The 144,179-nt window shown below is 41.7% G+C and overlaps 1 protein-coding gene across 1 annotated transcript; it reads left to right on the forward strand.

The window, feature by feature from the left end:
• The first annotated feature begins 31,889 nt into the window (after positions 1-31,889).
• Positions 31,890-108,016, forward strand: chrna6 (cholinergic receptor, nicotinic, alpha 6). Its single transcript, XM_028804599.2, has 6 exons — positions 31,890-32,050; positions 81,709-81,848; positions 81,934-81,978; positions 98,917-99,026; positions 99,119-100,118; positions 107,636-108,016. The coding sequence occupies exons 1-6, from the start codon at positions 31,993-31,995 to the stop codon at positions 107,759-107,761; spliced, it is 1,479 nt and encodes a 492-aa protein (XP_028660432.1). The 5' UTR covers positions 31,890-31,992; the 3' UTR covers positions 107,762-108,016.
• The last annotated feature ends 36,163 nt before the right edge of the window (positions 108,017-144,179 follow it).

Here is a 144,179-nt window from a genome sequence, read left to right on the forward strand (position 1 = left end):
ATGCTGACGTCCGAGGTTCGATTCCCAAGAGGGAGTGCAGTGGAGTGTGTACACCTGATGAGCCCAGAATGAGGGCGAAACACGTGTCGTGTACTCTTTGCATTTATTTGACAGTAAACTATTTCAACCATATATATATATTTATATATATATATATATATATATATATATATATATATATATATATATATATATATATATATATATATATATATATATATACTAGCAAAATACCCGTGCTTCGCAGCGGAGAAGTAGTGTGTTAAAGAGGTTATGTAAACATATATATACATAAACATATATACTTATATATACATATCTACATATACACATATCTACATATATACATATATATATATACTTATACACATCCACATCCACATATATATATACATATATCAACATATATATATACACATACATATACACACATACATACATACACACACACATATATATATATATATATATATATATATATATACACATATACATATTTACATATCTACATATATATATACACATATATACATATCTACATACATACACATATATACATATCTACATACATACACATCTATCTATCTATCTATCTATCTATCTATCTATCTATCTATCTATCTATCTATCTATCTATCTATCTATCTATCTATCTATCTATCTATCTATCTATCTATCTATCTATCTATCTATTTATATATATATATATATATATATATATATATATATATATATATATATATATATATATATATATTGTCAGTTCAGCACTCCGGTTGGAATATGACCAAGCCGTGGAAGCTTACTGTTAAGAATGCAACGTATAGTTGTGCAGGAGAAAAGCAATCTTGCCTCAAATCAATGGCAACCTTTTGTAGGTCTATGAACTTAATTTAAACTTTAGGTTTACACGGTGCTCTGTTTCCATAGTACCTGCACTCATGAATATATCTGTATGTGTCAGTCGCTGAAATCCCCGCGCTTGGCACCGGCGAAGTACTGCTTTTAAATTTTTATTAAGAAGAAAAGAAAACCTTTTTAAATTGAGGTAAAATATACCACCAACAATTTGTTAAGGATCTGTTTTTTTGTGTAGCTGACTTCACACAGCCTCTCCGCTGTTTTATAAACGAACGTCATATAAGGTCTTCCTTTTTCGTTGCTTCGCCAACGGAAGCAGCCTTTTTATTTAATCCTGTTTTTACGATTGTTCTGTTTGTATACCAGTTTGTCAGTTCAGCACTCCGGTTGTAATATGACCAAGCTGTGCAAGCACACTCTTGAGAATGCAACGTATAGTTGTACAGGAGAAAAGCAATCTTGCCTGAAATCAATGGCAACCTTTTGTAGGTCTATGAATTTAATTTAAACTTTAGGTTTACACGGTGCTTTGTTTCCGAAGTACCTGCACTCATGAATATGTCTGTATGCGTCAGTCGCTCAAATCCCCGCGGTTCGCACCGGCGAAGTTCTGCTTTTAAATTTTTATTAAGAAGAAAAGAAAACCGGAACTACGGAAATTGAACTTAGGTGTGATACACCACAGTTAGGTTATTTTTTAACAAGGGGGCAATTACTTTTTCACACAGGGCCATGTAGGTTTGGATTTTTTTTCTCCCTAAATAATAAACACCATCATTTAAAAACTGCATTTTGTGTTTACTTGTGTTATATTTGACTAATGGTTAAATGTGTTTGATGATCAGAAACATTTTGTGTGACAAACATGCAAAAGAATAAGAAATCAGGAAGGGGGCAAATAGTTTTTCACACCACTGTATATATGTACATATGTCTATATGTAGATATGTATATATGTATATATATGTTTATGTGTGTGTGTGTGTGTGTGTATAGCAACACTCATAACAATGACACCACAATTACATTGACAATCATGTTACATTATTTTTAAAATGTTTCCTTTTTTTTTTCATAACCTCTTTAACACACTACTTCTCCGCTGCGAAGCGCGGCTATTTTGCTATATATATATATATATATATATATATATATATATATACATATATATGTCAATGTATGTATGTATATATGTATGTCTAGATATAGACATTGAGGTAAAATATACCAATAACAGTTTGTTAAGGATCAGTTTTTCTGTGAAGCTGCCTTCACTTGAGTGATCACTTCGAGCTGTAAGCCTGAGAAATCACCCCGTAAATGTACACGTTTAATTGCACATCTGTTAATATGTATGCTTACACAGTATTAAAAGACACTCAACAATTACACAGTATTAAAAGACACTCAACAATTAACGTCATTTACCTTCGTTCCCGCGTTTGACTCGTGCTGTAAATCTCATCCTTGTCTTCACTTCACGTGATTACGTAGGAGGTGTAATACGTGATAACGCGATACGTGACTCCGCCTCCTCCATTAGAGTATATGGACAAAAAACAGGTTCCAGTTATGACCATTACGCGTAGAATTTCGAAATGAAACCTGCCTAACTTTTGTAAGTAAGCTGTAAGGAATGAGCCTGCCAAATTTCACACTTCCACCTACACGGGAAGTTGGAGAATTAGTGATGAGTGAGTGAGTGAGTCAGTCAGTCAGTCAGTCAGTCAGTCAGTGAGTCAGTGAGGGCTTTGCCTTTTATTAATTAGTATAGATATATATGTGAATGTATGTATGTATGTATGTATATATGTATGTCTATATTTATATATATATATGTGCATATGTATATATATGTGTATATATATGTAGATATGTATATATTTATGTGTATATATATGTACATATGTATATATATATGTAGATATGTAAATTTGTATATGTATATATATGTATATGTGGATGTGTATATGTATGTATATATATGTATATGTAGATATGTGTATATGTAGATATGTATATATATATATATGTATATATGTATATGTATATATATGTTTACATAACCTCTTTAACACACTACTTCTCCGCTGCGAAGCGCGGGTATTTTGCTTGTTATTTATAAGCATCAACTAGACAATAATAAAGTATCAACGCACTGGTAAGCCGTGTTCTAATTATTAGTTTAATATAATTAAGCTGCGAAAACCAGAACCAGTGTAGTGTACAAGTGATAGGTGGGGATGTTTTCTGTACAGAGCAAGAACATATTTGGATTGATAATAACACAAAATTATAAATTGTAAATTAGTTGTTTATCATCCTAGAAATTATTATCGATGTAACGTTTATGTTTATTTTTGTTATTGCCTCATAAATTTCAACTGTTGTGTCTGATGCCGTCACAGAAGGACAGTCGGTAAATTATTTTTGAAGCATTTGTGGATCAAAATCAGAGAATTTGACTTTTTTCATTCATAAGTGATAAATTTCCAAACCCTGCCGCTTACACACGAATTGTACTGAGCCTTTTGGCCAATAATGCTGCCCCCAAAAATATGCCACAGACCGCCCCTAGCTACACCACTGATTCCATACAAGCAAGTCAAACTTAACAAAACAAAATTCAATTTGTAGCGGACTATAACTCAGCTAAGATTCTCACCGGATTTGACAGTGAAGTATTTATTTTTTCCGGGGGGATCCCAGGAAAGCACCCAGCCTCACTCAGAGAGACAAAAAAGCAATCTGTAATAAAACAGAAATTAAAGAATACATTAAACAATAATAAATGAAATATAACGACTATGAAAGACAGAAAACACAAAGACTCACATAAAGGTTTCCTGTATACTGTAGGTCACTTGATTCATCCTTCTGCAACGTAAAACAAGCACATAACAGACTTCAGTAGACATTGATTGAGTAAACCAGGGGGACTTTTACTGTATATCTGACGGACGGATGGATTTGTAATGGAGGAAAAGGACAGGAGATGATGACATACAGGGAAGGCGGAAGTGAGGTCATCGGGAGTGGATGGGAAGTGAAGTCATCCAGTGGCGTCGTATCTTCGGAAGCCGGAAGTGGATTGCTTATTATGGATACGTGTAACTGCGGTCAAGTTCCAAAAGGAACGTTTAGTCGTCTTCTTTTCTCCTGGAGAATAATAGATAGAGAGGCATAAGCATTCTGTGTCCGTTCCCCTCGATTGTTATTTTCCCGCTGCATCAGGCCCGTTGGCTGCCCCCTATTCACGCATGTGTGACACTACGCAATCTACAACAATCCTGCCCCAGTTCCCTTCCAGCGATTATACAATAAACATGAACTCAGCAATAACAAACAACTAAGAAAAACCACACACAATGAAGTCCATGAAAAATGGCAACTGATGTAATGAAATTGTTAAACAGTGTGATGCGTCAAACTGGTGTGTATGTGGCATCAAATCCTAATCCCCGATAAGAAGGATGAGGAAGACCAGAATTAATGTAGAAAAATCTCAGTTATCTTCTGAGCGTTGCAAAGAAAGGAATCGTTGCAATGGCTTTGTAGAGCTAAAGCACTGCAGAACAATTTTTTTGAAAAGTCTTGCTTCCTAAAAAGATTTTGCTGATTGTGGCAGGTACCTACTGGGTATGCACAAATATAGTTTTGGTTTTACTGCATCATGTAGGAACTCTGAGAAATGGAAATTTATATGTTTACTGACAATAACGTATTTAGTCACGTTTATGTTTCGCATAAGCTATTAAATTCAACAGAATTAAAAGTGCTTTGCTCCTGATTTTCTTTTGTATTCAATGCCTGGTGCATCAAGTTGCAGTGTCCAGCAGTAGTCAGCAAGCATTGATGGATTCCAGTTGCCCTAGTATCGTTTCTCCATCGTAGCAATGTCCTGGTGAAACCTTTCACCGTGTTCGTCACTGACAGCACCAAGATTTGCGGGGAAGAAGACAAGTGTGAGTGGAGGAAATGAATCTTGAGTGACATGTTGCACTTCATTGTCTTGTATGCTTTGAGAAGTTTGTCTACTAGCTGAATGGAGTTTGTGGCTCTGTAATTGCCCAGAATATTGTCAACAACGTCTTTGAAGACTTTCCAGGCAATTATTTCCAGCCCAACTAACAGATCTTCAAACCGCTTGTCACTCATAACATGTCTGATCTAGGGGCCAACAAAAATGCCCACTTTGATCTTGGCATCAGTTATTCTTGGGAACATCTGTCTTAAATAACAAAAACCTTCACCTTCCTTGTTCAGTGCTTTCACGAAATTCTTCATGAGTCCCAGTTTTATGTGACGAGGAGGCAAAAATATCTCTGCCGGAATGACAAGCGATTCATGTGCCACATTTTTCTGTCCTGGAACTAACTTTTTACAGGGTGGCCAGTTCTGTCGAGAATAGTGCGACTCTTTGGCACGGCTGTCCCATTCAAACATGAAACAACAGGACTTTGTATAGCCAAGCTGCATTCCTAGTAACAGAGCAATGACTTTAAGATCTCCACAGATATTCCAGTTGTACCTGCTACACTGGACGTGCTTCAGCAACAGTTCCATATTCTCATATGTTTCTTTCTTGTGTTCTGCATAGACAACAGGTACTGAAGGATAAACGTTGCCATTGTGTAGCAGAACAGCTTTCAGGCTTAACACTGACAAATCAATGAAGAGACTCCACTCTTCCAGGTTGTGATTACAACCCAAGGCCAAGAACAATCCTTCAATGTCACAACAGAAATAGAGACTGTCAACTTGTCCAAAGATTTTGGTTATATCATGATGTCGGCCTCGAAACACAGACATTTTTGTACCTGGTGACAGCAAACACCATTCCTGCAGTCTCGAACCCAGCAGCTCAGCTTTTGCTTTTGACAGACCCAAATCTCTGACCAAATCGTTCAATTTGGACTGTGTTATCAGATGTGGATCGCCTGATGAGCAGCGTTCAAAATCTGGGTCAATGTCACTGTCAGTACCCTGCATTGCAGTTTCTTCATCTTGTTTGCCTAAGGTCCAATCCTCTGGTGGTTTTGGAATTGGAAGACTGCTGTCATGTGGCACGGGTCTCATTGCTGAAGGCAGATTAGGATATTCAATTGACTTCTTGTTTTTGGCAGAGAAACCAGACACATTAGTCAAACAGAAGTAACAGTCCGTCACACGGTCTTTCTGTTCTCCATATGATCGGAACAGCAAACTGCATTATCTTTCGAGTGCCTCTGAGACAAGCTTTCAGACTGACAGCACATGGCGCACAGCAAATGTGAGGCGCCCATTCATGCAGCCTTGTTGGGTTCCGTGGGCGCTGCCAGGGGGTGCAGCATCTGCTGCTGAGCCCCTGGTTGCAGTGCCCGGAAGTGCTGCCGGAAGAAGGTCAGCCAGCACCTGGAGCACTTCAGGGTGCCTTATAAAAGGAGCTAACAGCCACTACTTGGGGAGCCAGAGTCGGGTGGGAGAAGACAAAGCTTGTCCAGAGGAGTGGAGGTGAACAGAGAGAAGGAAGAAAGACTGTGGGACTGTGCTTGTGACTGTGATGTACAGGTGGGAAATGGGTGAAGGCGTTTCCCACAGATAAAAGGAAAAAAAATAAAAGCGTATGTATTGCACTTGTGTCCTGTGTCTGTCTGTGTCGGGTTTAGACAGCGGGAGCACCCTCCGCAGGCCACACATGTCATAGGGAGACGGGGTGGTGCTGGAGCCTATCCCAGCTAGCACTTGGGCACAGAGCGGGAACAAACCCTGGACAGGACAGCAGTCCATCACACACCCACCAAGTGCACACTCGTGCCAATTTAGTGTCATTAATTCACCTGACATGTTTTTGGATTGTGGGAGGAAACTCAGCATAGATATGGGGAGAACATGCAAACCCCATGGAGGGAGGACCTGGGACGTGAACCTGGGTCTCCTTATTGCGCTACCACTGTACCAATGTGCCCCCCTGCAAACTGCTTTTGTACTGCCCAAAAATCCCACATGTAGATAAGGCAGAGTAGGAGAGCAACCCGGGCCGCGGTGAAGGACGTATTCACATTCCTCAGCCTCCTCATTTCTTTTCTTCCATTATCAAGTTCGAGATTCATTTTTCACCACCCTTCACAATCTTAATTACTTCTACTGTAGTTTAGTTATTAGCTTCTTATGTGGCAAGCTTGTTTTCTCCTTTCAACGGTGACCTCCTCAAAGAAATTAATGGGGACAGTGTGACAGGGTGACCTTTTCTAAAATCATAATGACTCTTTTCATCAATGCTGCTGTCCGGTGGATACAGTTTGGGCTTCAGTTCAGGTTTTGTCATTGTGTTTTCCTCAGATTCATATTAAAATTGTCCTGTATTTCTCCCATTTTTTTCTGTGACATTCCAAAGCAATAATTTTTTACTATGAAATGGCCGTGTGTGTGAGCCTTAGGCTGACATCCGGTGCAGAGTCACTTGTGTTCAGAGCTTTAGGGATATGCTTCAGCTTGCATGATATTAAATTAGATTAAGTGGCTTACACACTGGATTGTGGATTGTTTATTTGAAATAAACTTTCCTTTCAACACGTCAAAGGCTCAAATAGATTTCTGTTTTTATATTTAGACTTAACTTTCACCTCTTTTCTCACATTTCTTATTTTACCATCGTATGAGAGATTTATCACCTCTTTCTTCCATTGATTTATTTGGTGTCACTTCTTGCCAAAGAAGCCTATAAAAAGTCTTTAGTAGCCTTCAGGACGTGATGTAATAATCCCACTGGGCCCTGCTGGTTTATCCCAATTAGGGTCTCCAGCTGTTTCTGTCAAGTCAGCTTTAGCAACAGTTGACCTCTGTCAACGATTATCCCGGTTGTGTGTCAATGGTTGCGTTTCATCACTGTGAGCCTCCAGCAGAAAATATTATTAACACCTTGTCTGTCCCGTGGTGGTCCATCTCCGTGTACTGTACAAAGGTTTGTGTGGTGCAGAAGGAATCAGTGACATTGAGGGAGGCTTTTTATTATCTCAGAGGACAAATTGTTTGCAGCAGGAGTATTGTGTGCAGTTCTGGTCACCATTGTCACATACGCACGCATGGGCTTAACTGAGGCTAAGTCGCAGAGACAGGGGTTGATGAACTGGAACTAATGCCTTTTCTCCTTCTTCCCCAGACCAGCAAAAGGGAAGCCCAGCTAGAGTCCCACCCACTGCCCCTGCTGGACCACACCCACCTGCTGACCTCACTTCCTCCATGAGCCCGCCTCTTCCTGCCCACCAGCTATAACACCCAACCACTTCACCTTCCAGTTTCAGTCTTTTATGATTACTCTCTTTTGCGAACGTTTAAATTTCTTTTGTCAGAATATACGGCGCGGATCCCCAAACTTTCTTTCTTTGTTTTTATCTCCTTTACACCACGGTACAAGAAAGACATAGCAGCACGTGAAGTCGTGCACAGGAGAGCAGCAAAGTACATTTCAGGACTACTTGTCCTCTTGGTCATCTTAACAGCATTATACATGTAGGCCCGCGGGCAAAGCAGTGCACTGGGGCCCCCCTACCTACACAACCACTCAACAAGTCACAACATACATAGATTAGCATGGGGCCCCTATGCTCGTGGGGCTGTTTTCCTCTGGGGGGCGCTCACTCCCTGGTTGGAATAAGTTCTTTTTTAATTGTGGCATTTTAAGTAACCTGAACCTGAACAGTTTCAGAAAATTCGACTCAGAGTCATGAAAAGGTTTGGGGCAGCCACCCGTATAATTGGTTTCCTGGCTGCAAAGTTTAGTAAATGAATACAGCACTGCTGTGCACAAAACCGAGTCCAAAACAGAACTAAGGGAATAGAGAAAAGGTGCAGGCTTTTAAAGGGGAAGGCAGGAAATGAGATCATAGGAATCGGGCTAATGAAGGTCTTCAGCCATTGGTTCGAGCCCGGACGTGACATCACAGGGGCCGGAGCCAGCAAGGTCTCCATCCATAGGCTCGGTCCCGGAAGTGACGTCAAGAGAGCCAGGTGGAATCTCCCGTGAATGGTCTTCAGGCAAGGGAGAAAAAGAGTCAGTGCACTCTGTCACATGCCTCGGAACTGGCCTTACTCAAGCCCTTTAGCTGCCTCCCATGTGCACATGTGTGACAACAGATATATTATAACGAGGCGAAACCCCTCCCATAGTGATACGGCGGTAAGAAATCACATAAGACAAAATAACTTAGCTTTCTTGAATCGTTCCTTTACTTGCTGGACTGGTGCGGCAGTCTCTGTTTTGTGATGTGCTTCTCGCACGCCGCTTCGCATACTTAAAAGCATGAACAACACCTGTCCTTTTTGGCTGATTGCTTGTCTCTCTCTCTCACTCCTCCTCCAGACATCCACTGCCCCTGTTGGGGGTTCAGCTCCTGACGCGCACCCCTTTAGAAAGAGAGAAATGTTCATTTGAAGAGTTTGAATAAAGTTCCTGTCTCTACAATCTCCTGTGCTTCTGTGTAAATTTGTGACCCAAGCATGGCATATGTCATAGATAACGTGCCAGTTCAATGGTGTGTGTTGGGGGGGGCTACATAATAATTCTTCAATATATTATTAATTTGATTTGATTTGTTGTTGATGGTTCTTTAATATACATAATATAAAAATATAATCATTGTCTTGCGGTTTACTCCATCCCCATATCTACAGTGGTGTGAAAAACTATTTGCCCCCTTCCTGATTTCTTATTCTTTTGCATATTTGTCACACAAAATGTTTTTGATCATCAAACACATTTAACCATTAGTTAAATATAACACAAGTAAACACAAAATGCAGTTTGTAAATGGTGGTTTTTATTATTTAGGGAGAAAAAAAAATCCAAACCTACATGGCCCTGTGTGAAAAAGTAATTGCCCCCTGAACCTAATAACTGGTTGGGCCACCCTTAGCAGCAATAACTGCAATCAAGCGTTTGCGATAACTTGCAATGAGTCTTTTACAGCGCTCTGGAGGAATTTTGGCCCACTCATCTTTGCAAAATTGTTGTAATTCAGCTTTATTTGAGGGTTTTCTAGCATGAACCGCCTTTTTAAGGTCATGCCATAGCATCTCAATTGGATTCAGGTCAGGACTTTGACTAGGCCACTCCAAAGTCTTCATTTTGTTTTTCTTCAGCCATTCAGAGGTGGATTTGCTGGTGTGTTTTGGGTCATTGTCCTGTTGCAGCACCCAAGATCGCTTCAGCTTGAGTTGACGAACAGATGGCCGGACATTCTCCTTCAGGATTTTTTGGTAGACAGTAGAATTCATGGTTCCATCTATCACACCAAGCCTTCCAGGTCCTGAAGCAGCAAAACAACCCCAGACCATCACACTACCACCACCATATTTTACTGTTGGTATGATGTTCTTTTTCTGAAATGCTGTGTTCCTTTTACGCCAGATGTAACGGGACATTTGCCTTCCAAAAAGTTCAACTTTGACTCATCAGTCCACAAGGTATTTTCCCAAAAGTCTTGGCAATCATTGAGATGTTTCTTAGCAAAATTGAGACGAGCCCTAATGTTCTTTTTGCTTAACAGTGGTTTGCGTCTTGGAAATCTGCCATGCAGGCCGTTTTTGCCCAGTCTCTTTCTTATGGTGGAGTCGTGAACACTGACCTTAATTGAGGCAAGTGAGGCCTGCAGTTCTTTAGACGTTGTCCTGGGGTCTTTTGTGACCTCTCGGATGAGTCGTCTCTGCGCTCTTGGGGTAATTTTGGTCGGCCGGCCACTCCTGGGAAGGTTCACCACTGTTCCATGTTTTTGCCATTTGTGGATAATGGCTCTCACTGTGGTTTGCTGGAGTCCCAAAGCTTTAGAAATGGCTTTATAACCTTTACCAGACTGATAGATCTCAATTACTTCTGTTCTCATTTGTTCCTGAATTTCTTTGGATCTTGGCATGATGTCTAGCTTTTGAGGTGCTTTTGGTCTACTTCTCTGTGTCAGGCAGCTCCTATTTAAGTGATTTCTTGATTGAAACAGGTGTGGCAGTAATCAGGCCTGGGGGTGGCTACGGAAATTGAACTCAGGTGTGATACACCACAGTTAGGTTATTTTTTAACAAGGGGGTAATTACTTTTTCACACAGGGCCATGTAGGTTTGGATTTTTTTTCTCCCTAAATAATAAAAACCATCATTTAAAAACTGCATTTTGTGTTTACTTGTGTTATATTTGACTAATGGTTAAATGTGTTTGATGATCAGAAACATTTTGTGTGACAAACATGCAAAAGAATAAGAAATCAGGAAGGGGGCAAATAGTTTTTCACACCACTGTATATATATATACAGTAATCCCTCCTCCATCGTGGGGGTTGCGTTCCAGAGCCACCCGCGAAATAAGAAAATCCGCGAAGTAGAAACCATATGTTTATATGGTTATTTTTATATTGTCATGCTTGGGTCACAGATTTGCGCAGAAACACAGGAGGTTGTAGAGAGACAGGAACGTTATTCAAACACTGCAAACAAACATTTGTCTCTTTTTCAAAAGTTTAAACTGTGCTCCATGACAAGACAGAGATGACAGTTCTGTCTCACAATTAAAAGAATGCAAACATATCTTCCTCTTCAAAGGAGTGCGCATCATGAACAGATGTCAGAGAGATAGAGAAAACCAAACAAATCAATAGGGCTGTTTGACTTTTAAGTATGCGAAGCACCGCGGCACAAAGCTGTTAAAGGCGGCAGCTCACACCCCCTCCGTCAGGAGCAGAGAGAGAGAGAGAGAGAGAGAGACAGAGTTTGTTTTTCAATCAAAAATCAGTACGTGCCCTTCGAGCTTTTAAGTATGCGAAGCACCGTGCAGCATGTTGCTTCAGGAAGCAGCTGCACAGAAGGTAGCAACCGTGAAGATAATCTTTCAGCATTTTTAGACGAGCGTCCGTATCGTCTAGGTGTGCGAACAGCCCCCCTGCTCAATCCCCCTATGTCAGGATCAGAGAAAGTCAGCGCAAGAGAGAGAGAGAGAAAAGTACGTTGGGTAGCTTCTCAGCCATCTGCCAATAGTGTCCCTTGTATGAAATCAACTGGGCAAACCAACTGAGGAAGCATGTACCAGAAATTAAAAGATCCATTGTCCGCAGAAATCCGCGAACCAGCAAAAAATCCGCGATATATATTTAAATATGCTTACATATAAAATCCGCGATGGAGTGAAGCCGCGAAAGGCGAAGCGCGATATAGCGAGGGATTACTGTAAAGGAGAGTTGGGATCCGAGAGACTGTGTTTGTGTGTTTGTGGAGGGATGGAGAGTTAAGGCTGGTGTTGGAGTCACGTGATCATCTCCCCTCCCATTCACCTCATTTCATTCACTTCATTTCGCTCTGAGCTGAGCTCCGCAGCTGACGCGGTCTTGCCATTCTTTTCCCTTAGTGTTTAGTCCTTTCTCCTTTAGTGATTTACTGTTTAGTAGACGCACTACTTACTGAGTAGTATTTTTTTCCTTTAGTGTTTCTACTTAGTGTTTCTTAGTGTTTAGTAGACGCCGTGTACGAAAGGAGAGTTGGGATCGGAGAGACTGTCTTTGTATGTTTGTGAGAGGGATGGAGAGTTAAGGCTGGTGTTGGAGTCACGTGATCATCTCCCCTCCCATTCACCTCATTTCATTCACTTCATTTCGCTCCGAGCTGAGCTCCGCAGCTGACGCGGTCTTGCCGTTCTTTTCCCTTATTGTTTAGTCCTATTTCCTTTACTGATTTACTGTTTAGTCGATGCTCTACTTACTGAGTAGTATTTTTTTCCTTTAGTGTTTCTACTTAGTGTTTCTTAGTGTTTAGTAGACGCGGTGTGCGAAAGGAGAGTTGGGATCCAAGAGACTGTCTTTGTGTGTTTGTGGAGGGATGGAGAGTTAAGGCGGGTGTTGGAGTCACGTGATCATCTCCCCTCCCATTCACCTCATTTCATTCACTTCATTTCGCTCCGAGCTGAGCTCCACTGAGCTCCGCAGCTGACGCGGTCTTGCCGTTCTTGATTTGCTTTTCACATGGCCAACTATACGTTGCATGCTCAAGAGTAAGCTCAGCGCACAGCTTGGTCATATTACAACCGGAGGGGCGAACTGGCGACATGGTACACAAAGAGATCCTTAACAAATAATTATTGGTATATTTTCCCTCAGTTTATTATTTAAAATTTTAAAGCAGTACTTCGCCGCTGCGAAGTGCAGGTATTTTGCTAGTCTGAGTATGTGAGAAAGTCGAGGGGGGACCACTCCTTATTTTTTTTATCTTTAATCCATGCTTATTATTATTATACTGGCTCTAGATATGCGATTCTGCATTCACTCGACACCCACAAAAACATTCATAGGAGGATCTTGCAACTGTTAGAATATTTTAACAACAAAGGAAACAACATTTTGCATCCTTTCACACTTCTGTGTTATTTCTAACATACATTTTCCTCCTTCCTTGCTAAAACACCTTCACTTTATTTTTTTTTTTTGACTCAGCACTTGATCAACACATTTTTGGACGTCTGCCTCGATATCAGCTAGTGCCATCTGCACTTCTGACTGACCGGCTCATAATTTTCACCCATAAGCTTAGTCATTTGTACAGGTGTTCAGTAAAAGCCATGCATTATCATCTGGATGAATATTCTAATCGACTGTCAGTAATCACGTGAGCCCCCCCTGTACTGGGAAGACGCAGATCCTGTGCTTTGAATCTACTGATTGATTTCACGCCTCATCAAGTAAATTGAACAGATGCTGAAAAACAAATGGAAAATCAAACAGATGCACTATTTTTAATTAATTTCTTCTTTTTCTCCTTGTCTGCTTTCCTTATCGTAGCCAATCATGAACAGACCCTCAAAAAAACACAGAAAATGAATTGCAGTACTTCATGAGGACCATCTGCTGCACCCGCAATTTGTGACCAACGTATGACTGTGAATAATAAAAAAGTAGAGAATGTGTGAACAAGTTATTTACAGAGTGCCTAGATAATGTGCTTCTAAACATTATAAAGGTGGTTTCTTGAGGCTTTGAAGGAAGTAGGAGAAAAGACTATTAGCGGCAGCGCCCTGTCTCATCCCGGGGTGTACTATTTACTTTAGGCAAACCTGGAAGGTGACACTGGCACATATATATGTATATAGTCAGGATCGGCCAGCAGCCTTACCCTGCTAGGATGCCCATGAAAAGGAAGGACTGGGGAAGAGAGAGTGTGCACAGGGCATCATCTCTCCTGAAACACTAGATGGTAGCTCCCCTGGGTTACAGCGGTGCCTCGGATTCTCACGGGGCAGCATGGGACAAGGAGTTCTTCAACTCAGCCCTATTGGGTTCTGTGGGTGCCGCCAGGGGGTGCTGCAGGTACTGGGGAGCCCTATTTCATGGGGTTTCCGTCTTACCTGGAAGTGCTTTTGGACCACGTGTATGGAAGACCAGAAGTACTCCTGGGTAGGAGATAAAAGGAGCTGCCTGCCTCTCACAGACAAACCAGAGTTGGGATGAAGGTGGACAAAACTTCTGAGGAGGAGTGGAGGAAGAAGTAACAGAGAGGAAGGAGACAAAGAGTTACTTTATTGCATTATACAGTGCTTATTGCATAAATATCTGGGAGTGCAGCTGGATGATAAATTAGACTGGACTGCCAATACTGATGCGCTGTGCAAGAAAGGACAGAGCCGGCTATACTTCCTTAGAAGGCTGGCGTCCTTCAACATCTGCAATAAGATGCTGCAGATGTTCTATCAGACAGTTGTGGCGAGCGCCCTCTTCTACGCGGTGGTGTGCTGGGGAGGCAGCATTAAGAGGAAAGACGCCTCACGCCTGGACAAACTGGTGAGGAAGGCAGGCTCTATTGTTGGCATGGAGCTGGACAGTTTAACATCTGTGGCAGAGCGAAGGGCGCTCAGCAGGCTCCTGTCAATTATGGAGAATCTAATGCATCCACTAAACAGTGTCATCTCCAGACAGAAGAGCAGCTTCAGCGACAGACTGCTGTTACTGTCCTGCTCCACTGACAGATTGAGGAGATCGTTCCTCCCCCAAACTATGCGACTCTTCAATTCCACCCGGGGGGGTAAACGTTAACATTTAACATTATACAAAGTTATTGTCTGTTTTTCACCTGCATTATTATCATTCTTTAATTTAATATTATTTATTGTATCAGTATGCTGCTGCTGGAGAATGTGAATTTCCCATTGGGATTAATAAAGTATCTATCTATCTATCTATCTATCTATCTATCTATCTATCTATCTATCTATCTATCTATCTATCTATCTATCTATCTATCTATCTATCTATCTATCTATCTATCTATCTATCTATCTATCTATACTTGTGGCTGTCGTGGAAAACACTTAATTCAAAGAGTTTCCCACAATGAAAGACTCTTTGTACCTTTTAAGTTGTGTCAGTGCCTATTTGTGTTGGAGCGTCCCCTGGTGTAAACAACATATATTTTATCATAAGGTTATAATCACATAATTAGAATGTAGTTGATAAGTATTTATCTTTGATAAGTATAGCAGGCAAAATACCACAAAAGAAATGAACCAATAGAAAAACCTTTTACTCCATGGAGCCCTCCAGGGAAAACAACAGCATACAGTGCAGTCATAAATTCATCAGGACCTTCTCGTTTTATATGTTTTGTTATGTGCTAAAGTCATTTAAATAAATTTTTTTCCCCACATCAAACAAAGCTCAAAACTTCAGAAAGACAAAGTGAAAAAGGATATAAGTATTCGCAAATTCATTACCAATAAAAAACACCTAAATATTCAGACCCTTTACTCAGTAATCAGTCAAAGACCCTTTGGCAGCGATTCTTGGGTTTGACACAACAAGCTCTGCACTCCTGGATTTGTCGATTTAATTCCATTCTCCTCTGAAGACCCTCTTAAGCTCTGTCCGGCTCGATGGGGACCTTTAGTGGACAGCTATTTTCAGGTCTCTCCAGAAATGTTCAAGAACATTCCGAGAGTTATCCCTAAGCCAGTCCTGTGTTGACTTTGCTTTATGCTGAGGGTCATTGTCCTGCTGGAAGGTAAACCTTTGGCCCAGAGTGCTCTGTAGTAAGTTTTCTTTAAGGATATCTCTGTGCTTTGCTCCATTCAGCTTTTCCTCAACCCTGTCTAGTCTCCCAGTTCCTGCCCCTGAAAAACGACCCCACAGCATGATGCTGCCACCACCCTGCTTCGCCATTGGAATGGTATTGCACAGGTGATGAGCGGTGCATGGTTTCCTCCAGACTTGACATTAATCTGGGTTTTATAAGATTAGAGAATTTTGTTTCTCACAGTCTGAGTGCCCTTTAGGTGCCTTCTTGCAAACTCCCTGCATACGTCTATGCGTCTGTTACTGAGGAGGATGTTCTAAATGGCCACTCTGTCATAAAGTCCAGATCAGAAGATTGTTGCACTAAAGGTTGTCCTTTTCGAAGTCTCTACCATCTCCACATTGGTCTTCTGGAGCTTAGCCAGAGTGATCATTGGGTTGTTGTTCATCTATCTTCTGCCATGAAGGCTCAGTGTTGCCAGGTGGCCAGCTTTGGGAAGAGCATGGTTGCTTCAAAATTTTTGCACTTAAGAATTATGAAGACCACTGTGCTGTCAATGCTGCAGGATTGTTTGTAGCCTTCCCCTAATCTTTGCTCCAACACAATCTCATCTTTAAGCTCTGCAGGCAATTCATTTGACCTCATGGACTGGATTTTGCTCACATGCTGCCTCGCAGTTAGGAGACCTGGGTTCACTTCCCGGGTCCTCCCTGCATGGAGTTTGCATGTTCTCCCCGTGTCTGCGTGGGTTTCCTCCGGGTGCTCCGGTTTCCTCCCACAGTCTAAAGACATGCAGGTTAGGTGGATTGGCGATTCTAAATTGGCCCTAATGTGTGCTTGGTGTGTGGGTGTGTTTGTGTGTGTGTCCTGCGGTGGGTTGGCACCCTGCCCGGGATTGGTTCCTGCCTTGTGCCCTGTGTTGCCTGGGATTGGCTCCAGCAGACCCCCGTGACCCTGGTTCGGATTCAGCAGGTTGGAAAATGGATGGATGTTATACCTTCTATAGACAGTGTCACACACGTGCGCTTAGGGAGCAGTCAAGAAGCCACGAGGTGAGTGAAATATCACGAGACAAAGGGTTGATTTATGGTATCATCAGACCCAAAGAAGAAAAATAACTCACCTGCAATACTTCCGGATTCACAAAATGGCAGCCCAACGTCACTTCCGCTTCCCATGGATGACATCACTTCCGGTTCCTTCCTAATGACATTACTTCCGTCCAACAGCTTTGGCGTCATTTCCTGCCACATCATTTCCGAGCACCAGTTTTTCGGTATAAATATCGCCATTTTCCAACTGTCTGATGTTAAATGCTTTGGTTTTTTGATCACTCTCATTATTATTATATAACATCTGTTGGACATTATATGGGGTGTAAAAAGGTGGACAGTAGGTGGCACTAACGTCCTCTTTTTCCCCCAACAGACAGTATGCCGGACACAGGGTAAAATCACCAAAGGTATTTTTAATTCCTTCAATCCTCTTTAGTTTGACATCCGTGACAGAGCGACGGGCGCTGAGCAGACTCCTGTCAATCATGGAGAATCTACTGCATCCACTGAACAGGATCATCTCCAGACAGAGGAGCAGCTTCAGCGACAGACTGCTGTCACCGTCCTGCTCCACTAACAGACTGAGGAGATCGTTCCTCCCCGACACTATGCAATTCTTCAATTCAACCCGGGGGGGTGAACGTTAACATTATTCAAAGTTATTGTCTGTCTGTATATCTGCATTGTTATCACTCTTTAATTTAATATTTTCTTTATCAGTATGCTGCTGCTGGAGTATGTGAATTTCCCCTTGGGATTAATAAAGTATCTATCTATCTATCTATCTATCTATCTATCTATCTATCTATCTATCTATCTATCTATCTATCTATCTATCTATCTATCTATCTATCTATCTATCTATCTATCTATCTATCTATCTATCTGTCTGTCTGTCTGTCTGTCTGTCTGTCTGTCTGTCTGTCTGTCTGTCTGTCTGTCTGTCTGTCTGTCTGTCTGTCTGTCTGTCTGTCTATCTATCTATCTATCTATCTATCTATCTATCTATCTATCTAGTGTGCCTTTTAAAGCACCACAGCCACAACAAACAGGCAATACAACACACAGTAATAAATCACTACAACTCCCAGCAAGCTCTGTTACCCTCCTCCCAACTACGGCTTTCTTGCTGGGTCTATATTCCTTGACCCGGAAGTGCCCCTGCTCTTCTTCCGGGTCAAATGGCAAATCATCAGTCCTTAAGTAGCCTGGAAATACTGTGGGTTTCCGTCCTCCTGACTCCAAAGCACTTCCGGGTTGTAGGGGAAGTACGAGTCACCAGGTCCTTTATGAGCTCCCCCTGGTGGCACCCATGGCACCCAACAGGGCTGAGAAAGCGGACTCCATGTCCCAGGATTCCCTGAGGGAATCCGGGGCACAGTTACTGTTCAGGGGAGCTGCCATCTAGCATTCTGAGGGAGGCAGTGTCCTGGAAAAGCTGCCTTCCTTCATTCTTCCAGTTCAGGGATAGCAAGTGGGTGGCAGTGGCGGTCACAGTGTGACACAATATGGTTTGTACCTCTTGTCATCAAGAGTGGTGGTCCTCCCAGGGGAACGCTGTTGTAGGCGCATCAGCTGCACGAAAGTGTTCAACACCACGATCAGCTGCGGACCGATCTGATGATGCCGGTACCTCACTTTCGTTTTTGATATCCATCTCCAGATCACTGGCATCAAACTTGGAGTCCGACAAGTCAGAGTCCTATTCAACGAAATTACGTAAAACGTCCATTGGGGTATTTTGCTTTGCACATTCGCTTTGGTCTCTCGCCAGATGTCGATGCCATTTTAGATGCTGTTTGCTCTTCGCTACTCATGCACTCGTAGGCAATCGAGGTCAAATCAACAAAGCTACGTAACTTTCCTTCTAGCAAAGAGAGTCAAACGTAAACGTAACGGTGAGTTTTGTTGCTTACAGCTGATTATCGTCCTCTACCCCTCAATTCTGACAAAAGTCAACATCAGCCCTGAAAGAGTTAAGCTGCCGGCCGTCTATCACAGGGGCTATTCCCCAACTCTTTTTGATTTTGTGGACTTGATTCTTTCGTATTACAACAGATATGTGCCTTTCCTAACCATGTGCAGTCAGTTGATTTGACCACAAGTGGATTACGATAAACTTGCAGAAACATCTCTACAATGAACAGTCGATTGGGATGCACCTGTGCCAAATTTCAAGTGTCATAGCAAAGGGTCTGCATATTTATGTCAATGTAATATTTCAGGTTTATTTTTTAATTTTTAATAATTTTGCAAAAAATCCTAGAATCCAGTTTTTGCTTTGTCGTTCTGAGGTTTTGAGTGTTGCTTGATGTGAGGAAAATGAATATGAATGTCTTTTTGCACAAGTCAGCAACATAACAAAATGAGAAAACAATGAAGGAGACCAAATACTTTCTGAATCCATGGTAAAAAGAAGCAGAGGACCGGCAGATACTATCAACCGTCACAACGTCTTCAAGTCTTGACTCCATACTCTTCCGTATGGGTCTGTTTTGTCCCGATTCTCACACTCCCTTTAATGTGCCCTGAATATCAAATTTTTCACCTGGAACCCTTTTTATATTTATTGACCATCTTACCCTGTGGCAAACTTTTAGAACGGATGACATTTAAGATGTCATTAGTTGAGGTCAATGGTGAGTCAACATGTATCCAAATGGCGTGGCAAGTGTTCAGATTGTGCACCAGCAGTACAAAAATATGACATCTGGAAAATGTTTAGTTTTCTTGTTAGGTCATTTCACTAAACTTCTTCACATGTCTGAACTGACAAGATGCGATTTAAGAAGTTTTTAAGGGTGGTGAACAACCAAACTACATTACATGCTGCAGAAAATTAGTTAAAGACCAAGGTGGGATAAGACTGTCCCAAACAGTAAACATTTTTAAAAGCTGTACAAATTATGGGATGTTTAACTTTTTTAACTTGATTTGGGAAAATGTAAGCAACATCTGGAAGTTTCACCCGCAACTGATGAAATTGGGTGGGCTTTAACTTATCTTCATCAGGGGTGTGGTCTGCTCCTACTCTGTTCAATGATTACACGGACTGGGTGTTGGTGCAGGGTCGTGGGGTCCAGCAGCTCTGGGGCATCTGTTGGTAAAGAAAGATTTGGTGATCTTGACTTTGTCAATGATGCTGTGATCTTCGTGGAGTCAATGTAGGCTCCAATGGGGGCTCTCGAAAGCCTAAGTGAGGAGTCTGTGTCTGGGCTTGTGAGGGTCCTGAATTAAAACCAACAGCCAGGCCTTTAATGACCTCTTGGTCACAAACATCAGCAGTGTATCTGTCTGTGGAGAGAGTGTCGACCTCATCGAGAGGTTTACTTACCTCGGCAGTGACATTCATGTCTCTGGTAACTCTTCCTATGAAGTCAGTAGATGGATTGGGAGAGCACGGGGGGGCCATGAGGTCGCTGGAAAAGGGTGTGTGGTGCTCCCAGTATCTCTTGAAAAGGACAAAGATCCAAGTCTTTAGAGTCCTGGGGCTTCCTGTCATGCTATATGGTTGCGAGACATGGACACTGTCCAGTGACCTGAGATGAAGACTGGACTCCTTTGGTACTGTGTCTCTTCAGAGTATGCTTGGGTACAGTTGGTTTCACTTTGCATTGCTCATGGAGTCCCGAATGAGGTACATTACCTGCATTGTGAGGGAGCGTCAGTTACAGCACTACGGCCATGTGGTGTGATTCCCTTAGAGTGATCTGGCTCACAGGATCTTCATTGCTGAGAACCCGAGTGGCTGGACCAGGCCAAGGGGACGCCCATGGAACATCTGGGTATGGCAGATACATGGTCTTTTCCAGACGGTGGCACTGGACCGCGTGTGTGCCTGGGGGCCTTGCCAGGTTGTTGTGTGGTGGGTGAGGCAATACGCTGTACCAGTGCATGCTCTCCAACCTGACCTGACCTTACTTATCGGAAATACAAAAAAGGGTCAAATTCGACCCAAAAACGTTGTGATGGTTAACATATAAAACATGTGCTAATCTTGCATGATGTAAAAGTGAAGAGCCTTTATTTCTAAAGTAAGGGGTAATTAAAAATAATAGGACATTATTACATTGATGAGAATGTGGTCTTTATTTATTATTAATGCATTTTTCTTTGTCGATTTATGTAGTTAGGCATTCATTTTGGGAGTTTCTGGAGCCCTAGATTATGAATCACACATACCTCAGTGCAAGACACATGACAGCCTGCATGGAGTTTGCTGAAAGACACCTGAAGGACTCTGAGATGGTGAGAAATAAGATTCTCTGGTCTGATGAGACCAAGATAGAACTTTTTGGCCTTAATTCTAAGCGGTATGTGTGGAGACAACCAGGCACTGCTCATCACTTGTCCAATACAGTCCCTACAGTGAAGCATGGCGGTGGCAGCATCATGCTGTGGGGGTGTTTTTCAGCTGCAGGGACAGGACGACTGGTTGCAATCGAGGGAAAGATGAATGCGGCCAAGTACAGGGATATCCTGGACAAAAACCTTCTCCAGAGTGCTAAGGACCTCAGACTGGGCCGAAGGTTTACCTTCGAACAAGACAATGACCCTAAGCACACAGCTAAAATAACGAAGGAGTGGCTTCACAACAACTCTGTGACTGTTCTTGAATGGCCCAGCCAGAGCCCTGACTTAACCCCAATTGTGCATCTCTGGAGAGACCTAAAAATGGCTGTCCACCAATGTTTACCATCCAACCTGACAGAACTGGAGAGGATCTGCAAGGAGGAATGGCAGAGGATCCCCAAATCCAGGTGTGAAAAACTTGTTGCATCTTTCCCAAGAAGATGCATGGCTGTATTAGCTCAAAAGGGTGCTTCTACAAAATACTGAGCAAAGGGTCTGAATACTTAGGACCATGTGATATTTCAGTTTTTCTTTTTTAATAAATCTGCAACAATTTCAAAAATTCTTTTTTTTTGTCTGTCAATATGGGGTGCTGTGTGTACATTAATGAGGGAAAAAATTAATTTAAATGATTTTAGCAAATGGCTGCAATATGACAAAGAGTGAAAAATTGAAGGGGGTCTGAATACTTTCCATACCCACTGTATATATATATATATATATATATATATATATATATATATATATATATATATATATATATATATATATATATATATATACACTATAATAATATAATAAGTATATAATACAGCATATGCCCTGCGGCTGCCTGGGGTTTATTTCCTGCCTTGCGCTCTGTGTTGGCTGGGATTGGCTCCAGCAGACCCCCATGACCCTGTGGTTAGGATACAGCAGGTTGGATAATGGATGGATGGATATAATATATTATTATTATAAGTGTTAAAACCCATTCTCAACATAGTCCAGCAGAGAAACAACAACAACATTTATTTATTTGTATAGCATGTTTTTCATACACAAAAGTGCTTTACAAAATGAAAAAAGAAAAAAAAAAAAAAAAAAAAAAAATATATATATATATATATATATATATATATATATATATACATACATACTGCGGTGGGTTGGCACCCTGCCCGGGGTTGGTTTCTGCCTTGTGCCCTGTGTTGGCTGGGATTGGCTCCAGCAGACCCCCGTGACCCTGTGTTCGGATTCAGCGAGTTGGAAAATGGATGGATGTATATATATATATATATATATATATATATATATATATATATATATATATATATATATATATATATATATATATATATATATATATATATATATATATATATATATATATATACTAGGGTGTTCCCCCCTGGGTGGCACGGTGGCACAGTGGGTAGTGCTGCTGCCTCGCAGTTGGAAGACCTGGGGACCTGGGTTCGCTTCCCGGGTCCTCCCCGTGTCTGCGTGGGTTTTCTCCGGCCGCTCTGGTTTCCTCCCAGAGTCCAAAGACATGCAGGTTAGGAGGACTGGCGATTCTAAATCGGCCCTTGTGTGCGGGTGTGTTTGTGTATGTCCTGTAGTGGGTTGGCACCCTGCCCGATATTGGTTCTTGCCTTGTGCCCTGTGTTGGCTGGGATTGGCTCCAGCAGACCCCCGTGACCCTGTGTTCGGATTCAGCGGGTTGGAAAATGGATAGATGGATGGTTCCCCCCTGCTCGCTTTGCTCGCCAGCCACTTTGCATCTCTGCCGCTCGCATTGTGAAGAGGGGGGCTGAATACACCCCAAGGAGATACGGTCGCTTCTCTGAAACCCCCTCTTAAATGGTGATACAATGGGAAACAAATATTTTTTTTTTTACTTCCTCTTTTCTCGATCAGCTGCTGGCTTGCTGCTGCTGCTGCCGTGACGTGTAATCTGCATCTTACACAGCACTTCCAACATTTAAAAGCCTGTACAGCAGCTGTCCTACTCTTTGTCCTTTATTTGCAGTCCCGGGCGTGGTTAAATCTGTTGACACAAACTCTCGTCTCGCAGGAGGTAAGTTCTTGATATTTTTTAATTTAGAATTTAAAAAATGGAATAAGAATTTGAAAATCTAACAACATCACATTAAAATTGTGAAAAGAAAGATACCAAACATATATATGTAGGTTTTAAAATAAGCCCAATTTAAAGTGTGACAAAAAACGTGACATAAAAACGTCACCGGTGCACTTTTAGGCTTAGGATTTTATATATATAGAATATATATAATAAAATTAGGCAATACTAATTAACAAAGAATAAAGTAAGTTCCAATTGCCAGGGAGGACAGAAAAAACAAAAAAAAAAACTCCAGATGGCTGGAGAAAAAAAAAAAAAATCTGCAGGCGTTCCAAGGCCACGAGACCACCCAGCCCCCTTGAGGCATTATACCTAATATAAATGATCTCAATCAGTCCTCATGGTTTTCAGGCTTCATGTGGAAGAATTAGATGATGACGGTCATGTGGACCTCTGGCCTTCAATCCACCGATGTAGGGACTGTATGGTGCTTTGATTGGGTGGTGGTGCAGATCCCCACAGAAAACCGGAAAACGAACAGCAGAGCAAGAAGGGGTTAGTATGGATTGCAGAGCCATGATAAAAAAAAATTTAAAAAAATGGAGGTAGTTAGCGAGTGCTCACCTGTGGGCACCTGTTTATTCTTAAATTCGTGTGTGACAAAAAAATGGCTTGGATATTTCTTACAACTCCTTCCATTTAAAGTTTATAACCGGTCAATTTTTAAAAAATTACTCTCGAAAATATACTGCATAGCCTCACCTACTCATGCGAATTAAGTACAAATTCACCAATCAGAGGAGTGACGCTGAGGATGTTGGAGGGTATTTGGATAGCAGTCTGGCTTGAAATGGACTAACTGGCATATTTGCTAGATTCCCAGATGAGCTTAAAGTAGAGAAGGACAAACAAACTATAATGGCTGTCACGCACGCGTGCTTAGGAAGCCGCAGAAAGACTCAAAGTGTTAAGTAAAACCGCAGGCCAGAAGGGAATGGTGGAGCACCAACCTCTCTCTCTTTGTTTTCGGCAGAAAAAAGGAAACAACATCTCCATGAAGACACCACCAGTACCCAACCATGCAATACCACTTCCGCATTCCCTCTGTCGATCCATGATGACGTCAGCATCCCATCATCCATCTCGGTCCCTTCCCAGCAGCCCTCACTTTCATTTCCGGTCCCTCTGCATAAAGATTCCCCCAGTGCTCCATCTTGTTGTCTACTGTTATTGTTATGTGCAATATTTTGGACCTGCAATTAATATTTACAGTATACGGGGCCGGAAAACCCCAACCCTTTATGAGTGTCTTGTGTTCTTTTTACATGGCCTTTACCTGACTACTACCACTTAGATCTTATCTTGCTCAACTGGAAGAATCGTAACCCACCTCTTTTAAGTCAGTGGGTAACATGTTCTATCTTCTTCTTCTTCTTTCAGCTTCTCCCGTTAGGTGTTGCCACAGCAGATCATCTTCTTCCATATTTTCCTGTCCTTGTTCTGTCACACCCATCACCTGCATGTCCTCTCTCACCACATCCATAAACCTTCTCTTAGGCCTTCCTCTTTTCCTCTTTCCTGGCAGCTCTATCCTTAGCGCCCTTCTCCTAATATACCCCTCATCTCTCCTCTGCACATGTCCAAACCAATGCAATCTCGCCTCTCTGACTTTGTCTCCCAACCACCCAACTTGAGCTGACCCTCTAATGTCCTCATTTCTAATCCTATCCATCCTCGTCACACCCAACACTAATCTTAGCATCTTTAACTCTGCCACCTCCGGCTCTGTCTCCACTTTCTGGTCAGTGCCACCTTCTCCAGCCCATATAACATAGCTGGTCTCACTACCGTCCTGTAGACCTTCCCTTTCAACTCTTGCTGATACCCGTCTGTCACAAATCACTCCTGACACTCTTCTCCACCCATTCCACCCTGCCTGCACTCTCTTCTTCACCTCTCTTCCACAATCCCCATTACTCTGTACTGTTGATCCCAAGTATTTAAACTCCCTAATGACCTTCATTCCTCTTCTCTCTATCTCTATACTATACTATATTCTATACTATATATATTTACAAAATCCCATGTCAACCCAGCAAGGGAAAGGGGGGTTAAAGTAGAATGTTTTAAGGGACAACATACCAAGGAAAACCTTTGTGGACTGGATGTATGACTCTATCTGATTGTTCATTCAATGATGCGGTGAGTTCACAAAATCATCCCATTCTAACTCAAAGTTAATGAAGCTTCAGGGATATCAATCTGTCCCTTTAGGAATCATAAATAACTGTGGATCAGCCTCACCTGCTTTGGTGCAAATGAAAGTGACAACAGGTGACCTGGAGTGGCAACAACAAGACAACCCCCAAAAAGGGAATGGTAGCTACAGGCAATTGCTCTCTGCTTATCCTTCCTGACTGAGTCTTCTCTAGTTTTACATTTTGCTAGTGTCCTTGTCACTGCTGGTAGTATGAGGTAGTACTTGCAGCCCATTCATGAGCACAGGTAGTCGAGCTCCTCCAGGATGGCACATCCATACGTGCTATCACAAGAAAGTTTTTTTCAAGAGTATGCAGGAGATACCAGGAGGTGGGCTGTCACACATGGAGAGTAGGACAGGGCCGTAGAAGTGCATCAACCCAGCAGCAGGACCAGCATCTGCTCCTTTTTGTGTGAGGAGGAAGAGTAGGAGCACTGCCAGAGCCCTATAAAATGACCTCCAGCTGGCTACTGGTGTGCATGTTTCTGACCAAACTGTCACAAACAGACTCCATGAGTGGGGCACGAGGGCCGGATGTCCTCTAGTGGGACCTGTGCTCACAGCCTATCACTGTGCAGCTCGACTGGGATTCTTATGGTGCTTATGGACACCAAGGGTTGGTGGCGAGGACACAAGATGGGTAAAATGGGCTGACTGCATCCATCAGGGAACGTCTCCTGTTGTTGAGGAGACTGAAAAGGGTCAGCAAAGGAGATGCCAGTTTGTAGCTTGATTCACGAACCTACTATATCCTAACTACGGGGTCACGGGGGTCTGCTGCAGCCAATCCCAGCCAACACAGGGCGCAAGGCAGGAACAAATCCCACACACACACACAATTTAGGATCGCCAATGCACCTAACCTGCATGTCTTTGGACTGTGAGAGGAAACCCACGCAGACACGGGGAGAACATGCAAACTCCACGCAGGGAGGACCCGGGAAGGGAACCCAGGTCTCCTTACTGCGAGGCAGCAGCGCTACCACTGCGCCACCGTGCCGCCCCCAAAGTGAATTCATTGTTGGATTATTTTATTAACTGATTTTAGTGTCAGGAGAGCTCTTTCTTTATCCTGGAATATTTATTAATTTATTTATTATTGAGAAGATAGCACTGCACTTTATTGTGTTTGAACTCTTTGTTTCAAATAAAAGCACTATGCACTTTGCAACAACCCATGCCTGTGACGTGTCCTCATTGCCCAGTCCATCCTCCATTTCATGATTATTGATGGACGAGTGTGACAGCTGCGGGCATCACACTTAGGTCAGCTCACGTATCTGATGGACATTGTGGCTGTTGTGTCGATTCGCACCCTGGGTGAGCGAAGTGAGGCTCATCTGGGTGGCGTTATGAAGGAACAAAGCAGTTGGGAGCACGTGTTACCGCTGAAGACCTGAGTGGCATGAAGAAGCCAAATGGTCCTTTTTAGCATGACTTTCTAACAATCGGCGCAAAGAGGCTAATTCCATTACTCCATCTCTCGCACCCCTCAGGTCATTACAATACATTATGAATTCCATCAGAGAGTCCTATTTTAATTATCTTCTGGAAAAAAAAGAATAATGCTATTAATATCCACAAAAGACAATTCCCTCATAAGCTCACTATAAGGGTAAAATAAATTCTGATCTGGTGTTTCTGCCTTAAATACTCACAGAAAAAAACAAATCAATAAATATTTAAACATGTCAGTCTGGAAACCATATTTGGGAAACCTGTTACTCGATTAACAGATTAATATGGAATTAATCTATTACAGAATATCGGACCCTGGGCAGCACAGTGGCACAGTGGTAGCTCTGCTTCCACAAACAGAGTTTGCATTACCGGGTCCTCCATGCATGGAGTTTGCATGTTCTCCCCGTATCTTTGTGGGTTTCCTCTCCCTATCCAAAGATCTGCAGTTTAGGTGAATTGACGACGCTAAACTGACCCAACTGTGTATATGGTGACTGGCGCTCTAGATAGATAGATAGATAGATAGATAGATAGATAGATAGATAGATAGATAGATAGATAGATAGATAGATAGATAGATAGATAGATAGATAGATAGATAGATAGATAGATAGATAGATAGATAATGAAAGGCACTATATAATAGATAGATAGATAGATACTTTATTAATCCCAATGGGAAATTCACATTCTTCAGCAGCAGCATACTGATACAATAAATAATATTAAATTAAAGAATGATAATAATGCAGGTGAAAAACAGACAATATCTATGTATAATGTTAAATGTTAACGTTTACCCCCCCAGATGGAATTAAAGAGTCGCATAGTTTGGGGGAGGAACGATCTCCTCAATCTGTCAGTGGAGCACTCTTCTGTCTGGAGATGATACTATTAAGTGGATGCAGTGGATTCTCCATAATTGATAGGAGCCTGCTGAGCGCCCTTCGCTCTGCCACAGATGTTAAACTGTCCAGCTCCATGCCAACAATAGAGCTTGCCTTCCTTACCAGTTTGTCCAGGCGTGAGGTGTCTTTCCTCTTAATGCTGCCTCCCCAGCACACCACTGCGTAGAAGAGGGCGCTCGCCACAACTGTCTGATAGAACATCTGCAGCATCTTATTGCAGATGTTGAAGGACGCCAGCCTTCTAAGGTAGTATAGTCGGCTCTGTCCTTTCTTGCACAGCGCATCAGTATTGGCAGTCCAGTCTAATTTATCATCCAGCTGCACTCCCAGATATTTATAGGTCTGCACCATCTGCACACAGTCACCTCTGATGATCACAGGTCCATGAGGGGTCTGGGCCTCCTAAAGTCCACCACCAGCTCTTTGGTTTTGCTGGTGTTCAGGTGTAGGTGGTTTGAGTCGCACCATTTAACAAAGTCATTGATTAGGTCCCTATACTCCTCTATGTCGGGTTTGTTCCTGCCTTGTGCCCTGTGCTACCTGGGATAGGCTCCACCACCCCTTGTGACTCTGGTCTGGATTAAGCTAGTTAGAAAATTACATGATGACACGACGAAGCAAGATTCAAACCCCCAGCCAACAAAAAAAGAACCGAATTCTTATTTATCGTCTTAAGAAAATGAACTTCTAGTTAAGGTCTTTCAGTTTTGGTTAGCTGTTTAATATTGATGACAGTATCAATGACTTGTCTAATGAATATTTTTGTGGAAATTTGCTAGGGGACAGCTTTGGCAAAAAAAAAAAAAAAAATTTTCTCAGCTCCCCATGATGCTTTGCAAGGCCAACGTGACATCCCAGAACTGTGTCAGCTATGCGCAGAACTTTCACTCAGGCTTATGTTAAGATTTTTACTATCATAACCTGATTAGTACTCTAGACGGATTTCCATCCAGTGCAGGATTTACGTATAAGCTACACAAGCTATAGCTTAGGGCCCCCGCCTTCTTGGGGGCCCCCAAAACAAATTGTCTGAGTGAGCAATTGTCATATATACTTAAATATACTACAGCATTATTTGTCCCAATCAGGCCCGGCCTTAGGCATAGGCGAAGTAGGCGACCGCCTAGGGCCCCGGATCGACTCCTTGGTCTAATTTTCACGCATTTCACAGAGCTTCCAGGGGGGCTCCGCCCCCCTCAGGGGGCCCCTGGACCCCCCTTTCGCCTAGGGACCCATAATACCTAAGACCGGGCCTGTTTCCATCCCATACGTACGAGGGGGGACCCAAAAATAACCGGAAATATTTTTAAATCATGTTTAATTTCATTTTCTGTTCAAACTACAATTAGTCTCCTTCAAAGTACTCTCCATTGGCGGAAATACACTTATCTAACTATTTGTTCCATTGTTCGAAACATTTTTTAAATTCGTCTGAAGTAATGCCCATTAATGCTCTGGTCGTTTCTTGTTTTACCTCTTCGACGTCAGCAAAACGCCTTCCTTTCAAGTCTTTTTTTCATCCGAGGGAACAAAAAGAAATCACTCGGAGCTAAATCCGGTGAGTAGGGTGGGTGGTTCAGGGTTGTCATTCCGTTTCTTGCCAAAAATTGGCGAATGCTGAGAGCAGTGTGAGATGGAGCGTTGTCATGATGAAAGAACCAATCACCCGACTCCCACAAATCAGGGCGTTTCCTTCTCACACTGTTGCGCAACCTACTTTCACAAAAAAATTCACTGAACACAAGCACAACCTTCCAGACTGATGGCACTTGGCAGACTGACTTGTGAGGAGTGTAACTAGATCGCCCTAGCGGCCCAACCACGTACTACAGGTACCAACCTAACAACAACAAAATTCCGGTTATTTTTGGGTCCCCCCCTCGTATCTCTATTATAAAAAAAAAATCCTGGAAAGGAAAAGCAGGGCGACGATACGTGATCTTCTCGGAAGTTCTCGGAAGACACAAAAGACTTACGAGATGCAAACAATATCAAATAACACTCAGTCGTGTAAAGGCACGTAGCACACACAGATCCTGTGCTCTCACCACATATAAAGCATATAAGGACAATGCGTTCTAGATGAAACGTCAACAAGTAAGCAAAGAGGTAAGAGCAGCATGGAGAAAAGAGACCCAAAAGCGTTGGAGAGAAAAAAAGGCAGATAAGAGATTATGAAAGCAGTGGAATTCGAAAGTATTGTAGCGTCCCAGCCAGGTTGAAGCCTTTTTTGTTTTAAGTGACTGTTAGGTCCGATTGAGGGAGGGAGGAGTACAGCACAGAAGACTGATAACAGCGCGACAGCAGCAGAAAGGCAGCAACGACATCTCCTTAGCATGCGTCCAACCCGACAACACAAGCAGCATTATACGTCCTAAGAAAGAGATTTTACCACGCCCGGGGCCCGAAATAAAGGACAAGTATTGTGTTTACAACGTTACGTGAGACAAGGCAGTGAGCCATCATTTATAACAAGTCCACGGACATCTAACCTAGCAGTTGTTGGATTGCTATTGACGGACACACTTCATGTGCTCCCAGCTCTTAAAGCAACGACAAGCGACAAGCTTGCTAATATCTCTCTCTCTCTACCAACAGAGCAAAAGAAGACAAACTGTAACTCACTGGTTTCATCAATCCAACCTCCATGTTTTCCTGAAACAGCGCCACTTCTGGCTTACTTTGATGACGTCACCTCGAAAGAGCCAGAAGACTTCTGGCTCACCTCGATGACATCACTTCCTTTGGCTCACCGCGATGACATCACGTCTGGCTCACTTTGATGACATCACTTCAGGCTCTGTCGAGGCAACGTCACTTCCGGGATCACCGCGATGACATCACTTCCCGTTCACTTTGATGAAGTCACTTTCTGGCTCTGTCGAGGTGACGTCACTTCCAGACTCACCACGATGACATCACTTCTGGCTCAGTTTGATGATGTCACTTCAGGCTCTGTCGAGGCGACGTCACTTCCGGGATCACCGTGATGACATCACTTCCCGTTCACCTTAATGATGTCACTTCCGGGCTTACCACAATGACATCACTTCCAGTTCACTTTGATGAAGTCACTTTCTGGCTCTGTCGAGGTGACGTCACTTTTGGGCTCACCACGAGGACATCACTTCTGGCTCACTTTGATGACATCACTTCAGGCTTTGTCGAGGTGACGTCACTTCCAGGATCACCGCAATGACATCACTTCCTGTTTACCTTAATTACATCACTCCTGGCTCACATCAATGACGTCACTTCTGGATCCCCCGAGATGATGTCACTCTTGGCCATTTGTTTTCTTTTCCGTTCCTGTCTCCATTCTGTATCCATCTGTCTCTTGAATTATTACCTATCACTATATAAATATTTACTGTATATATATATATATATATATATATATATATATATATATATATATATATATATAGTGTGGCTGTGTGTGTTCACCATGTGATGGACTGGTGCCCTGCTCAGAGTTTCTTCCTGCCATGTGCCCTATGCTGGCTGGGATAAGCTCCATCACCCCCTACAATCCTGGTCTGGATGAAGCTGGTTAGAAAATAGCATGACACATAGGACCCTGTTCCTGCATGTAAGTTGAGTTTTGAATTCATGTTCAGAGAGGTTCATTATTAACTTTTTTTTTGAATGGAATCTGTCTTCTTCATCATCCAGAACCCTTCGCCGTCCCTCTTTTCTTTCTCTGCTCCAATAGTCCTTGATCCAGGTAGGATTGCAGTTATCCGTGGGCTGTTTTATAATAATCAGATATTTATTGCAACGTGAATTATGCGTTCTGTTCTGCCTCCGTATATGAGTGAGTGAGTGAGTGAGTGAGTGAGTGAGTGAGTGAGAGAAAGAGAGAGAGAGAGAGCGAGGGGAGGAGGAGAAGGTGGGGGGGCTGGAGCGGGACAGCACGAACTTGCTCTGTATCAGGAAGCGCATTGTCTGCCTCGCGTATAGCCAGGCTGCATTTGTTTCTCCTGCCTGCAAATTACCGGCAACTGGATACGCCAGATGAAGCCTACCGGACAGCACACTTTACTTCTGCTACTCATCTGTGTCTCCGTGAAAGGTAAGATTGTTTCGTCGGAGAAAAGACTGATAGACTTGCGCTTTTATTATCATTTTTTTTAACCGATTGCACTTGCAACTGGTCACCGTGACGGACAGATTGGCAGACAGATGCGGTTTAGTTTATGCGTGCTGGGCGCCTTAATCCCTATAGGGAGACGGAGTGTTAAAAAGAGTGGGTGGGAGGGTGAGGACGGTGGGAGTGTAAGCTGTCAGTCCTGTGTTTTCTTTGCATTTATTGTGGATCCTTATTTGTATGTAGTGGCAAGAATACATAAAATACAACCCCAAGCATTAATGGTGCATTTCCAGCGCTCACTTCAAGACTGCTTTTACATCAAAGTTTATTTAGCTAGCAATCGTGTTTTCAAATATTATTTTTCTTTAATGAGAATTTATCTGAGGCTTATGCTTTGGATTGTGGTCTCTCTTAGTCTTACTGGCGATGTCGTTTTACCACTGGGGCAAATGACAGAACACTGCTCCGCGAGTCTTACGAATATAAAGACCTAGCGGAGCACTGCATCATTTCAGATAAATTATGGATCACGTGCGGTGTGTCAGCGCCGCTTTGCCGTTAGCTGTTCGACTTTCTTCGGTGTTGCTTTAAAACCAGAAAGGACAACATTAAAGTTTTATTAATAAATATAAGGGCGAATTTATTAACAGATCCGACAAAAGTAAAGCATCATTAATACTATTTGAATTTAAGAGTTGTGTGTGAACGCAGATGACTAGGGAAGACTAAACAGATTTCTAACATGGTGCTTACACATATGAAGCCACTTTTTATAAGATATTAATACCTCACCAGGTAATGCTTTTTAACAATATGTGAAACACACTAAACCTGCAGACACCGCAAAAAACGCTAAATACAAGTTAATTGTATTGAAAAAAGAATTGATTTTCACAAGCGTACGTGGCTTCCAATGAAGTATACAAATTCATCGTTGAAATTTCGTTTCGACGTGGCATTAAAGGCTTTATTGTAATGTGAAATTATACGCAGAGCTATTGAATCCGATCAATATTCGAGACTGACGGGTGTGCTAACAGAAAGAATTGCATTCTTAAAAGCCGCAAGTGCCTAACAGTTAGATACACATCCAGCAAATGAGATCTGGGAGTAAATCTTTAATTTAATTCTCACTTTGACGAAAAAAAACCGAAAAAGCACAAAATGTACATTTAAGCATAACTAGCAAATGAATGTACTTTAAATGGATTTTCTCAGTTGTGTAAGTTTGTACTTTCTAATTTAGCTGCACTTCGGTTTTGTAAGCCACTGAAATAGGCTAATAAGATAGATAGATAGATAGATAGATAGATAGATAGATAGATAGATAGATAGATAGATAGATAGATAGATAGATAGATAGATAGATAGATAGATAGATAGATAGATAGATAGATAGATATATGAAAGGCACTATATAATAGAGAGAATGACAGAGGGTAAAAGCACGATAGATAGATAGATAGATAGATAGATAGATAGATAGATAGATAGATAGATAGATAGATAGATAGATAGATAGATATGAAAGGCACTATATAATAGATAGAATGACAGAGGGTAAAAGCACGATAGATAGATAGATAGATAGATAGATAGATAGATAGATAGATAGATAGATAGATAGATAGATAGATATGAAAGGCACTATATAATAGATAGAATGACAGAGGGTAAAAGCACGATAGATAGATAGATAGATAGATAGATAGATAGATAGATAGATAGATAGATAGATAGATAGATAGATAGATAGATATGAAAGGCACTATATAACAGATAGATAGATAGATAGATAGATAGATAGATAGATAGATAGATAGATAGATAGATAGATAGATATGAAAGGCACTATATAATAGATAGAATGACAGAGGGTAAAAGCACGATAGATAGATAGATAGATAGATAGATAGATAGATAGATAGATAGATAGATAGATAGATAGATAGATAGATAGATAGATATGAAAGGCACTATATAACAGATAGATAGATAGATAGATAGATAGATAGATAGATAGATAGATAGATAGATAGATAGATAGATAGATATGTAAGGCAGTATAACATAGATAGATAGATAGATAGATAGATAGATAGATAGATAGATAGATAGATAGATAGATAGATAGATAGATAGATAGATATTTTTTTATTTTTTAAAAACAACGTTTATTGATATAATTGTTAAAAACAGTATATAACATCACCCAAACAACAAAACATATATACAGAAAAATAAAAACAAGTGCTATATAACAAATAAAGAAACATTTCCAGTTAAAGATTTCCTAACACACTAATTAAGCAATTATGGGAAAAAATTATAACATGAAGTGTAACTCCTCATCCTCACATTCACAGAGCACATTATTTACACACCAAACTTCCCTAAACCTTTCCAAATTCTTTGTACATTTATAAAAATTAAACTCCACTAAGATTCTACTCTTACATAACTTTTTGAAGAACCCAATGGTATCCTGAAGCCCAGTCCCACTGATGTTATTTCTGCGGGTTTTCCATATCGTCAATTTTGCTTGACCTATGATGAAGTTCACCAGGTTGACGTTATTCCCTGTTCGTTTTGTTACCTTCCACCCAAACAAGAAGCCCACCTCGTTATATACAATACCCAATCTAACAATTAGATGTCTGATCAAATTGAAAAAAGGCTGAAGTCTCATACAAAACAGAAAACAATGAAACACGGTTTCCCTCGCACCACAAAAGGGACAGTTATCAGTAACCCCAGGACTAATAATTGCTAAAAAGGAGTTGACCGCTAAAATGCCATGCAACAGCCTCCACTGCAGATCCCCCACCCGATGAGCCAATGGTGGCCTGTACAGCGACCTCCAGGCCGGCTTTGCTCCCCCTGATAGATAGATAGATAGATAGATAGATAGATAGATAGATAGATAGATAGATAGATAGATAGATAGATAGATAGATAGATAGATAGATAGATAGATAGATAGATAGATAGATAGATAGATAGATAGATAGATAGATAGATAGATATGAAAGGCACTATATAATAGATAGAATGACAGAGGGTAAAAGCACGATAGATAGATAGATAGATAGATAGATAGATAGATAGATAGATAGATAGATAGATAGATAGATAGATAGATAGATAGATAGATAGATAGATAGATAGATAGATATGAAAGGCACTATATGATAGATAGATAGATAGATAGATAGATAGATAGATAGATAGATAGATAGATAGATAGATAGATAGATAGATAGATAGATAGATAGATAGATAGATAGATAGATAGATAGATAGATAGACACACTATAGTCTGTACACACACCAGAATGACTAAAATGGAAGAAAATTTAAAAAGAAAGAACATTTCTGATTTGACAGTCCCAGCCCCAGGGAGTCATTTTGCAGACATGTTGCTGTTGGTATAAAGGAGCTCCCGTCTGTTTCTGCTGAATGATTTGTCGGCTGAAAGTCCTCAGTGCTGGTGTGTCACAGAGAGGATGTGCAGCATTATTCATAATGGCACTTAGTTTTGTTTTAATTCTCTCCTCCTCCTCCTCTACGACCTCCAGGGGGTCCTGAGTGCCTCCTATAACTGAGTCTGCCCTTCTAATTAACTTGTTGCTTCAGTGACGTTACCAGCCCGGCACAGTACAGTGTATATGATCTCAGTGGTCATTAAAGAGTTGTAGAAGATGTGAAAGATGTCACTTCCCATATTCATGGAGCACAGTCTCCTAAGGAAGACCAGTCCAATCTGTCGTTGATGTGGACCCCCAAGTACCTGTAGAAGTGCACCATCTCTACATCCACTCTCTGAGCAGTGACCAGACATGGTGGCTTTTGGTGTGGTGAAAGTTAATAATCAGTTCCTTGGCTTTGCTGATGTTAAGTTGTAGACTGTTCTCTTTGCACCAAGATACAAAGTTCTCCACGTTGACTCCTCTACTCTGGCTCATCCTCTTTATCAATACACTCAATAAGTGCAGAATCATCTGGGAATTTCTGCAAGTGACATGACCTGCTGTTATATTTGCAGTCAGGGGTGTAGAGAATGAAGAGTGAAGGAAACAGGCCTGTCTCAGTGTTGCTCACTCAGTACTTGAATCTCACAAACTGCAGTCTGCCGTAAAGGCCAAGGCCGCCATAATGAGGTCACACTGCCCGCCAGGCATATGAATCTAGTAACGTTTTAGTTGTGGATTATACATCATTTATACCATTAATAAGAAATATGCTTTTAACTTTTAATAAGGTAACTTATTTTAAAGGAGGTGGCACACTGGTTGCCGCTGCTACCTCACAACTCCTGTGTCTGATCCCCACTCGGTTGTTGTCTCTTTGCAGCCTGCTTGTTCTTCTCTTCTGTTTTCGGTGTTTTTATCTGTTTACCTGGCACGTTCAAAAAGGCATGCAGGGCAGGATAATTAGTGTGATAAGGTTATCGCACAAAGTAGCCTAGAAGCTACTGATGGTGTTCTTACCTTTTAAAACAATATTCCACTCACAAGTGAGATATTTTTACAGTGCTAGGATTGGAAGTAAATTTCCGGCAGTGCTGTTTTTATTGCGATATGGTGACAGTGGGATACGTCAACATTCGATTGGTTTCACCCTTGATGATGCTGAAAGAGTTTCCAGTGTAAAAACAGGTGCCAGAAACGTGGATCGATTATCATGAGCCAGTGGAAGTTGATTGGGGGGATTGGGTCCGCCCTTGAAGATTTTCAAAGAGGTGCCTGTCCTCACATCCAGTATGGCAAGGAAATCTGCTGGTACTCCATGTTGAAACTGGAAGAGGTGCCGGCACTGCTGCCACAAGCACTGATTTTGTTTTTGTTTTATACGTTACTCACCCTATGAAGTTTGTAGTGATGGCCGAGAAAAATTTTTAATCATACAGAATGAATGATATAAGTCAATGGTGTCCAGTGCTGTACAATGGCAAACAATGTGGAATACGTCTATGGAAAAAAAGAACAAATAACCTCACATTATTCGTATTGCAAAATCCACACGTCATCGATCCGATTGTATGTTCAAATTGGGCAAAACACATGATTTTTGCTAGAATAATATTAAATAGACTAGTCATTTAGCCCGTTACAATAACAGGCGCTAGAACAGTAGTGCATAAACATTAGTAGGAACAGTCTGTATTAAATGGCAAGGGACTTTGACCTCATTCTTTTTGTTGGTCGTATTTTTCTTTCTTTCAGCCTTTCTTTTGTTGATGTTTACTTGCTGAGCTGACCGTTCTTCATGGGCTGCCGCCGTGTATTTCATGTCTTTAATTTTCTGTGACAGTAATACTGTCTTGTACGTCCGCTGGCTTGTATGTTCGTAATATACCTTTAATTTTCTCTGCCGGTAATAAAGGCGTGTGCGTCGGTAATATGCCTTTAATCTCCTCTGACAGTAATACTGGCTTGTATTTCCGTAAAACGCCTCTAACTTTCTCTGACAGTAATATCGCGCATCGCACCGTGCCCCGCGCATGCACACTTCACCAGAAGACACACACACACAGACACCTGGACGCACAAAGGGATTTTATTAAAGAGGATACTAATGGAAAAATCAGTGCACTTCCAAAGCAAGAAACTAACACTACATTTGACCCTTTGAGTCGAAGTTCTGCCTTTCCGCATTATTCGTTGGTCAAGTGTAGGTTTTGTGTTGTGTAGCGGTATTGGAAAAGTACTGCAAAAAAAAAAAAAATTTTGAAAAATAAACAGTTCTGGCGTTTCGGGATTTTTGAAGTTAGAAGTAAAGGTCAGCATTCACCATTAATAATAATAATACTTTGCATTTATATAGCACTTTTCTCACTACTCAAAGCGCTCAGCAATTGCAGGTTAAGGGTTTTGCTCAAGGGCCCAACAGAGCAGAGTCCCTATTGGCATTTACAGGATTCGAACCGGCAACCTTCCGATTGCCAGTGCAGATCCCTAGCCTCAGAGCCACCTTGCAGTGTTGGAAAAATATCTGTCCTTTCATAGATTTCACAAAATGAAAGTACATGCTTTGACACGATTAGAACATTATGGGAGACTCCCCTCCTCTATTGATTTGATACAATCAGAACTTCACGTGGGACTCCCATACCCCCATTACTTCAGGCTGTTAAGGACTTCATGATGTCCGTCATTTTGTAGACTTCACAAAATGAAAGTAAGAGGCGTTGATAGAACATGATGGTAGTGGGGTGCAACTGGGAATTCACCAGGCCCGGTCTTAGGTATTATGGGGCCCTAGGCGAAAGGGGGGTCCAGGGGCCCCCTGGAAGCTCTACGAAATGCGTGAAAATTAGACCAAGGAGACGTTTTCTTGTAACGTTACGAGGTCATCACCCTGCGTCCCTTTTTCGCCCGGAGCCGCCCACACGGACAAGCCCCCGCTGGCCCACGTGATTTAAACATGCGAGGGGAGGGGCGGGCCGGGGGCCTGGCCGCCGTCGATCCGGGGCCCCCCAGACGGTCGCCTATTTCGCCTATGCCTAAGGCCGGGCCTGAATTCACGTAGGACCCCTTATTGCTTCATTTCTATCGGGGCTTCAGGGCTTCATGAGGGAAGCAGTATGTATTGTGGTATGATGGTGTGGCACACCAGTCAGGCTGGAATAAGACAGGGGGTTTTGGAGTTACCTGTTATTTGCTTCTGAACCATTTTGGTACCGATACTGAGGTCTGAAAGCTAGCATCAATATTGAAGTCATGTCATATTATAGTATACTAGCTGTCCCCCCTGCGGTGGGTTGGCACCCTGCCCGGGATTGGTTCCTGCCTTGTGCCCTGTGTTGGCTGGGATTGGCTCCAGCAGACCCCCGTGACCCTGTGTTCAGATTCAGTGGGTTGGAAAATGGATGGATGGATAGCTGTCCCCCACAGCTCCACCCGCGTAGTAGTGGAACGGGACAAACTTTAAAAATCAACAAACAAACAGGTATTGCTAGCTAAGCGGAGTCCAAAACACAGAAGAAGAGGGGCTCGAACGCAGGCTGGCGCGTGAGTGCCCAGCTCCCCACCCCTGACATCACGCTTCCCCCTCCCCACCTCGTTCCACAGCCTCTCTCTGGAATTAGCATGAATATATCACTCATGCAAGTGAACTATGACTCTTAGCGCAATGAGAAAAGTCGCAAAATCAACCGGAATGTTTAAGCAAATTATAGAAAAAAAAACAATCTAAATCCGTTAAGTAGTTCTTTCGTTTGCTAGCTAAGCAGAGGTAAGGTACGCCCCGAGGCTGGAGCATGACCCTCAGTCCGATGTGTGTTTCTCGAATTTATGCAAATAAATTGAAAGCACAAACAAACTATCATATTTAGCGCGATGAGAGAGGTCACAAAATCAACCGGAATGCTCAAAAGAAAAAATTATAGAAAATTAGCCGATCTAAATCTGTTAAGTAGTTCTCTCGTGAAAAGCGGACAGACAGACAAACAGACAGACATTGGATTTTATATTATCCATCCATCCATTATTCAACCCACTATTTATCTGAAACAAGAGGGGTCTGCTGGAGCCAATCCCAGCCAACACAGGGCGGAAGGCAGGAAACAAACCCCAGGCAGGGCGCCAGCCCACCGCAGGGCGCACTCACACACACCAAGGACAATTTAGGACCACCAATGCACCTAACCTGCACGTCTTTGGACTGTGGCAGGAAACCCACGCAGACACGGGGAGAACATGCAAACTCCACACAGGGAGGACCCGGGAAGCAAACTAACTGCACCACCGTACCGCACCTTTTATATTATATTATATTATATTATATTATATTATATTATATTATATTATATTATATTATATTATATTATATTATATTCTTCTTCTTTTGGCTGCTCCCGCTGGGGGTCACCACAGCAGATCATCTTTTCTATATCCTCCTGTCCTCTGCATCTTGCTCTGTTACACCCAGCATATATTATATTATATTATATTATATTATATTATATTATATTATATTATATTATATTATATTATATTATATTATATTATATTATATTGATCTAACAATTGTCAAGAGCCCTTAAGAAATGTGTCTCTGTGTTCCATCCATCCATTATCCAACCCGCTATATCCTAACTACAGAGTCACGGGGGTCTGCTGGAGCCAATCCCAGCCAGCACAGGGCGCAAGGCATGAAACAAACCCGAGTAGGGCGACAGCCCACCTCAGGGCACACACACACACACACACACACACATCAAGCACACACTAAGGACAATTTAGGATCGCCAATGCACCTAACCTGCATGTCTTTGGACTGTGGGAGGAATCCCATGCAGACACGGGGAGAACATGCAGACTCCACGCAGGGAGGACCCGGGAAGCGAACCCAGGTCTCCTTAGTGTGAGGCAGCAGTGCTACCCACTGCGCCACCATGCCGCCCTGTCTCTGTGTTCTTGTTGCAGAATGTATCTTAAAGTAACAGCCTGGGTCCACTGCACCGATTCCTTTCATTACTTAAACACTCCAGTCATGTCACCTTTTAATGTCCATTTTGCTCAAAGTGAAAAGGTTCAACTCCTTCTCAGTATAAGCAAACAGAGATTAAGAGGTGATATCTGAGAGATGTTCCCTGAAATTTTGGTGTTCCATTCAGTTGCTGTACACAGGTGTGCTCAGCCTGTAGGGTGAAAGGTGGGGTCAATTTCTAGTTATGAAATGGTTTCCAGAATAGAACTGTCACATAACTTGAGAAGCGTCTGTTGGCACTTTTGTCTAAACACAGAATTTATTTTGAATTAAGATACACTGGTGTTTTTTTCCAGTTTGCACACAGTGCAAAAACAGTGTGGTATCCCCGACCCTCCACTTTCATTTTAAAGGCCATTTTTCTTGGTTCATTCAGGGTTGGTAAGATGGCGCACAGTATGATAAGGTATGGAATATTTGCTACAAGGAAAAAAGTACTATAAAATTCAGTATAGAATTTAATAATAGATTTACTGGGCTCGGGCGGCACGGTGGCGCAGTGGGTAGCGCTGCTGCCTCGCAGTTGGGAGATCTGGGGACCTGGGTTCGCTTCCCGGGTCCTCCCTGCGTGGAGTTTGCATGTTCTCCCCGTGTCTGCATGAGTTTCCTCCGGGCGCTCCGGTTTCCTCCCACAGTCCAAAGACATGCTGGTTAGGTGGATTGGCGATTCTAAATTGCCCCTAGTGTGTGTGGGTGTGTTTGTGTGTGTCCTGTGGTGGGTTGGTTCCTGCCCTGTGTTGGCTGGGATTGGCTCCAGCAGACCCCCGTGACCCTTTGTTCGGATTCAGCGGGTTGGAAAATGGATGGATGGATGGATGGATTTACTGGGCTCAAACCAGGGCCACAGTGAGCTGGAGTCCAAAAAGCTTTGGGTTAAATGTAATAACCATGGACAGGATGAGAGTCCATTATAGGTAACACTCACTCATCAAATTTAGACTTTCCAAATTAACCTTTAGATAGACACTGTAGAACCCTGAAAACAGTCTTTGGGACTTGTGGAAAATGTGCCAAGTCCACATAGAGGGAGACTGGACCAGAAAGTGACCGCAGATTCCTCGAGATGGGAAAGAGTAGAACAAACCATGGTGCCTTTAAATTGAAAAAGTGAATCAGTGTTCCTAACAACATAGCAAAGACACTATATAAATAAAATTATTATTATTATTATTACTAGTAGTAGTAGTAGTCTGCAGCTCACTCTTATTTAAATTTGCTTTGTAAAATGTCCTGTGCTTGTGTACTCAATGAGAAAAAATAAACACTTGAGATCTTCTATTGAGAGAAGCAAAGATTTGACAGCAGGGCCATCACTGGAAAAGTGTGGGACATTTCATCCAGTGTGGGAATGGCCATAATAGGGAGGGTGATGGCCAATGTGGACTATAGGGGGCGCTCATGCTTTGTCTCTAAACCCAAGTGATGACTAAAGAAAGAAGAGAAGTGGCAAAAGAAAAAAGGATTTTTTACCCAAAGCAGGTGAACGTTTCAAAATAATGGTCCATAAACACATAGGGGCTTAAAATTAAACAACAACAAAAAAAAAAAATCTTCCGGACGCTCTGCTTACCCTCCAGCGTTCTTTACAGTATTTAACTTGCCACTTAGCAATGACTTTCTCCCAGCTCCATGGCCAACATATAATGACTGCCCAGGCCAGGTAAGGCCCCCTCGCTACTGTCTCCAAGATATCCAGCCAGCACTGAAAGGTCTGCTGGTACACCTGAGGAGCCATCCCAAGTGGCTGTTGGTCTGTCCTCCCCAATACTCCTGTGATTTTAGCCCCCAGTGCACTCTAGTGGCCTGGGGGACATTAACAAGGGTAATAAATTGATTGTTCCTCGTCCCACTTTCACACCATATGCAGTGCTATGCAAAGTTGGAGGTTTTCACATTACATTGTTATACATCTTTAAATCCCTATAGATTTAATTGGGCTTTTTTGCCACTGATCAACAGAAAAAGACGATTAATGTCAACATGAAAAGAATGATCTAAATTAATTAGAAATGTGAAACATACAATAATTGATCACATAAGTATTTGCGCCCTTCAGGTCAGTATTTACTAGACGCACTTGTGGCAACCAACGCAGCCTTCAGTCTGTGTGACTGTGTGATTAGATTTGCACATCTGCACACTGCCATTTTTCTCCATTGGTCTTTACAAAACTATTCAAGCTCTGTCCGGTGTCATGGTGATCCTGAGTGAACTGCTTTTGTCAAATCCAGTCATAAATTGTCACTTGGATTGAGATCTGGACACCGACTTGGCCACTCCAGAACATTCACAGTGTTGTTTTAAAGCCATTCTTGTGTCACTTTAGATTTATGCTTGAGCTTGTTGTCTTGCTTCAAAACAAATCCTCTCTGTAGGTGCAGGTTTCTCATAAATAGTATCAAGTTATTTCTCTGGCATTTCCCTGTGAGTTGCTGCATTCGGGATTTCGGCCATGATTTCCCTGGATTTTGTTGAATTCATTTTACCCATAGAAACCTTACCGAGCCTGCTGCAGAGGAGCATCCCCACAGCCTGACGCCGCCACCACCACCAGGCTTCATAAGGTGATTTTGATAATGTATTTAAGATTACGAGTTTAGTTTGATGGCCTAAAAAATTTTGTTCACAACAGAGCTTAGAACCTTCTTGCAGCTGACTTCAGGGTCTTTTATGTACCTTCTGGCAAACTCTAGCTGAAATGTCATGTCTGGTGAAGCACCGGGTAGCAGTTCATGCCTGCACAGTCTTTCTAATCTGAACTACTGTAGCTTGTAACTCCTTCAGAGTTCCCATAGATCTCTTAGTGGCCTCCCTCACACGCCATCTTCTTGCTGGATCATTCAGTTTTGGTGGATGGCCTTCTCTAGCTGATTTACAGTTGTGCCACACTCCATTTCTCAATGAGTGTTTTAACTGGACTCCCAAGGAATATTCAATGACTTTGATATTTTCTTGACTCCAACTTCTATCTATCTATCTATTGTGGCATGCGGCTGGGGATGGCACCCAGCCGGTACGCCCAGAAAGACAGGAGGAAGGCTCATTCCTCCTCCAGACCACGAGGGGGGCGTCCACCCTGGTTATATTGGGGGCCACGGGTACAGGGCTTGGAATCTATCTATGCGACAAATATGTTTTTACATAAAATTCAAAGTAGTATGAGTGACAAATGTGCCTTCTGTGGGGAGAAAGAAACTGTTCATCATTTATGAGAATGAAAAATCTGTTTTTGTACTTTTGGAAATTATGTGAAACATTTAATGTTACATTTAATGATCAGAGGTTTATTTGGGGCATGAAATATAACAAAAAAAATCTAAATCAAAACTTTAAAATTATTTACTTGGGCAAGCAAATTTAGCCATTTTAAAAAGCCGTAATAACAAACAGTTTGTTACCAGATGATGTGCTCTTTATTTTCAAATTTTACATTACTTTGAGAAGAAACCTGGAATTTACATATTATAAGACAACATGCAATACTGAACATTTTGAAAAAGTGTGGGGAATGAAGGGGGTGCTGTGCTCCATTGAGGAGGGGCAACTAAAAATCAATTTGGAATAATGATGAACAGCTGGTATATGATTGTCATGATAAATGTTAGGAGGATTATTTTGAGTATTGAATATTTACTGAAATCGTGTATTTGACTTAACATGCGGTGTAGGAGGTGTGTGCAAGGGAGCAGTGGAGGAGTTAAAAATACAGATTTTTTGTTAACATATGTATCTATTTATTTATCAAGGAAAATTATTTAAATTTGTGTGTGGGGTAGGAGGCGTGTACTGGGGAGTAGTGAAGGAGAAATATAATCAATTTTCTTGTGAAGTTATTTATTTATTAACTGTATACTATTGATGTGTTCATGTTTTCTTATTGTGCCAGATAAAGTTTATTTTAAAAATTAAAAATAATATCTGTCATATAGCACCTTTCATATCTATCTATCTATCTATCTATCTATCTATCTATCTATCTATCTATCTATCTATCTATCTATCTATCTATCTATCTATCTATCTATCTATCTATCTATCTATCTATCTATTATATAGTGCCTTTCATATCTATCTATCTATCTATCTATCTATCTATCTATCTATCTATCTATCTATCTATCTATCTATCTATCTATCTATCTATCTATCTATCTATCTATCTATTATATAGTGCCTTTCATATCTATCTATCTATCTATCTATCTATCTATCTATCTATCTATCTATCTATCTATCTATCTATCTATCTATCTATAATATAGTGCCTTTCATATCTATCTATCTATCTATACAATACAATACAATTTATTTTTGTATAGCCCAAAATCACACAAGAAGTGCCACAGTGGACTTTAACAGGCCCTGCCTCTTGACAGCCCCCCAGCCTTGACTCTCTAAGAAGACAAAGACTGTACTGTGCCGGGCTGGTAACATCACTGAAGCAACAAGTTAATGAAAAGGGCAGACTCGGTTATAGGAGGCACTCAGGACCCCCTGGAGGTCGTAGAGGAGGAGGAGGACAGAATTAAAACAAAACTAAGTGCCATTATGAATAATGCTGCACATCCTCTCTGTGACACACCAGCACTGAGGACTTTCAGCCAACAAATCATTCAGCAGAAACAGACGGGGGCTCCTTTATACCAACACCAACATGTCTGCAAAATGACTCCCTGGGGCTGGGACTGTCAAATCAGAAATGTTCTTTCTTTTTAAATTTTCTTCCATTTTAGTCATTCTGGTGTGTGTACAGACTATAGTGTGTGTGTATATCTATCTATCTATCTATCTATCTATCTATCTATCTATCTATCTATCTATCTATCTATCTATCTATCTATCTATCTATCTATCTATCTATCTATCTATCTATCTATCTATCTATCTATCTATCTATCTATCTATCTATAATATAGTGCCTTTCATATCTATCTATCTATCTATCTATCTATCTATCTATCTATCTATCTATCTATCTATCTATCTATCTATCTATCTATCTATCTATCTATCTATCTATCTATCTATCTATAATATATTTCCTTTCATATCTATCTATCTATCTATCTATCTATCTATCTATCTATCTATCTATCTATCTATCTATCTATCTATCTATCTATCTATCGTGCTTTCACTCTCTGTCTATCTATCTATCATATAGTGCCTTTCATATCTATCTATCTATCTATCTATCTATCTATCTATCTATCTATCTATCTATCTATCTATCTATCTATCTATCTATCTATCTATCTATCATATAGTGCCTTTCATATCTATCTATCTATCTATCTATCTATCTATCTATCTATCTATCTATCTATCTATCTATCTATCTATCTATCTATCTATCTATCTATCTATCTATCTATCATATAGTGCCTTTCATATCTATCTATCTATCTATCTATCTATCTATCTATCTATCTATCTATCTATCTATCTATCTATCTATCTATCTATCTATCTATCATATAGTGCCTTTCATATCTATCTATCTATCTATCTATCTATCTATCTATCTATCTATCTATCTATCTATCTATCTATCTATCTATCTATCTATCTATCTATCTATCTATCTATCTATACAATACAATACAATACAATACAGTTTATTTTTGTATTGCCCAAAATCACACAGGAAGTGCCACAATGGGCTTTAACAGGCCCTGCCTCTTAACAGCCCCCCAGCCTTGACTCTCTAAGAAGACAAGAAAAAACTCCCAAAAAAATCTTATAGGGAAAAATGGAAGAAACCTTGGGAAAGGCAGTTGAAAGAGAGACCCCTTTCCAGGTAGACTGGGTATGCAGTGGGTGTCAAAAGAAGGGGGTCAATACAATACAGTACAATACAATACAATACACAGAATAGAACATATCCTCAATACTGTATAAAAATAAAAATTTTAGAAGTACGGAGAAGAATTTAACAGTAGATGATATCACATAATAAGATTTGGATATATTCAGAGTCCTGGAGACCTCATCCATCAAGCTGCCTCCCCCATTTGGTCATTCCACGGCTGAAACAGTGTTGGGCCAGCCAATCCGATGAAAGGACCCCTCTTTCCCACGATTCCTGCGATCCTCCATCAGGGATGACTTTACCTTTGGCAGGCTAAACAACTTGGCAGGTGGGCCGTGGCACCAAGTGCCACATTTGAGTATCTATCTATTATACAATGCCTTTTATATCTATCTATCTTTCTATTATATACTGCCTTTACTCTCTGTCTATCTATTATATAGTGCCTTTAATATCTATCTATCTATCTATCTATCTATCTATCTATCTATCTATCTATCTATCTATCTATCTATCTATCTATCTATCTATCTATCTATCTATCTATCTATCTATCTATCTATCTATCTATCTATCTATCTATCTTTCTTATGAACTTTGTTTTCTGATCACTTGTTCATTTAGATACTTGGAGTGTTCTTCTGTCTTCATTGTGTAGGTTAGCCCACTACACTGACTCACTACAAGTGCCACTATTTATATTACCATCAACTGAATCTGCCTGAGTTTCTCCACTTAACTAAATATGTGATTTCCGGCAGCACCAGTTATGATTTAAGGGTAGTGAATTTTTATTTATGCAGTCAATTTGTTTGTAGTTTTTAATTAATTAATTGTAGTTCTATTTAATTTTGATCACTCTTTCATTGTGACATTAATCTTATTCTGTTCATCATTGTCAGAAGAAACAAATTAAATCCACTGTGATTCAATGTTGTATAACAATAAAATGTGAAAACTTCCACAGTAATGAGTATTTGTTATTGGCACTGGGGGATCCAGCACTGAACAGGATGCCAGTCCTTGGCAGGGCTTCAGCTTTAATATTTGTTTTCTTCTCACAGGAACTTCTTTTCTAATTTTTATTTCACAGTTAGCTAGTTATTTATTTACTTGACAAAAGTGGATAATAATACTTAATATTCATCTCATTATCAGACTTTGTAGTTTAGAGCCGGCGGTGAAAATCGTTGAAGCAAAACAGCAACGCAGGACTCAAGAAGCTGCTGCAGATAACACAGCAGGGTTTCTGCCGGATCTGTAGGACTGTTGAAATTGTGCAATTAAAGTGTGCTCCCTAACTGTGCTGGAAACACTATTCTGGTTATTTCCCATTGCGGTTTGGGAGAAAATAGAGTACAGATCACAATAAAATTTGTATATTTTTTTTTGTATTACAACACATTTAGACACGTGTTGAGCATATGGATGATGGAGGGCATATAACTGGACATTTCTGCATTGTTTGAACTGACATTTTCAGTTGTATGACTCACAGCTAAAAGTGCCAGCAGACTGAATGAGGGCAATAAGAGGAGCCAAAACCTAAGAAATACAAGACAGGGAGAATGAGGACCTCTTCGCCCTATAAGTCCAGAGGGTCTTTCACAGTTCCTGGTGGTTCATTGTGAATGCGCTCAGGAGTCAGTGAGTCAATTGTGCTTGTGCCTTTGGTATATTTTGGAACTTTGACCCTCATGCTTGTTGTTTGATCACATTTCTGGTGTTACTGTTGTGGCTGGAGGATGGGGGCCAGACCCAGCCGGGACACCTGGAAGGACCGAGAGACAGTGTATACATCCCCTGGGCCAAGAGGGGGCAATCGCCCTGGATAATGAGGGGACCATGGTGATGGAGCGTGGAAGCTCAAACCCACTGGGGCCCATGGCCGTCACCAGGGGGTGCCCCGAGCATCATGCAGCCCAGGAGATCTGCACTTCCACCACACCTGGGAAGGTGAAGGAAGGACTTTCCAGGGACTCCTGGAGTGCTTCCAGGTGCTCGTGTGGCACTTCCACCACACCAGGAAGTGCTGCTGGAAGACCATCAACAAGCACCTGGAGCACATCTGGGTGACTATAAAAGGGGCCGCCTTCCTACAGTCAGGGAGCGAGAGTCAGGTGCTGGAGGAGGACGAAGTTCCAGTGATAGAAGGAAAGGTGGCCCATGGACAATTAAAGGCCCGTGGAAGGGGGTTTTGGTGCTGGAAGCACTGTGTGTGTGCGGGACTTGGTCTTAATAAACGTGTGTGTTTTAAGAATTGCCGATGTCCATCTGGTTGTATCCGGGCTGAGCCTTTCACAATGGCATCCCAGATGGGACTCTCCACCTTTTACAAGGGAAGGACCCCTCATAAAAATAATTTTGTGAGCAGCCCGGCGCAGTAGCATGAGGCACGCGCACACGCTTTAGCACAAAGCACACGTGCTTCTGCGACACACTCACGCCCTGCACTAGCAGCTTGACCTTTTACAGTCACCGAGGTCCGGAGTCGGGTGGAGGAGGACAAGGTTGCCTGGGAGGAGAGGTGGTAGGAGAAAAGAGTGTTGGATTGCTTAGTGTACAGTGCTTGGGACTGTTGTTGTGGCTGGGGGGATTACAGGGAAGACATGCCCTCCAGCTGAAGAAAAATAAAAGTTTCTTTATTTTTATATGTGCCTCCGTGTGAGTCTGTGTCAGGTCGGGCGCAATACACTGTATTGAGACTCTGTTTGCATTGGACTGCCTTTAGTGTTTTTTATGCAGTTCCTTTACTTCTTGTGCTCCATGGAGCTTCATTGTTATTGAAGAGCATTTTGTAAGAATAAACTTTTTATTTCATAAAGATTCAGTGCTTGCCCTTATTACTGGCCAGGGTTTGATGGTGATATCCCCCTCTAGTGGACATTGAGTGGAAGTGCTTTTGGGACTTACAGTATGTGTTTTGTTCACGAGTATTTGGAAGGCACACTAGTACTATTTTTAAGCTGGAAATTTGTGAATTGAATATCTGTGTAACTATAGCAGGGCCTCACAGCTTTCATGCTACAATTTTGTAGACTTAGAGTTAATGACTCTTTAAACATATCATGCTGAGCTCTCATGCCAAGAAGAGAGGAAAGTAGGTTAATTATTTGAAGTGCAACCATTTTTTGCCTCTCAACACAAAAATAAGTTATATGTTTGATTCCAATATAGGTAAGTAGAAGTGAAATCTGCAGATGGCACTAAAACTGAAGTATATATACACTCATCGGCCACTTTATTAGGCACACTTGTTCAACGGAGACTTCAACAGCTGAGGTGCTCTCCATCCTGACCCCTGTTTTGGCTGCCTTGAGCTATGTCACCCAGACCGCTCAGGGTCGTTTGTCCTCTCATCTTCCTTCACACTCACTTCGGCTTACCTCGGAGAATAATAATAATAATAATAATTCATTACAGTTATATAGCGCTTTTCTCAGTACTCAAAGCGCTATCCACACAGGGAGGAACCGGGAAGTGAACCTACAATCTCCTCCAGTCTCCTTACTGCAAAGCAGCAGCACTACCACTGTGCCGACACTACCACTGTGCCACCTGGGATAAGACACCACCTTGATCGCACCCACTCCACTATACACTCATTGGGAACGATCTGTCCCTAGAGTGCAGATCCATTGCGGGACCACTGACCGCACTGCCTTTTCTCTTTCTCCCTCAATCACTAACACATGCTTTTCCTTCCTTCCTTCCTTCCTTCCTTCCTTCCTTCCTTCCTTCCTTCCTTCCTTCCTTCCTTCCTTCCTTCCTTCCTTCCTTCCTTCCTTTCTCGTTTTTCTTTCTTTTTCTTCATCTCTCACATTCGCACTTACATTTTATAATGGGGACGTGGCACAGTTATGACGATTAGCAGCTCCCTGTGCCAATTAATATCACGGACGATCTCACACCTGTGCACTTAGTGTAGGGCCACCCATTCCCACATTGCACCCAGGAGCCGCTCTTGCCGTGCTACCACGCCTCCTCCTACCAAGTGGCAAGAAGGGCACTCCACCCTTTTCCGGCTGAGGACCATGGTCTCGGATTTGAAGGTGCTGATTCCCTTCCCAGCCGCTTCATATTCGTCTGCGAACCGATCCAGAGAGAGTTGAAGATCACAGCCTGATGAAGCAAACAGGACAACATCATCTGCAAAAAGCAGTGACCCAATCCTGAGCCCATCAAACCAAACCCCCTCAATGCTTTGGCTGCACCTAGAAATTCTGTCCATAAAAGTTATAAACAGAACTGGTGACAAAGGGCAGCCCTGGCAGAGTTCAACTCTCACCGGAAACGGGTTCGACTTACTACCGGCAATGTGGATCAAGCTCTGACACCGGTTGTACAGAGACCGAACAGCCCTTATCAGGGGGTCTGGTACCCCATACTCCCAGAGCACCCCCCTTTTCCAAGTCCACAAAACACATGTAGACTAGTTGGGCAAACTCCCATGCACCCTCCAGGACTCTGCCAAGGGTGAAGAGCTGGTCCACTGTTGCACGACTAGGATGAAAACCACACTGTTCCTCCTGAATCTGAGGTTCGACTGTCTGATGGACCCTCCTCTCCAGGACCCCCGAATAGACTTTTTCAGGGAGGCTGAGGAGTGTGATCCCTTTGAGGTTGAAACACACCCTCCAGTCCCCCTTCTTAAAGAGGGGGACCACCAACCCAGTCTGCCAATCCAGAGGCACTGTCCCCGATGTGCATGCGATGTTGCACAGGTGTGTCGACCAAGACACTCATCCACCCCCGGGGCCCTGCCACCAAGGAGATTTTTGACCACCTCGGTGACCTCAGTCCCCAGGCTCTGCTTCCTCATTGGAAGACATGTTAGTGGGATTGAGGAGGTCTTCGAAGTACTCCCCCCACCGACCCACAACATCCCGAGTCGAGGTCAGTAGCGCACCATCCCCACCATGTACAGTGTTGACACTGCACTGCTTCCCCCTCCTGAGACGCCGGATGGTGGACCAGAATCTCCTCGAAACAATCTGGAAGTCATTCTCCATGGCCTCCCCAAACACCTCCCACGCCCGAGTTTTTGCCTCAGCAACCACCGAAGCCATATTCCGCTTGGCCTGCCGGTACCTGTTAGTCACCTCTGGAGTCCCACAGGACAAAAGGGTCCTGAAGGACTCCTTCTTCAGCTTGACAGCATCCCTCACCGCTGGTGTCCACCAATGGGTTCAGGTATTGCCGCCATGACAGGCACTGACCACATTATGGCCACAGCTCCAGTCAGCCGCCTCAACAATAGAGGCAGGGAACATGGCCCATTCAGACTCAATGTCCCCCACCTCCCTCGGGACGTGTTTGAAGTTCTGCCAGAGGTGGGAATTGAAGCTACTTCTGACAGGGGACTCTGCCAGACATTTTCCAAAGAACCTCACAATACATTTGGGCCTACCAGGCCTGACTGGCATCCTCCCCCACCATTGAAGCCAACTCACCACCAGATGGTGATCAGTTGAGAGCTCCGCCCCTCTCTTCGGCCAAGTGTCCAGGACATGAGGCCGCAGGTCCAATGACATGACCACGAAGTCGATCGTCGAACAGAGACCTAGGGTGTCCTGGTGCCAGGTGCACGTATGGACACCCCTATGCCTGAACATGGTGTTCGTTATGGGCATTCCATGACGAGCACAGAAGTCCAATAACAAAACACCACTCGGGTTCAGATCAGGGGGGGCCATTCCTCCCAATCACGCCCTTCTAGGTCTCACTGTAATTGCCCACATGAGCATTGAAGTCTCCCAAGGACACCAAAAAGGGTGGGTACTCCAGACTGCTGTATGGTGCATACACGCAAACAATGAGCAGGCTCCAAGTCGTGGGCAATAAGTATGCCCACACCTGCTCGGCACCTCTCACCAGGGCAACTCCAGAGTGGTAGAGAGTCCAGCCTCTCTCAAGGAGATTGGTTCCAGTGTCCACGCTGTGCATCGCGGTGAGCCTGACTATATCTAGCCAGAACCTTTCAACCTCGCGCACAAGCTCAGGCTCCTCCCCCTTCAGAGAGGTGACACTCCATGTCCCAAGAGCCAGCTTCTGTAGCCAAGGACCAGACCTCCAAGATCCCCGCCTTCGGCCACCACCCAACCCTGCACCTGACCTCCTTGGTCCCTCCTACAGGTGGTGAGCCCATGGGAAGGTAAATATACAGTATATATATTTTTTAACCTTAAATACATTTTAATATGGCAGCTCCAAGCAGTGAAATTTCCACCACAGCCTCATAGCTCCAGAGTCCTGGATTGGCAGTCTGTCTGTTTGGATTTTGCACAGTCTCCTCGGGTCTGTGTGTTCTTTCTCCAGCTATTAACTCGATCGCTAAAATTGTTTGTTTCAGTGCATAGTATGAATTTGAGATGTGATTAAAGCACATCATGTCAATTATACAGCTCAGGAATAAGAGATGGTGACATGGTGGTGCAGTGGTAGCACTTCTACCTTGCAATAAGGAGCCCCGGATCCTCCCTGCCTGGAGTATGTTCTCTCTGTGTCTGTGTGGATTTCTTCGGAGGTTCAATAGTTTCCTCCCACTGGTCAAAGACATGCTTGTTAGGGGAATTGGAGATGCTATATTAACCCCTGGGCGGCACGATGGCGCAGTGGGTAGCGCTGCTGCCTCGCAGTTGGGAGACCTGGGGACCTGGGTTCGCTTCCCGGGTCCTCCCTGCGTGGAGTTTGCATGTTCTCCCCGTGTCTGCGTGGGTTTCCTCCTGGTGCTCTGGTTTCCTCCCACAGTCCAAAGACATGCAGGTTAGGTGGATTGGTGCTTCTAAATTGGCCCTAGTGTGTGCTTGGTGTGTGTGTGGGTGTGTTTGTGAGTGTCCTGCGGTGGGTTGGCACCCTGCCCGGGATTGGTTCCTGCCTTGTGCCCTGTGTTGGCTGGGATTGTCTCCAGCAGACCCACGTGACCCTGTGTTCGGATTCAACGGGTTGGAAAATGGATGGATGAATATTAACCCCTGGTCTGTGTGTGTGTTTGGTGTGTGTGTTGGCCATGTGATGGACTGACGTCCTGTGCAGAATTTGTTCCTACCTTGAGGTCAATGCTAGCTGGGATAAGATCCAGCACCCCCAACAACCCTGGTCTGGATTAAGTGGGTTAGAAAATGATAAACAAGAGAAGCCAGGCTATGCACTGTGACATCAAACCGTGGAACGTGGCAGTCACATGTCACTGCTTTGTGGCCCGGCCAATGGGTGCCCCGATATTAGAACTCTATCACCACAATGGACTACATTTCATGTACTTATTGCTAGCTGGTGGCATTTGCGGTATTATGTTTATGGTATTCATTCTGTCTGTGTCTTTATTGTTTGAGGTTTGGATTTTTGGTTACCTCTAATAGCAGTCATTCGGATGATTTTAGGTAAGAGTTGACCTCCATCCATCCATCCATTATCCAACCCGCTGAATCCAAACACAGGGTCACGGGGCTCTGCTGGAGCCAATCCCAGCCAACACAGGGCACAAGACAGGGAACCAAGAGTTGACCTAATAATCAAAGTAAATGCCTAACTAGAGCGGCCCATTGACGTGTATGTGAGCAAATGTGGTGGGATATCTCTAGGCCAGGCGTTCTCAAATTTGTTTTCTTGGAGTACTGCCTCTAGGAATTGAATTTTTTGAAATATTACATTTTTATTCAGTACAAAACTCTTATTTGACACTTGGACGGGTGGAGGACAGATTCTTAGCCCTTGTGAAGTATTGGGGTGTCAACCAGGTCACCCCCTATATTCTTGGTAGCGTACAAAGTAAATAGGCATTCGATTGCAATGAAATAAATAAATATCACCTCACTGATTAAAATAATCAATGCAATCGAAAGGTCTGGGGAGCTCCGACCTTCTCAAAGGTGTAAGGTCCAAATGAGACATCATTATTCGGGTGGGGGTCTCGGTGTATAATAATTCTTTATACGTATATAGCACTTTTCTCACTACTTAAAGCACTTCAGTGAGAGGGGGCCCACTTTAACCACCACCAATGTGCAGCATCCAACTTTTGAGTGTGTGTGTAATTTTATGTACATCAAATATTTTTTGAATTATTTACTTTTTTAATGGAAGAACAGTAGTGTGGTTTGACATGGAATAAAAAAATGCAAAGCCTAAAATTTCCATTCGTATAATTTAGGAAAAGTATGCAGTTACATATTGTGATGGGCGGCAAGAGTGGGCTGGCATCTCTGGTGGGATGGTCCCAAGTTTGATACTTGGCCAGGAGGCCTTGATAGTGAGTGGCCAGAAAGACAAGCAGGGTGTTCCCTACCTCAGCCAGGAGGAGGGCATGAGATAACAACATGAAACTAGAGGTGGGTACAATGGGGTCCCGACGGGACTGAATTGAAGAAGTCAGTATGATGGAGGGACAGGGGGCGATGGTCATCCAAGACTGTGTGTTCCCACCCGACACATTAGGTGCCAGCATTCCTGGGCTGGGATACCCATATGCATACCTGCAGAGCATGCTGGGAACTATTGCCTCATGTGTACCATCGGGGGGAGCTGTAAGGATTGTCTGTCTTTACTTCATGAAGTTTCCACCTGACCCAGAAGTGCTTCCTACATGCAACATCCTGGCACTCTCGGGTCCTGCATAAAAGTTGCCGCTCTGCCTCACCCTGGTGAACTGGAGTCGGGTGCAGAGGAAGGACAAATGTCTCCTGGGAGGACTGCAGGAAAAGACAAAAGAGGGAGCTGCATTTATGTGTTATGAACTGTTCAGCTTAGTTAAGATTCTGGCCTGCTTTTTTTTGTTAATATTTTTGAAGGCCTCACCTATTTGGCTATTGTGTGGTTCTAGAAACACAACACTTTTTAAATTGTCTCATTGATTACGTTAACTATTGCATTTCTGGAAAAGTGTCACGTTGTAACGACAGCAACCGAGTATGTCGGCGGCCATAAAAATAAACACAACTGTGACAGTTATTAATAACGATAAATCACAATGATAGAATCTTAAAAGGGCACTTGGATAATATTAAAATACACAGAATCGTAAGAGCACTGGGCCATTTTTACACCAGTATGCTCACCCGTGGTGAAGGGGTGAGAGAGAGAGAGAGATAACCAACTAGAGACAGGGGATGAATTAGGAGGCCAGAATGACCAGGCAGTTTAGCCAGCACATCGGGATAAACCCCACTCCTTTTTCGAAACATGCCATGGGACAGCACTGTTTTTACAGCAAAGTGTGCCAATCACTGCCCTGGGGCACTGGGATCCATATTCAGACTACAGGGTAAGCGCCCCCAGCTGGACTCATCAACACCTCTTCCAGCAGCAACCCAAACTTGTTTTCCTAGATGGTCTCCCATCCAAGTACTGGCCGGGCCTGTGGATGACCTCTTCTCAAGTGCAGGTGGCATGACTGCTGTGGAATTAACCTAAAAAACTGTAATTTCGAAGCTGACAGAACATTCAAAATTGGACAATGATCATCGACTTTTATAGCAATCAACATATTTTAACTAATATTGATTTTTAGGCTTGTGCAGCGTAGACATTAACATGTTATTTAATGGCAATGCACCGCTGGGTTGTTTATAGAAAGCAGCAATAAAAGGGCAGGCTGCGTGGAGCGAGTGGCAGCACAAAATGACGTTTAATCCGTTGTTAACATTTCATTTTCCCTATAGTATGTACAGTATAAGTACATGCATTAACACCTATTAGAAGGAAATTGAGGAAGCGTTTCAACAGTCTAATATGATTTTGTTAGCCATTTCCTTTCTGACAAAAACAAAAGGCGTCTTTAGAAGATAACATATTGAGAAAGTGCCTGCAGTACTCGCTGGCGAAGGGAATGTAATTATCTCATTGAGCCGATGCCTTTTTGCTGTGAATATGCTGCCATCAAGTGTGAAACCAGAATACGCCGAACATCTAAAGAGGACGGATCACTTTCAAAGGCTCACAGAGATGCTGACTTTTGAAACCAGTAGTGCTTTTTTTGTGATAGTCCTAATATATATCCTTAAAATGGCTTTATTAATCAATAGGTGATCCCTAATCTGTACATTCATTACTTGATAGAAACAAATCTATCTATTATAAAGAAAAATCTTGGGTCGAGACGTGATCATCTCGGAGAGACACCGTGACGTCCCTTGAGACTAGACATTACAAACTTAGGAAACAAGACCCGTGAGATGGTGACTTTTGCACGTCACACCCTACTTACAAACAATTTAAAACAAGTTCACGGACATCTAACCTCACAGTTGTTGGAATGCTTTTGGTAGGCACACTTCATATGCTCCCAGCTCTTAAAAATGTTATATTTTCTAGATGTCATATCAAAGGCTAAATGAAGAAGAAAGAACAGCACATCAAAAAAGAGACACGAAAGTGTTGGAGAGAAAAGACGGTAAAAAAAGGATGCACAACAGAACAATAATAATCTATGTGCAAATTCAGAAAATAAAGAAAGGAATAATCAGCCCAGACGTCCTGTGAGACAAAGCAGTGAGACAAAAGGACAACTGCTGTACAGGCTTTTAAATGATCGACATGCAGCGCAACAAGCAAAACACGCAGCTCGCCAGCAGCAGAAAGACAACAGATGATCCGACCGCATCTCCTTAACATGAGTTGAGCATCCCCCCTTCACAATGCGAGTGGCAGAGATGCAAAGTGGTAAAAGGACAGCTGCTGTACAGGATTTCAAATGATCGATGTGCAGCGCGTCAAGCAGAACACGCAGCTCGCCAGCAGCTGATCCGACAGCATCTCCTTAGCATGCATTCAGTCTCCCCCAATCCCCCCATTCACAACGCGAGCAGCAGAGATGCAAAGTGGCAGGCGCTTAGCGCGGCCCTAGGGGTGGGGTGGTGGAATTTGGGAGAGGGGGTTAAGCGAGTGAAGCAAGGAATGATCGATGCACAGCGCAAGAAGCAGAACACACAGCATGGCAGGATGAGCAGTAAGTGAGCAGGTGACCCGTCCTCATCTCCAAAGTGTGTGTTCAGCCACCCCCTTCACAATGCGAGTGGCAGAGACGCAAAGTGGCTGGCGTGTGGTGCACCCCGGGGTGCAAAAGCCCCCTAGTATAGTATAATAAAAGGTAAAACTAAAAGTCAAACTAAAAGAAGTGGGAGTTCAGGGTGTTGTGTGTAGATGGGGACAGAACTGGCTGAGACGCAGGAAACTGAGGGTGATGGTGTGAGGAACCTGATCAGAATTGGCTGATGTTAAGGGTGGTGTCCAGCAGGGGGCAGTGATGGGGCCGCTGCTAGACATCTCTCTTAACATCACCAAATTCTGATCAGGTCCCTCACACCATCACCCTCAGTTTCCTGCGTCTCAGCCAATTCAGCACCCATTTAACATAGCTGGTCTCATTACCCTCCTATAGACCTTCCCTTTCACTCTTGCTGGTACCCATCTATCACAAATCACTCCTGACACTCTTCTCCACTCACTCCACCCTGCCTGCACTCTCTTCTTCACCTCTCACTCCCACAGAGTGTGATGGTGTGAGGGACCTGATCGGAATTGGCTGATGTTAAGAGTGGTGTCCAGCAGGGGGCAGTGATGGGGCTGCTGCTATTTTTAATAGATATAAATGATTTCGATAGGAATATAAGCAACAAGCTGGTTAAGTTTGCAGATGATACCAAGATAGATGGATTAGCAGATAATTTGGAATCCGTTATATAATTACAGAAGGACTTGGACAGCATATGGGCTTGGGCAGATTTTAATGTCTGCAAATGTAAAGTATTACACATAGGAAGTAAAAATGTGAGATTTGAATACACAATGGGCAGTCGGAAAATCGAAAATAGGAGTTGTAGTGGGAACAAGAGATAATACATGTGTGTAAATGAGTGGAAGGTCAGTGGAATGGTGAGGATGGAGGAGTAGAGATTTGTGAAGGTGGATGAATTTAAATACTTGGGATCAACAGTACAGAGTAATGGGGATTGTGGAAGAGAAGTGAAGAAGAAAGTGCAGGCAGGGTGGAGTGGGTGGAGAAGAGTGTCAGGAGTGATTTGTGACAGACAGGTATCAGCAAGAGTGAAAGGGAAGGTCTACAGGATGGTAGTGAGACCAGCTATGTTATATGGGTTGGAGACGGTGGCACTGAGCAGAATGCAGGAGACAGAGCTGGAGGTGGCAGAGTGAGAGATGGTAAGATTGGCATTGGGTGTGACGAGGATGGACAGGATTAGAAATGAGGACATTAGAGGGTTCACTCAGGCTAGATAATTGGGAAACAAAGTCAGAGAGGCGAGATTGTGTTGGTTTGGACATGTGCAGAGGAGAGATGCTGGGTATATAGGGAGAAGGGTGCTAAGGATAGAGCTGCCAGGAAAGATGAAAAGAGGAAGGCCTAAGAGAAGGTTTATGGATGTGACATGAGAGGACATGCAGGTGATGGGTGTGACAGAGTAAGATAACAAGGACAGGAAGAGATGAAAAATGATGATCCGCTGTGGCAACCCCTAATGGGAGCAGCCGAAAGAAGAAGAAGAAGTGGACTCGACACGATCAACTGCCAGGCAGTGTTCAGAAGCCATTAAGAAGGCTAACAGAATGTCAGGTTATATATAGCGCCCTGATATGTGGAGTATAAGTCCAAGGAGGTTCTGCTCAAGCTTTATAACACACTGGCGAGGCCTCATCTGGAGTACTGGGTGCAGTTTTGGTCTCCTGGATTGGCTGTGCTATAAAAAGTCCAGAGAAGAGCAATGAGACTGACTCAGAGCTATAGAGGATGAGTTATGAGGAAAGATGAAAAGAGCTGAGCCTTTACAGTTTAAGCAGTTTAAGCAAAAGAAGATGAAAAGGAGACCTGATTGAAGTGTTTAAAATTATGAAGGGAATTAGTGCAGTGCATTTATGTGTTAACTGGTCAACTTATTTAGGATTGTGGTCTGTTTTTGGTTTTTTTTTTGTGGCTATTTTTGAAGGTCTCACCCATTTGGCTATCATGTGGTTCTAGAAACTTGTCACACATGTGCACATGGGAGGCAACTAAAGGGCTTGAATGATGGTAATTCCTAGCCAGACCGGGACGTAGCCGAGTGCACTGACTCTTTTTCTCGCTTTTCTGCAGACCCTTCATGGGAAATTCCGCCTGGCCCTGATGACGTCAACTCTGCTTTCAACCCCTTTGACGTCACTTCCGGATCTGAACCTATGGATGAATACCCTTCCGTTTCCGAGCCCCTCTGATGTCATTTCCTATATTGGCCTTTAAAAGCCTCCACCTTTCCACCCTATCCCCTCAGTTCTATTCTTGACTCCAATCTGTACACATCAGTACAAACCTTTCAACCATTTTTGCACCCAGGGAATAATATACAGCTGGCTGCCCCAAACCTTTCTGTCGCTTCTTTGTGACAAAACACAACATTTTATATATTGTCGCATCGATTACGTTAATAATTGCACTTATGTTGTAACAGCAGCAACTGAATATGTCGGCACCCATAAAAATAAGCAAAAGTGTGACGGAAGTAGCACAATTTTTCTTATTAATAACTTATGATAAAGAGAGACCAAAGAGACAGATTAAGGGTTGCGGAACCATCCCCATATACTGTCAAGTGAACCAGAATAATATTTTCTTTACAAGACGTATTTTCGTATACATTTAGGTCCATGCAAATGACAAGACGGCTGATGGACCGGAGCAGAGATGAGGTCATCGGAGGGCAACCGGGTTGAAGTGTCACGTGGGGACGGCTGGCATGCGGAAGGGCTTCTTTGTTTGTGCTCCTTTTGAAATGGAGACCTCTGCTCTTTGGTCTTTCTGATAAAACAAGGAGAGAAATGTTAGTACGCTGCCTCATATCCCCGTCTGGTGAGTTTCCACACTTCATTGGACCTTCTGGCTGCCCCCTAATCACGTGTGTGTGACAAACTATAAATCGTAATGATAGAAGCTTAAAAGGGCACTTGGGTTATATTAAAATACAAGGAATCTCAAGAGCAGTGGGCCGCAGCCAGACCCTCCTCAAAGATTTTACTGTGGAAATCAAGTCACATAACCATGCAGTCCGATTGGCTATTCAGTGCAGTTTCTGAATTGCTGAGCTCTGGAGGTCCACACCTCGACTCTTCTCCATTGATTTCATTATTGCGCACTTTAGTGGGTCTTGAAGGTGAATTAGCTGCAGTCTTGTGGCATTCAGTGTTGTTGTGTGTGGAGTCTACACAGCTTGTTGTTAACTCCAAATAAAATAATGATAAGAAACAGTTAATCATTTACAGCAATGGTGAAAGTACAAATATGTCAACATTTCTTATAAATGTCAATGTTACACCATTGTGCTTTTCAGAAGGCACATTAAGAAAAGAATAAAAGCTCAACTAAGTAAAGAATGAAATCAATTAAAGGTAAATCTGCGGCCATGGGTGACCCCCAAAGGTTGAGCCTGTGCTTCAGGGTGATGTCTGGATTGGGATTACGATTTTTATCCCAAGGATCTGCAGATTATCTTAATTGCCAGGCCCACCTTACATTCTCAGAGTTAGTCACTTATTTTTTTGTATCTTTGTAGTGTGCAGTAAATATAATCAGGAATCAGTACGGGAGTGAGATTAATGTCAGATCCTGGAGGGCTGCTGCGGCTGCAACTTTTACTGCAAACTCAATTTCTTACTGAGAAGTCAATTATTGGTGCTAAAGAAATTATTGCTCAGGCGGTATTTCTATGTTTCATTTTAGTAAACGCGCCTGTTAAAATTCTCAACCCTTAATTGCGTCTTTTAGCCCTCAACAGCTGCAGTCGTCATTTTTGAAAGCATCTAATGACAAAGTGTGACGTTCGGGTTGGCTGCAGCTGCCCTCACTCCATGGAACATCGATAGACATAACCGAGGGTGGACTGGGCGATGCAGACACCTAATACAGCAAAGGTGATGAAAATGTGTAAAGTGTAGTTTACTCCAACAGTGTTTGAGTACAGTGCTTCTTTCAAATAAATAAATGAGCAAATAATCCAATTAAAAAAAAACAGAAAAACAGTGCAGTACAGGAGGTTAAATCTAACAGATAAAGACAAAAAAGTAATCAGTTAAAATCCAAGATACAGTCACAGTTAGAATTGGCTTTCCTTCATTATGTCCCCAGGGGTGTCTCATAGATAGATAGATAGATAGATAGATAGATAGATAGATAGATAGATAGATAGATAGATAGATAGATAGATAGATAGATAGATAGATAGATAGATAGATAGAGTGCATCCAGAAAGTATTCACAGTGCATCACTTTTTCCACATTTTGTTATGTTACAGCCTTATTCCAAAATGGATTAAATTCATTTTTTTCCCTCAGAATTCTACACACAACACCCCATAATGACAACGTGAAAAAAGTTTACTTGAGGTTTTTGCAATACTTTCCTGATGCTGTGAATACTTTCCGGATGCACTGTAGATAGATAGATAGATAGATAGATAGATAGATAGATAGATAGATAGATAGATAGATAGATAGATAGATAGATAGATAGATAGATAGATAGATAGATAGATAGATAGATAGATAGATAGATAGATAGATAGATAGATAGATAGATAGATAGATTCTTTATTAATCCCAAGGGGAAATTCACATTTCAAATATCTACATGTAAAGTGCAATAAAGTGTGCAGGATGTGAAGGGGTCTGAATTCTTTCTCAATGCACTGTATGATTCTGAAGATGACTGGAGCAGTCCCGTTTACAGTTTACTACCGCGTGACAGTAGATCTTGTAGTAGCTCCAAAAAAAGCTGAACTGCTAAGTGCATTTCAACGTCTAGAAAGTGCCCTGCAAAACAAGCCTAATCTTCTCCTAATGTGGCAGAATGTTCTCACCGTACTGATCTTGGAGCAGCGGCTGTCGTGCACAATCAATCCATAACATGAGAGGTTTGCCTGTGTACAAGACATCTCTGTCAGGGCTGGTTTTCAGCATCATTGTGAAGAGCGATGAATAAACGACCTACTGACGTAATGCTTTCATGCATGCTGTTTTTACAATGCGTCCCATTGACCACAGATTTGATGCAAGATTAAAGTATGGAAGGGATGAGATTAAGAGGGCATGCCCTATATATAAAAATAGATTATAATACACAGGCGCCGTTAAAGCAAATGTTGATAGCTCTTTTAGCATATGATGTTTCATACAAATATTGCTGGAGCGTTATCATGCAGAGGTGATGCCCCAAATGAGCAAGATCCATTTAGCTCTGGTTCATCGGCTTGTCACCCACAGATTCTAATGTAAAAAATACTAATGGTGTTTTGTTCCGTTGAGAATATTCAGCAATAACTTCAGTCCAGCTGAGAATTTCTTTCTGCTGGGTGACATGGTACCTGCTGCTCCATCTCTGTTCCAGGTTACATATGTTTGGCACCTGGCCTGATCACTTTCTTTGCAAATTCTTAACTCAACCGTGAATATGTTTGCAAGTAGGGGAGCCAACATCCCTGCAGTGTTAACACAAGCTGATACAAAAATGAATATGTAGGGTTGTGTTTCCCTGTGGTGGGCTGGCACCCTTCCCAGGGTTTGTTTCCTGCCTTGCGCCCTGTGTTGGCTGGGATTGGCTTCAGCGGACCCCTGTGACCCTGTAATTAGGATATACCGGGTTGGATAATGGATGGGTGGATGGATGTGTTTCCTTTTTGTTGTGATTTGGAGCTCCGGGAGCATCAGCTATGGAACTACGGCCATGAGTCGCAATTCCCCAAGGGTTATCCGGATCACAGGACCCTCAATGCTGAGGACACAAGCGGGTGGACCAGGCCAAGGGGACACCCATGTAATACCTGGCTTTGACAGATAGATGGTTATTTCCGGAGGGTGGAACTGGACTGCAGGTCTGCCTGGAGGGGTTGCCAACCAGGTTTCCCGAGTTGTTCAGTCGTGTAGTGGGCATGGCAACATGCCGTACCAGTGCATGCTCCCCAACCTGACCTGACCTGACAGTGCTCCTCAAACAGGCTGCTATTGCCAAAGCTAGTGAACAGAGTCCATAAAACTAATGGGGATTCCAAATGAGATAAATAATGAAAAAATATTGTTGCGATCAGCATCATTCCCTCCAATAATTAACATTTCTGTCTTATCTGTTGTCACAAACTCCACAAAGAGCCATAGCAAGGTTTGGGGCAGTCACCCGTATATTATTTTCCTGGCTACAAATTGCAAATAAATGACAGCACTGATGTGCACAAACTGGAGTCCAAAGCAGAACTGAGGGAATAGGGAAAAGGTGGAGGCTTTTAAAGGTCAGGGTAGGAAGTGACATGAAAGGGGCCGGGATCGGAAAGGTCTTTAGCCATAGGCTCAAGCTCGGACGTGACATCAAGGGGGCTGGAGCCGGCAAAGCCTTTCTCTATAGGTCCGGACCCGGATGTGACATTAACAGGGCCAGGTGGAACTTCCAATGAATGGTCTGCAGGAAAGCAAAAAGAGTCAGTGCCCTCTGCCCCTACCTGGTCAGATTCGGAATTGCCGTCACTCAAGCCCTTTAGCTGCCTCCCATGCTTACGTGTATGTGTGTTCAAAGACAAGTAATTCTCATCCAATGTTCACCCTTTAAAGTTTTCATGTTATTTTTACACAACATTGAATCGCAATGGATTTAATGTCTTTTTTGACATCAACTAAAATATTCTCCTTGTGATGCAAATGAATTACAAATATAAACAACAAAATTATTGTTTCAACCTATGTTTTTACCCCCGTTAAGATAGTATGTAGTAAATGTAGGGGCTCCAAACATAGCGAAAGAGTGTGTGAGACTTCCAAAAGATCCATAAAGCTGGTCAGGACCTTTGGTGCGCTGACCTGCCCAGAAGACTCCCACCTGAACTCAGTTAGAATGCTGTTGTGCTTAGTTATAAATAAACAAGCACTGTACTTTAATAGAAAACCAGGAGAAGTGGAAAGGACTTACCCAAGATGACTCAAAACCGGAATGGCTGCCAAAGGGAGCCTTCTACAAAATACTGAATTTAGGGTCTGACTACTTATATGAAAGAGAGATTTGGGTTTTTGATGGTTAATGAATTTGCAAACCTTGTTGAAAACCTGTTTTCACTTTGTCATTATGTGTTTTGGAATCATAAGAATACATAAGAAATTTGACAAATGAGAGAAGACCATTCAGTGCATCTCAATATCTCATCCAGATCCTTCTTAAAAGGTGTCAAGGTGTCTGCTTCGGTAGTTTGTTCCAGAGTCCCACATCTCTTCCTGGCTTCAGTTTTAAATACACTTCCCCTTGATTTCAACCAATGTCCTCGAGTACATGATTCACTGTTAAGTTGAAAGAATTCTGATGGATCAAGTTTATCAATGTTTTTGACGATTTTAAATACCTGGATGAGGTCCCCACTGCTCGAGACTAAACAGGAGTCTGTCACAGTAGGACATGTCCTTAAATCCTGGGATGCACTTGGTTGAGTTCCTCTGCAAAGCTTCAAGTGCTACTATGTTGTTTTGTAGCATGGTGACCAGAACTCCAAATAATACTCCAGATGTGTTCTCACTAGTGCATTATATATGTAAAAGCTAACCCCGACACAAACAGACGCTGGAGGCACAAGTACAAAAAACACACGTGATTTATTTACAGTTCAGTGTCCTCAACAGCCCAAACAAACACTTTTCTTCTTTCTTTGTCTCTCACTCTTTCTTTTCTCCCAGTCCTTCTTTCTCTCTTTTTTTTTTTTTTTGTTCTTTATTTCGTCTTATATGATTTCTCGTATTAGAAATTTGTTAGTTTTCGCATACCCCTTGGGGTCAGAGCGCAGGGTCAGCCATTGTACAGCGCCCCTGGAGCAATTACAGGTTAAGGGTCTTGCTCAAGGGCCCAGCAGAGTAGGATCTCTTTTGGCAGTGACGGGGATTCGAACCAGCAACCTTCTGGATACCAGCGCAGATCCTTAGCCTCAGAGCCACCACTCCACCCCTTTCTCCTTCACTCCTCCTCAGTAAGCTTCGTCCTTCTCCTCCTGACTCTGGCTCTCAGAGTAGTGTCTACTGGCCCCTTATATAGGGCACCCGGAAGTGCTCCAGGTGTCTGATGATGTATTTTCAGCAGCACTTCCGGGTGTGGTGGAAGAGCTGCTCTCCAGGCCTCAGCAGTAATTGTAGCACCTGCCCTGGTGGAGCCCACGAATCCCAACAGGGCTCCACCAAACTCCAACTCCCATGAATCCCTGCGGGAGTCTGAGGACCTGCTGCAACGCAGGGGGGCGGCCATCTAGAGTTGCAGGGGAGATAACGTTCTGGCCACGCTTGCTCCTCCAGTCCTTCCAGCATGGAGGCATCCTGATCAGGCAAGGGCCCCGGCCCTCTGCCACAATAGTTTGAGCATAGCATCCCGTGACTTAAATTGAACTGTTTCTATGATATAACCTAACTTTTTATTTTTTAGTGACATAATCTGCCTAGACTTTAAAAAAGCATTTGATACGGTCGTCCAATAACAAAAATTAATTCTGAATCTAGAAGCTGTCGTCATCAGAGGTAACATGCAAAAGTGGATATCTAATTGGTTAACCCACAGGAGACAAAAAGTACAGATGAGAGGAGAATGAGGACATAAGTGGAGTCCCCCCAGGCTCTGTCCTTGGACCCTAACATTTTCTGATTTATACTAATGACACTGATTCTGGTATAGTTAGTAAACTTGTCAGATTTGTAAATGATAAAATTGGTGGGATGGCAGACACTGAGGAGGCAGCAAAAAGAATTCAAAAAGAACTGGACAAGCTTCAGAACTGGGTGAACATCTGGAAATTTTAATGTAGAAAATGTAAAGTTCTGCACGTGGGCAAAGGAACATCAGTTATAAATACAAGATGGGAGAAAATGACCTACAGGACGCAACCTGTGAAAAGGATGTTGAGGTTTATGTTGGTGCAACATTTTCATCGATTAAGCCACGTGCAGAAGCAATTAAAAAGGCAAATAAAATATTAGGCTATATTGTAAAAACTGTTGAATGTAAGCCAAGGGGCCTTATGTTCATACTATGTAATGTACTAGTGAGACCACATCTGGAGTATTATGGGCCATTCTGGTCACCACATTATAAGAAAGACGTAGCAGCATTTAAAGCTGTGCAGATGAGAGCAACCTGGAGCATCTCTGGACTTAAGGAGATGGCGTAGTGTGACAGACTCTGAGAATTAAAGCTGTTTATTCCCGAGCAGAGCAGACAATATGGGGATCTAATCCAGGTCTTCACAATCCTCAAAGGCATTGATCAAGTAGATCCATCAGAATCCATTCAACTTAACAGTGAATCACATACTCGAAGACATCAGGGGAAATTAAAAGAAAGTGCATTTAAGACTGAAGCCAGGAAGAACATCTTTACTCGAAGAGTTATGGGAATCTGGAATAAACTACTGAAACTTGGCACTGAAGGAGAAACCTTGACAACCTCTATGAAGAATCCGGATGAGATATTGGGGCAGCTCAGGTATGAGCTAAACAAACGGGCTTGATGGACTGAATGGTCTCCTCTCATTTGTCAAACTTCTTATGCTCTAAGATCAACATAACCCCCTAAATCTTTTTCAGAGGTTGTTTCTTGTATGACAGTGTCTCCCATCTTGAGTGGTAGATTGAAGAGCAGAAATGGCAAATTTTAAATTTTAAACAACACGAAAAAATATATGGGAAGTGAACGGGTATGAATGCTTTCTGAATCCACTATAAATGTCTTTAGTCTGTAGTTTTTTTATGAGTTTTATAAATTAAACATTTTTAAGAGGATTTGTGATTTTTCCCAACACTTTTATAACATGAAGAGTTCTATTTTTGAAACCCGTCGGTTCAAGATGATCGACAACCCTCATTTCCCGTGAAGAACACTGTGGAATTTATATGGAATGACCAATTAGGGTGGAATTATACCACCTGCACTTCAGAAGAGGTCATCCACCTGAAGCTAAGCATGCTCTGGCCTGGCGAGTTCTCAGATGGGAGACCAACCAGGAAAAACCTTGGGTTTCTCTTGAAAGAGGTGTTGGTGAGGTCTACTGGGGGCATTTACCCTGTGGTCTGAATGTGGATCCCAGTGCAGTGAGGGAGACACTTTACTATAAAAATGGAGCCATCCTTCAGATGAGACGTGAAAAACTGAGGTCCTGACTTTCTGTGGTCATAAAAGATCCCATAAAGAGTAGGGTAAATCCCAATGTCCAGGCTTAATTGCCCACTTTGGCCTTGTCATTCTGGCCACCTAATCATCCCCTGTCCCTAATTGTCTATCTCTTTAACTCCTTAACCACCTTACAGCTAATTTTGTGCTAGGCATATTCTGCCAAATGGCTGTTGTCACATCATCCAGGTGGATTCTGTACACATAGTGGTGGTTGAAGTGGCTCCCTAATCCCTCTGTAAAAGTACTTTGTGTAGTGAGAAAAACGCTATATGGGGACGTTCAAAAAGTTTCCAAACTTTTGTATTTTCGTTGGAAACGGTGAAGGCGGGAGGAGGTAGTAATTGGTCGTGTCTGAGAGTGTCATGTGACTAGTTCGGTCTGGCAAGCCACCTACCCTTGCAGTTTAGCATAAGATTTGTCACCCTGTGGTGAAGATGGCTGAGAAACTTTGAAATTGTATCAAAGAGGAACAATCGTTCTGTCCTACGCTTTATGTGGGCAGAAGGTGTGCCGGGAGCACAAATTCATCTCTGTATGTGTGCTCAGTATGGGGATAAAGTTCTCTCTCGTAGAGTCATCTATGAATGGATTGAAATGTTAGAAAATGGCTGTACTAGTGTGACGGATGCAGAGCGCGCTCTGGATGGGAGAAAAGACTTTCATGTGATGATGTGAAAGCAGCTACATGCTCAACCAAAAATATTATTTGCTGATGGCATTAAAAGGTTGGTACAACGCTGGGAAAATTGCATCGCAAAGGAAGATGACTATGTAGAAAAGTGAGGTCATTTGTTTTTGAAATTCTTGATAAATAGAGTTAAATAACGAGTGATGAGGATGATCAGGATTAGAAATGAGTACATTAGAGGGTCAGCTCAAGTTGGACGGTTGGGAGACAAAGTCAGAGAGGCGAGATTGCGTTGGTTTGGACATGTGCAGAGGAGAGATGCTGGGTATATTGGGAGAAGGATGCTAAGGATAGAGCTACCAGGAAAGAGGAATAGAGGAAGGCCTAAGCGAAGGTTTATGGATGTGGTGAGAGAGGACATGAAGGTGATGGGTGTAACAGAGCAAGATGACAAGGACAGAAAGATATGGAAGAAGATGATCCGCTGTGGCCAACCCCTGATGGGAGCAGCCGAAAGAAGAAGAAGAAAAATATATAGAGTTAAATAAAAGTGCGGAAACTTTTTGAACGTCCCTCGTATAAACATAAATGTGATTGATTGATTAATTGATTGTGTAAGAGCCATTTCGTAGTTACATAAGATACATAAATGTTTTACTAAATAATAATCCATAATCTATGGGAGGTTCCTATAACCCCTATAAGTTGAATTGAATTGGTATATTCTAACTATTTCTAGCTTCTCTGACTAAACATTATTCTCAGTTAGTGATCAGCCTTGCCATGTGTAAGGCGTAGAGGGCACACGGTTTTAAACCGTGCCTTGTGTACGTGTTTTGTGTGCCTGGTAACATGTAAGACAAAAAACTTAATTGTATGTTCTGCGCCATACATTTAAAATGTACAAAAGAAGAAGTTAAGAATCTTTAAGTATAGAAACAACTAAAGTTTTACAAGAAAAGCTAAGTTTAGAGAAGATACATTTTTTCTTTTGTTTTTTGCCTTTTATTCTACGCGTGTAACAACTTTTTTCTTTATTCTTGTGTGGATTGTTTGCTTTGAATTTTCACTAAATATTTTAAAACAAACTTTTGGATTGAGAGATTTCTTTCGGCACACATTTTACCCGTGCTTGTACTTGCCTTACACTCCTGTGGCTACAGATTGATTAATTAATTAATTAATTAATTATATAAATGAAAATGGGTGGCACGGTGGCGCAGTGGGTAGCACTGCTGCCTCGCAGTTAGGAGACCTGTGTTCGCTTCCCGGGTCCTCCCTGCGTGGACTTTGCATGTTCTCCCCGTGTCTGCGTGGGTTTCCTCCTGGTGCTCCGGTTTCCTCCCACAGTCCAAAGACATGACGGTTAGGTGAATTGGTGAGCCTAAATTGTCCCTAGTGTGTGCTTGGTGTGTGGGTGTGCACGCAACCTGTAGTAGGCTGGCGCCCTTCCCGGGGTTTGTTTCCTGCCTTGCACCATGTGTTGGCTGGGATTGGCTCCAGCAGACCCCCGTGACCCTGTAGTTAGGATATAGCGGGTTGGATAATGGATGTAATAATAATAATAATCCATCCATCCATTATCCAACGCGCTATATCCTAACTACAGGGTCACGGGGGTCTGCTGGAGCCAATCCCAGCCAACACAGGGTGCAAGACAGGAAACAAGCCCCAGGCAGGATGCCAGCCCACCGCAGAATTATTATTATATTTATTATTATTATTATTATTATTATTAATTTTATTATTATTAATTATAGGGAAGAATAAAAAATGGCAGCTCTATGTGTTTCTCTCTGGGTCTGGACGCAGACTGTTCAATTTGGCTGCCACTTTCTGATTCTGACTCCCTCTGAGAAAAATTATCAGGATTCATTCTTCTTAATTCAGAGACATCCTGGAACCGAAAAGATAAAAAAAAAATCCATGAATTAGTTATTTCTTCCTGTAATTCCTGACGTCTGGGACACCTTGTAGAATTGCCGGCTCTTTGCCAGTTATCTATTATTGCAGATTCAGTTTAACTTTCTGGAACTCACTACATTTCTTTTATTTCATTTGTCAGTTTTGGATTCAAATATTTCCATGTACTAAAAAGCAATCTGAGCCAGACCACTTTAAATATTATAAAATAAAGAATGTTCTTTTGAAAATCTCTTGAACAAAACTTGTAAAAAATATCCCTTCACTTTGAAACGTCTGACATTGGCGACTGGAGTTTGGTGACTTCCACCTTCCTGGTCTTTTCAGTTTCTTTTTAAGTCCCGTACACGCATCCTTGAAGGAACGCAAGATGAAGAAATGCTGAAGCAAAAAAAAATCATGTTATGGAATGATGTGGGCAAAAGCGCATGAAATCAATGCTCCAAGTGTTAACAGCCCTGAGCAGACGAAGAAGAGAATTATCTGGAGACCCCGGCGGCTTCTCAAAAAAAATCTTTTCTGATTAAGCTTGAGATCTGAAGAAGGTCAACGTTGTTAGCAACAGAATGAGGCAGATAGCTTCCAGGATTTTGCCCTTGTCATTATTGTGCTTTCAAGTCTACTTTGGCTTCTGAGCATCATTACATGCATGCTGTACAGGCTCCACCAGCATCAAATGAGGTCTGTCATCAGCCATTGAATACATCCAGAATTAGTCACATCATTGCCTACCATCAAGGGCACAGAACTATAAAGACACAAAAACAAGTAAACCGAATCACTTGATGTGATGTAAGGATAAACAACAAGGAATGGTAAACAGATGACATGTGTGTGTGATATAGAGACTCTGTGGCATGTACGTTTTTGATAGCTAAATAATAGACATACTTGCATTCTTGCGTGGAGTGTTGGTAGCATGGCGGAGCGGCATTGGAGGTAGGGGTGAGAGCGTGTGATCCTACCTTTATGTTCGAGATTTAACCTTTTTCTTTTTTAGCACCTTAGTCATGATTGCCACTAAGAATCCGAATCAGAATCCGATTTATTGGACAAGTATGCATGCATACAAGAAATTTGACTCCAGTTTTGGTGATTCTCCAATTACAAGTTACATAATCTACATGCACACAGCAGTTAATCACATACCTGAGATAAAATAAAACACACACACACACACACAAGACAGAGCATGTAAATATATATTATGATGGACGGCTGGCAGCTCAACCCGGGCCGGGACGTCTCTGGAATGGAAGGATGGGGGAAGGCTACTTGCCGACACTGCCTCCCCTAAAACGCTAGATGGCAGCACGCCTGGAGTGCAGCGGTGCCCCAGATTCCCGTAGGGCATCCTAGGACTTGGAGTTTCGGTTTCTCAGCCCTGTTGGGTGTCGTGGGTACCGCCAGGGGGAGCTGTCGAAGGACCTGGGGACTCTTCCTTTCCCTATAGCCCGGAAGTACGAGGTAGTCACGAGGACGGAATCCCTGAAGTACTTCCGGGGCTGAAGAAAAGACAGTTCTTCCGGGTCAAGGACTATTTAAAGGACTGTTGGAGACCCAGCAAGTGAGCCGGAGTTGGGAGGTAGAGGACAGAGCTTGCTGGGAGAGAATTACAGAAGAGACTTGTGATTATTAGTGTATTTATTTGCCTGTTTATTGGTGGCTATTACGCTGTGCATTCTATGGTTTAATTAACTATATTTGTGCTTAAAAACTTAAAAAAAATATATATTTACATACAGTTTTTATGGTCTGGAACGGATTAATTGTATTTACATACTGTACAATCCTATCGGGGAAATTGCTTCAGTTCACAACCAAATCGGTTTACGACCCGAGTTTTGGAATTTATTATGGTCGTGAACCAAGGTTCCACTGTATATATATAAAATTCTAAGCCTAAAAGTGCAACGATTTTGTGCAACAATTTTATGTGATGTTTTTATGTCACGTTTTTTGTCACGCTTTAAATTGGGCTTATTTTAAAACCTACATATATATGTGTGGTATCATTCTTTTCAGAATTTATCAAACTTTAATGTGATGTTGTTAGATTTTCAGATTCTTATTCCGTTTTTAGATTATAAACTAAAAAATATCAAGAACTAACATCCTGCGAGACAATACTTTGTGCCAAGAGATTTAACCACACCCGGGGCCAGAAATAAAAGACAAAGAGTAGGACAGCTGCTGTACAGGCTTTTAAATGTTGGAAGCGCCACACGAGATACAGATCACACGGCACGGCAGCAGCAGTAAACCAGCAGCTGATCAAGCAAAGAGGAGGTTAAAAAAAAAAAAACTGTATTTGTTTCCCATTGTATCACCGTTTAAGAGGGGGCTTTGGAGGAGCGACCGCATCTGCTTGGGGTGCATTCAGTCCCCCTCTTCACAATGCGAGCAGCAGAGATGCAAAGTGGCTGGTGCGGGGCATAGAAAAGGTGGGTTGGCGAGCGAAGCGAGCAGGGGGTAAACCCCCTAGTATATGTGTATATATATATATATATATATATATATATATATATATATATATATATATGTGTGTGTGTGTGTGTATGTATGTATGTATATATATATATATATACACACTGTATATATATATATACGTATTTATGTAAATGTGTATATACAGTATATGCATTCAAAGTGCACAGTGCATTAGTGCTTTATTAGTGTTTTATATTTGTCATTAATTTAGACCACTTATGTGATAAATTATTTTGTGTTTTATATTTGTCATTAATTGAGACCACTTTTCAGAGATCTGTGTTCACTTTGATATTAAAGAGATTTTGTTTTCTTCTGATCACTATCAAAAAAGCCAAATTAAAACCATTGGGATTCATTGCTGAAGAACAATACAAAGTGAAAACCTGCATGGGCTCTGACCCAGAAGAACAAAAAAATATCATGTGTAAAGTCACAATGCAGAAGACAACATATAACATTACAAATAAAATAAAATATAGCCCGGATATTAGCTATTAAATTTATAAGGTGCTTCATTTTGGAGTTTGACAATATGTCTGTATCTACTCATGGTGGAGACATTTTGCCCATTCCTACTTTTTCAGTTATATTTGTGCTTCTTTGACCTTTGGAAATTCACAATATTTAAACTTACTTCTAATCTCCTTTTGAAATGCAAAATTATAAGCAGTTAACTGCTTAAATAGAAACTTAAAATATTTCTGTGAAGATTATGCATTAATAAATGCAGAGCCCAGATAAGCTGCATATATTTACTTTGGGAAGCTTTTTATATTTAATCAAACGGTTACGATAGTCCAGTGAGTTTCTTCCATTTTAGCTAGCAGCTGGACGACAGTCTTTCAAACAGACGTCTTATTGGAATTTCTGCATTTTCCTTGGGGGAAGTTTCTGACTAAATGTCACAGTATTAATCCCAGCCATCTGGCTTGGCTTCAGAAATTCAGCAAATGGTATGGCAATCATGGCATATTCTTTAAATTGTTTTTATTTTCTTTTTTTCTTAGTATTTCTTTAGATATTACAAGAAAAAATGCTAAACATATGATAAAACTATGCTGTTTTATAGCTTAGGCTCTCCACAGCCATAAACTTGAGTTAATTGGGTTCAGAATCAATAGACAGATTTGAAGGGTACTATATAACAGATAGATAGATAGATAGATAGATAGATAGATAGATAGATAGATAGATAGATAGATAGATAGATAGATAGATAGATAGATAGATAGATAGATAGATAGATAGATAGAATGGAAAGGCAGTATATAACAGATGGATAGATGGATATGAAAGGCACTATATGATAGATAGATAGATAGATAGATAGATAGATAGATAGATAGATAGATAGATAGATAGATAGATAGATAGATAGATAGATAGATAGATAGATAGATAGATAGATAGAATGGAAAGGCACTATATATTAGATGGATATGAAAGGCACTATATAACAGATAGATAAAATAGATATATAGAATGGAAAGGGACTGTATAAGAGATGGATAGATGGATATGACAGGCACTGTATGATAGACAGATAGAATGGAAAGGCACTATTTAATAGATGGCTATGAAACACACTATATAACAGATAGATAAAATAGATATATAGAATGGAAAGGCACTACATAATAGATAGAAAGAATGGAAAGACACTACATAATAGATAGATAGATAGATAGATAGATAGATAGATAGATAGATAGATAGATAGATAGATAGATAGATAGATAGATAGATAGATAGATAGATAGATAGATAGATAGATAGATAGATAGATAGATAGATAGAATGGAAAGGCAGTATATAACAGATGGATAGATGGATATGAAAGGCACTATATGATAGATAGATAGAATGGAAAGGCACTATATATTAGATGGATATGAAAGGCACTATATAACAGATAGATAAAATAGATATATAGAATGGAAAGGCACTGTATAACAGATGGATAGATGGATATGAAAGGCCCTAAATAATAGATAGATAGATTCAGAAAATTTTCAAACCCCTGAAACCTTGTGAACACTTAATTGTGTGGTAGATTTTAAATTGATATATTTGTCATTTTTGTATATCAATCAACACTCAATAACCCATAATGACAAAGTGAAAATATATTTTTTCGAAAAGTTTTCAAATTTATTAAAGATAAAAACTGAAATCTCCCATTCATATAAATATTCAGACCCTTTGCTGCTGCACTGCAATTTGTGCTCAGGTATGCTTTAAATTTTGTTTAGATGTGTCCAGAACTTGATTGGAGTCCCCCTGTGGCAAAGTGAATTGATTGTATATATGTGTAGAAAGGTACACACTTCTGTATTTTAAATCCTGCAATTCACACTGTTTATCAGGACTAAAACCAAGCCATGAGGTCCAAGGAACTCTCTGTAGACATCCATAGTTAAATTGTGGTAAGGAATAGATCAGTTCAATGGGATAAAGACTTTTCTTAAGCTTTGAGTGTTCCCAGGAGCACAATGACCTCAATAATCATGAAATGAAAAACATCTGAAACCGCCAGAATGCTACCTAGAGCTGGCCGTCTGGCCAAGCCATGTAACTGGGCAAGAAGGGCCTTTTTCTGGGTGGTGTCCCAGAACTTGATGGTCACTCTAATAGAGCTTCAAAGGTCCTCAGCTGAGATGGAAGAACCTGTCAGAAGGCCGGCCAACTCAACAGCACTCAATCAATTAGTAGAATATGACAAAAACTGAATTCTTTGTGCAGAACTCCAGGCATCTGCTTATCACCTGCCTAATACCACCCCCAACGTGAAGCACGGCGGTGGCAGCGTTATGCTATTGGGGTCAGGGAGACTGGTGAGAACTGAGGGAAGGATGAAAGCAGCCAAACACAAACACAGTCTCTCACTCAGTAAGGTCTCAGCACTTTATTTACTGATCTTGACTTTGCTATTGATGCTGTGATCTTCACAGAGTCAATGGAGGCTCTGAGCGGGTGTCTCGAGAGACTGAGTGTCTGGGCTTGTGAGTGTCCTGATAAAAACCAACATCCAGGCCTTTAGTGATCTCTTGGGCAAGGTCATCAGCGGTGTGTCTGTCTGTGGAGAGAGTGTCGACCTCGTCGAGAGGTTTACTTACCTGGGCAGTGACATTCATGTCTCTGGTGACTCTTCCTATGAAGTCAGTAGATGGATTGGGAGAGCATGGGGGGGTCATGAGGTCGCTGGAAAAGGGTGTGTGGCACTCCTGATATCTCTGCAAAAGGACGAAACTCCAAGTCTTTAGAATCCTGGTACTTCCTGTCTTGCTATATGGTTGTGAGACATGGATGCTATCCAGTGACTTGAGACGAAGACTCGACTCATTTGGTACTGTGTCTCCGGAAAATCCTTGGGTACCATTTGTGTTGCTCATGGAGTCCCGAATGAGACACACTACCTGCATTGTGAGGGAACATCAGAGGGTGATCCAGCACGTAAGATCCTCATTGTTGGGGACCCAAGTGGATGGACCAGGCCAAGGGGTCGCCCACGTAACACCTGGCTGCGGCAGATAGAGGGTCATTTGCGGAGGGTGAGACTGGACCGCGTGTCTGCCTGCGGGGTTGCAAACCGGGATCCCGAGTTGTTTCAGCGTGTAGTGGGTGTGGCAACGCACTGTACCAGTGCATGCTCCCCAACTTGACTTGACTTGATTAATTTTGTGGCCTGTAAGTGTGGCTGGGAAAGCAGAATGTTAGGGAACAACCAAGAAAGGTTAGGGTACCAGCCCTGAAAGTACAGGAGCTGGAAAGACAGTCAAAACAACTTAAAAGAAAAAAGTAAAAAAGTAGCATTCTGTTCTTTCTTGTCTCCATAGAAAAGAGTACTAGAAGCTCTGTCCTGGTCAGGTGACAGTGGAACATCTGACACCACCTTCAGGAGCGGGTTGGCTTTATAGGGCTGATACCAGAAGGGGCGGAGCCGTCTCTTGGCCTCGAGGTGGGGTTAGGCTTTCTCATTGGGTGTCTTTCCCTGCCTGTGAACGAGGAAAGGACGACCGACTCAGCAGCACTCAATCAATTAGGAACATGGGACAGCAGGCTTCGAGTTTGCTAAATGACATTTAAAGAACTCTGAGGGCCTGAGGAAAAACATTCTCCAGTCTGATGAAACAAAAGCTGAACTCTTTGTGCAGAACTCCAAGCACCTGCTTATCAGCTGCCTAATACCATCCTCAACGTGAAGCACGGAGGTGGTAGCGCTATGCTATAGGGATGCTTCTCAGTAGCAGGGACATGGAGACGGGTGAGAACTGAGGGAAGGATGAAGGCAGTCAAACACAAGGTCTTTGTCTGCAAGGTCTCAGCACTTTAACAAGATGTGCAATGCCAGGTATTCTAAAATTTTATTTTAAATACTAGTCATTAAGCCCGTTACAATAACGGGCGCTAGAACAGTAGTGCATAGACATTAGTAGAAACAGTCTATATTAAATGGCAAGGGACCTTGAACTCATTCTGCTTGTTGGTCATATTTTTCTTTGTCTTTCTGCCTTTCTTTTGTTGAATTTTACTTGCTGAGCTGACTGTTCTTCGTGGGCTGCCGCAGTGTATTGTGTGTCTTTAATTTTCTGTGACAGTAATACTGTCTTTTACGTCAGTAATATACCTTTCATTTTCTCTGGCGGTAATACAGGCGTGCGCGTCAGTAATATGCCTTTAATTTTCTCTGACAGTAATACTGGCTTGTATGTGGCTGTAATATGCGTCACTGTATTGTGTACAGTAATCCCTCACTTATCGCGGGTTCCAAGGCCGACCGCGATAACTGAATTTCCGCGAAGTAGGGACACCATATTTATTTAATTATTTAACGTGTATTTGGACGTTTTTAAACCCTCCCTGTATTGTTTACAACCCAGCCTTTACTCTATTAATAACAGGGACAACTGCTAAGCAATATGAAATCGATAGATAAGTTTACACTTACTGTATAGCGAAGTACACGTAGCTATATATGACGTGATGATGGTGATGAATATGCTGCGCAGTAAAAATGATGACGATTGAAGGTGATAATCCCCTAAATGCAGTAGCAAGAGCACGTTAATGTTGAATGAGTGAGATGAGACTTCCTGGTTAATGCAGCACTCCGTCGCTGAACCAATCAGCAGCACAAAGGAACTTAACTGCGTGCTCTGATTGGGTAGCTTCTCAGCCATCCGCCAATAGCATCTCTTGTATGAAATCAACTGGGCAAACCAACTGAGGAAGCAAATACTAGAAGTAAAAAGACGCATTGTCTGCAGAAACCCGGGAAGCAGCGAGAAATCCGTGTTATATATTTAGATATGCTTACATATAAAATCTGCAAAGTCGTGAATCCGCGAAAAGTGAACCGCGAAGTAGTGAGGGATTACTGTACCTTTAATTTCCTCTCGCAGTAATACTGGTTTGTATTTCCGTAAAACGCCTGTAATTTTCTCTGATAGTAATATGGCGCATCACACCGTGTCCCCGCGCATGCGCACTTCACCAGAAGACACACACACACAGACACCTGGACACGCACAGGGATTTTATTAAAGAGGATGACTCAGTTTTGTCCTTATGATGATACACCCTACCTTTTCACATTAAAACCCAACATTCATTTTGTGGCCTGGAAGTGTGGCTGGGAAAGCAGAATGTGGGAAACAACCAAGGAAGGTTAGGGTACCAGCCCTGAAAGAACAGGAACTGGAAAGACAGTCAAAACAATTTTAAAGAAAAAAAGTCTTAAATAGCATTCTGTACTCTTTTCTATGGAGGTAAGAAAGTACTAGGAGCTCTGTCCTGGTCAGGTGAAAGTGGAACATGTGAGGAGTGACCAGGAGCAGGTTGGCTTTATAGGGCTGATACCAGAAGGGGCGGAGCCATCTCTTGGCCTTGAGGCGGAGTTAGGCTTTTTCATTGGGTGTCTTTCCTTGCCAGTGAAGGAGAAAAGAGAAGACAATGTTAGTGTTAGCGCCCCCTCTCTTTGCAGGGTGGAAGTGCTTACATCAGCAGGGTCAGGAAGGTGGTCCTCAGGCATGCATGGGTGACAAGCCTAAAACAATAAGTAATCAATTAGGACATTAGGCCTCTAGGTGATTCCAGACAAGTATATCAATTTGAATTCAATATGTAATCAATTATTAGGACATTAGGCCTCTAGGTGATTCCAGCCCAGTGTATAAATTTGAATTGATTAGTTTATGTTTTATTGTTGTTTTTGTTAATTTTGGGTCAATCGTCTTCATATTTTTATGTTATTTCTATCAGTTTCATTTGTAATTTGTGTTCTGTCACCTTAAATGTGCCTCCGTTCCTGAACGCCCCTGGAGCCCCAGGGAGAAGGACCACCTTAAAGTCATAATTGTTAGGTCCTCCTTCTGGCTTTTTCTTTCCAGTCAGAAGTGAGACCCAGCAGTCGAGTACTGAAGCTGTTTGAAGTCATTTGAGGGTATTGTTTACCTGAGGACCACTAGTGTTCTTGCCCTGTTCTTGGATTATGTATTGTCGGCTTTGGACAACCTTTAAGGCAACTCGTTTTGTCTCTTTTGAGTATTTTTGTTATATATTTTATATAAATGAATCTTTCATTTATGAAGATTCTTTGGTATGTTCAGGTCATCAAGATGCATTTAACAATTTTTGAAATATTGAGACAGATTATTTCAACCAGGAGAAGAAATAAAGTGATCGCCCCAGCTTTTGTCTCAGAAAAATGTATCTTGTGGATGCTTAAATCTATGGCTGCCTGAAAACTTGTGTAAAGCTAAGCAAATGAAAAGAGAACAATAGACATATGCAGACTACAAAACCTTTAAGTGTAACCCGTGTCCCACACATGCACATGGGAGGGCCCTGAATGAGAGTAATTCCACGCCAGACCAGGGGGTGGCGGAGTGTACTAATTCTTTCTCTCACTTCTCTGCAGACCAGTTACAGGAAATCCCGCCTGGCCCCGATGACGTCACTTCCAGTTATGGCATCAATGATGCCATTTCTGGTTATGTGTACTGGGAGCAGAGAATGCACTGAGTCTTTCTGAACCATGGGACGAACTCCCCACCTAAAAACTCAGACAGTGTACTTTCCCACCTGGATATCCATCAGGTGCTGCTCCTGGTTCTTCTGGGAGTCCACCATCCTGCTGACTACGCCAGTCGTCATATCCAAGACAAAAAGAGCCACAGAAAGGCTTGGGACAGCCACCTGTATATTGTTCCTGGCTCCAAAATGGATATTAATAATGTACAGATGTGTACAGACTGGAATCCACAACAGGACTGACTCGAAAGCACAAAGATGGAGGCTTTAAAGGAGAGCAGAGAAAGTGACGTCATCAGTAGGGCCAGAACAGTGTTTTCCTCTAGGGGGCGCTAGCTCCCTGGTTGGAATAAGTTCTCTTTTAATTGTGGCGTATTAAGTAACCCGAAACTATATAGATATAATATTTAAAGGCGATGCCCCTCCCATAGCGATACAGCGGTAAGAAATCACATTAGAGAAAATAACGTAGCTTTCTTTAATGACGATTTACACGACATTACAGACAAGGAAGCCAATGACAACACTATCACCGAGGTGGGATCTCGATGTATACAGTCTGCCATTTTCGTCGCTGCGCTGGAAGGACTTTCAGGATCGCATGACATTATCTTCCATCCATCCGTCGGTTTCAAAGATGTGCCAAGCAATGTTTCATGGTTTTATACCCTTTCTCCACTTAGGTAAATCATCCATCCATCCATCCATTTTCCAACCCGCTGACACAGGGTCACGGGGGTCTGCTGGAGCCAATCCCAGCCAACACAGGGCACAAGGCAGGAACCAATACAGGGCAGGGTGCCAACCCACCGCAGGACACACACAAACACACCCACACACTAGGGCCAATTTAGAATCGCCAATCCACCTAACCTGCATTTCTTTGGACTGTGGGAGGAAACCGGAGCGCCCGGAGGAAACCCACGCAGACACGGGGAGAACATGCAAACTCCACGCAGGGAGGACCCGGGAAGTGAACCCAGGTCCCCAGGTCTCCCAACTGCGAGGCAGCAATGCTACCCACTACACCACCGTGCCGCCCTAGGTAAATCATGCCATTCCAAACATGGAAAAGACGCACTTCTTTCAGGACCACCCAAAAAAAGACAACGAGCGCAGAATGCAGCTTCCAGAATCTTAACTATGAAAAGAAAATCCGAGCACATCTCTCCAGTTTTGATGTCACTACACTGGTTACCTGTGCCATTAAAAACTGACTTTAAAATCCTGCTTATGGTTTACAAAGCCTTAAATAACCTTCTCCATCCTATATTGTGGAATGCCTGTCACCTTACACTCCAAATCGTAACCTTAGATCTTCAGATGAGGGTCTGCTTAGAATTCCAAGAGCTAAACTTAAAAGAAGTGGTGAAGCAGGAGGCCTTCTGCTGTTATGCACCTGAAATCTGGAATAGCTTACTGATGGAAATCCACCAGGCTAATACGGTGGAGCACTTTAAAAACTGCTAAAAACTCATTATTGTAACATGGCGTTCTCATAGCTTTATTTTAGTGTAACCCTGATATTCTGTATATCCAATTAATTATCATTTTTATCATGGCTCTGCCATTCATACTAACCCCTTCTTGCTCTGCTGTTCTTGTTCTGGTTTTCTGTGGTGGCGACCTGAGGAACTACCACCTGATCAGGGCACCGTGCAGTTCTTACATTGATGGATTGAAGGCCAGAGGTCCACATGACCGTCATCACCTAATTCTTCCACTTGAAACCTGAAAGTCATGAGGACTGACTGAGGTCATTTATGCGAGGTAGAAGGCCCAGTAGGTGGTCTTGGTGGTCTCGTGGCCTTGGAACCCCTGCAGATTTTTTTTTTTTTTCTTTCTCCAGCCCTCTGGATTTTTTGTTTTTTTCTCTCCTCTTAGCCATCGGACTTTACTTTATTCTTTGTTACTTAGCATTGCCTAATCTTATTTTTATATTTTTCATTTTTCTGTCTTCATCCTGTAAAACACTTTGAGCTTCATCATTTGTATGAAAACGGACTCTAGAAATAAATGTTGTTGTTTGAGAACACTGACAGTTCATCACTGTGCTTTATCATTTCAATTAACTTGCATTTTTGTTTCTTTTTTGGGAAAACAGGTGGCTTGGGATCCAAAGGTGAAGACCGTTTGTTTAGGAAACTGTTTCGCCGCTACAATCAGTTCATCAGACCGGTAGAGAATGTTTCTGATCCCGTAACGGTTGAGTTTGAAGTATCCATTTCCCAGCTGGTGAAAGTGGTAAGAGAAAGTTTAAGGCACACATCTTATTGCCGTGAGTGTTGTAAACTTTTTTACGTTATATGAATGTGTTTGATTTTTTCAGGATGAAGTAAATCAGATAATGGAGACCAACCTTTGGTTAAGGCATGTAAGTGTGACTGTTATTTCAAACATTCTTTATGAAGGTGAAATTCACATTAGAATATGTCTTGTGTCAAATCCAATCGATCATAAGGTGTTGTTTTTTAGTGTCATATTATATTTCAGTCAGAATTCTGCCCGTTTGCTTTTCACCATATGGACTTGGGAAAGCAGCAAAGGTGAGGCCTCCAGAAAAGAACAATAAAGCATTGGTAGGGTTCAAAGGTCAACCCTTTAAACTCAACTCCATTGTGTTAAACTCAATAGTAGGACCAGACCATAATACTGCATAAAATCATTTCTTTACTCACTGTTATAATAATATGATAGTATAATAATATTGGGCAAAGATTGGAGTGAAGGATCTGCTGGACAAGGCTGGACAAAGCTGGCAGCCCCAGGAGGATGATGGTAATTGAGTTCTCCAAGGCCTTCAAGACCATCCCGCCCCTCAGAGATATGCAGGTGGATGAGCCTGTGGTGTCCTTGATAATGGACTAACTATCAGGCAGACCGCAGTTTGAGAGACTCAAGGACTGTGTGAGCAACACTGCAGCACCACAAGGAACAGGCCTGGGTTCTCATCTCTGCACTCTGTACACCAAAAATTAGAAATATAACAGCAGGTCAGGTCACTTGCAGAAATTTTCAGATGATTCTGTATTTAAGGGGTGTTATTGATAAGGGGAATGAGACAGACGAAAGGAGTCAGGGGGAGAAGTTGGTCTGATGACTATTCAAGGAGTGAATGTCGAGGTGCACTCCTACAAGTCCTTAGGGATCCTTATCAATGACAGGCTGGACTTGTCTCAGAACACAGATGAACTATCGAAGAAAGGGCAGAGCAGGTTCTTTTTCTTGAGGAGACAGTGTTCCTTGAAGGTGGAAAGTGACATTCTTCACATCTTCTACAACTCTGTCATGTCCAGTGGGATTTTCTACATTGTGATGTGCTGGACTGGTAACATCACTTCAAGAGAGGGCCACCAAATCAACAAACTAATTAAAAAGGCAAGCCCGGTTAAAGGACACACTTTAGACCCCACCAGGGGTGAAAACAAAATTGAGTGCCATTATGAACAATTCTGCACATCCTCTCGATGACACACTAACATTGAAGACTTTCAGCCAATGAATCATGTAAAGTGTGTCAAGAAACACAACAGCAGCTCCTTAATACCAACAGAAACACATCTGTTGGATTCCTCACTGTGGCGGTCACAACCAAATGACAACCATAGCTTTCTTTTCCTTGTCTTCCTTTTTAATGTTCTTTCTTTATAATCATTCTGGTGTGTGTTCAGCCCAAAGTGTTTGTGTATTTTTATCTATCTATCTATCTATCTATCTATCTATCTATCTATCTATCTATCTATCTATCTATCTATCTATCTATCTATCTATCTATCTATCTATCTATCTATCTATCTATCTATCTATCTATCTATCTGCCTGCCTGCCTGCCTGCCTGCCTGTCTGCCTGTCTGTCTGTCTGTCTGTCATATAGTGCCTTTCATATCTATCTATCTATCTATCTATCTATCTATCTATCTATCTATCTATCTATCTATCTGTCTGTCTGTCTGTCTGTCTGTCTGTCTGTCTGTCTGTCTGTCTGTCTGTCTGTCTGTCTATTATATAGTGCCTTTCATATCTTTCTATCTATCTATCTATTATATAGTGCCTTTCATTTCTATCTATCTATCTATCTATCTATCTATCTATCTATCTATCTATCTATCTATCTATCTATCTATCTATCTATCTATCTATCTATCTATCTATCTATCTGTCTGTCTGTCTGTCTATTATATAGTGCCTTTCATATCTTTCTATCTATCTATTATATAGTGCCTTTCATTTCTATCTATCTATCTATCTATCTATCTATCTATCTATCTATCTATCTATCTATCTATCTATCTATCTATCTATCTATCTATCTATCTATCTGTCTGTCTGTCTATTATATAGTGCCTTTCATTTCTATCTATCTATCTATCTATCTATCTATCTATCTATCTATCTATCTATCTATCTATCTATCTATCTATCTATCTGTCTGTCTGTCTGTCTGTCTGTCTATCAATTATATAGTGCCTTTCATATCTATCTATCTATCTATCTATCTATCTATCTATCTATCTATCTATCTATCTATCTATCTATCTATCTATCTATCTATCTATCTATCTATCTATCTACTGTATATACTTGAATATAAGCCAAGTTTTTACAGCACCCAAAATATGCTGAAAAACGTCACCCTTGGCTTATATTCAAGTCAGGTCCTGTTGCCCCCACCAACCCGACAGAAAGCTGGAGTGTACAGTACACACACACGTCTGCGAGAGATAGACACACACGCGCGTGCGAGAGAGAGCAAGCGAGGGAGATACCATATTGTTTTTGTCGACCCTCTTCTCCACTTACAGAGCTAGTTTACTGTTTTTCTTTGAAATAAATACTCAAAAACATTTAACCTACTGATGCCTCAATTAATGTACGTTAATTTTATTGGTATTTATTTTGATTATTGAAACTTTCCAGTACTGGTCTGAAGTATATTTTAATAAGCAAACAGCTGTTGAGTAGAAGACATAATGAACAAAACAAATAAATACAGCATGATGTTCATCTGTTATTTGGCATAGATTTCATAATGTTATCAAATTCTTTTCAAAACGAAGTAATGTAAGTGGCATTACGTCAGGTCTCCTGATATAAATGAAGTGCAGGTGAATAATGCAGAATGATGGAGACAACATTACAGGCACAAGAAATATAGCAAATTAGTTGAATAGTTATGCCATCTTCTGACATGATGCATTTGTCAAAGTGGGATGATGGACACTCAGGGATGGTGGGTGGTTAGAAATTTTCCTTTTCATCAAACAGACATCGACCGTTGCTATGTGCATTTTTTTTATTAAGGTAAATAATATTCTCACCACCAGAGGTTAAGTTGGAACATCAGAGCTCAGAAATGTTTATTTGATGTTGTTCGGTTCATCTTCTCTTTTCTTATTTCATGACATTTTTGACAAATGGTTGCTCTGCCTTCCACCTTCTGATTTACAAAACAAAGCAATATGAGATGATTGCTGTGTGTCAGTTTAAAGGGGGTGAATACTTACACAGTCGAAGATTTTTTGGTTTTATATTTGCAAATATTTTAGATCCCCCGTGACCCTGTGTTCGGATTCAGCGGGTTGGAAAATGGATGGATGGATGAATATTTTAGATCACTTTACAGAGATCTGATTTTCTCTTTGACACCGAAGTCTTTTTCTGCTGGTCAGTGTCAAAAAACGCCAAATTAAATCCACCATATAACAATAAAATGTGAAAACATCTATTGAATACTTTTTAATGATAATTCTTTGCATTTATATAGCATTTTTCTCACTATTATTTACGGGATTTGAACCAGCAACCTTCCGATTGCCAGTGCAGATCCCTAGCCTCACAGCCACCACTCCACCCTGTAGGTCTAAAAAATATTCTAAGGTAACTACATACCATTCTAAAACCTGCACAGGCATGGAGAAGGACAGAAACCAGCCTGGAATGAGACGCCAGTCCGTCTCAGAGCCCACTAACTCAAAGAACCACAGAGGCAGTTTAAAAGGGTCTGACAACATAAGACCTGATTATCTGGTACATGGGAGAAATGTCAGAGAGAACTTACAGGAAAATAGAAAGACACGGGAAGAACGTATAAATCACACCGACTATTTTAGCTTGACCAACCTATTATGAGGTACATTACCCTCCATAATGTTTGGAACAAAGACACATTTTTATTTGATTAGCCCCTCTGCTCCACACTTTAAACAATTCAGACTTATTGTTAAAGTGCACATTGCAGACGTTCATTTAAGGGGCTTTGCAGACATTTCGGTCCCACCATGTAGAAATGACAACACTTTTTCTACATAGCCCCCCTGTTTCAGGGCACCATAATGTTTGGGACAATTGGCGTCACAGGTGTTTGTGATTCCTCAGGTGAGTTTCATGGCTTCATAAGAGACCTCGGCTTGCTTCTACCCTTTTGAGTCTCTAGTCTCCATTGTTCAACATGAGGACAAGAGCTGTGCCAATGAAAGTCAACAAAGCCATTATTGGGCTAAAAATCAAGAATAAAAACATTCGAGTCATCAGTAAAACCTAAAGATGATCAAAACCAACTGTCTGGAATATCATGAAGAAGAAAGAACACACTGGTGAGCTCAGGAATCACAAAGGGACTGGTGGGCCAAGGAAGACCTCTACTGCTGAGGACAGAAGATTCAACACTGTGGTCAAGAAAAAGCAACAAACGCCAGTCTGACAGATCAGAAACAGTCTTCAGGGGGCCGATGTGTGTGTGTCAGAGAAGACTATCAGCAGAAGACTTCATGAAACAGAAACACAGAGGACAGACACACTGCAAGATGGAAACCACTAGTTAGTCACATAAAACAGGATGGCCAGATTACAGTTTGTGAAAGAGGACTTCGAAGAGCCTACAGAATTCTGGGAAAAGGTCTTGTGGACAGACGAGACAAAGATGAATCTCATCAGAGTGAAGTGTGAAGATGACAAGGAACTGCCTGAGATCCAAAGCAGACCACCTCATCTGTTAAACATGGCAGTGCTAGGGGTGTTATGGCCTTGGGCATGTATGACCACCACAGGTCTTGGCACACTTCTCTTCACTGATGATGGAACTGCTGACGGCACAATGAATTCTGAGGTGTAGAGAAACATCTGATCTGCTCAGGTTCCAGTAAAGGCCTCCAGACTCATTGGGCAGAACTTCATCCTACAACAAGATAATGAGCCAAACACATTGCTGCGGTCACAGAGGAGTTTATCAAAGCTAAAAAATGGAAAGTCCTTGAATGGTCAAGCAAGTCACCTGATTTCAATCCAATTCAGCAGGCCTTCCATATGCTGAAGAGATAACCTTAAGGGGACAAGCCCCCCTGAAACAAGCAGGAGTTGCATGAGAGGCTTGCCAGAGCATCACCAGAGAAGGTCCTCAGCACCTTAGTGATGTCTATGGATTGCAGACTTCAAGCAGTCATTGCATGCTGGGATATGCGACAAAGTCCTAAATTTGACAATGGCTTTAATAAACCTGCCATTGCTGTGTCCCTGTGCCCTGAAATGGGGGGGACCGGGTAGAAAAAGTGTTGTGTGACTGAAATCTCTGCAAATCCCCTTAAATGAACTTCTGCGATGCGCTTTTTAATCACAATGTCTGAATTGTTTGATTTGTAATTTTAAACTGCGGAGCAGAGGGGGAAGTCAGAGAGAAATGGGTCTTTGTCCCAAACATGATGGAGGGCACTGTACTGTAGATTGTATTTGAAGGTTTGTTTTTTTTTTTGTCAATTTTCTCTTCCACGTTTTCTATTCAAGCATTAAACTTATAGTTTTTGACTTAACGAAACCTGGCAGAGGAAGCCATGCAGGCATTTGTAAATGCTGTAACGATTTCTGACAAGTCGTTGCTCACTTGCAGTGAAAATGCTCACAGGAGAGAGCAGGAGCTACAAAGTGACGCATCGACTGCTAATCTGTGGTGGCGACTTGGCACAGGTTCCCTTCACTTCCATAATCTGTTAACACTGTGGATCACAACCCAGTCGAGGAAGGATGACAGCATCTGCAGGTTTTCTTCATTTTTATTGCAGCCAGCCCTTGAATCATTTGTGGATTTTAGCAATAAGCTGAACTCTTTAATGAACGATATTTGCTTTTGCAGATTCAGAACTAACAGCCGGATTATCAGACAACAAATTATCCGGTGTTTTTGATATATGACAAAACAAACAGTAAGATTGCACCTGATAGTTAGAAATGAATAGATTTGGCAAAACACATTGTGAAACAATATAATCAGGAGACTGTATGAGGCTGCCAAATGACCTGCCATCCACCCACACTCTAGTAGATCAATGAAATGTGTGCGCCTAAGAATAAATTGACAAGAAGATACAAGATGGTATAATTAAAGTACATTAAACTCAATTTCAGGAAAAAAATGGTTGCAGAAAGAGCAGTTCTTCACTTTGACATGTGATTATCCCGCTGAATACTACGATGGCATCACGCCAAGGTGGACGGGCCAGGACAGTCCATCCTCCTGGAAGATCCCCTGAAGCTCTTAGGCTATCCAGGATATATGATCCTCCCAACATGTCCAGTGTCTGCTGCCGAGTCCAGTCCAGCTGTGCCTGGTACAGTATAACCGACAAGAGGCATCTGGGTATCAACTTAACGCTATGTCCAAACAACTGCAACTGGCTCTGTTGAATATTAGTGGGTGTAATGAAAGGCCCTACTGGTCTGATGATAGGAACATCAGAAAAATGGTTAAAGAGAACAAGCCATTCAGCTCAATAAAGCTCTCCAATCCTGTCCATGTAGTTTCTCCAAAAACAATACCAAGTGACCCTAAAGTTCTACCTTCCACCACTAACTTATTCCATTTGTCTATAGTTCTTTATGTGAAGAACAACTTCCTAACGTTTGTGCGAAAGTTACCCTTAATGAGTTTCCAACTGTGTCCCTGTGTTCTTCCTGGGCTCATTTTAAAGTAACAGCCTCAATCCACTGAACTAATACCTTTCATAATTTTAAACACTTCAATCATATCGACATTTGCTTCAATGGAAATAGGTTTTATTTCCTACAATCTTTCCTCATAACTCATACCCTACATGAGCCATATTGTTCTTCTTTGGCCCTTTTCTAGTTCTAGTGTCTCTTTTTTGTATTATGGAGATGAAAACTGCACACAGTACTCCAGAAGAGATCTAACCAGTACATTATGAAGCTTCAGCATAACCTCCTGGGACTTGTACTCGGCACACCGTGAAGTACAAACTAACATTCTGTTAGCTTTCTTAATGGCTTTTGTATACTGTGTGGATGTTGAAAGCAATGAGTCCACTATGACTGTCAGGTCCATCTCATAATTACTTATCTACCTCTTGTATTTATGAATTTATTTATTTAAAGACATTCTGTAAAAAGCCAAACTTCCCCCTGGGGACAAATAAAGATCTATCTATCTATCTATCTATCTATCTATCTATCTATCTATCTATCTATCTATCTATCTATCTATCTATCTATCTATCTATCTATCTATCTATCTATCTATCTATCTATCTATTATATAGTGCCTCTCATATCTATCTATCTATCTATCTATCTATCTATCTATCTATCTATCTATCTATCTATCTATCTATCTATCTATCTATCTATCTATCTATAATATAGTGCCTTTCATATCTATCTATCTATCTATCTATCTATCTATCTATCTATCTATCTATCTATCTATCTATCTATCTATCTATCTATCTATCTATCTATCTATCTTTAATATAGTGCCTTTCATATCTATCTATCTATCTATCTATCTATCTATCTATCTATCTATCTATCTATCTATCTATCTATCTATCTATCTATCTATCTATCTATCTTTAATATAGTTCCTTTCATATCTATCTATCTATCTATCTATCTATCTATCTATCTATCTATCTATCTATCTATCTATCTTTAATATAGTGCCTTTCATATCTATCTATCTATCTATCTATCTATCTATCTATCTATCTATCTATCTATCTATCTATCTATCTATCTATCTATCTATCTATCTATCTATCTATCTATCTATCTATCTATCTATCTTTAATATAGTGCCTTTCCTATCTATCTATCTATCTATCTATCTATCTATCTATCTATCTATCTATCTATCTATCTATCTATCTATCTATCTATCTATCTATCTAGTATATAATCTATCATAGATAGATAGATATGTGAAAGGCACTATATACTAGATAGATAGATAGATAGATAGATAGATAGATAGATAGATAGATAGATAGATAGATAGATAGATAGATAGATAGATAGATAGATAGATAGATAGATAGATAGATCTTTATTTGTCATATGGCTAATTGAAAATCATCACATCTCAAGTTCCCAATTCCCTTTTTTTTCCTCACATTGATCATATGCCATTCCCTAGGAGGACCTGTTCAGTGATTGCCACCACAATTTAATCCTCCCTCATTTTGTACCCTTTACTTCTTAGTCTTTTGATCCGATTGATGAAAGAGCGGATTAATTGTGTGTTTCAGATAGTGGTGTTAATATAATTGACTGCCTCAGAGGTGATCAGAGAGTACACTTTGCATTGATCCACCGTCTAATTCGCCTGGCAGAGTCTGTGCTGGCACTTTTAGCACTTTCTTCAGTGACAGGTCACGTTCTTCAAGTCATCCATTCCCTTTGGAGCCCAGGCAGAAAATTCACCTCTGTCTTCAGGCAAAGAAATTCAGTTTTGATGTTTTACGATACAGATGCTTTCAAAGTTATTCTCAGTTTATAGACTTTTGATATGGCCTTCAAAGATTACAAAATCATATAAATATAAAAGCATTTTCATGTTTTACCAAGAAACCTACTTTTATTTAGTGAGCCAGAGCTACCCAGAAAGAAATGGAGTGCAGGGGTCTCATTAATAAAGCTCATGTATGCACTAAAAGAAGTTCAAAATTTGCTTATGCAACTTCCCACACAAATGTCGGGATTTATAAAGGAAAAATGATGCATATATTTACTGCAGCTTTGACCCATATGCAATGTTTCAGAGAAACTGGGATGACACCCTTGATTAAGTAGAAAAACACAGCCTATAAGGCTAAATGATGACTCACACACATATTAATTCATATCACCAAGACTTTATAAATATGTACATTGATGTGACAAACATAATACACTACAAAAGTGATGAATATAATGTACGGACTGTACTTTAGTTTGCTTTAAGAGGGCCACTGCTGTGTATTTGCACAGAAGAATGCTTATGGTTATCCGTCAGTTTATATCAGCTACCTATTTTCACTTCTCAGGGAACAGGAATATCTCAGTCAAGCTTCTCTCAGTCATGTCTACTGTGCTGGAAGCCATTAAATAACCAGTGAGGGGCTGCGTCCAGTTTTTGTGTGGTATGGATGCACATACGTAAAAATAACAAAAATGAAATTTATATGGATGGAATGGATAAGTAACAAGCTGGTTAGGTTTTCAGATAATACCAAGCTTGGTGGATTGGCAGGTAGAGTCTGTTGAGTCATTACAGGGTGCTTGGATAGCATAAAGGGTGTGGCAGATTTGTGGAAGATGAAATTCAATGCCAGTAAATGTAAAGTATTAGATGTTGGAAGTAAACATGTTAGGTTTGAATACACAATGGGATCTGAAACCTGAAAATGCTGCATGTGAGAAGGATTTAGAAGTCATAGTGGACTCGTCACTATCAACTGCCAGTCAGTGTTCAGAAGCCATTAAGAATGCTAAGAGAATGTTAGGTTATATAGCGCCTTGATGTGTGGAGTACAAGTCATAGGAGGTTCTGCTCAAGCTTTATAACACACTGGTGAGGCCTCCTCTGAAGTACTGGGCACAGTTTTGGTCTCCAGGCTACAAAAAGGACATAGCAGCACTAGAAAAAATCCAGAGAAGAGCAACTCAGCTGATTCAGGGGCTACAGGGGATGAGTAATGAGGAAAGATTAAAAGAACTGAGCCTTTAAAGGAGATCAAGAGTAGACCTGGTTGAAGTGTTAAAAATTATAAAGGGAATTAGTTTAGTGAATCGAGACAGTGACTTTAAAATGAGATCATCAAGAGCATGGGGACACAGTTGGAAACTTGTTAAGGGTAAATTTCCCACAAGAATTATGAAGTTATTTTTGTTTTTTTTTCATACAGAGGACTACAGACACATGTGATTAGTGACCAAGTAATGTGATAGACAGTAGAACATTAGGGACCTTCAAAACTCGAATTTATGTTTTCTGGAAGACTTAAGTGGATAGGACTGGTGAGATTTGTTGGGCTGAATGGCCTGTTCTCATCTAGAGTGTTCTAATGCTGTAATGTAGACAGTGTGATGTAGTGGTTAAGGTTTAGGAACTCAAACACTAAAGTTGTGGGTTCTAATCCCAGTTCTGACACTGTGTGGCCATGAGCAGGGCACTTGGTCAGTGCTCTAATTGGAATCCAAAAAACAAATCCCTCTTATGTGATATCATCTACTGTTCAATTCTGCTCTATGCTTGTAATATTTCTATTGTACTATTATATTGTATTAAAAATTACTTGTGTTTTGATTTGTGTATTGTGTTGTATTTACCCCTTTTTTTGACACCCACTGCACGCCCAACCTACCTGGAAAGGGGTCTCTCGTTGAACTGCTATTCCCAAGGTTTCTTCCATACTTTTTTTTTCCTTCAAGGGTTTCTTTCCTTTTCTTCTTGGAGAGTCAAGGCTGGGAGGCTGTTAAAAGGCAGGGCCTGCTAAAGCCCATTGCGCCACTTCTTGTGTGATTTTGAGCAATACAAAAATAAATCGTATTGTATTGTATTGCAAATGTAACCAATTGTATCATAAATGTCATAAGTCGCCTGGGTGAAACGGGTCAGCAAAATAAGTAAATATAATGTTCAAATTTGCAGCAGTGTCCAGTTCTCCTTTCTTAATCAGAGCATCTTACTGCCCTCATATTGTAATAAGGACACCTACTGAGAATGATTGAGACTGGAAGCCTGTGTAGATTTCGTATTTTGTAATAATCAGTGCAGCATTCAGGGTTCCGAGGTGATGAAGGTCAAGTTACCATAATATAATACAATTCTCAGTATATTGGCAGAGTGTAGATGCTAAGAGTAAAACTGGGAAGTTTAACGAGGGACAATTTTGAGCAGATGCTGCAAAGACTAAGGAGGACAGACTGGGATAAGCTTTTAAGTGTGGAGACAGTTGAGGTGCAGTGGAGTAGCTTTAGAAACATTTTACACATTGTGCAGGACAGGTGCATCCTAAAATTTAGAACTAGTAAGAAATTAAAGAAAAAAACTGTGTAGTGGATAAGTCTTTCTATTATAACAAAAAATCTTGGAAAGTTGGAAGGAGACGGGATGTGATTTTCTCACAGAGACACTTTTATGTCCCGCGAGACGAGTCTTTGTGCCGAGAGATTTAACCGCACTGGAAATAAAAGACAAAAGAGTAGATGACAAAGTAGAAAATCGTAAAGAATTCAAACACGTTGGCACGATACACATGCAGAGCAGGTTAGAGATAATGGAAGTATGAAAATTTGAAAGTCTCAAAAAAAGGTTAGTAAAGATTACATCAGCGCAAACAAACGGAAATTATTACTCAGTGAAAATCACGCGAGAAAAAATAATTTCTCATTTGTGTGAATGCTATTGTTATACACATTTCTTGTAGAGAGAAAGAAACGATATTCACTCACGGGCAGTTATACATTGTGCTATCATGATGTAATTCCAAACACAGAATCAAAATTCAATGCGATATTGATGAAAAGGTAAAAGCGAAAAAGAGATCGAATATATGGAAATAGGTGATATGACAAAAGTGAGCCGTGCAAGATGCAGATCACGTGGCACAGTAGCAGCAGCAGCAAGCCAGCAGCTGATTGAGCAAAAAATATATATTTGTTTCCCATTGTATCACCATTTAAGAGGGGGTTTTAGAGGAGCAACCGCGTCTCCTTGGGGTGCATTCAGCACTCCTCTTAACAACGCAAGCATGAGGGCAAACATTAAGAAGGATATTAGGGAGGCTAAAAGGCAATTAGAGAGGAACATAGCAGATAATGCTAAAGACAACCCAAAGAGATTCTTTTATCCATCCATCCATTTTCCAACCCGCTGAATCCGAACACAGGGTCACGGGGGTCTGCTGGAGCCAATCCCAGCCAACACAGGGCACAAGGCAGGGAACCAATCCTGGGCAGGGTGCCAACCCACCGCAGAGATTCTTTTATAATTTTTGCAATTAAAGAACAGTCAAGGAAGAGGTTAAGTGCATCAGGAATAGTAAGTCAGTCATTTTCTAACCTGCTTATTCCTGAACAGGGTCAAACCCAACCCAGCCAGCATCAGGAATAGTAAAGATGAATTAAAATATACAGATAGTGAAAAAGTAGGTGCTCTACACTTGCATTTTTCTGAGATCTTCACATGTGAGGAAGTTGATAACTTCCCAGCAGTAACAGGGACTACTAAGGAGGTACTGAGGGATTTGGAAATTGTAGAGGGAGAAGTACTGCTTAGATTAAATAGGCTGAAATCAAACAAATCACCAGGAGCAGATAATATTTATTCTTCATTGCTTTAGGAGGTTAGCGAGTGCAGATAGAGACCCTCGATACATATTTTTTAAAAGTCACTGCACACTGGGGAATTCCTAAGGACTGAGAAATAGCAAATATTTTTCCATTATATAAAAAGTGTGAGTGGGCAGATTCAAGTGACTATAGTCAGTAACCTTAATGTTCATCACATTAAATTAATAAAATGAATTATTAGGGAAAAGATTGAGCATCACATGGAAAAAACAGGAGTTTATGGAACACTAAGCACGAGTTCAGATGTGGGAGGTTATGTTTTACTAAAACACTGGAAGATATGTGAAATTGTGTATTTCCCCTTGGGACTATCTATCTATCTATCTATCTATCTATCTATCTATCTATCTATCTATCTATCTATCTATCTATCTATCTATCTATCTATCTATCTATCTATCTATCTATCTATCTATCTATCTATCTATCTATCTATCTATCTATCTATCTATCTATCTATCTATCTATCATATAGTGCCTTTCATATCTATCTATCTATCTATCTACCTACCTACCTACCTACCTACCTACCTACAGTGGGGCAAAAAAGTATTTAGTCAGCCACCAATTGTGCAAGTTCTCCCACTTAAAAAGATGAGAGAGGCCTGTAATTTTCATCATAGGTATTTTCATCGTACCTCAACTACAAGAGACAAAATGAGAACAAAATCCAGAAAATCACATTGTCTGATTTTTGAAGAATTTATTTGCAAATCATGGTGGAAAAAAAGTATTTGGTCAATAACAAAAGTTCATCTCAATACTTTGTTATATACCCTTTGTTGGCAATGACAGAGGTCAAACATTTTCTGTAAGTCTTCACAAGGTTTTCACACACTGTTGCTGGTATTTTGGCCCATTCCTCCATGCAGTTTTCCAAGGAGGTTTTCACTCAAAATCTGACGATACATGGCCCTATTCATTCTTTCCTTTACACGGATCAGTCGTCCTGGTCCCTTTGCAGAAAAACAGCCCCAAAGCATGATGTTTCCACCCCCATGCTTTACAGTAGGTATGGTGTTCTTTGGATGCAACTCAGCATTCTTTCTCCTCCAAACACGACGAGTAGAGTTTTTTTCATCTGACCATATGACATTCTCCCAATCCTCTTCTGGATCATCCAAATGCCCTCTAGCAAACTTCAGACGGGCCTGCACATGTACTGGCTTAAGCAGGGGAACACGTCTGGCACTGCAGGATTTGAGTCCCTGGCGGCGTAGTGTGTTACTGATGGTAGCCTTTGTTACTTTGGTCCCAGCTCTCTGCAGGTCATTCACTAGGTCCGCCCGTGTGGTTCTGGGATTTTTGCTCACTGTTCTTGTGATCATTTTGACCCCACGGGGTGAGATCTTGCGTGAAGCCCCAGATCGAGGGAGATTATCAGTGGTCTTGTATGTCTTCCATTTTCTAATAATTGCTCCCACAGTTGATTTCTTCACACCAAGCTGCTTACCTATTGCAGATTCAGTCTTCCCAGCCTGGTGCAGGTCTACAATTTTGTTTCTGGTGTCCTTTGACAGCTCTCTGGTCTTGGCCATAGTGGAGTTTGGAGTGTGACTGTTTGAGGTTGTGGACAGGTGTCTTTTATATTGATAACAAGTTCAAACAGGTGCCATTAATACAGGTAACGAGTGGAGGACAGAGGAGCCTCTTACAGAAGAAGTTACAGGTCTGTGAGAGCCAGAAATCTTGCTTGTTTGTTATTGACCAAATACTTATTTTCCACCATAATTTGCAAATAAACTCTTTAAAATCAGAAAATGTGATTTTCTGGATTTTTTTTCTCATTTTGTCTCTCATAGTTGAGGCATACCTATGATGAAAATTACAGGCCTCTCTCATCTTTTTAAGTGGGAGAACTTGCACAATTGGTGGCTGACTAAATACTTTTTTGCCCCACTGTATCTGTCTGTCTGTCTGTCTGTCTGTCGATATGACCAGAGTAGTGCATATGATATTATTTATCTTTATTTTCAGAAAGCATTTGATAAGGTCCAACATGAGAGGTTAAGCACCCAACTAAAAGAAGTCGGAATTGAGGGGTGTCATGTGTAAATGGGTACAGAATAGGCTAACCGACGTGTAATCTTTGATCCAGCTTTTAAATTTGACAAATAAATGAATGGGGTGGTAAAAGAAAGTTTCATTCAGCTTATGAGGATTGCCGAACTGAAATCTGTACTTTCCTTTAAAAAGACTTAGAAATAGTTGTTCATGCATTTATTTCTTCTCGTCTCGACTATTATAATTCTCTCTATTTGGCTGTTAGTCAACCTTCCCTGTCCTGTTTGCTCATCTCCTGACGGTTACAAAGAAGGCAGAACATACTTCTCCAGTGTTGGCCTCACATCATTTCCTGCCTGAGTTAAAGCACCAATGAGGAGTGAAACCTGTCTGGATTGAGTATTTTGTGATAATCATGAAATATAGGTAGTTGATAGCGTAGAGTCCACTATGACTACTAAATCCTTCTCATAAGGTGTGCTCTCATTTTTCAGACCTCCCATTGTGTATTCAAACCTCACATTTTTACTTCCTATGTGTAATACTTTACATTTACGGACATTAAATTTCATCTGCTACAAATCTGTCCAAGCCTGTATGCTGTCCAAGTCCTTCTGTAATGATATAATGGATTCCAACTTATCTGCTAATCCACCTATCTTGGTATCATCTGCAAACTTAATCAGCTTGTTACTTATATTCCTATCTAAATCATTTCTATATATTAAAAATAGCAGCAGTCCTATCACTGGCCCCTGCTGAACAACACTTTTAACATCACCCAATTCTGATGAGGTTCCTCACACCATCACCCTTTACTTCCTGTGTCTGAGCCAATTCTGCACCAATCTAAAAACGTCACCCTGAACTGCCACTTCTTTTAGTTTGACTCCCACCCTCTCACGTGGCACAAATGGTTTCTGAAATTCAAGATACGGTATATACTCGCGTATAAGTCGGGTCTTGAAACCCGAAAAATCGATGATAAAATCAGGCCCCGACTTATACGCCGTTCAAAAATCCATCCATTATTAAACCCGCTATATCTGAACTACAGGGTCACGGGGGTCTGCTGGAGCCAATCCCAGCCAACACAGGGAACAAGGCAGGAAACAAACCCTGGGCAGGGTGCCAGCCCACCGCAGGGCACTCACACTAGGAACAATTTAGAATCGCCAATGCACGTCTTTGGGAGGAAACTGGAGTATCCTGAGGAAACTTATGCAGACACGGGGAGAACATGCAAACTCCATGCTGGGAGGACCCGGGAAGCGAACCCGTGTCTCCTAACTGCGAGGCAGCAGCACTACCCACTGCGCCACCGTGCCAACCCCGTTCAAAAATGCAACACTTAATTTTTTTTTTACATCTTCTTGCCATCTCTAATCTCACATCAGTTTCTCAGACACATTGAATTTTGTTGCAGCAGCGCAGTTTCAGATTTCTTTCACCACTTCAACGACTTTTAATTTAAAACCAGCTTCATATTTTCATCTGTAAACTGACTCATCCCCATTGATGATAAGACTCACCACAGTTGTTTTGTCAGCTAACTTAATGGTGGATTTAGATGTGTATGCAGCCGTACAGTTATGAGTCAGCAGAGTGAACAGAAGTGGGCTGAGTACACAGCTTTGGGGAGCACCAGTGCTCATTGTGATGGTACTGGAGATTGTGTTTCAGATGCGGACTGTCTGGGATCTCTCTGTCAGGAAGTCCAGCATCCAGTTGCATAATGAATTGTTGGAACCTATGTGGTGGATAACCGGGGCCCTTCCCCGGCCGGGACACCTCCACACTGGGATGATCAGGACAACAAATGTGGCCAGAGCGTTACCTCCACCGGAGCGCTAGATGGCTGCCACCCCCGGGTGGCAGCAGTGCCTAGGACTCCCACAGAGTTGGAGTTTGGTACAGCCTTGTTGGGGTCTGTGGGTGCCGCCAGGGGTTGCTGAAGCAACCGCTGAGCCCTCATGGCAGTTCTTCTGTCACAGCTGGAAGTGTTGCCGGAAATAAGTCATCATACAAATGGAGCTCTTCCTGGTGCCTTATATACGGGGTCAGCAGACGCTACTCGGTGAGGCAGAGTCAGGAGGAGGGAGACGAAACTCGCTGGGAGGAGTGGAGGAGAAAAAGAAAAAGGAAAAGAAGAAAAGAAAAGAATTGTGTTGTGTATTGTGCTTGTGACTGTGTTGTTGTGCTTGTGGGAGGCAGGGAAGATGTTTAACACAAAGGAAAATAAAAATAAAAAAGCCCTGCGTGGTTTGGAGTTGAGCCTCTGCGTCTGTCTGTACCGGGTTGGGTTAGCAGTACCCACCTTAGAGGTCCATACCTAGTAGACTCAGCTTCCCTATGAACCTCTGAGGTTGTGAGCAGCATTCTAGAATAAATGTCTGCTTTGTCTAGATGGAACAGGACTAGATGAAGAATTGATGATATGACATCCACAGTGGAATGGGCAAACTGGAAGGGGTAATGTGATATGGGAAGTCTATCTTTTAGGTGGCCCATTACTAGCCCCTCTTAGTATTTCATGATGACCAGTATGAGAGCAATAGTGAGATAGACATGCATTGGCATGGCTATGAAGGTAGTGGTTTTGAAGCACTTGGAGAAGCCTCAGGGAAATATTATCTGTGATGACATACAAACAATGATCTGCTTTGTTATCTTAATCATTTTTTGACAGATATGGAATGACTACAAGTTGAGGTGGAATCCAGTTGAATTTGACGGCATTGAGTTCATACGAGTTCCTTCCAATAAGATATGGAGGCCTGACATTGTACTTTATAACAAGTAAGTCAGCATGGATTTTGCGTGTGGTGCATTGCTGCCATCTTTGTGCATCATCTCATGTTCTCACATATATCGCATTGTTCTCTTTCCAGTGCTGTTGGTGACTTTCTCGTTGAAGACAAAACCAAAGCTTTGTTGAAATATGACGGCACGGTGACTTGGATTCCACCTGCTATTTTCAAAAGCTCTTGTCCGATGGACATCACTTATTTTCCATTTGACTATCAAAACTGCTCGATGAAATTTGGCTCCTGGACTTACGATAAGGCTAAAATAGACCTTGTGCTAATTGGCTCCAAAGTAAACCTGAAAGATTTTTGGGAGAGTGGTGAATGGGAAATCATAGATGCTCCGGGGTATAAGCACGATATCAAGTACAACTGCTGTGAGGAAATCTATCCAGACATCACCTACTCCTTTTACATCAGAAGACTTCCACTTTTCTATACCATAAATCTTATTATCCCCTGCCTGCTGATCTCGTTTCTAACAGTTCTCGTGTTTTACCTCCCTTCTGACTGTGGAGAAAAAGTCACCCTGTGCATCTCAGTGCTTTTGTCTTTGACTGTGTTTTTGCTTGTGATCACCGAGACCATTCCCTCCACCTCTTTGGTGATCCCACTTATTGGCGAATATCTTCTGTTCACAATGATATTTGTGACACTTTCAATTGTAATAACCGTGTTTGTTTTGAACGTTCACTACAGGACACCAATGACCCATACCATGCCGGAATGGGTCAGGTCTGTCTTTCTCTGTATCTTGCCCCGAATTATGCTGATGAGAAGGCCTATGGACCAGCCACCAATGAAGTCCAGCAATAAGAAGCGAAAAAACAGCATGTCTCATTCGGGATCCAAGAATTGCATGGAGTTTGGAGAAAGTAAGCTATCGACCGAGCAGAAGAAGTGTCCGTGTCAGCATTCCAAGGAGCACACAGAACCCGATTCCAGCAAGCTGAGCAGACAGCTGAATCCACAACCTCTTAATACGGTGGTCGCATTCTCCGTTGTCTCCCCAGAAATCAAACAGGCTATTGAAAGTGTGAAATACATAGCGGAAAACATGCGGAGCCAGAATAAAGCAAAAGAGGTAAGAGATCTTGTTAACTGTCCCAGAAATGTGTGACATGTTCAGAAGCCATTAAGAAAGCTAACAGACTTTCAGATTATATAGCGCCCTGATGTGTGGAATACAAGTCACAGGAGGTTCTGCTCAAGCTTTATAACACACTGGTGAGGCCTCATCTGGAGTACTGTGTGCAGTTTTGGTCTCCAGGTTACAAAAACGACATAGCAGCATTATAAAAGGTCCAGAGAAAAGCAACAAGGTTTATTGAGGGGCTACAGGGGATGAGTTATGAGGAAAGATTAAAAGAGCTAAGCCTTTACAGGAGATCAAGAGGAGACCTGACTGAAGTGTTTAAAATTATGAAGGGAATCACTCCAGTGGATCAAGACGGTGACTTTAAAATGAGTTCATCGAGAACATGGGGACACAGTTGGAAACTTGTTAAGGGTAAACATCACACAAACATTAGGAAGTTGTTTTTTCACACAGAGAACAACAGACACTTGAAATAAGTGAACAAGTAGTGTGGTAGACAGGAGGACTTTAGGAACCCACAAAACTCAACTTGATGTTGTTTGGATGAATTAAGTGGATAGGACTGGAGATCGTTGTTGGGTTGAATGGCCTGTTCTCATCTAGATTGTTCTAATGCTGTATTGTAGACAGTGTGGTGTAGTGGTTAAGGCTTAGGACCTCAAACTCTGAAGTTGTGGGTTCAAATCCCTCTAGGGGAAAGTTTTGCACAAACATTAGGAAGTTTTTCTTTACACAGAGAACCAAAGACCAAGGGCGGTAAGGTCCAATCTTGGAAAACCACAGTGGCTACAGGTTTTCATTCTAACCATTTTCTTAATTAATGACTAGTTTTTGCTATTAATTAATACTTTTAATTTTATTTATTTATTTGATATTTAAGACTCAGAACGTTTAAATCAGAGCTGAGCAACGTCACTCCTGGAGGGCCGCAGTGGCTTCAGATTTTTGTTCCAACTCAATTGCTTCATGAGAGATCATTCATTGTGAGATCAAGTGAGATTTTTCTGCTTGTTCTGCATGTTAAGATTTTGAACCTTTAATTGCTTATTTTAGTCTTAAACAGATATATTCATTGTTTTAACTGCTCCTTATCTCTAGATATATAAAATCCAAAGTCTGTCTGTCTTATGTCTGTCCGCTTTTCGCGAGAGAACTGCTTAACGGATTTAGATCTGGGTTTTTCTATAAGTTGCTTGAACATTCTGGTTGATTTTGCGACTTCTCTCATCGCGCTAAGTATCATCGTTCGCTTGCAATACCGATTTATTTGTGCGAATCCAAGAGAGCCGCAGGAGGCCAAGGGAAGGTGGCCGGGTTTCCCTCCTCCCTCACACGCCAGTCTCAGGGAGTACCTTACATCCACTTAGCTAGCAAATGAGACAACTACTTAACAGATTTAGATCAGGGTTTTTCTAGAATTTGCTTGAACATTCCGGCTTCTCTTTAAATGCTAAGTTATCATAGTTCAGTTGTGGCACTGATTTGTTTGCGCAAATTCAACAGAAAGGCTGCGGGTCGAGGGGAGTGGGAGGTAGGACCTCAGGAGTGAGGAGTCGGCCAGGGCCCTCCTCACTGACGTGCCAGCTTCCATTCGAGTTGCTCTACCTTCGGTCTCAGCTTTTAAATCCCAGCTGTAGACTCACGGCTTCAGTTTAGCACACCCTGACTAGAGTTGCTGATTAACTGTACAGACTGCACATCTGTTGTTAGCCATTAACACTAAAACCATAAGTAACATGATAGTTAGAATTGGATACTAACCCTCACCTATTCTGTTTCTCTTCTCGGTACTCAAATGTGGCACTTGGTGCCACAGCCCACCTGCCAAGGTTGTTTTGCCTGCCTAAGGTAAAGCCATCCCTGATGGAGGATCACAGCAATCATGGGAAAGAGGGGTACTTTCATCGGATTAGCGCTATTTCAGCTGTGGAATGGCCAAATGGGGGAGGCAGCTTGATGGCTGAGGTCTCCAGTACTCTAAACAAATCCAAATCATACTATGTGATATCATCTACTGTTAAATTCTGCTCCGTACTTCTAAAATTTTTATTTTTATACTGTATTGAGGATTTGTTCTGTTCTGTGTACTGTATTATATTGACCCCCTTCTTTTTGACACCCACTACACGCCCAACCTACCTGGAAAGGGGTCTCTCATTGAACTGCCTTTCCCAAGGTTTCTTCCATTTTTTCCCTAAAAGGTCTTCTTAGAGAGTCAAGGCTGGGGGGCTGTCAAGAGGCAGGGCCTGTTAAAGCCCATTGCGGCACTTCCTGTGTGATTTTGGGCTATACAAAAAATAAATTGTATTGTATTGTACCTCGCACCACGTGTTGGAGTGTACCTTGCCTCCGCTTAACTAGCGATACCTGTTTGTTCAGCAGACATTATCTAGAGATTGTTATGGAGTAGCATTTGACGTTTCTGAGAGAGAGATCATAGCTACGTGTGTTTTAGCGTGTAGCTGCTCATTGGCAGAGATATCATGGCCATGTGCTCTTCTCCCCATGTGGGGGACGCTCTACCATCAGAGCTGAAGACAATCAGATACAGTGACAACGTTTGATGTCAGAATGGACCTACCTTCCACTTGGCCAGAGATACCTTGCCAAATTTTTACATTTTTGGCAAAGATATCACAGCTACATTCTTGCCCCTGATAGCAAAACCAAAAATTTTGTATATCAAGAGGTCCTCAGATATGAAAGCTATCAATATAAATTCTTCTCAATACAAATTATTACATTTTTTTAAAAAAATTCTTGATTTTTAAAGTCTGTTACACTACTACGTGGGTGGAGCTACAGGTGACAGCTAGCTAGCAGTAAAATGCACATGACAAATCTCGCTGGTCTCCACGATTTGGTTTAATTAAGCAGTCAGAAGGAAACTGAAGAGAAAGTGAAAAACTGAAAATTACCCATCCATTTTAGGTTTCAAATCACTAGGATGATAAAAAATCTACGATTTAAGAATGAGCTGACATGGTGGAGTTAAAATACTAACAAGCTATGAAATTGAATAAGATCTGTTACTGGTGAGGATTGGCTTCAAATTAAGCAACTGGGTTGGAACAAAAACCAGCAGCCTTAGTGGCTCTCCAGGATCCTGCCATAGACACGTAGAATAAGTGACCAAGTAGTGTGGTGTACAGGAGGACTTTAGTTACCTTCAGAACTCCACTTGATGTTATTTTAGAAGAATTAAGTTGATAGAACTGACAAACACTGTTGGGCTGAATGGCCTCTTCTCATCCAGATTTGTTCTAATGTTCTAAAAAATAGGAAAGAACAGCAAAATGGTTGCAGCATAAATGTGTGCAAATATTTAGAGACCGTTCTTCTTACATTAATATTTATGACTCATATGGCTACTTAAAAGCAATACCAACAGGAGGAAAACAAATTATATGTTCTCTTTATTCTCACTATAAGCAAGTTACTGCCAGCTCTTTCAAAGGATTAAATTTTTTTAATTTTAAAAAGTTTAAGGGTGAAAGTGTGTGCTGTGTTATCTTCAGACATATTCAAATCTCATATTTCTGCATCACAGACAGAAAATCTTTTCTAAAATACAAAGCACCCTCTTAGTGGGTGTTTTGCTGATAAGGAGTAGTGATAAAATCAAATGATTTTTTCAATTAGTGATCTGTATAGTATTTGGGGATGGAGTCCTAAGTGAAGGTCTAATATTAAGAATAAGCAGGGAGGAAACAAATGAGGTGCTGAAAATGAATGAAAAATGGAGAGGCAACAAGACCGGATGAAGAGTGTGGAAGAGTTTAGTGGACGAGGGGTTAGGCATGTTGTGGGATCTAATGAAGAAGATCTATGAATGGGAGAGAATACCGGAGGAGTGGAGGAGCGGTGTGATTGTACCATTTTATAGAGAGAAGAGAGTGTCACACACGTGCGATTGGGAGACAGCTGAAGGGCCTAAATGATAGAAATTCAACGCCAGACCAGGAGGCAGCGGGGTGCACTGACTGTCTCTCTCAATCTCTTGCAGACCATTCATGGGAAATCTTGCATCTATCTATCTATCTATCTATCTATCTATCTATCTATCTATCTATCTATCTATCTATCTATCTATCTATCTATCTATCTATCTATCTATCTATCTATCTATCTATCTATCTATCTATCTATCTATCTATCTATCTATCTATCTATCATTTTGAGCACCAGTGCAGGTCCACCAACATATCTCCATTGGCTAAAGTCCGTTGGCCAGAGTGCACACACCGTCCAACTCACCATGGGAAAAAGTGTGGCCAATTGAGCAGTTTGAGAGACTCAAGGACTGTGTGAGCAACACTGGAGCACCACAAGGAACAGGCCTGGGTTCTCATCTCTGCACTCTGTACACCAAAAATTAGAAATATAACAGCAGGTCAGGTCACTTGCAGAAATTCTCAGATGATTCTGTATTTAAGGGGTGTTATTGATAAGGGGGATGAGACAGACCAAAGGAGTCAGGGGGAGAAGTTGGTCTGATGACTATTCAAGGAGTGAATGTCGAGGTGCACTTCTACAAGTCCTTAGGGATCCTTATCAATGACAGGCTGGACTTGTCTCAGAACATAGACGAACTATCGAAGAAAGGGCAGAGCAGGTTCTTTTTCTTGAGGAGACAGTGTTCCTTGAAGGTGGAAAGTGACATTCTTCACATCTTCTACAACTCTGTCATGTCCAGTGGGATTTTCTACATTGTGATGTGCTGGACTCGTAACATCACTTCAAGAGAGGGCCACCAAATCAACAAACTAATTAAAAAGGCAAGCCCGGTTAAAGGACACACTTTGGACCCCACCAGGGGTCACAGCAAAGAGAGAGAATGAAAACAAAATTGAGTGCCATTATGAACAATTCTGCACATCCTCTCGATGACACACTAACATTGAGGACTTTCAGCCAATGAATCATGTAAAGTGTGTCAAGAAACACAACAGCAGCTCCTTAATACCAACAGAAACACATCTGTTGGATTCCTCACTGTGACGGTCACAACCAAATGACAACCTTAGCTTTCTTTTCCTTGTCTTCCTTTTTAATGTTCTTTCTTTATAATCATTCTGGTGTGTGTTCAGCCCAAAGTGTTTGTGTATTTTTATCTATCTATCTATCTATCTATCTATCTATCTATCTATCTATCTATCTATCTATCTATCTATCTATCTATCTATCTATCTATCTATCTATCTATCTATCTATCTATCTATCTATCTATCTATCTATCTATCTATCTATCTATCTATCTATCTATCTATCTATCATTTTCAGCACCAGTGCAGGTCCACCAACATATCTCCATTGGCTAAAGTCCATTGGCCAGAGTGCACACACCGTCCAACTCACCATGGGAAAAAGTGTGGCCAATTGAGCTGTCACTGACCCCAGGAGAGCCGTGTCAAGCAAGGTTGGGAGCAAGAATGTTCAGGCGAAGGACAAAGTAGATCACAGAGGTGTTACAGAAGAACAATGGAGAGAGTGTCTTAAAGCTGAGATCCGGAGCTGGAACAGTGTTTGCTGTGTCAGTTCAGTGAACGACAACAGCTAAGAGATGGGTACATCAGCAGCTCCAGACACTGAGGTTTGCTGGCCAACTTGTAATCAACAGATCACTGCAGAAAAGTTCACGACAACAGCAGTCAACATCTCTGATGTGCCACCTAACAGCAAGGTGCTCAAGACCCCTGCTGATTTGTCTTTGTCACTGGCTACACGGCCGCAGCAGAAGAGATCACCCCGCTGTTTTGAAGAATTGTGTACCGTTTCAAGTAGTGGGAAGAGGTCACTGGGGACAGTGACTTCGCAGGGATGTTGATCATCCAGGGATCAGTCACCCATTGTATGAGCTGGCATTCCATCAAGCAAATGTGCAGTTTCAACACCAGCGGCAGGTGTGCCTATAAAAACAACAAACTTTTAGTGCCACAAATCAAAGTTCTTCTAGTATGGCAAAGGCAAGGAGTCCTTTCATTAAGCTTAAAGATACACCTAAGAGAGTTGTGTAAGGAGCAAAGAATCCATTCTGGCACTCTACGCCACAATAAATTTCACACTCTGCTTACCACCGTGTATCCAAACTGAAATGTTTTCTGTTGTGTAGAAAGAAATACAGTATGCCATGTTGAATGGATTAATGTCAAATTCTGCATACTCATATCATATTACTTTATCTCATTAGCTCTCATCATTATACTTCCTTAAGTACAAAATATCCACCTTAATAAAAGGGTGTCTGTGTTACCAGCTGTGTGTCCGTCCGGTTTGTATGTCTTTGTCATTCCGACAGATGGCACAATGTAAACATCCAAATTAATAAAAGAATAAGTGTCTGTGTGTCTATCCGGTTTCTATGTCTCTGTCATTCCAACAGATGGCACATCACAGATATCCACCTTAATAAAAAGGTAAGTGTCTGTGTTTCAGTCTGTGAATCTGTCCAGTTGCTATGTCTGTGTCATTCCAACAGTTGGCCCAACACAAACATCTACCTTTATAAAAGGATAAGTGTCTTTGTGTCTTTCTATGCATAAGTCTGGTTGCTATGTCTTTGTCATTCTTTAAGATGGTGCATCACCAACATTTTTAGTAATAAAATGCGTCGCATTTATCATTCTAACAGATGGCACATCACACACATTAACTCTGCTTTTATAAATCCTACACCAAATGGCATATAACACAGATGTAAGCACTGTATTTGTAATTCCCACAGTTGGTGCGTCACACACATTAACACTGCTTTTACAAATCCCATATCAAATGTCATATAACACAAACATAAGCATTGCATTTGTCAAACAACAGATGGCACATGACAAACATTTAGAGGAATGCATTTAATTACTTATTTTTTGTGACTCCCCCACCTGTGGGATTGACAATGCAATGCATTTTATTATTAAATGCATTGCAAAATAATTTCCAATAGGTGGTGTACGGCAAGTGTTAACGCTGAGGTTTATGTTGCTCATGTAGATTTCAACCCTGGTAGCACAGCCAGCTTTTATCTCTCATTTGTGCATTCAGCTGTCAAACAGGTCAATCGCAATTTTTTTTGATGTAGGGCATCTTCGAGGGCTATATAAGCTTTTGGTGCATCCTCCTTGATTCGCTCGAGCCAGCGCTTCTTTGGTCTTCCACGCGGCCATTTGTCACACAGGCTTAATCGTAGGGCCATCTTGGTCACCAAGTTGTCGTCACTCTGGACTACGAGACCACACAATGGAAGTCATGATCCACGCATCTCCTCATTGATCATTGCCCCATGATCTTGCATACATCTTATTTCATGACGTGGTCGAACCGGGTGAGGCTAAGGACCCACCATAGCTTCCTCATCTCCATGGCATGGGTAGCACAGCCAGTATTCATTATTAAAGGAGCAGTTGATTTTAGTTTATGAATTCCCTTCCAAACACTTGATTAACCATGGCATAACTTTTTATTTATCTTTGGAAACTCATCCTGTGCATCCTTCTTTCCTCTTTCAGGTTGAAGACGACTGGAAGTATGTGGCCATGGTGATCGACCGGATCTTTCTCTGGGTGTTTGTATTGGTTTGTCTTTTGGGAACTCTGGGATTGTTTCTCCAGCCTCTGATAGGCTTTCTGAGATAATATGTCAAGTGTTGCACTTCCTCTTTATTGATACGCATCTCCATGACGCTTGATGACAAGAGACTGCTGTGGAGAAAAGGGATGATTTTGAGAAAATTAAAAATAAGTCTCATTCTCACTGGTGTTCATGTAAACTCAATGTCCATCACTCTCTAATTTGTTAGAAGTGTCTTTTAGAAAGAGTTGTATTGTAATGACTGCTCTGTAAAGCACACCCCGCATTTACTTGAATACAAAAATGCACTTCCTATACAACTTTCAGTCTAAGACTTAGAAAGGTTGAGAGATGGAGCAATGGCTTTGCTGTTTCGAGAAATATTAAGTACAAAACAGAAAATGATATATGCCTTTACTAACCTATTGACTTTGAATCTTTGAAGGTTTTGATCTAAGGTGCAATGCTTCTTATTTTATCATGTCACGCTCCCATTGAACATCTGAGGTTCTTTGCTATATGGAGGATAGGAGGAAATGTCCACCCCAAATTTGGACTTGTTACCTGTAACTTCTTTCTTGCTTCACTGTCCTGCTGCATCCCATGAGTTCCACCTACAGAACCTCTGTGGTGGGCTACTCACTGACTTGGCTGTCTTTCGTTTCAAACCTCTACTTCAACCCACCATTAGAGAACTTCACAAAGATATCCTCTTGTGCTCTTAAGAGAACTCAAATAGACAAGGAATGAACAATCTAACCTAGAAGCACGTTGACGGAGAGACTTTCTTTAGGCTTTCACTCACAAACTATATTTATTTAAATCTAAACCGGTAAGCGAAAGTACATAGTGACAATTACAGTGGTGTGTAAAAGTATTCAAACCTCAAGAAAAGTCATTGTAATGCCTGACAAAAGATTTGTCTACATATTTATCCATTCAGTATTTTTAAAGTGAACTCTTATGCTGTAACAAAACATTTCCAAAATCAAAAAATAAAACATTTTCTGTAAATATTTAACTGAAGAAGTACTCCAAAGGTCATGTTTCCATAAGTATTTAAGTTCTTCACGTTCACACTTTTGTCAAGAACCCTTTACAGCAATAACAGCCTTCATTCTTTTGCGGTATGTAAGTATGTTCCAGTTTTGCACTTTGTTCATGAATGATTCTTCCCCATTCTTCTTGGGATACCCTCTAGGTTGGTAGGATGGCTCCTCTGGACAGCAGTTTTCAAATAGTGCCACAGATTCTCAATAGGTGTAAGATGAGTTCTTGGACTTTGCCATTCCAAAACATTCCCTTTTCTGTTTCTGAGCCATTCCAGTGTCGCTTTGGTCTCACGCTGAGGGTCCTTGTCATGTTGAAAGATGAATCTTCTCTCGAGCCGTTGATTCGTAGCAGACTTGAACAAGTTCTCCTGCAATATTGTGTGGTATTTGTGTCCATCCTTTGTCCCTTCAACTCTGACAAGATTCCCAGTCCCAGCATTCCCATAGCCTGATGCTGCTGCCACCACCATATTTCACTGTAGGTATGGTGTTTTTTGAAGTATGGACAGTGGTAGTTTTAAAGTTCATTTTTGGTCTCATCTGACCAGAAAATCTTCTCCCACATCTTAACCGGGTCTTTCTCATGCTTTGTAGCAAATGTCATATGAACTTTTATGTGGCCTCCTTAAGGAATGGCTTCTTTCTTTATGTTTACTTGTGATGTTTACCCCTAGGTTATTTAAACTGATCTGCGATGATAAAAGGGAGGTGTCCAAACTAATATTGTGTGCTTGAGAATTGGGAATTCCAGAACAGGCGGAATAAACACAAGTCTATTTCAGGAGCGATCTGGCCACACAAGGGACAACTGTCGAATCGGCTGGCTCGGCTCTGCCTCTTGGTCAAAACAACACAAAATGTTCCTCCTCAAAGGGGTGCGGCGGCTTGGGAGCCCTGACCGGAGCAAAGGGTGTCTGGGGAAAGAGAGACAAGGCAGTGAGACACTAGGACAGCCGTGAAATGGTCTTTTAAACTGGGGATAGCACACTTTTATTCAAATTAATTCTGAGATCAGAAATCTTCTGAAATTCTATTAGTGCTGTTAGCACTCCAAACTGCAGGTACAGTATTTTATGGATCGGATATACTGTATACAGCACCATAGAATTCATTCGGCTTCTGTCCTGTGTCACACCATCAATAAACACTAGTGTCCCAGTGCCACTGGCAGCCATGCACACCCAATCCATCACACTGCCCCCACCATGTTTTACAGATGATGTGGTATGATTTGGATAATGAGCTGTTCCAAACCCTTTTCTGATAATCCCCTTTATCTCATGAGCATTTCAACAGTGAACTGCCAGTGGCTGAATGGCAATTGCAAAAAGCAGTGGTGACAGGGGGCATCGTTGTCTAGTACCACATTTTAGTTTGAAGTAGTCTGACTTAATGTTGTTAATACAACTGAAGCTTCTGGACTTGTATACAGTAGTTTGATCCATGCACAAATGTTCGGGCCAAACCCAAATTTCTCCAATGTAGTGAAAAGGTAGTTCCATTCAACCGGTTCGGTGGCAACTGGGCTACAGTCAACTCATGGAAAAGACAACTAGGCAAAAGACAACCCGGTGAAAAGATAACTTGGCGAAAGACAATTCCGCGAAAAAACAACTTTGCGAAATACAACTCGCCGACATCCTTTACCAGTTAGGTAATAATTAGGTTTAAAGAGATTTTTTAATTATATTTAAATGGCAAGCCTTTTCGCCGAGTTGCCTTTTCACCGAGTTGTCTTTTCACCGAATTATCTTGTACCGAGTTGTCTGTCGCCAAATTGTATGTCGCCCAGCTGCCCCTGTATGCATTCAACCATATCAAATGTTTTTTCTGCATCATACGATAATAATATCTCCGGGGTGTTAGACTTTGTGGGTGAATATATTACATTAAACAGGTGTCGAAGATTGGAAGCTAAGTGTATGCCCTTAATAAATCCAGTTTGGTCTAGTGATATTAGAGAATGAAGCACTTTCTCAATCCTTCTTGCTAGGACTTTGGAGAGTATCTTAACATCATTATTCAGTAGTGAAATTGGTCTGTATGATGCACATTGTAATAAGTCCTTATTTTGAAAGGCAGTAAGTAATGCTTGGTGAAAAGTTTGAGGTAGAATTTTATTGTCTCTAGCTTCTGTAAATGTTGCTAATAAAAGGGGGGCTTCTTTCTTGCTCCCTTTCCATAGAGGCCTGTCATATGGAGAGCTCTTTGAAATTGTGGACCCCTGCACCTTCACTCCAGTTTCAGTCAAAGAGCATTGCAGACTTGTGAGAGTGACGGTTGGATTTTTAGTGGCCTCTCCCCCGAGTCGACATTTCACTCTGATGTTTAGTTTTGAGGGACAGCCTGTTCTAGTGAGAGTCTGGGTGCTGTGATGGACTTTCCACTTTCTGATGATGGATCCAACAGCACCTAGCGGGACATTCAAACTCTTTGATATTTTTTGTAGCCATTTCCTGCCTTGTGTGTTTCAATGACTTTGTTTCTCATATCAGCAGGATGCTCCGTTGTCTTCATTATTGCAGTGATTGTCCAACAAAGACTATGCCCTTTATAAAGAGGGCTTTTTATATTCAGAGAGCTACAAAGGACTCACAAATAGGACCTCATTATGTTTAATTTTTCCTGTCAAATGACTGTCACCTTTTGGTTTGTCATTTGTGTAAACCCACAGCTTCCAAAGCACAGAGGTTTAAGTACTTATGCAAACACAAGCTTTGAGGCCACTGTACTCGTGAAAACACTCAAAGTCTTAGAAATGGTTCTATACCTTGCCCTGATCTATGCCTCACCATTGATAGATTGTGGATGTCAACAGAGAGTGCCTTGAAGTAAATGGCTTGATTTTTATCCTGACAGGCATTGTGAATTGTGGGACCTTCTAAATGATGGCTAATCAATTCATTCTCCAAAGGTGGACTCCACTCAAGTTCTCGACACATCTCAAGCAGTGCCAGTGCTAGGTTATTTTGCTCCCTAGGCCAAACTTATCAGTGTGCCAATTGACTGGTCGGTAGCTAACCTGTGCAGCTCGGGTATTCCCTCCATTATGATCTGCACTAATGGTGGCACTGGCCCTGATCTCAAGTAGAACAGAAGCAAACAGGTTGCAGTTGACCACAATCTGGAGTGCCACAGCAAAGGGTCTGACTGCTTATATGAATAAGAGAGTTGAGTCTTTGATTTTTAGTAAAGTTTTAATAAATTATCAAACCTTTCTGAATTTGCATTTTCAGCTTGTAATTATGGATTATGGAGAGTAGATTGATGAGCAAAAATGGGAAATGTATCAATTTAAGATTAACTCTACAACACAATTAAATGTGAAGAAAGTGAAGGGGTCTGAATACTTTCTGAGTCCACAGTAAGCAGCGAACTCATCCCACATGACATCAAGGTTAGTTCCCTAGAACTCAAAAGTCATAAGTAAAACCTGGCTGCAGGTCTGTGCTTGGTGAATACAGGGAAGGAATTAAATGTAACACCATCACTAAGCTTTGTTCCATCTGTCTTCTTAGAATGAAGAGGAGGAAAAGCCCAGAATCCAATTGAGGTCACTTCCTTTGGCACCTGAAGCCACTCCCCTTCTAGACAAAATAAAGCGCTCTTCCACGTCATGTTTCAGCTCTCCCAGCATGCACTGCATTCTTGTTCATCTTGACCAAACTCAATTTAAAGGTCTGTTATCTATTAGCTAAAAAGTTGAAAATATCGCCTAATACAGTTATATATGGAATTACTTATCATGTTCATAGGAGAGCTTTGAAATCATTTCAGTATTTGTCTGGCACCTCCTGACAAGAACCCTCCCACATATGGTATACCGTTTGACTCATCTTGATGTCTAGTTATGCAAAACTTTAAGCTTTTTGGGGTTCCCCTATCTTTTGCCCTCTAGACCCAAAAAATAACTCCAGTTTTAGACCATTTTAGGACCATGTTTTGTGCAGTTAATTACACCCTTATGATAAAAAGTAAACCAATAGGTGTCTTCAGCAGAAATGATCAGAAGGACTTGAAGTTGTGTAGGCCACATCGACTGACCCTGAGGTTCACCTCCTAATGGTATACAAGGGGTCAAAGTTTTCACAAAATTTCAAAAACATTGGAATAGGTAATATAGGCACATGGAGTGTCGTTTGATCAATTTCTTGATTGCTGAATATGAATGTGATAATATTTTGGATATTTGATTCTCAACCAGTGGTCCTAGCCCTCGATGAGCCACTCCCAGAATGTTACAGGTGACAAATTTTAAACATCAGCATGTGGGGTGTCATTTTTAGACTATTTCAAGGTCTGTGATTATTAATACAGTCGTGGCTAAAAGTTTTCAGAATGACACAAGTATTGGTTTTCACAACAATTACATGAAGTTTATACAAAGAGTCAATATTTGCAGTGTTGGCCCTTCTTTCTTTTTCAAGACCTCTGCAATTCACCCTGGCATGCTGTCCATCAACTTCTGGGCCCAATCCGGACTGATGGCAGCCCATTCTTGCATAGTCAATGCTTGTGGTTTGTCAGAATTAGCGGGGTTTTGTTTGTCCACCCGCCTCTTGACGATTGACCACAAGTTCTCAATGGGATTAAGGTCTGGGGATTTTCCTGGCTATGGACACCAAAAATTCGATGTTTTATTCCCTGAGCCACTTAGTTCTCACTTTTGCCTCCATCACATCCTGAGACCATTCATGTGTGGGGTTGTTTCTCAGCCAAGGCAGTGGGCTCACTCACAATTTTGGGGTCCATGGCCAGGAAACTCCCCAGACCTTAATCCTATTGAGAACTTGTGGTCAACCCTTAAGAGGTGGGTGGACAAACAAAAACCCACCAATTGTGACAAACTCCAAGCATTGATTATGCAAGAATGGGCTGCCATCAGTCAGGATTTGGCCCAGAAGTTAATGGACAAACAGAATGCCAGGGTGAATTGCAGAGGTCTTGAAAAAGAAAGAAGCGCCAACACTGCAAATATTGACTCTGCGTATACACTTCATGTAATATTTCTATATAATACGCTACCGTTGCTGTTCGTTTGTCTGTCCAGGATTTTAAATCACCTGTAGCTCACAAACCGTTTGAACTATTGACCTGAAATTTGGTACACATATACTACGCGACGTCTACTCCTCGATTTCAGGGTGATGATTGACGTCCAAGGTTATTCCTCTTCTTATTTTTATGTTATTGTAGAATCAGCTCTCGGCAGTGGCTAGCAGGGCGCTGTTCTCATCCCTACCACCTTCGCCTTCACTTCCCCTACCTCTTCATATCTTAAATCATTCTTGAGGCAGATTGAAGATTTAAGTGCCAGCTTAAGTTATAAAATTAAGGAAAATGTACTAAATAATTGCAACACAGACACGGACTTAATCAGTTTTAATGCGTAAAGATGCCAACGGAAGAAGAGAAGCAGCGGGCCGCTAGGGTGTAGAAGAGAATAGCTGCTCAGGAAGACAGCAAGCGCATCAACCTCTTTGCAAACGAATGCTAAACGTACAGAGAAAAACTACGGAAACTATGAATGCTCAATTCAAGTGTATTCACTGCACGTTATCGTGTGTGCAGTGCGCCATTACTGGTGTCAATAAAAGCCTTTGAAACTTCTGAAATGCTTGTAATTCTACTTCAGTATACCATAGAAACAACTGACAAAAAGATCTAAAAACAATGACGCAGCAAACTTTGCGAAAACCAACACTTGTGTCACTCTCAAAACGTTTGGCCATGACTATACTTCTACCTCATTAGTTTTCTTATAACCACCCAGAATTAGGGTGAGTTCAGACTTTTTTAACATAGGTTGTAAGAAAAGAGCAAGAGAGAGGCAAAAAAAAGTTTAGTGGGTTCCACCCTGTATATTCTTACTAGCATGCAAAAGAGCAAATAATAAATATGACTGAGTAATCACTTGAGACTGAGTCCAGTAACGTAACAAAGAAAAGGTGGCTGGCTTTATAGTCAGAGAGGAGGAGGAGGAGGAGGAGGAGGAGGTGTGTCCAAGTGAGGTCAGGAGCAGGGCGGGAACTGGAACCGGAAATGGAGTCTGCTTAAGTAATACGATTAGAATTAATCAGGCTTTTGAGGATCTGCAGAGGAAGCTGAAAAGGTGTTGGTGCCTTCTGTTAACCCCTGGTCCAGCATACAACATTTAGTCAGGCTCATTAACTACCTCCAATGCGCACGTGAGTGACAAGGTGCAGTATATTCTCAAAGAGGAATAGAATGACATCAATGGTATCCCAGTGTAAGCGTGAAGTAGTGTTGAAAATAAACACTGTAGGTCGGGGTTGCTAAAACATCACTAAATGTTGACCCCTTCGTGAAGAAGTGTGTAGGAATGGATAGAGAATTTCAAGGAATGTCGACACAAGTGTCAGCCATGAAGAAGGAGCCGGACGCCCATCCACGTTGACAACATTGAGCGCGCGTGTGAAATGATTCTGTTGAATAGACGAGTGACATTAGATGATGCGGCAAATCATTTTGCAAATGCCTATGCAATAATCCACTACAGGCTTGGGTTTCGAAAGAAGCCCTACAAGAATGAAGATTCACGTCTGATGAAGAGGTGAAGACAGCGGTGCATTTGTGGCTCACAGCTCAGCCTAAAAGCTTGTTGACAGATGGACAAGGTGTATTGAAAAGCAAGGAGATAATGTCGAAAAATGATGTACTTATCTTTTCTGAAAGTTGATTAAAATAAATTCTACAGCTGGAGTGCGGATCATTTTTGACTCACCCTCGTAGATGTAAATAAATAACCAGTTCTTTCTGGAATCCTCATGTGGATGAGGCTTTTGGGAGCCAAAAATGGTTTCCCTATGGTATTGCTCTGAAGAAAACCACTGTGGCACCTTTCATTTTTAAGAGCGAACCACACATTAAAGAGTTCAGTTTGTTTCTACATAGTAGGACATTCTTCAAAGCACAAAGAACCACCTTCATATGTAAAGATCCCTTTGCAGAATTAGATGGTGGTTGGTCAAAGAATAGTTCTATGAGGAATCTCACAACCCATTAATAAAAAATATAGAAGCAGTATTTTTAAGAGTGTATGCGACAATTCGTAAAATTAATTCCAGGAGGTATTCCAGGAAATTGGGAGCAGATAATAAATAGAAGAGGAGAATACTTTGAAGGAGACAAGTCTAATTAAGTTGTAGGCTGTGGTCGAAATAAAGCACAGCAGGTTCCCAGAAGAAACTGTACGGAGCTCCGACCTGGTAGTCCCCATTTAACACAGTCCAATAAATGAAATGAAGAAGGCTGTGTGTGCTTCTATAAGTAAAGAGCAGCAAAACAAGGCAGGTTAGGCAGTATCTTCTGATATTCTTCTTATTAAGTTTTTTCAGAGCTCCATCCTACGGTTCAGTTGAATCAGAACTGACTACTGTGGACGAAAGTCGAGACAACAGCAGGCGGACACCAATAAAAAAGTAAAAAAGCAATTTCTTTATTCTTGGTGAGAGGAGGCTTGTAGCCCCTGTCAGCCAGTTCCACTGACAGTTAGATCAGATAGCCTAACCAAGGATGGGAGTTAGCTCAGTTTTATAGTAGTTTGTTTGCTAAACAAAAAGAGGAAGAATGGCAGGTCAATTTGCAGGTCAAGCAGAGTCTGCAAGTAGCTTGAGATGACACATCAGATCAGTTCTGGAGAAGTACACGGTAGTCTTTAGATAAGAGGAACTGTTGGCATATCCATAGTCCCAGGCTTCCTACCCAGCTTAGGCTATGCAATTCAGCTATGGCTAGTTTTGCAAAACAGTTACAGAGACAGCACTTTGCAAAACATGTACTTCCCTATTCTTCAACCCCATCAGGGTTACAACACTTCAATGGCTATGTGGCAGTAACAATTTAAGAATCTTATTATAGCTTACATTTCACACATAATGATCATCACACATAATAATTGGTTAAACAATATCAAAAGCTACCTTAAAAGTTAGTTTAGTACATTTGTCTTACAGAAATACACTCTTGCAGCTTAGTGTCTGTATTAAATTACATTTGTTCAGTTAGCTTAATGCCTCCTTATTTATCAATACATAAGTGACATGTTTCTTATAGTTCTATTAGCATCATACTTTATTATTTGGAAAGACTGAAGCACTGCGGTGGGTTGGCACCCTGCCAAGGAATGGTTCCTGCCTTGTGCCCTGTGTTGGCTGGGATTGGCTCCAGCAGACCCCCGTGACCCTGTGTTTGGATTCAGCGGGTTGGAAAATGGATGGATGGAAGACTGAAGCACCTCAATTTTAAATAGGTCTTCCTCATTGCCTCCGCCCAGCAGCTGTGGACTTTAAAGGTGGAAGACAGGGAGGGGCAGAGTCAATTGTCCCCACTGGATAACTTCTGAAAAAGAAGAGGAGAAGGTTAGAATGAGTGCCATGAGTGCCCTGGTTGGTATTTCTACTGGCTTTGTGCCTCCATCCATCCATCCATCCATCATCCAACCCGCTATATCCTAACTACAGGGTCACGGGGGTCTGCTGGAGCCAATCCCAGCCAACACAGGGTGTAAGGCAGGAGACAAATGCTGGGCAGGGTGCCAGCCCACCGCAGGGCGCACACACACACCAAGCACATACTAGGGACAATTTAGAATTGCCAATGCACCTAACCTGCATGTCTTTGGACTGTGGGAGGAAACCCACGCAGACACGGGGAGAACATGCAAACTCCATGCAGGGAGGACCTGGGAAGTGAACCTGGGTCTCCTAACTGCGAGGCAGCAACTCTACCCATTGCGCCACCGTGCCGCCCTGGCTTTGTGCCTTCTTAATGTAAATGTGCTGTGATCGTTCCTTCCTCAAAAAACCCAATTTGGACCCTCACTGTGCTTTCAAATTCTAGGTCTATATCACAAGCCCCTTTATTGCTAAGCTCCATTGGCCCTTGAGACAGCTCCCATTATTTTTAGATGAAAAATCATATGCATGAAACTTTTCAGTCTGGTTTTAAACCATACCTTAGTACTGAGACAAAACTTCTAAAAGTATTTAACAATGTCTTGTTAACTATTGACTCCGGGCTTTTTGTTGTACTTGTGCTTTTAGATTTAACTGCAGCTTTTGATACAACAGAATCCTTTTATCTTGCCTTGAAAAGATTGTTGGCATTAGAAGCTCCGTGCTTGACTGCTTTAAATCATACCTTACTGACAGGTTCTTGTTCTATTTGTATAGGTGAATTTTTGTCCTCCAGGCACAATTTTAATTATGGAGTTTCTCAGGGGTCCATCCTTGGCACTATTTTATTCTCCATCTATATGTTTCCTATAGGTTCTATTTTTAAAAAGCATGGTATGTCTTTCTACTGCTAGGCCGATGACATCCAAATTTACATAACACTTAAAAACAACTCTGTTACAGTATCTATCTATCTATCTATCTATCTATCTATCTATCTATCTATCTATCTATCTATCTATCTATCTATCTATCTATCTATCTATCTATCTATTATATAGTGCCTTTAATATCTAAATACCAATTATACAGTATCTATCTATCTATCTATCTATCTATCTATCTATCTATCTATCTATCTATCTATCTATCTATCTATCTATCTATTATATAGTGCCTTTAATATCTAAATACCAATTATACAGTATCTATCTATCTATCTATCTATCTATCTATCTATCTATCTATCTATCTATCTATCTATCTATCTATCTATCTATCTATCTATCTATCTATCTATCTATCTATTATATAGTGCCTTTAATATCTAAATACCAATTATACAGTATCTATCTATCTATCTATCTATCTATCTATCTATCTATCTATCTATCTATCTATCTATCTATCTATCTATCTATCTATCTATCTATCTATCTATTATATAGTGCCTTTAATATCTAAATACCAATTACACAGTACCTATCTATCTATCTATCTATCTATCTATCTATCTATCTATCTATCTATCTATCTATCTATCTATCTATCTATCTATCTATCTATCTATCTATTATATAGTGCCTTTAATATCTAAATACCAATTACACAGTACCTATCTATCTATCTATCTATCTATCTATCTATCTATCTATCTATCTATCTATCTATCTATCTATCTATCTATCTATCTATCTATCTATCTATCTATCTATCTATCTATCTATCTATCTATCTATCTATCTATCTATCTATCTTTTTCCCTGTCTACCTTATGCACCACAGCAGCTCTATTAACTTGTGCTGTTGGGGTTTTGAATGCTGCACTACACATTATATTTAATTAACAGTATTTTCAACTGCTTAAAAACCAAAAAAGAAAAACCTCTAGGCTTTTCCTTTAATCTTATTGGTTCCAGCTAAGCCCTTTTTTAGATTCAGGAAGACAGAAGCAGTGTTTCCACAAATTCCCCAGTCAGGATGAGTCAGATGCTTAAAAGGGTTGTTAAAGAGTAAAGCAGAAAGGCTAAGACTATAAAAAGCAACGTTGCTCATCTTCAGTTAAAGCAGAAGCAGCGAGACTTAACTCCACCTAAAGTTTTAAAACTTTTTTTTTCATATCTACCATCCTTTTTGAAATTAACATTCCAGCACAACCCTAAAGGGAGGAATAATTAGGAAAACGGAAAATGGTAATTCATGTTTTGTGGCCAGTTACTTACAATGAAAAAAATGGAACTTCACATCAACCTGATTTGAACAGATGGATTACAGTTGCTAGCGTAGCATTATGTAAGATACACATATGTCTGGTTACTATTCAGGGAGTGGATGTAGAGGTGGTCCACTTCTACAAGTACTTGGGGTCCACATCAGTGACAGGTTGGACTCCTCTCATAACACAGATGAACTAGAGAAGAAAGAGCAGAGCAGGCTGTTCTTCTTTAGGAGACTGCGTTCCTTAAATGTGGGAAGTGACTTCCTTCACATCTTCTACAACTCTCTGTCAGCCAGTCTGACTTTTGTATGCTTTGGTGCCCTGGGCTGCTAACATCACTTCAAGAGAGGCCCACCGAATCAACAAGCTCAGTTATGGGGATGCACTCTGGACCCCCTGGAGGTCATAGCAAAGGAGGGGATTAAACCAAAACTGAGTACCATTAGGACCAATGCTGCACATCCCCTCTCTGACACACCAACACTGAGGACTTTCCGCTAATGAATTATTCAGAAGTGAGTCAAGAAACGTTATGGGGGTCTCCAACAGAAATACGTTTGTATAGCGCCTCACTGAGACTGGGACTGCCAAGTCAGAAGTTTTCTTTCTTTTTAATTTTCTTGCTTTAATAATAATAATAATAATAATAATAATTCATTACATTTATATAGCGCTTTTCTCAGTACTCAAAGCGCTATCCACACAGGGAGGAACCGGGAAGCGAACCCATAATCATCCACAGTCTCCTTACTGCAAAGCAGCAGCACTACCACTGCGCCACCTGTGAGGCTTTATAGTCACTCTGGTGTGTGTTCAGACCACAGTGTGTGTGTATTTATTTATTCATCTATTTATGTATTTATTTATTTAAAGAGCCTCTGTAAAAAGCCAAATTTCCCTATTGGGACAAATAAAGTTCTATCTATGTAAAATAATGATTTTTTTTTTGAAGTTACATTTACATATTTGGCTGACACCCTTATTTAAGTCGACTTACAACATTTCTGATACAGTTGGTGTTTTGTCTTGGTAGTGTAATATTTTACTCTACTTTCCCCTTTTGTATTATTAATGTGTAGCCTTTGTCAGAATGCCTCAAATCTCACAGACTTACACTGTTTATAAGGTACTATAGTACAGGCAGTCCCTGGGTTACGTACGAGATAGGGACTGTAGGTTTGTACTTAAGTTGAATTTGTATGTAAGTCGGAACAGGTACATTATTTTAATAAATGCTATTGTTGACCGACTGTAACTAAGTGCTCTGCCAATGAATGATGGAGTTTCATCTCTCTCTGACCTTTTTATTATTTCTACTTTATTTTCCATGGTGGTTTTTCTCTTCTTCACTGTATCACCAGCACTTGCATCAGATTTGTGTTTCAGAGACATTGTTGAAGGGTGAAGATAAAAGATTAAGATGAGCTCTTCTGTACAGCACTGTACAGCTATCACAGCAGGAAGGCACCTCTGGTCAGCACGTCTGGTGTACTGACGAGAGACAACTTCCTGCTATGTACGTAACAGTAAAAGCAGGCTTGCTATTGAGAATGAATGGGAGTAGTAAGGGGTGGTTCACCACCCACCCGCCACACAGTCACCTCCACTACAGTATGCACCCTGCAGCGTGCGTCCGCCCACTGAGAACGAACACGGTGTGGCCAAAGGCAGGTAGTGAATCGCCCACCACCATCCCCATTCAACAGGCAGCCACCCAGAGCACACTACAATGCTACCCCCTGCCGCCCTGTTCACCCTCAATGGCCTCCGTTCAGCCACAACTGGGTCACCGCTTTCAGCATTACCAGCCACCCACAGAAAACGATTCGGGGAGAGCCGTGTGTAGCGGGCGGGCAGTGAAACACCCTACACTGCTCCATCCAGCCTGAGTCCAGTCAGGATCAGTAGCTGCGGCGGCCTAGTGGGCGGACAGCGAACCGCCACATTAAGCCTCCATCCTGCACACGAGCGATAGCTGTGGGCTCAAGTGACTATGGACCACGGGTCACCGCTCGCTTGCCGCTGGGAACCACCCAAGGGACACAGGGTCACTACACTGCGCGAGCAGCGAAATCGCACCCTTCCAGCCACTACTTGCAGTGTCCTCCGGCCAAAGATGATGGAGCGGCAGTTAATAAGGCGCATGCGTCACAGCTGCGGCCACGTTCGTAAGTTGTAGGTCAGGTGTCCGTAACCTGGGGACTACCTGTATATAACTTCTCCCCACCTTCCCTTCTACATCTATAACATCAGGCAATTAGGTGTAGTAAAAGACAAACAGGAGTTTAGGTACAATTTAAACAATGTATTATTGGAAATATTCATAAATAATAACAATATGCAAAGTACATTTGATTATTGGCAACTATACAACCTGATAAATGTTGATGTGTAGTTTCAGGCGGCACACAGACTTGTTAGTACTTAAAATGTCTCAGTTAACGCATAATTTGTGGTCAGCTTTCTTCAGGGCAGGCCGCATGACTGTCTCAATATGGCTGCCGAGCTATGCTCTTCATTGTGTTGTCCTTTTTAGTTCATGCATCAGTTTGGTAAGACAGAGAGAGTGAGGGAGTGAGTAAATTTATAGATTATCTGTCCAACCCCTACAGCCAATAGGGCGTCATGGTACTTAAAGGCTTCTGATACAAGCCAGTTCCAAACAGCCATACTTCAGACCAATGGGGTGATAGAACATCTTCACACAACAACAACAACAACATTTATTTACAGTATATAGCACATTTTCATACAAAAAGTAGCTCAAAGTGCTTTACATAATGAAGAAAAGAAAAATAAAAGACAAAATACAAAATTAAAATAAGACAACATTAGTTAACATAGAAAAGGAGTAAGGTCCGATGGCCAGGGTGGACAGAAAAAACCAAAAAAAAAACTCCAGATGGCTGGAGAAAAAAAATAAAATCCGTAGGGGTTCCAGGCCATGAGACCACCCAGTCCCCCCTGGGCATTCTACCTAACAAAAATGAAATAGTCCTCTTTGTAGTTAGGGTTCTCACGAAGTCACTTGATGGTGATGGTCATACAGACTTTTGGCTTTTAATCCATCCATCATTGTTGGAACATCATGGTGCTTTGGGTAGATGTTGCGCCACCACCAAAAGGACACCGGAAAAGGAAACAGAAGAGAGGGTAGGGGTTAGTACAGATTTTGAATGAATAGTTATTATAATGAATTGGATATACAGTGTATAAGGATTAAATTACAGTGAAGTTATAAGAAGGCCATGTTAAAGTAATGTGTTTTCAGCAGTTTTTTAAAGTGTTCCACTGTATTAGCCTGGCGAATTCCTACTGGCAGGCTATTCCAGATTTTAGGTGCATAACAGCAGAAGGCCACCTCACCACTTCTTTTAAGTTTTGCTCTAGGAATTCTAAGGAGACACTCAGTTGAGGATCTGAGGTTATGATTTGGAATATAAGGTGTCAGACATTCCGATATATACGAATGGGCGAGATTATTTAAGGCTTTATAAACCATAAGCAGCACACCTGCCCCCCAAACCATATGTTAAGGTAAAGCTTGGCAGTTAGGCAGCCTGGCTTTCCTGCAGGGGGTTGAGAGAGAGACTTTAGCAGGGAAACATTTGTTTCAAGCACTTCCCCCAAATCTGTCGCAAAATTCACTTTCCAGACTTTGTTTGTAACTTAGGCAAAATTAGGACATACAAAATATTTATCAACTTGTATGCAAAACGTCACATCACAACAGTTGGTTACGTTTCTTTTAGTTGAACTCATTGGAGCTCAGGCAGGTGAAGTGACCCACACACGAGCACCCAGTTTTTGTAGTTGGATTTGAACACACAACCTTAGGGTTTGAGGTCTTAACTCTTAACCATTAGGTCACACTTAAACCATAAAAAATATCCAAACTTTATTTTACATTTCACTTTTGTCTGACTCAAAATATCCTTAAATTGTACCAAATTTAATACCAAAAAAGTCACTTAAGTTAAAATTCTGTTTCCTTCAAATTCATATTATGTGATGGGATCTTCTGTTTGTGGACTACTTTAATTTTCCAGCATTTATTAATTTAACACTATTTTAACAAAAAAACATTGTGAGCATGTGCTTGTACAATACAATGTAATAGAATTTATTGTTGTATAGCCCAAAATCACACAAGGAGTGCCACAATGGGCTTTAACGGGCCCCCCTGCCTTTTGACAGCCCACCAGCCTTGACTCTCTAAGAAGAAAAAAGGAAAAGCAAAAAATGGAAGAAACCTTGGGAAAGGCAATTCAAACAGAGACCCCTTTCCAGGTAGGTTGGGCGTGCAGTGGGTGTCAAAAAAGGGGGGTCAATACAATACCCAGTACAGAACACAAGTAATCCTTAATACAGTATAATAGTCTCTCTATTATAAAAAAAATACTTAGAAGGAGACAAGACATGATTTTCTCGGAGAGACACCTATATGTCCCGCGAGAAAGAGACTTAGTAGAACGTCGTAAAGAATTCATAAAATGTTGGCATGGTACACAGGCAGAGCAGGTTAGAGATAATGAAAGTACTAAAATTTGAAAGTCTCAAAATAAGGATAGCAAAGATCGCATTAGCGCAAACAAACGGAAATTATTACTCCGTGAAATAATGGAACAGCAGAAAGAGATGAAATATATTTAAACTTTAAGTCGGAGACTTGTAGATCGTCTAATTCATGTTGCCAGCGAGAATTAAAAGATTCCAAAAACGTTGTTGCGGTATGAAGTCCTGTGAGATGGAGACTTTTAACATGAGATTCTTTGCAGCCATATTTACAACTAATTTCAAACAAGACCACAGTCATCTAATCTCTCAGTCGTGTGAATGCTTTTGTCAGACACACTTCCTTCGCTCTCAGCTCTTATAAATTTTATCAGGACAATAATTGTAATAATTGTCATCTATAATTGATAATAATTGATAACTGTTATCTATAATTGACGTTCTAGATGACATGTCAACAACAAAGCGAAGAAGAAAGAGCATGGACAAACATTCGTGAAAGTCGTTTTATTTATTAGAGAGAAAGAAACGATATTTACTCACAGGCAGTTAGACGTTTTGTTGTCATGATGTAAGTCCAAACACGGAATCAAAATTCAATGCGATCTTGAAGAAAAGTTAATTCCAAATATTGTTTTTACTAAAGTTTTAAAGTAAAAGTGAAAATAATGCATCCATCCATCCATTTTCCAACCCGCTGAATCCGAACACAGGGGTCTGCTGGAGCCAATCCCAGGGCAGGAACCAATCCCGGGCAGGGTGCCAACCCACTGCAGGACACACACCCACACACCAAGCACACACTAGGGCCAATTAAGAATCGCCAATCCACCTAACCTGCATGTCTTTGGACTGTGGGAGGAAACCGGAGCGCCAGGAGGAAACCCACTCAGACACGGGGAGAACATGCAAACTCTACACGGGGAGGACCCGGGAAGCGAACTGCGCCACCGGGCCGCCCTGAAAAAAATGCATATGTAACAATTCCCATGAAAATAACAATCTCTTTAAATTGTATATCCGGTAAACCAAAACCCGGGGGTGGGCAAGCGAAGCAAGTAGGGAGCAGAGCCCCCAAGTAAAATCAAAATAAAAAGTAGTGAAAGAGTGACGGTTATATTGGTTGTTGTCAATCATCATAAATGTTTAGTAGTATTCAGTTCTCATATGGCTTCTTCTTCTTTTGGCTGCTCCCGTTAGGGGTTGCCAAAGCGGATCATCTTCTTCCATATCTTTCTGTCCTCTGCATCTTATTCTGTTTCACCCATCACCTGCATGTCCTCTCTCACCACATCCATAAACCTTCTCTTAGGCCTTCCTCTTTTCCTCTTTCCTGGCAGCTCTATCCTTAGCATCCTTCTCCCAATATACCCAGCATCTCTCCTCTGCACATGTCCAAACCAACGCAATCTCGCCTCTCTGACTTTGTCTCCCAACCGTCCAACTTGAGCTGACCCTCTAATGTACTCATTTCTAATCCTGTCCATCCTCGTCACACCCAATGCAAATCTTAGCATCTTTAACTCTGCCACCTCCAGCTCTGTCTCCTGCTTTCTGGTCAGTGCCACCGTCTTCAGCCAATATAACATAGCTGGTCTCACTACTGTCCTGTAGACCTTCCCTTTCACTCTTGCTGATATCCGTCTGTCACAAATCACTCCTGACACTCTTCTCCACCCGTTCCACCCTACCTGCCCTCTCTTTTTCACCTCTTTCAGGGGTAGAAACTGTTCTTAAATCTGTTTGTCTCCAATTGGATGGACCGCGGGGCAGCAACTCAAACAGGTGATGTCCAGGGTGATGTTGGCTGCCTTTAGAAGACCTACGAGACCTCGTATCATGCATCTCTTTCAGCTGTAGGAGGAAACTGGAATGCCAAAAGAAAATATCTGCAAGTATGTCCATTTCACACAGACAGGAGCAAATTTCAGGAGTTTCAGGATCCGGCATTCATCATTGCCAACCTGCCATTCAAGCTGTCTGACATGCTCTTAAAATAAACATAAACTGCTGTCATTTAGAAAAGGCACTCACTCCTAATTGTACACTAAATGCTGAGCACATCAGCACATGCAAGTTGTGGCAACTAAAACTCCTGATGTTAATGCACATAAACATTGTCACCCCGCATTAATTCATTAAGGATGAGACAACTAAACACATCAGGAGTCTCCACAGTCTGCTGATATTCAATGGAGTGTAAAATAAAAAGTTCAGAGGGTCTTAGGCACCACCCCAGAAGGCCTGAAACCTTGAACTGATGGAGTCATTGAGTTGGAAAGTAAGTCAGGGACAGGGCAGCATCAATAGGATGAATAATAATAATAATAATAATAATAATAATAATAATAATAATAATAATAATAATAATAATAATAATAATAATGGGCGGCACGGTGGCGCAGTGGTAGCGCTGCTGCCTCGCAGTTAGGAGACCTGGGTTCGCTTCCTGGGTCCTCCCTGCGTGGAGTTTGCATGTTCTCCCCGTGTCTGAGTGGGTTTCCTCCGGGCGCTCCGGTTTCCTCCCACAGTCCAAAGACATGCAGGTTAGGTGGATTGGCGATTCTAAATTGGCCCTAGTGTGTGCTTGGTGTGTGGGTGTGTTTGTGTGTGTCCTGCGGTGGGTTGGCACCCTGCCCAGGATTGGTTCCTGCCTTGTGCCCTGTGTTGGTTGGGATTGGCTCCAGCAGACCCCCGTGACCCTGTGTTCGGATTCAGCGGGTTGGAAAATGGATGGATGGATGGATAATAATAATAATAATAATACAGGGTGTCCACAAAGTCTGTGGAAATTATTACAAAATGAGGAGTGGATATTGAAGTTTTATTTTCCTCATTTAATACACCTCTATATGGGCACCATTAGTTGCACAAAGCACACCAACAGGGTACCTGAAATACACAAATAGATAGATAGATAGATAGATAGATAGATAGATAGATAGATAGATAGATAGATAGATAGATAGATAGATAGATAGATAGATAGATAGATAGATAGATAGATAGATAGATAGATACTTTATTAATCCCAAGGGGAAATTCACATACTCCAGCAGCAGCATACTGATACAATAAATAATATTAAATTAAAGATTGATAATAATGCAGGTAAAAAACAGACAATATCTTTGTATAATGTTAAAGGTTAACGTTTACCCCCGCGGGTGGAATTGAAGAGTTGCATAGTTTGGGGGAGGAATGATCTCCTCAGTCTGTCAGTGGAGCAGGACGATGACAGCAGTCTGTCGCTGAAGCTGCTCTTCTGTCTAGAGATGACACTGTTCAGTGGATGCAGTGGATTCTCCATAATTGATAGGAGCCTGCTGAGCACCTGTCGCTCTGCCACAGATGTTAAACTGTCCAGCTCCATGCCAACAATAGAGCCTGCCTTCCTCACCAGTTTGTCCAGGCATAAGGCGTCTTTCTTCTTAATGCTGCCTCCCTAGCACAGCACTGCGTAGAAGAGGGCGCTCGCCACAACCGTCTGATAGAACATCTGCAGCATCTTATTGCAGATGTTGAAGGACGCCAGCCTTCTAAGGAAGTATAGTTGGCTATATGCAAATGCAACGTGGTTACAAACTTTGATAACGACTGAGTACATAGGACAAATTTGATTAACATATCTCATCAATTGCCTTTGTAATGTACTGGTGGCGGCCGTTGTTAACCCGGGCCTCGACCGATCCTGTATGGAAATCTATATTGTCTTCTGTATATTGATTTGTCAAAACCAGATGCCCTTCCTGACGTAACCCTTCCCATTTAACCGGGCTTGGGACCAGCATGAAGAAACACTCTGGTTTGTGGCATCCCCTGTGACTGGGTTAATAATAATAATTGTAATAATTATTATTATTATTATTCTTCCACTGTGCATAATGGGATTGTGGTGGATGTTATAATTGGTTGTTCATCAATCTGCTTCTGTATGATTGTTTGCATTGTATTTATTTTAATGCTTCTTTGTACAGCACTTTGGCACAAACTGTTGTTTTACATGTGCTTTTATAAATAAATAATCTAAATCTAAAGTATCATTATTATTATTGTTGTTAATAATGATAATAATAGTAATTATTATTATTATTACAATTGTTTGCATTGTGTGGAAATTACCCTCTATCTTCCACATGCCAGCTGTTATGTGGGCATCCCCTTGGCCTGGTCCAGCCACTCGGGTCTTCAACAATGAGGATCCTGTGAGCTGGATCAACCTCGGGTAATCGTGCTGCATGGCCATAGTGCTGTAAATGACGCTCCCGCACAATGCAGGTCATGTGCCTCATTTGGGACTCCCTGAGCAACACAAAGTCAAACCAGCGGTACCCAAGGATTCTCCGAAGAGACACAATATCAAAAGAGTCAAGTCTTCACCTCAGGTCACTGGATAGCATCCATGTGTCGCAACAATATAGGGAGCACCAAGACTCTAAAGACTTGGACTTTCGTCCTTTTGTAGTGATATCGGTAGCACCACGCACCCCTTTCCAGCGACCTTGTGAGCCCCGATGCTCTCCCAATCCATCTACTGACTTCATAAGAAGAGTCACCAGAGACATGAATGTCACTACCAAGGTAAGTAAACCTCTCAACAAGGTCGACACTCTCTCCACAGAGAGACACACTGCTGATGGTTGTGCCCAAGAGGTCATTAAAGGCCTGGATCTTGGTTTTTATCAGGACACCTCACTCAGTCTCTTGAGAGCCTCCATTGACACCATGAACAGTGAATCTCTCCTCGCAAACAGAGGCCCTACAGCCACTCGACCCCAACACCCAGTCCATAAAAGCACTGAACAGAGTAGGAGCAGAACACACCCCTGAAGCCTACAATCAACTGGGAAAAACACATCACTCACAGTACCAGTGTACAGGCAGGCTTTAATATACAGCAAGTTCAGGGGGATTATGTAAAGTCTCAGGATGTCAAACTCTTTACTAAAATCAACAAAGTCTGCAAAGAAACTTAATTGGAGCAATGAGACGATGTGACAAGTTGAAATATTAACAAGGTGAGATGAGGCAATCATGTTCTAGTACATAAGGAGTATCCAAAAAAGGCCTAATTCTTCAAGAGCAAGGATGGGTTAAGGCACTCAGATTTGCCAACAAAAGCATCTGTTAATAATCCAGCACTTTAAGAACAACATTCCCAAATGACAAATCGGTGGGATTTTGGCCATCTCACCATCTGCAGTCCACAATTAAAAGATTCAAGGAATCCAGTCAAATCTTGGTGCATAAAGGGGAACAGTGAAAATGACTTCTGAATATTGTCCCTCTGATGCCACTGTCTAAAGAACTGTTGTGCATCCTTAATTGATATCATGACATGCGCTCAGGAATACTTCGGTTAACCTTTGTCACTCATCACCATTCACTGTTGCAGCCACAGATGCAAGTTAGGACTTTGCTGTGCAAAGCAGAAGCCAAACATCAACACAATCCAGAAACATCTTTCGTTTATCTGAGATGAAAAGTAGAACAGTGGTCTGTGGTCTTTAGTTTAATATATCACCCTTTCTTTTACACCTGTAACCGGAGGTAGTTAGAATGAGAAAGGGTTAGAAAGAAAATCAGAACTGGCAAGAGAGAAAATTACATTTTTGTTCATAGATTAAACTTAAGGTTTCCAAATGTAAAATGGTGTGACACTTTGAAAATAAGAAGTTCATCTTGTGTCCAATTTGCTCACTACCAGGTGGCTCTCTGTCTTATTATGTTGATTTGGTCTCTGGTCCAGTGCGGTCTTCTTCTTCTATAGCATGACCTCTGGCACAAACCACAGCACGGCTTCTGAATAAATGGAGCAGCAGAAAGACCATTTTTGCCTCTTTTTCTCAGTTCTTACTTTAAGTCCGATCTTCCTGTCATTGACACGCCTCTAGAACTAGCGGGGGCATTAATGGTTCCCCAGTCTCCCAAGTCCAGTTGCAAGCCAGCACCAACATATTTATATCCTTTTATTTCAGCTACCATCCTACATTCAGTTCCTGGCCTTTCAGCTCATCCCCTGTATTCACCCAGGCTATCATCTTGATTTCTAAAACTTGCCCTCTTTCTGGAGTTATGAAGAAAGATCAAAGGTATTTAGTTTTGAACAGAATTAGTCCAGTGGACCGAAACTGTTACCTTAAAATGAGTTCAACAAGAGCACAGGGGCACAGTTGAAAACTTGTTAAGGGTAAATTTTGCACAAATGTTAGGAGGTTGTTGCTCACACTGCCCCTCCTTTAACCGCCACCTTATCGTGGTGGAGGGGTTTGCGTGTCCCAATGATCCTAGGAGCTCTGTTGTCCGGGGCTTTATGCCCCTGGTAGGGCCACCCAAGGCAAACTGGTCCTAGGTGAGGGATGAGACAAAGAGCGGTTCAAACCTTCTATGATGAATGAAAACTTTGGACGCCGTTTTCCCTTGCCCGGACGCGGGTCACCGGGGCCCCACTCTGGAGCCAGGCCTGGAGGTGGGGCTCGATGGCGAGCGCCTGGTGGCCGGGCCTGCACCCATGGGGCTCGGCCGGGCACAGCCCGAAGAGGCAACGTGGGTCCCCCTTCCCATGGGCTCACCACCTATGGGAGGGGCCAAGGAGGTCGGGTGCAGTGTGAGTTGGGTGGTGGCCGAAGGCGGGGACCTTGGCGGTCCGATCCTCGGCTACAGAAGCTGGCTCTTGGGACGTGGAATGTCACCTCTCTGAAGGGGAAGGAGCCTGAGCTAGTGTGCGAAGTTGAGAGGTTCCGGCTAGATATAGTCGGACTCACCTCGACGCACAGCTTGGACTCTGGAACCAATCTCCTTGAGAGGGGCTGGACTCTGTACAACTCTGGAGTTGCCCCCGGTGAGAGGCGCCGAGCGAGTGTGGGTATACTTATTGCCCCCCGACTTGGAGCCTGTACATTGGGGTTTACCCCGGTGGACGAGAGGGTAGCCTCCCTTCGCCTTCGGGTGGGGGGACGGGTCCTAACTGTTGTTTGTGCGTATGCACCGAACAGCAGTTCAGAGTACCCACCCTTTTTGGAGTCCCTGGAGGGGGTGCTAGAGGGCATACCTTCTGGGGACTCCCTCGTTCTGCTGGGAGACTTCAATGCTCACGTGGGCAATGACAGTGAGACCTGGAAGGGCGTGATTGGGAGGAATGGCCCCCCCGATCTAAACCCGAGCGGTGTTTTGTTATTGGACTTCTGTGCTCGTCACGGATTGTCCATAACGAACACCATGTTCAAGCATAGGGGTGTTCATATGTGCACTTGGCACCAGGACACCCTAGGCCTGAGTTCGATGATCGACTTTGTGGTCGTGTCGTCTGACTTGCGGCCACATGTCTTGGACACTCGGGTGAAGAGAGGGGCGGAGCTGTCAACTGATCACCACCTGGTGGTGAGTTGGCTTCGATGGTGGGGGAGGATGCCGGTCAGGCGTGGTAGGCCCAAACGTGTTGTGAGGGTCTGCTGGGAACGTCTGGCAGAGCCCCCTGTCAGAAGTAGCTTCAACTCCCACCTCCGGCAGAACTTCGACCATGTCCCGAGGGAGGTGGGGGACATCGAGTCCGAATGGGCCATGTTCCGTGCCTCTATTGTTGAGGCGGCTGACCGGAGCTGTGGCCGTAAGGTGGTCGGTGCCTGTCGTGGCGGCAATCTCCGAACCCGTTGGTGGACACCGGTGGTGAAGGATGCCGTCAAGCTGAAGAAGGAGTCCTACAGGACCCTTTTGTCCTGTGGGACCCTGGAGGCAGCTGATAGGTACCGGCAGGCCAAGCGGAATGCGGCTTTGGTGGTTGCTGAGGCAAAAACTCGGGCGTGGGAGGAGTTTGGGGAGGCCATGGAGAACGACTTTCGGACGGCTTCGAGAAGATTCTGGTCCACCATCCGGCGTCTCAGGAAGGGGAAGCAGTGCAGTGTCAACACTGTATATGGTGGGGATGGTGCGCTGCTGACCTCGACTCGGGACGTTGTGGGTCGGTGGGGGGAGTACTTCGAAGACCTCCTCAATCCCATTAACATGCCTTCCAATGAGGAAGCAGAGCCTGGGGACTCAGAGGTGGGCTCCCCCATCTCTGGGACTGAGGTCACCGAGGTGGTCAAAAAACTCCTTGGTGGCAGGGCCCCGGGGGTGGATGAGATACGCCCGGAGTTCCTCAAGGCTCTGGATGTTGTAGGACTGTCTTGGTTGACACGCCTCTGCAACATCGCATGGACATCAGGGACAGTGCCTCTGGATTGGCAGACTGGGGTGGTGGTCCCCCTCTTTAAGAAGGGGGACCGGAGGGTGTGTTCCAACTACAGAGGGATCACACTCCTCAGCCTCCCTGGAAAAGTTTATTCAGGGGTCCTGGAGAGGAGGGTCCGTCGGATAGTCGAGCCTCGGATTCAGGAGGAACAGTGTGGTTTTCGTCCTGGTCGCGGAACAGTGGACCAGCTCTATACCCTTAGCAGGGTCCTAGAGGGTGCATGGGAGTTTGCCCAACCAGTCTACATGTGTTTTGTGGACTTGGAAAAGGCATTCGACCGTGTCCCTCGGGGAATCCTGTGGGGGGTACTCCGAGAGTATGGGGTACCGGCCCCCCTGATAAGGGCTGTTCGGTCCCTGTACGATCGGTGCCAGAGCTTGGTCCGCATTGCCGGCAGTAAGTCGAACCCGTTTCCAGTGAGAGTTGGACTCCGCCAGGGCTGCCCTTTGTCACCGATTCTGTTCATAACTTTTATGGACAGAATTTCTAGGCGCAGCCAGGGCGTTGAGGGGGTCCGGTTTGGTGGGCTCAGGATTGGGTCACTGCTTTTTGCAGATGATGTTGTCCTGTTTGCTTCATCAGGCCGTGATCTTCAGCTCTCTCTGGATCGGTTCGCAGCCGAGTGTGAAGCGGCTGGAATGAGAATCAGCACCTCCAAATCCGAGACCATGGTCCTCAGCCGGAAAAGGGTGGAGTGCCCTCTCAGGGTTGGTAGCGAGATCCTGCTTCAAGTGGAGGAGTTCAAGTATCTCGGGATCTTGTTCACGAGTGAGGGAAGAATGGAGCGTGAGATCGACAGGCAGATCGGTGCGGCATCCGCAGTAATGCGGGCGCTGCATCGGTCTGTCGTGGTGAAAAAGGAGCTGAGCCGCAAGGCGAAGCTCTCAATTTACCAGTCAATCTATGTTCCTACCCTCACCTATGGTCATGAACTATGGGTAGTGACCGAAAGAACGAGATCGCGAATACAAGCGGCTGAAATGAGTTTCCTCCGCAGGGTGTCTGGGCTTTCCCTTAAAGATAGGGTGAGAAGCTCAGTCATCCGGGAGGGGCTCAGAGTAGAGCCGCTGCTCCTCCGCATCGAGAGGAGTCAGATGAGGTGGTTCGGGCATCTGATCAGGATGCCTCCTGGACGCCTCCCTGGTGAGGTGTTCCGGGCACGTCCAACCGGGAGGAGGCCCCGGGGAAGACCCAGGACACGCTGGAGGGACTATGTCTCTCGACTGGCCTGGGAACGCCTTGGGATTCTCCCGGAAGAGCTAGAAGAAGTGGCCGGGGAGAGGGAAGTCTGGGCATCTCTGCTCAAGCTGCTGCCCCCGCGACCCGACCTCGGATAAGCGGGAGACAATGGATGGATGGATGGATGGATGCTCACACTGAGAACTATAGACATATGGAATGAGTTACCAAGTGGTTTAGTGAACAGTAGGACTTGATGGATCTTCAAAACTTTAGGAAAGGATTACTAAGCTTTGTTATTTTGTTATCCTATTTTAATGGAGGCTCGTAAATTCTACCTATAACCTTCAATCCCCTACCATAATTAGACATCCCAAAGCAGCACTAAACAGATGATCTTATCTGATCTAGTAGAATCATAATTTTGCCTGTGAAACAACTGGCTTACAAAGCTTCCCCTTAAACATTACTTTTCTTATAGCTATTTGATAAAGAGAATCTACAAAATGTTTAGCAGCATATATACTAGATATTACCAATGTTTTCATCTCCTCTACAGGTTAGATTTTAGACTTCGACTCAACCTTTTGATTATTTCCATCGCCGGAGGGAAGGCACAGATCAGTAAATGAAATGTTGGGGCACCAACCGGTCACCCCTATTAACATATACAGTTAGGTCCATAAATATTTGAAAAGAGACAACTTTTTTCTAATTTTGGTTCTGTACATTATCACAATGAATTTTAAATGAAACAACTCAGATGCAGTTGAAGTGCAGACTTTCAGCTTTCATTCAGTGGGGTGAACAAAATGATTGCATAAAAATGGGAGGCAACTAAAGCATTTTTTAACACAATCCCTTCATTTCAGGGGCTCAAAAGTAATTGGACAAATTAAATAACTGGAAATAAAATGTTCATTTCTAATACTTGGTTGAAAACTCTTTGCTGGCAATGACAGCCTGAAGTCTTGAACTCCTGGACATCACCAGATGTTGGGTTTCCTCCTTTTTAATGCTCTTCCAGGCCTTTACTGCAGCGGCTTTCAGTTGCTGTTTGTTTGTGGGCCTTTCTGTCTGAAGTTTAGTCTTCAACAAGTGAAATGCCTGCTCAATTGGGTTAAGATCAGGTGACTGACTTGGCCATTCAAGACTTTTTCACTTGTTTGCTTTAATAAACTCCTGGGTTGCTTTGGCTGTATGTTTTGGGTCATTGTCCATCTGTCTCATGAATCAATTTGACTGCATTTCGCTGGATTTGAGTAGACAGTTTGTCTCTGAACACCTCAGAATTCATTCGGCTGCTTCTGTCCTGTGTCACATCATCAATAAACACTAGTGTCCCAGTGCCACTGGCAGCCATGCATGCCCAAGCCATCACACTGCCTCCACCGTGTTTTAAAGATGATGTGGTATGTTTTGGATAATGAGCTGTTCCACGCCTTCTCCAGTTCACCAGTGCTTGCTTTCTTTCTCAGGATGTACCAAACTGTAGATTTTGCCACTCGTAATATTGTAGCAATTTCTCGGATGGGTTTTTTCTGTCTTTGCAGCTTAAGGATGGCTTCTTTCACCTGCATGGAGAGCTCCTTTGACCGCATGTTGTCTGTTCACAGCAAAATCTTCCACATGCAAGCACCACACCTCGAATCAACTCCAGGCCTTTTATCTGCTTAATTGATAATGACATAACGACGGACTTGCCCACACCTGCCCATGAAATAGCCTTTGAGTCAATTGTCCAATTACTTTTGAACCCCTGAAATGAAGGGATTGTGTTCAAAAAATGCTTTAGTTGCCTCACATTTTTATGCAATCGTTTTGTTCACCCCACTGAATTAAAGCTGAAAGTCTGCACTTCAACTGCATCGGAGTTGTTTCATTTCAAATTCATTGTGGTAATGTACAGAACCAAAATTAGAAAAATGTTGTCTCTGTCCAAATATTTATGGACCTAACTGTACAATGTCCCCAAAATAAACAGGTCCTCTCGTGGCGCAAAAAGGTACAAGAAAACAAACTCAGGATGTTTTAATCTCTCTGTCGAGCCATCAGTATTTTGACGGGAGCTTCGGTCAGCAGTCAGCTCTCTCCAGAATGAGACAAGCCATGCTGGGAGCATCTCGGTTATAGTGTATAATGGAGGGACCAGGATGGTTGAAGTCAGTTTCCCTCCATGGGTAGTTTCTCAGGACTGCGGCAGGGAAAGGAGGTGATATTGTCAGCAACAGCGCCCCGTCATATCCCATAGTGTTAGTACTTAAACTAGATGAGCCCGGTAGTTGAACCTCAGACATCCATGCGTGACACTATGTCTCATCTCCTGATCCTGTTCAGGAAAATTAAAATTGTCTCTTTTTTCAGTCAGTACAGTTGCACCATCATTACTATGTTTTCCAGTTTTGACCTCAGAGTGGACAAGTTTCCGCCTGAGGATCAGATATGTTATTTCTAAACCAACCTCTACTCTACGTCTCCTGGTCCCCACGTATAAAGGATGGTGAAATGGGGAAAGGTGTCATTAATTGTAAGACTAGCAAGTTAACAAGCACTCCATCATACTGGACTTCCACAGTCCTTCCTTTATTAATTTTTATCTTGTTTTTAAGGCAATGTAATGGTGTTTCTCCTGCTGGGAACCCAATCTTTTCTAATAGGGTGTCTGTTGTTGTATTACAAGTGCCTAAAATACTTTTTTAGTTTGAGATCTATAGGAATAATAATTGCAAAGCATATGTATTGTGGAAACCGGGGGGGGGGGGGGGGGGTAGGGGTGTACAGCTCCCTAAACACCTGACACACCAGCACAAGATCTCTATTTCCCTGCTCCCCACAGCACAGCACCAAATAGCACAGAAAAACAGCCCTTTCTTCCTCTCCTGTCTTTCCTACTCCTACTCCATTGACAAGCTTCGTCTTCTCCCACCCGACTCTGGCTCATTCTGTGAGGTAGCTGGCTCCTTTATATGCCGCACCCGGTAGAACCCCTGGTGGCTTGTTATGGAGGTCTGGAATTACTCCCAGGTGTGGTGGGATCCCAAAGTGGGGCTCTGCTACTCCTGCAGCTCCCCCTGGTGGCATCCCTGGAATCCAACAGGGCTGAGTAGACCAATACCAAGTCCCATATAACACTGTGGGACACCTCAGGGGTCTGCCAAATAGCAGTTTGATTGAGATAGCACCTTTCAAAAGCCATCTCCCCCGTCCTTCCCTTCCCAGCTGGGTAAAGATGCCTGCCACAATCCATCACAATATACTGTATATATATATATATATATATATATATATATATATATATATATATATATACTGTAGATAGATAGATAGATAGATAGATAGATAGATAGATAGATAGATAGATAGATAGATAGATAGATAGATAGATAGCATGAAAATGAAGATAAAGCTAATCTGGTGTAATCTCTATTTATGTTAATTGCATTGACTTCTAATGTCATGCTTTATAATGTCTTTTGTGTGTGTTTCATTCTTACTGTCCAGCGTGAATTTCTGTAGATAATTCAGGAAAATCTTTAATTAGTTCTCATCATGAACCATTTCATCTCTGTAATCTGACAAATTATAAGTGGTCATGCTAGTCCTCTTAATTAATCATCCGCTTTACTTTGGCGCAACTGACTCTATGACTTTTGTCCTACTTAATAAAAGTTTGTTAAGGTATTAAGCAGATGAGATCCAGTTATTATTTCAAAACTGAAGCCTTTTATGGGAAAAATGCAATTATTCAGTTATTCATTTTTCAACACTTATCCAAAACCGGGTTGTGGGGGCAACAGTCGGAGCAGTGAGGCCCATAAATCCCTTTTCACAAATCACAGTGTGGGATATCAAGGTGTTCCCATGTCAGCAGCCATACCACATGCACTTCATCACAGGTCCTCCACCTGAAGCTAAGCGTTTTCAGGCCGGGCCAGTGAAAAGCATGGGTTGCTTCTGGAAGAGGTGTTGGTGAGACCATCATTTGATCTGAATGTGGATCCCAGTGCAGTAAAGGGGATACTGTGCTGTAATAAATGGTTGAAGTGGCTCCTAACTCACAATAAAAGGCGCTTTGAATAGTGAAAAAGTGCTGAATAAATGTATAGAATTGTTAATATTATCTGGGAGATATAATCTTCCTCGGGGACTCGTCCCAGCTGGTTATATTCATAAAACCTCCACAGGAAGGCAACCATATCAGATATCCATATCATCTCAGTGGAGGGTCAGCAGCTCTACTCTGAGCCCCTCCCGGATGTCTGTGCTTCTCATCCTATCTCTCGCACCCGCAATCTTGTTCTTTCAGCCATTACCCAAAGCTCATGACCATAGATGATGTACCAATGTAGATTAACTGGTATATGGAGGGAGTTTTTCCTACTGGCTCAGCTCCTTCTTTAGCACTATGGCTTGGTATAGTGACTGCATAACTGCACTCGCCGCCCCCATCTGCTGATCTCACCATCCCTTTCCCCCTCACTCATAAACAAGACCCCGAGGTACTTAAACACCTCCACTTGAGGCAGTAACTCACCTCCCACTCGGAGAGAACAGTCCACCACTTTTTCCCACTGAGGATCAGGGCCTCAGATTTGGACGTGCTAATCCGCAACTCTGCCAATTCACACTCGGTCACAAACTGTTTCAATGCCTGCTTGGAGTTCACATCCCGAAAAAGCCAACAGGGCTGTGTCATGTGCAAAATTAAATCATATGTCAATAACAAACAAATTGCATTTACATGGAGAAAACAAAAGAGCAGACATAATGGACAAAATAAATGAACACAGCAGGATGTTCATCTGTTATTCAGCATAGATTTGATACTTCGTTTAAATTCTTCTCAAAACAAAGTAATGTAAGTGCTGCTAGGTCAGGTCTCCTGATATAACTGAACTGTCGGCTCGACTTGTGAATAATGCAGAATGATGAAGACAACATCACAGGCACAAGAAATATAGCATTTTAGCACAAATCAGTTAAATAGTTATGCCATCTTCTGCAGGGCTGACATGATTCATTTGTCACTGAGGGATGATAAACTCTCAGAGATGACGGGAGGCTGGACTTTGGTTTTCACCAGACAGACATCCACCATTGTTATGTTCATTATTTATTATTGCTATTATTATTCTGACCACCAAAATCCTGGAAATGAACATTAAAGAATGAAAAAGATTGGAAGTTAAGATGTAACATGTTGGAAAAAACAAAATCAATCTGTGAAATGTTTATTTTTTTGTTAAGTGCGATCATTGATAAATTGTTGTTCTGGCTTCCACCTTCTGTTTCACAAAACAAAAACAAAATATAAGGAGTAATCAAAAGGTTCTGCATTTTTGTCCATTTGTAAAAAAAAAAAAAAAAGATAGTACAGTGGCACTAAAAGAAGTGAGAATTTGTGGGGTGTATGCAGGTAGGTACAAAAGTGGCTCGAACACAGGGGCCAGAGGGTAATAATGAGGGGAACTTTTTCTAAATTAGGTGATGTTAAATGTGGTGTCCCACGGGTGTCACTGCTCGGGCACTAAGGCTCTTTTTAATACACATAAATAATCTGGAAAAGAACATAATCAGTAAGCTAGTTAAGTATGCCGGTGTAAAAATGTAGATGTAGATGTCAGACGTCTTCAGATGTAGATATAAAGGTAGATAATTATAATAATAATAATGCATTTTATTTATAGGGGCACTTTACATTAGCAGTAAATCTCAAAGTGCAACATAAAAAGATTAAACAAAGGCAAGGCGAGATAAAAACATAGATAAAACAACAATAATTATAGCATTCTTGTTAATATGCTTTCCTAAATAGAAAAGTCTTTAGCTGTTTTTTAAAACAGCCCACAATCTGCTGTGTTCTCAGGCTCTCTGGGAGGGCATTCCACAGATGTCTTCAGATGTAGATGTCTACAGATGTACAGTAGATATAAATGTAGACATAGATGTTTGCAGATGTAGATATAAACATAGACATAGATGTACTATAGATGTCTGCAGATGTAGATATAAATGTAGACATAGATGGAGATGTCTGATGTCTTCAGATGAAGATATAAACGTAGATATAGATATCTGCAGATGAAGAAGTAGATGTAGATGTCTTCAGGTGTAGATATAAATGTAGATGTCTGGTGTATGCAGATACAGTAGATAAAAATGTAGATGTAGATGTCTGCAGATGTAGATATAGATGTAGATGTCTGTTGTCTTCAGGTGTAGATATAAATGTAGACGTAGATAGATATCTGATGTCTGCAGATGTAGATATAAATGCAGATGTAGATGTCTGATAGATAGATAGATAGATAGATAGATAGATAGATAGATAGATAGATAGATAGATAGATAGATAGATAGATAGATAGATAGATAGATAGATAGATAGATAGATAGATAGATAGATAGATAGATAGATACTTTATTAATCCCAATGGGATGTCTGCAGATGTAGATATAAACGTTGATGTAGATGTCTGATGTCTGTAGATGTTTGATGTCTTCAGATGTAGATGTAGATGTCTGCAGATGTACATATAAATGTAGACATAGATGTAGATGTTTAATGTCTGCAGATATACAGTTGATAAAAATGTAGATGTAGATGTCTGGAGATGTAGATATAAACATAGGTGTAGATGTCTGATGTCTTCAGATGTAGATTTAGATGTCTGCAGATGTAGATATAAATGTAGATGTAGATGTCTGATGTCTGCAGATGTAGATATACATGTAGATGTCTGATGTCTGTAGATGTAGATATAAACATAGATGTTTGATGTCTGTAGATGTAGATATAAACATAGATGTAGATGTCTGATGTTTTCAGATGTAGATATAAACATAGATGTAGATGTCTGATGTCTTCAGATGTAGATATAAACATAGATGTAGATGTCTGATGTCTGCAGATGTAGATATAAATGTAGATATCTGATGTCTGTAGATGTAGATATAAACATAGATATAGATGTCTGTTGTCTTCAGACGTAGATATAAATGTAGACATAGATGTAGATGTCTGATGTCTGCAGATGTAGATATAAATGTAGATATCTGATGTCTGTAGATGTAGATATAAACATAGATATAGATGTCTGTTGTCTTCAGACGTAGATATAAATGTAGACATAGATGTAGATGTCTAATGTTTACAGATATACAGTAGTTATAAATGTAGACATAGATGTAGATGTCTGATGTCTTCAGATGTAGATATAAACATAGATGTAGATGTCTGATGTCTTCAGATGTAGATATAAACATAGATGTAGATGTCTGATGTCTTCAGATGTAGATATAAATATAGTTGTAGATGTCTGTTGTCTGCAGATGTAGATATAAATGTAGATGTAGATGTCAGATGTCTGTAGATGTAGATATAAACGTAGATGTCTGATGTCTTCAGACGTAGATATAAATGTAGACATAGATGTAGATGTCTAATGTCTGCAGATATACAGTAGATATAAATGTAGATGTCTGCAGATGTAGATATAAACGTAGATTTAGATGTCTGCAGATGTAGATATAAATGTAGACGTAGTATAGATGTAGATGTCTAATGTCTGTAGATTGTATATATGTAGGTGCAGGTGTCTAATGTCTGTAGATTGTATATATGTAGGCGCAGGTGTCTGATGTCTTCAGATGTAGATATAAATGTATATGTCTGATATCTTGAGATCTAAATTTCTGATGTCTGCAGATGTAGCTATAAATATAGATGTAGACATCCGATGTCTTCAGAGGTAGATATATTTCTAGGGTGGGAAATGTAGAATCAGCTAAATTGTTACAGAGGGACTTGGACAGCACACAGGCTTGTATAGATTTATGGCAGATGAAATTTAATATAACTAAATTTAAACTATTAGATATAGGATATGGATTTCTGAAACTTGAAAGTACTCCTTAAGAGAAAGACCTGGGAGATACAGTGGACTCATCACTTTCTACATCAAAGCAGTGCACAGAAGTGATGAAGAAGGCTAATAGGGTACTAGGTAAGAAAGAATATTTAGAATTAAGGTGCTTCAGCCTTTCCAAATAATAAAAGTATGGTGCTAATAGAACTATAAGAAGCGTGACACTTATGCACTAAATAAGGACGTGTTAAGCTAACCGAACAAATGCAATTTAATGCAGATACTAAAGCTATAAGAATGTAATTTCTTTGTAATTAATGTAATGTACTGAACTAACTTTTATGTAACCCTTGATATTGTATAAGCTATGTGCGTACAAAAAGAATAAGGAAGTGAGTATTGGCTAAATCTGTTGTAGTTGTACACACCCTGTGACAGTTAGAATAAGAAATTGCTGCATCTGGTCTTGTGTATGTGTGGTGCTGACAGGGGCGTATTGCTTAAGATTGTGAGTGTGCTGACAACTCTTTTTCTGTAAGAAACACTGTGCGCTCCTGCACGTTACAATCCAGGATGTGACTGCAAGCTATGACATTCTATGTATGACCTCAAAATGAACTGCCATATTTCCTCTTTTTTGTTTAATAATCAAGCTGGGTATAAAAAGAGGGAAACTCCCTGCTGACGGGAGGCTGTCTGTAGCTAACTGAGCTGACAGCTGCTACGGCCTCCTGCTCACCAAGAATAAAGAAATTGCTTTTTACTCTACATTGATGTCCATCTCCTGTCGTTCCTGACTTTCAGTGACTATATAGGTTACACAAAACACTGTGCAAGAACAAGTCAAGAGAGGTTATGCTTAAGTTACATAACACACTAGTGAGGCCTTACATGGAGTATCACACTGAGTTTTTGGTTGTAGCACTTGAGAAAGTTCAGAAAAGAGCAAATAGGTTGATTAGGCTGTAAATGTCAATGTAGATATCTGATGTCTGCAGATGTACATGTTTGTTGAAGTAGGGTGAAAAATACAGAATCAACTAAATTTTTACAGAGGGACTTGGACAGCACACAGACTTGGGTAGATTTGTGGGAGATGACATTTATTGGAAGTAAGTATTAGATGTAGGAAGTAAAATTGTTGTCAAGTGTTTAAAATTTTGAAAATAATGAGTGCAGTAAATCCAGGCAATTACTTTAAAATAAACTCCTCAACAAGAACACAAGTGGAAACTTGTTAAGGGCCGATTTTGTATAAATTTAAGAAATTTTTTCACCATGCCGGAAAACCATGGACTAGTCTTGGGGGTCAGAATGATTTAGGCCATGGAGGTCGATTTAGCCTGGACATTGGGATACACCCTACTGTTTACGAAGGATGCCCAAGGATCTTTAAATGACTTCAGAGAGTCAGGACCTTGGTTTTACGTCAGATCTGAAGAATGGCACCATTTTTACAGTACAGTGTCTCCCTCACTGCACTGGGATCCACATTCATACCACAGGGTAAGCGCCCCTGCTGGCCTCACCAACACCTCTAACAGCAGCAACCCAAGGTTTTCCTAGATTGGACTCCCATCAAAGAACTGACCAGGCCCAAACATGCCTAGCGTCAGGTGGATGACCTGTTTTGAAGTGCATGTGGTATGGCTGCTGGCCTGGGAATGCCTTGGGATCTCATAGTATGAGTTGAGGAAAGGGATGTTTGGGCATCACTGCTAAGACTCTCGCCCCCCCCACAGATTAGTTTAGGAAAATGAATGAATGAATAACTTTGGACGCTTTATTGTTTGGAAATGAAAGCACCAGAACACTTACACCGCCTATGGACTGCGTATGTCCTAAACTGCCACGACTCATCCTCGGGTACGTTATTGACCATTTCCGGATTCGAGGGGCGTGGAGCCAACCTGGACCACACAGTCCTTTTAAAGTCAGGAACCTATTGGTATTTTATAAATAAGCCCTCTAAACAAATAAAGGATCTTTCTAGAACCTTCAAGTGGATGGTTCTTTAGAGAGCCCAAAATGGTTCCTACTGTATATGGCATCGCTCTGAAGAAGCGCTGTACCACCTTTATTTTTAAGAGTGCTACACTATAAAGCTACCCACATGTCTACTGAGGCAAGTATTACATACAACCAGGGAGAAAAAGAAAAGAAGTTAGTGAAAAAGTAAAGCAGTCATCAATGTGAAGCAATACTTCAAGTCAATAAATAACCGTTGTTTTCATTTTGAAAAGTAATAAAAAATTTATATAATCCTTCCTTCCAGAAAGACATCTGTTATTTTTTTTTTTTTAAATTGCTCCCCATGCATTAATGGTTGTTAAATATTTCATTCCTGTTATCACAAGTTCAGCTTTCTACATGAGTGCAACTGCACTTTGAGACTCTTACCCTTCCCTTTACCTCACGACAGAAAAGATTTTGTTAACTTTCGGCTTTTTGTTTAAAAAGGGTCAGCGCTTGAAGGATTGAAGGTCGATAGAATGATCAGTCAAGCATCGCCGTCTCCAGACTTTGCGTCCATGAGCAGGCATGCAGAAATACACAATCATTACGGCTGAAAGGCTCCAGTTGAAAAACTTTCCTCTTTATATCGTTCAATTTGGAGGGATGGCTTCTAGGATTTAATGACCTTTTATTGTGACGTAATCCCGGAATCGGTCAGGAAATCTGTTTTGGTTTTTCTTCAGTTTGTTTTCTAAGATCACAGTTGAGACTTCATACCAAGGCAAACAGTTGAAAACATTATTTAAAGTTGTTTTAAATATTTCAATGTGTCGGGTAGCTGTGACTCATTTCTGCGGTCTCGATGGTTAGATTTGCTGTACATTTTAATATATGAAAGAGTTTACCGCACAGTGTAATTTAGGACAAGTTTTACTTCCTGAGAAAATGTCATACTTTAACTTTATAATTGATGGACAATGTCTGTATATTAACAAAAAGGAGAAACATCCCACTAAAGACAATGTAATAAAAACAATTGACCCTCGAA

Source organism: Erpetoichthys calabaricus, chromosome 7 (assembly GCF_900747795.2).
Source record: "Erpetoichthys calabaricus chromosome 7, fErpCal1.3, whole genome shotgun sequence".
Classification (NCBI taxonomy): Eukaryota; Metazoa; Chordata; class Cladistia; order Polypteriformes; family Polypteridae; genus Erpetoichthys; species Erpetoichthys calabaricus.

What these genes read in the sequence shown, in the direction of transcription:
- chrna6 (XM_028804599.2), top strand. Translation starts at nt 31,993, where the DNA reads ATGAAGCCTACCGGACAGCACACTTTACTTCTGCTACTCATCTGTGTC. An exon ending in GACATTGTACTTTATAACAA is followed by an intron (nt 99,027 to 99,118) that starts GTAAGTCAGCAT and finishes TTCTCTTTCCAG; the next exon opens with TGCTGTTGGTGACTTTCTCG. An exon ending in GCCAGAATAAAGCAAAAGAG is followed by an intron (nt 100,119 to 107,635) that starts GTAAGAGATCTT and finishes TTCCTCTTTCAG; the next exon opens with GTTGAAGACGACTGGAAGTA.